General features: G+C 38.6%; 2 protein-coding genes across 3 annotated transcripts; one reads left to right on the top strand and one right to left on the bottom strand.

Moving 5' to 3' along the window:
• Positions 1-9,273: 9,273 nt before the first annotated feature.
• On the bottom strand, positions 9,274-80,076 carry DROSHA (drosha ribonuclease III). 2 transcript variants are annotated; one of them, XM_030444967.1, is made up of 33 exons: positions 79,532-79,605; positions 78,367-78,494; positions 76,387-77,244; positions 75,428-75,520; positions 74,300-74,531; positions 73,292-73,433; positions 70,440-70,594; positions 67,374-67,454; positions 65,247-65,333; positions 65,055-65,141; positions 61,286-61,357; positions 59,850-59,931; positions 58,508-58,579; positions 55,138-55,307; positions 50,208-50,332; positions 48,098-48,197; positions 43,853-43,960; positions 40,312-40,419; positions 38,238-38,376; positions 37,506-37,566; positions 35,581-35,640; positions 33,486-33,585; positions 31,007-31,109; positions 28,556-28,626; positions 27,425-27,469; positions 24,293-24,450; positions 23,362-23,467; positions 18,477-18,618; positions 17,430-17,512; positions 17,213-17,316; positions 15,816-15,908; positions 15,010-15,056; positions 9,274-12,159 (listed from the first exon to the last, which is right to left on the bottom strand). In XM_030444967.1, the coding sequence occupies exons 3-33, from the start codon at positions 77,235-77,237 to the stop codon at positions 12,029-12,031; spliced, it is 4,008 nt and encodes a 1,335-aa protein (XP_030300827.1). In that variant the 5' UTR covers positions 77,238-77,244; positions 78,367-78,494; positions 79,532-79,605; the 3' UTR covers positions 9,274-12,028. The 2 variants fall into 2 exon arrangements, with proteins under 2 accessions (XP_030300827.1, XP_030300826.1); XM_030444966.1 differs by lacking the exons at positions 78,367-78,494; positions 79,532-79,605 and adding an exon at positions 79,851-80,076.
• Positions 79,768-95,643, top strand: C2H5orf22 (chromosome 2 C5orf22 homolog). Its single transcript, XM_030444968.1, has 9 exons — positions 79,768-80,114; positions 82,937-83,082; positions 83,314-83,463; positions 86,056-86,512; positions 88,484-88,546; positions 90,174-90,295; positions 93,379-93,445; positions 94,044-94,183; positions 95,131-95,643. The coding sequence occupies exons 1-9, from the start codon at positions 80,016-80,018 to the stop codon at positions 95,240-95,242; spliced, it is 1,356 nt and encodes a 451-aa protein (XP_030300828.1). The 5' UTR covers positions 79,768-80,015; the 3' UTR covers positions 95,243-95,643.
• The last annotated feature ends 26,522 nt before the right edge of the window (positions 95,644-122,165 follow it).

Below are 122,165 nucleotides of genomic sequence, written 5' to 3'. Positions count from 1 at the left end.
GTTACTCGCAACATATCTGTTTTCTCATTACAACTGCTTCTTCATAATTTTTGTTTCTTTTGTGACAGATGGCATCAGTGCTATTCTTTTTTTTTTTCCCTTAACTTCTAATCAGTCATACTTCAGTCACCATGTCTCCTCAGCTCATCATCTTGTTCCCTTCCCATCCAGCTCCTTCAATCAGTATATAGACACAGATGCTTCTTTTGCAATGAGCACTGATTTGATTGAATGTTCCTTCAGTTGCATTACCTCAAGCATTTCAAATTCTATCATGTTCCAAGAGAGCCTGTAGCTGTTCACGTGTAAGTGGTGACTGTTGAAAGCTATGCAAATGGCTGACCCTTGTTCAACATGGGGTGGGTTTTCAATAGGTTTTCTCTTTCAAGAGAAATCAGTGTTTTACTAAGTGCATTATGATTTAGTACACAGCAATATTTCCATGATACTTCGACAAACTGCAAATTCATGCTTTTAAAGTCTCAGTTACTGGCATGCCAAGGTTTCCTTTCAAGATTCAGCCTGATTCAACTCACTTATAAATGCTTATTAAAGTCAGGAAAAGGACCCTATCAACTCAGATTAATTTAGAACGAGACCTTATACTTCTATTCAAGCTTAAGTAACCCAGAACATAAATTTGCCATTTGGATCCTTTACTGTGCAGTCAGTACAATAGCTTCCACTTATCACAGGTAGCATTCTAATTCAATAGTCTGTTTTAAGTCCTCATACAGCTCTCTATAACTTTGTATGCAAGTGCTCAAAAACCCATACCAGGATTACACTTCTAATACTATAAGATAAAGATGTGCAATTTTCTGATTTTGCAGATGGGCAAAACTCTCAGTTAAGTTTTAACTCCTAGTGAAAAAAAGAGTTGGGTGCCTATATAACCTTGATCACCTGCTCCACAAGGACTTCTGTGGTGTCCCAAGAGGCATGAAGCTTTTCCTGGAAAAAGCTACTGAACTGAGTTCCTCAGCAAGTGGCCATAACACAGGAGAAGCTGAAGAGAGCCCCAGCAGTGCTTTGAATGGAAGAAGAGGCTGGAGCAGCAGTAAGGAACTCATGCCAGCCCAGGTACACTGATGGAAGGCAAAGAAAAGAGAAAGGAAAGACCAAGTTCATAGTCCCTTAACACTTTTCTTCTCATTTTGCCATTCTAAAGTTGCACTTGCTGGGGTTAATTAACAACAATGCATGCCAGTAGTAGAGGAACAAAGCAGACTGCAGTTCTTACCCCTCTCCTCTGTTTTCCATAGCAGTGACTGGACCTTGGGATGCAGCCTCTCTAAATGCTCTCTCAGTACCTTTGGGTACTTACAAAACCCAAGGCTGTTCTACAGAGACATTCATGCCGCTGGTATTCACTTTCAGCAAAAAAAAAAAAGCCCTCAGTCTTTTCTCTGCTATTTCCTCCTTGGAAACACAGGGGGGATCAGTGAGGATTAAAGTTCTGAAAGTACCATGCCAGAAGTCAAAAGAGGAGCTTTTTATCTCAGTGCACTGGAACCTCTTACAGTAGGGTGTCTCCTTCAGACTTGCCTTTTCTACATACGCCTCCTTGTACAGAAAAATTGCTGAACAAAAGGAACTGAGTTAAGGTGAACATCTTGAGTTGTATTACAAGTTTTAAGACAGAAGGATGTGATCTATTCTGAAAGTCCCTGATGATTTATTTAGTGAGCATATTTTTACATTGTTTCCTTTAACATCAGAGAAAAAGTGCCTTTGGAGAGGCACAGCTTTTATCTCATCTCCTTTAAAATCACACCACAGATCTCAAAAGAAAGGCTATGCCATGCCAGAATTGAAAACATTTGCCTTATGGCTGTCACCCAAGGTAGATGAAGTATGTGCCACCAATTTTTAAAGGATTGCTTATGCTGTTCATAGTCACATTCTCAATCAAATGATATAAGTCCCCACTGTTTCCCTGAAACTGATGAAGCTAAACCTTTTTATACCAGAGAAGGATCTTACCCTTAAATCTTCAGCAGCTCCTGAATAAAAAGTAATTTTATCCACTTTAATAATTTATCATCATAACCTATTTTTCATTAATTTGACTATGTTCTTGTTCCTCTCAGGATTGGTGCTTACAGTGTAGCTGTGCTGTGGAAAACAACAATGTGGAATTACTACCTTTTTACTCAGCAGACCCCCTTCTTGTTTGAAGTCAGAGAGCACTGCTTAACTTACCATGAAAAGCACTAAAATATTTTTTTTTCCTGGCAGAACCAATACAAAGCTGATGGAAAGCAAACAGGAGAGGATTTTTGGCCCTGTTTTATGGGATTATTAACCAAAGTGTGGGGCCACCTGGACAGAGTGGGTGTCTCTGGACTGTGACCATGGCTGCACTCCCACTGCAGGCAGCAGACTGCTGTATGGACAAGAAAATGTTGTAAAGCTGTTGCCAGGGGTAACATGCAAGTCAAAATCATGTGAGTTCCCAGTCCCAGTGGACATGCTAAATTCAAGAGTCACATGGTTAAGATTAATCTTATGTATAAGCATTGCAGGATCAGGGCCACTGCAAGTCTAGGGACTACAAACCAGGTGAGGTTACTTGCTGCCACACTGTAGAACATCTCAGGTGTGAACTCTTCTGTGCTGATCCCAAGGGATTCATTTAGCTAAAAAAGACTGTGCAATCAGGAAGAGGGTACCAAAATCAAATAATATTTGATTTTACAACTGTAAAAGAGAAACTGGATCTGATCTGCAAGAAACAATCTGTTCAGAGACAGATAAAGCAGCACTTGCAGAAGATCTTGTCGAAGACAACACAGTTGGAGGCAATACTCCCTCCCTTGTATCCAAATTCTTACTATTTTTTCTACTTTTCAAGATAAGTCCTTTACAAAACCCACACTACAAATTCAAGATTAGATTCCCCAAGAAAGTACATGCAACACAGAATAAAAATGGGTATTTTCAAAGCCACTTTCAATATCCCTTTGCCATAAGACATAAAGAACAAGAATGTTCTTCAAGTTTAGACAGCCTCTAACATATGACTAAATCTGAATTAACTTTGTCTGTCAAAAGGTAAAGGGCAAATAAATTATAAGGGCAGCTGGGTCATCAGAAGTCATCCTCTTTGGACCTGATATAGTAAAAAATATCCTCAGTCTTCCAAATAACTGAAGTCCCAAAAGGCCACAAATCCTAGCTTTGCAACAGGCCAACCTACTCAACACAAAGGTCAGTATCATTAAACAGGATAAACAGGGTAGCCAGAAATGACAGATCTGCCCAGGAGGCAGAGGAGGAGTCATGCAGCTGTCTCTTTAGGCATCCTCCACTCCCACACTTGCACAGTCCCAGACTTCGCACGCACACACACACACACACACACACACACACACACTTGTCTGTTTGACACATGTAGGATATGTATATCCATACAATGTATATGCATGTGGGACCAGGCCAAAATCCCCCCCAAAATGTGGGAAACCGTGAGATAAGCTATTACCAAAGAATATGGAAGCAAGAGCTGATTAAACTGGGCTTTTCAGCTTTGTACTGCCCTCTGGGTGCCTTGTCTTCTTTCCTGATGCCTCATAGGAAATACTCTTAGTAAGATATTAACTACAGCTTATAGAGATCTTGTTTCTGACTTCAGCTGTGAACTCCTATCTCACCAATTTCTGTCAGTCAAGGCTAAAAACCAAACCAAAACATGCTTATTCCTCTGCCTACCTTCTTACTGGTTGAAGCAGCACTGGTTGCTTTCCCACCAGTTCTCCCAGCCCAGAGACCATACTCAAGCATTCTGTGAGTCCATTTGCCCCCATCTCCATGTCCCTTTACTGCCAGGATTATCTGGCAGCTGCTAATCCTCCTGCAGGAACAGGTATGTATGGCTGAGAAAGAGGGGATGCTCTTCTCTTTTAATGATATTAATCCATGGCCCCCTCTACATATCTGTGGCAACAACTGGAAGGAAAACAGTTCTCAAGCGATTTCTTTTCAAGGAAAAGAGGTAATTTCTTAGGCACTTTGAAATCAAGTGTTTTGCATGAATGAGATAACAGCTGTTTGCTTGCTTATTTTTCTTTGAAAGCATGCTAAATATATTATATGTGCTCAGTGCCCTGCTAACCTCTATTTAGTTTGGCTTGACAAACCATCAGCCATAGTGTCTGGTTGTGAATCCAGACCAGAGCCTTGGCTGCTGTCTCCTTCCTTGCCCTGCCTTGTTCTGCACATGCACGATGGAGCCAGCTCCAGCTCTGCCACTGCACACAGAGTGACGCTGCTTGTTACCACCCCAGTGACACCTGCCTGTCACATGCCCTGTCACAACATGGGCCTTGGAGCTACGAGCCCAGGCTGTGACAGCAAGATCCTAGCAGCAAAGGCAGGAAAACAGGAACATGCTGGTTGCAGAGGGAGACTCCTACCATACAGCATCAGCCACTTCAGGTGTCTTTCCTCTTTAAAAGGACTTCATAAGCTTTCCATATGAAAGAGAGGATGTAAAGCTGTATCCCAGTCTGCTGTGCATGAAGTTTAAAATGGCCTCATTAATGCAGAAATAAAACAACTACCATATCTAAAGATAAATGCTGTAAATAAGTAGCTATGTGGTATGAAGAGAGGATGACTCTCAGGAGCTACAACTTGGCAGGGTCAGGTTTTGTTCTCATTTCTACTCTTGGCCTGCTGGTGGCTTTGAGTAAGTCATTACTTTCTTTCTGTTTCTTTCTGGGTCAGGGACTGCCTGTCATTTTGTGTTCATATAAAAAAACTCTCAGTGTTCGTGAAGATCTCTGGATACAATTCAAACAATATTTAAATAACTGTTAGAAGAACAATGAATACAGAAGAGGCTTTATTTTTCATGGTAAAAAAAAGCATCATGTTGCAGTGAGTGAAAAGTTCAGAAGTTTCAGAAATAAATAAGTACATATGTCTGCATTTACCCCAAACACACATATCCAAATATGTTCCTAACTAAACTCAACGCATATCACAACATTTCTAGATTATTTGCCACTGTTGTATCTTCAAATATTAAAGTTTTATCACCCCACTTCTAATAAAAAGTACTGATTTACTATATCTTATAATTAAGATTTATAGTCTAGCTTCACATAAAACTCAACTCGTTACATTTTAAAAGCCATCAGTATGTCAAGCACATGACAGAGAACTTTTTTTATACTACAGTGAGACTCCGTATTTTCCATTATGTATTTGGAAGTGGTAAACATACTCTTCTATCCAAATCAATCTGCTTCTCAGCAGTGTTGAAATAGGTCTTTTTTCTAGTGTTTATGTAACAATTCTGCCTTTTCTTTCCTTGCTTACATGTATAAACGTCCACCTAGAAGCTGACAAGGTGAAATATGCCAAACTTAAGCCAATTCCATAAATTTGCAGTATAAGCTTGAAAAAACGTATCACTACATGCCTCTTAAAATGTCTGACAGAATCCCCACCTATTTATATTGGAAAGACTCAGTATTTTATTCACATGTGTGTAGAGTAAGGCTCCTGTGCCTGCTGTTAGCACTTGATCTCCAATATCAATGTTGAGGGAACACTTGCAAAGACAAGGAGTTCAAGGTCATTTCTCACAGTGAGCAAGGAATTGATGCTGCATCTGCTAAGCAAAAGTAAGGATCATGGAACTTTTGAACAGGAGACAGTAGTGCTAGAGAGCAGATTAAAAATCAGAGAACAAAAACATCAACATATGAAAAACAAAACAAAACAACCCACAAAAACATTGATAGCAATGACAGCAAAAGGAATGTGAAGTCTTAAAAACCAGTTGCCGGGTAAGGCTGCTGAGTTCTCTGAAAGATGTGAGGGTTTATAAGGCTCGGATTGTCCTATCATTTTGGAAGCCCTGATGGAAAAAAAAAAAAACCAAACCCAACTAAGCAAGAACACATAAATTGCTTTCGATTGTTAGTATACAGACACCTACTGAGCCAGAATATTGGCTGTAAAATCTGACACATTCTGACAGTTAGAAAACATATTTAAAACATTTGGCTTGGCTTTTGGAAGAAGGAAGGAGACAACAGTACTGAATGAAAAATTTTCAACATCAAAGATTAAAAGAGCTTTTTTCTTATTATTTCTTTTGGATGTCATGATGTTTATTTTTTCTTAATGATGACAAAGCTAAGACTGTCATGTACTTGACAACGTTTATCATCACAAGAACAGAAGACCAGCAATTTCATGACTTCCTCAATTTGGTAAAAAAATATCTTAAGAGAATTTTATTTGGATTTTTTCCTTTTTTATTGTTAAAGAGAGGACTTTATAACTGGATATTGGAAAATATTAGAATTTTAGAGTGCTGCTGGTTCAGGAGATAGCTGATTTTTGTTTGCCAGTCCAAGTAGCCTCTGGAAACAGTGCTGCAACATTTGAATTCTAATCCTAGTTGGCAGCAAAAACTGGTCAGTGTATTAGAACTGTTCTGACACATTAAATGGCTGAAGTAACAACAGGGGGAAATCTGCAGGGAAGTAATTTTTTATTTTAGAAATGTTGGCTCAGCTTGCATCAGTGGGGTCCCATGGGTTGCCATGACCACCATCCCCATCCTTAAATAAAGTAACAAGCTCCCTCCACTGACAAACACTAACCCATCACTGCTGCATTACTTCTGGACTACGGATGTATGAGCTGCTTCTGCCAGCAGTAAAAGTTCATGATTTGTCAGCTCAGGAGTCTGTACTTTTGTTGATGGATTACTTTTGAAATGTCTGCTGTAGGTGGAATTCTTTCCTTATTTATTTATTTACTTCTTCAAAAAGTGTGTGCAAGAAGCACACTGTTTGGGCTCTGGCTTCTTGTCATAGAATCCCTGATTTTAGAGACAATTTTCAATCATCATTATTTCCCAAGACTCTGCAGGAAAAAGGGAGGAGGGAAACAGTGCCTTGCCTGCATGGACAAGTTCTCCTCTCTCACAGACACTCTCAGGCATGGGAAGAAAAATGCAGCAGGCTTTCAAAGAAAAGAGGCTTAGACAACAGACTGTGGCATCCACTGGATGAGGCACTTTTGCCCTACCACAGACCTCCTCAGGCTTGGACACAAGTGTTTTCATGTCTCAGCAACAGAATAAACAGCCCCTTGTTCCCTTCACACAGGAGCTGTGAAGAGCAAAAAAATCCCAAGCTTGAGGCAGTAAGGTGTGCCTGTATTCCAAGTCACAGAAGTCTAAACCTTGATTCATCTAAGATTTTGGAATCCTTCTGAAGAATACAGTGAGGCTTTAGACAAAGGGAACCATACCTAGTTAGCAAAGTTTTGAGTGTTATTTGATGCTTCCTTTGTTATCTGTAAGCAAGCAGGTGAGCCAAACCTGCTCTCTGATGGCTAGGGAAATCTGTGGCTGGAGCACTTTCATTTCAGGACCCTAAAAATGTTTGAGGGTACCTGAAAACACAGGCATGGAAATAAACCAACCCAGGAGTGTGGGAGAATATACTTGCTCTTTGGGCAGTCCTTACTTTCTGACCTTTTAAAAGCAGGGGAGATATTTTGTTTAATTTTTCTTCACAGGCTCAGCCTACCTGTTCTGGCCATCGCACTGGGCTACTGCACTGCTTTTGAAACTCCCTGGCAGATCTTCCAGTTTGCTGATGCCAGCCAACATGCTTCAGTCAGCAATGCTCCTTTCCTGCAGCTCACTACCATTCAGGTCAAGATTGTGCCTATGAGCAGAAAGCACAGACACAAGAGCATTGGATGGTAATCTCTTCTCCAAGCTTTGGAGAGTTGCTCTAGCAGAGCACCTCATTGCCACAGGCCACCACAAAGAGAAGGAAATAAGGAAAACAAAACAAGAGCAGTGCAAAGTCACTGACCATTATTTCCCTTTACAAAGATGTGCTTTAAAACAAGAATACAGAAAAACACTGAGGAGATGTGATGGATGATGTCACCACCATTTCATTGCTGGGCAGACACAGTAGGGACATGAATGTGAACAATTTGCTAAGAAACATAACATACATAACTCAAGCCAGGAACTCAGAGTATCAGGGAAGAAAAAGTCATGAAATATTTTTAAAAGACCATTCTCACTAAAATAAAACTCTCCACCAGATTTGCAATCCCTTTTAATCTGCATCTTCATATAAAGATAAATTATATTTACAAAATTGGAGTTGACCTATTTTTAGTGCTTTAACGAGCAGCCCTGCATTAAGAATAAATGTTATTGACATCTGACCATCACATATGAGAGATTTGATTCCCTTCACCTACCACATTGTTACAGCAATTTTTTTGTTGCTAGTGTAATAAGTAAACATAAGGTGCACCCATCACTTTATTTTGCAGCTGCTTTTCAGTTTATTCACCATCTTTGCTTAACTATGAATGAAAGAACTGACAGCAGAATCCAGAATGCCTGCCCTTGGACATTATGACTTACTGGCCAAGAATAATTACCAGAAACCAATGATGGGACATGTCACATTTCAGAGTCCATTCACAGTAAGATGTCAGTCATTCCAAGAGTTAAAACATGTATGCTTACAGCCAGCAGACCACTCTTCACCTGCAGGTTTTCACTATGCTTCAAGGAATAAAGCAGGAATCATTTGATGGTTATTATTCCCCACTTAGGCAAAACTACTTCAAATACTCAATTTAAAAACAAAACTGGGGTGGGGGGGTGAGGAGGAAGAGTGGAGAAGACAAAACTGCGCAGGGAAGAAGGGAGAAGCAGGGTTGAATGTAAGGGTCACAGAAATTTCTGTTACAAATACCATCACCACCAAAGACAATGCACAATGGCACAAGTCTCTGAGCTCCTAAAAACTTTTGCTACCCAGAAACTTTACAAGTGAACAGCTTTTCTTCATTTAAACATGTAGCTTGTATAATCAGAGGCTTTGAAGTAGGAAGACACATGATCAGGATTTTCCTTTTGATCTTTCCAAATTGTTTTAGCAAGTAACAACTATGCCTGAAGTCTTTTCTGGAAAATTTTATTAGCAACAATGTTTACAACAGTCTTAGGGATCAAGGTTCTCTTAGCATCTCTGTTAAATAATCTTACAAAACCCGAAATGCTACAAAGCAAACAGACTCTGCAAATAACAATGATGGATTTTATGTAAATGCAATTAAACTTCCTAATCAAATGAGCTACAATTCTATTAAATGCTCTGTACATATGCACATGAAAAAAAACCCCAAACAAACCAAACCACCAAATAACAAAGATGCCCTTTCATATGATCTGCTGGATCCATACAGATCTAATTCTTGTGCTTCATTCACCTACTGGTACTCAAATCACACCAACAGATCTTGCATGACTAACTCTCGATAAGGGCATATCAGGCACTGGAGAAATCAAAAATACCTTCCTTTATCAAGAAACCAGAGACACCTTCACATTTCAAAAAAAGCAGCCAAAGTTCCTAGTTATGGACTACAGCTGTTCCACTGATTAACATGAGCTCAGTAGTGATTTTTTGCACAAATATAAGGCAACTTAAACAACTTTCTCTCGTTTGTGTGTTATAAAGTACTGTGCTCACATTACACATTCTATGCATCTTCTTGAATTATGAGAAACATTCACGGCCACTGGGCATACACAGCAGTTTTGATGCAGAAAAGGAAGTGTGAATTTGCCTTTTTTTTGTTTCCTGCCCTTGAGACAAAGTTTCCTCAGGCAATGTTCCTAGCCCATGCTTATACAATGAAAAAAAAGAAAAAACTCGGTAACTGTAATATAAGAATGCAGAAATTGTTTTAAAAGTTCTCAGGCAATTTATGGGTTCTTCTTCCAAAATAACGTATCTGACAAATTCATCTAGTTTTAAGCAAAAATACACCTATTAATTAAGAAGCTCGGTATTCTTACAGCTGATAAGTGAAATGATGTATAGGAAAAATTAATGTTAAACTATGAGCTAACAATACCACAATTCCAATATACACAGCAGATATGATGGAAGAAATTTGTAATGGAACCATACACCTGAAAATGAAGTCACTGCACTTTCCACTTGTTAAACACATGAATCTGGTCACAGTTAAGTGGGAAAAATAAAATAATGGTGTACACAATTACCCTTAACCCTCTACCAATGCACCATTTCAACTTAATGCTAAAAAGCAGATGGGAAATTCTTTAAAAAAAATTGAAACACAAAAACCTTGAAGGATGGGAAATTGTTTCTGCTTGCTCTGGAAGCCTGCTGCTGTTGAGGCATTTCAGCTTTTTATTTACAGACTGAAGCTATAAGGACTTGCAATCTCTTCTCAAAAGTCAAAGAACAGCAGTACCCAGTAGAAAGAAGCTCCTTGCCTTCATCTTTTTTGTTTTATCCCCTTCTTTATGTTTTAATGGCTTATTATCACTCTCTAAATTACAGAATGCTTTTTTTCTTCTCATTCTCTGAAATGGATTTTAAGCATCAATCCATTAAGAAAAGGCAATTATAGGAGCAGGAAGAAGTGAGGTAGTGCTGTTGGGTTAAGTTTAAAAGAAACAAAACAACACATTTAAGTGCATCTTACATCACACATGTACAAAATTTGCTTATGAAAATACATACTGATTTGCTCAGAAGTGAAACTTTGGGAAGACTTTCCAGTAGTCAGAACTTTTCAGCTACATTTGTATCTACTTAGGCACCTGCAATAAAGTGCTTTCATGGATGCCCATCACACACCTGCAGAAAGGTGTTTCAGACAACAGCCAAATTAATTGCTCAGCATAGTGTGGCCATTGAGCAGAAGTCATTTAGCAAAAGTTTTCTTTCAAAACTTGGCATGAATTCTTTGGGCAGAAAGAAAAGAAAGACAGGAAAGACAGAGAAATGACTACACAATATGCACGCATTAAAGGACTGTTTTAACCTAGAAATCAGCTTAGTTAAAACAAATGGCTGGAAGCGGGCAAATTAAAAGTATGAACAACACAGCAATACCTACAATGAAGCTGATAGTCAGTGGGTAAAGCCATCATCTGACATAGTGGATGCTGCACTTTTGGTACCACTTTAAGCTTTTACAGAAGAAACACTGCCTGTCTAATACAAACCAAAGACACAAAAAATAAAGGAAATGAGGTGACTTAAAACTCCGCCACCTTTGAACTGCACCTTAGGGACAAATTTTGCCTGTCTTTGGAAACAATGAACCTATCTGGAACAGCACCTCTGTGGAGTTTCTAACACACCATTTTAATATTATCGTCACACTGGTATCTTCTGGACAAAGAAATCCATTGAAGTAGACACTAGTTAAATAGAGGAAGACATTGAGAATTAAATGGAATTTGTAAACTCAGTACATTCTATAAAAAAGCTGTCATTCTCTTGCTTCCAAATTACCTTTGTTTCTTTTTCTTAGAGTTTCATAATACTGATTTTAAGACAAAAACCCCCAACATTCCACACACACCTATGTCACATTCCAGATGTGGAATCCACTGTTTATAAAAATATTGAGTATCTTCTTTGCTTAAATTACTGAACCAGTTTTTGTAAAAAGACCTGAAGCTTATAGCTCCAAGTTAGCAGAGTCAAGTAGTACTTTTAGCTGCAAAACCTAAGTTAGGTACATGCTTAAGTGCTCTTCTGAATTTGTTTCTGATAACACTTTTCTGCTCCACAGTAGAATTCATGCAGTAACTTTACTTGTCACTGAAAAAACAGCATTTGGACATAGGACACAATTGGCAAACAGTTCTTCCTCTGATGGGCTTTTGAAATTAACACTTTATTACTTCATTCAAGACAGTAAAAGTAATAAAAATAATGCCACAACTTAAAAAAAATAAGAATTTAAAACCAAATCTTATTAAAAAAGCCAAATAAATCGCAATTAAAACCAAGCTAAAGAAATTCCATATATATACACACACCTTTTAAATGACAGATTATGATTTCCTGTTTGATATCAACAGGCACTCTTCATTCATCATCTGGAAGAAACTAGGTTAGGTCTCCATAGGCCATAGTCAGAGTTATTAAGTAAGTAAATATGCCACTGCTTCTGTGCCCTCCTTTTATTTCTTTGCTTCTTCGGTCTCATCTGGCTCCCTCTCTTGATGCTCTCTTTCCCACCTCATTTCTTTCAACTCTTGTCTGTACTTCCGTTCAATGAACCGTTTCTGATGGGCCATCTGGGGAAAGTTATCTGACACAAGGAGAAATATTTTACATTAATAAACAAACTGGTAGCACAGAAAGCCTCAGCTTTTTTTTTTTTTTCCTTTAAACTTTGATGATATTAGGTGTAGGGGGGAATACTGTTATTACCATTTTTACTGATTTATTTCTAATAACCCCTAGTAAGCCAGGGCCATGTGCTGTAAGACTTCAGTTTCTTCATCGTTTCCACATCTGTTTCTCCTGCTGCAAAGCACTGCCAAATCTAATATGCTCACAAAAACAAAATATAAAACCCTGGTATGGCAACATGGCCAGGTATTGCCTGGATTTTAAATTTTGTTCCCTTAGCAACAGGTGGTCAATACTGAAAAATGAATGTGAGAGTACTGCCAATGCTGTCAGGGTTTTTTGTCCTGTTCTCACTCCAGAATAAATGAGACACTGGTTCCAAACAATGTATAAATGTCACAGTCATCATTGGTGTTGCTATTATTTTAGACCATGCAGAACCCAATAGATGCCTCACATTGTGGCCAAGCTCCTTGTGGGAAAGTAATAGTTCAACAAAACAGAATTCAGTAAAATCTGTTCCTGAAAAATTTAATGCTTGGGTATGTAACAGAAAACAGCCTTAGCACAGTCTTAAGAGCATGGATGAGTGAAGACTGGATAAAACAGACTAGACAAGGCTGAGGTGATGGAGAAATAGCTAGGGGGATGGATGCTTCTAATTTCAGACATTAGCCCATTGGCTGGTATGTTTGTACACTACTTAGAACTGAGGCTGTAAAACCAGCTTATATAATTCATCAGAATTGCTCTCAAGTTAGTGCACAGCTGACAGAATATGACATTTTCTGCATGACCAGGGTGCTGACATTCCTTCTACAGAGACCTGCATCCTACAGCTGGTCAGAAAATGAAGAGGTGGTAGAGTACATGGCAGGCTGCAGTTGGCAGCAACCCTGCTGGGATCACCCAGAGCTATGGGATCAGCACTGCCTACCTATCTGTGTCTGAGATGAACACAAAAGGTTACTACACTGACCTTTAAAGCCATACAAAAATCTTGGGAGTTGTCTCAGCCAAGAATTGTTCTTTCTCTTTATTTGGTTACCAAGAGAGAATTCATCTGAGGCTCCTCAGGGAGGAGTCCCTTGGCACAAAGCAGTTTCCTTCTCTTTCTGGGTCCCAGGCAACACAGTTTTGTCCAGCTAGAGAAGCCACATAATCTGCAGGAGTCTGGGGTACAGCAGAATGCCTTTCTACTGATTTGTTCTATTGGCCACTGATATTTGTGCCTCTATAATTTACTACAGAAATAAAAGGTTTATTTTTCAGTTATTTAAAACTCAGGCATATGCATTTAAACCAGAAAGCAACCTAAACAAAAGCAAACTGTTTTTAAATTACTGCTGGTTTAAAAAAAACCAAACCACTAGTTTGTTGTTTAATGGAGTTCTGAGATATTTTGTTGCTCACGTGCACCATAAAATATAAATAAATTTTCAGCATTGTGCTTGTAATGCTATTGTTTAGGAACTCTGAAGAACTCAGCCTGGTAGCAACCTGTTGTTTTTTATAATCCATTTAAGAAGCTGAGAAGGACATTTACGTAATAAACTCATTATGGCTATCATATATATATACATGCAGGTACAAGAAAATTACTTTTACTTGAAGTTAACTCCTTGCACATTAAAACAACCAAACCAACCACTCCACAAATATACACACACTAGAAGAGATGCCCATAGAGGATGTAGAACCTCTCTCCCTAAAGACAGTCAAAACTTGACTGGCAAGGCATTGAGAACTGTGACCTAACTTGAAAGTTGGAGCTGTTTTGAGGGATGGTTGGAGTAGAGACCTCTGGAGGTCTATGGTAGTTGAATAAGTAAATATGTCAGAAAAGAGCTGTGAAATCCTTTGACTGATAAGACATAAAGCCCACAGTGGTGATACTGTCAAAAGAAAAAAAAACCCACTCAAAGAAAGCTTCAGTAACATTTTGCAGATATTCAGAAATGAAGTTACATTTTAATACTTGTCATACTTGCTGATGGTAAATTATTTATTGTTTTCTGAAATGTTTAAGCCATGAGATTTTCAGATACAGAGATAACAGATTAAAAACCCATGGCATCTGAGGACCTGTACATCTTTCCTTTGAATCAAATAAAAAAAATGTACCTCCCCATTCTCTGCTGAATAGATAGCTTCTGCCTCACAAAAAGCATATAATCTATTTGCTTAGAGTACATTCACACCTGGCACTTTAACTCAACTGACCAAAATTATTTCACATAAGATGTTTGCATACATTCATTCTTTTCATTTCTAAGACCCCATCACAATGAAAGACTGCTCCCATATTGGGTATCTTGCATGTAACTTTGCAAGATGCATACACAGATCACTTACATTGACTTACACTGGCTGGATATCTGCTTGTTAAGATTTTAACCTAGTCTACTACATAATCTGAGACTAAACTTTATTTTCTAAAATTGGAAACTGAAAAACAATTGTCCTCCTCCCATAAATTAGGGACAACCACACCATCAGAGACCAAGCAGACTTAACTGATTATTTAAGCATGGAAAATCTCAGTAAGACTTCAATGCACAGGGTACTCTATGAGCTGCAACTTCTGTCAGTCATCAACCCCCTTTAAAAAATAACTTGGTATCACATCAACTTCACGTGTTACACAAGTGTCTTGAAAGTACTCAAGGAAAACCTGCTGCTCAGAAGCTGACAGCACTCAGCATATATATGTTGCATTCAAATCTTATCCCTCAAGCATACACCTCACCTCACTAAAGACCAAGGATGCAAATTATATATTTTCTTTGTTGTCTAAATATCTTACATTTTTCAAGTGCGTCCATTGCAGCTCCCATTTCTGCTTGCTGAATACTGTGAAAGTCAAGCAAAAACATGTTACATGAGATCGAAGCTGTACAGAATGAACTAAAGTTTCTGATAAAGTGGAACAGTAGCTACTCTTTTGTAAAACACTTTGCATAATCAGTAGTATTTCCCAGAGCGTATGCTATATCAGCCTTTCCATAAATAGACGAGCAATAGTGTTACAGCTCCAAAAGAATTTTAAAACTTAGATCAATAGCAGTAACAGAATATTTTATTCTTCACTGAAGCATTGTTTTTACTTGAGACAAAAAAAAGAAAATCAGTGGGATGTGAACACCATAAAACCAATGATATTTTTATAACCATCACCAGATTGGGTAGCAGAAAGTAAGATGAGGTCTCTCTGTTCATGGTTGAAGGCTTCCCAACTTTAGAAATGAGTCTAAAATACCTAGAAGTAATGACATCAGAAAAAAAACCCTTGCACCCTTAACTTGCCAGCTTAAACTGGACAATAACCCAGTAGCAAAGCCAAAGAGAAAGTCACTGTTTCCTGGAAGCTGTCCTGCAATTTCTAGCCTGAGAGCCACAGAGAGGTTAGCACTGCCAGACACCTTGCAGGCAAGCACACCAAGGCCCAAGACCTGAAACTTCAGCTGTTCCTGAAGCAGAAACTTACCACAGCTTGAAGAACACTCTATAGCTTTCCTTTTCTAAGGCCAGCCACACACTTATCTATTTCTACATCTCGTCATTCTAGGCACTTCCACACTTCAGTGTTACATAATAAATTTTTCACTATACCTTGGGCCTTTACCACATCCTATTCTTTCCCCTTTGAAGTAAACAGCTACGGTGTATGTCCTGGCATGAGATGGTCCCACTGTCTGCAAAGTCCTGAAATAAGAAAGATATGATTTATTCAAGCAGGAAGTATTAAAAACTAGAATCTGTTTGTGGCACATACATCACCAAGCTTTCAGTCTGGTCAATACATATAGTAGAATTAGTGGAAAATACAGAGTAAGGGTTGAAAGAAGCCTGTATAAATCACATTAAACAACAGATGAACAGAATCAGGCACAATAAAAGAAGAATTTATATATAATGCACCTTGTTTATATTGGCTATATATATTTCTCCAAATATACTCAGTAGCACCATTTGAAAATTAAAACTTTAACCTATAAGCAGAAATGCAAACTATAACAAAGTATCCCCTGTGAAAAGACTTGTAAAAGGTCATGAATTTTGTCCAGCTGTGCAACTGCAAATAATCATATGATTTTGTGCACTAAAATTTTAGACCCCGGGAGTTTTTCTTTAAAGTTGGACTTTATATTAGACATGGCAGCTCTCTAAATACTGAATTATCACAGTCAAAATATCTTCCATCAGTTTTCCATCAGAAAAGTTAGTTTGTCATGAAACAAACTTTCCATTTGAGTTAAAGTTTAGGACACCCATCAATAACCATTTAAAGGGGAAAAAAGATAATTCCTTAGATATGTAATGAATTGCTGCTGCTCATTCTTCCTGCTATCCCAAATCTCCTCCACTGTCAACTTGAGTTCTGTCCACTACCTTGTTTCTTTTTGTAAAGAACACCAATTTCACATCAATTTTTAAAGTATCTAACTATAGTGCTCTGTCTCCATGTGCTGTGACAAGAGCAAATAAAACACACCCCAAATTTAAAAGCAACAGTACCGAGTGCAGTGAAACAGATAACTGTAAGAAAAGGAATATAACAAGATAATAGGAAGATAACAGCATACTACTAGCTCTAAGCTGTACTATAAAAATCAATTTATCATCACAGCAAAGCAAAATAAGCATTTAGTACTTGATACTCAGTGGATTTTACAAAAACCAGGAATTGTTTCTTTTGTATTCACCTCCCTCACTCAAGACAAAGCTGTGAGCTTTCATACAGACACAATGAGGAGTCAGATTTTGCAAAGCATCAGTTGCAGTCTTAAAGCGATCATAATTCTGAAGTGCACTGTTTGTCAGTATAACTGAACAGCCTGGGAAACATTGATTTATAATTTTCTGTCTTTGGACAAAGAGAAACTGGAGGGCTTGGATAACTACAAAAAAACAAACTATGAGAAAAATGTAGAGTGACGGATCACATCTTCTTCCATATACAAGAGAGCCTGATAATTAGCTTATATGCATAAGATGCCAGTTCTTACTTGTAAAGAGGAATGTCTGGCTCCTTTCCTTCTGTCCTGAGAGTCAAGCAGCACTGCTGAAGCTGAGATTTAGGATCGTTCCAATCTTGATTTAAAATAAACTCCTGCAACAAGTTCACAAAGATGCTTTTATGATTGAGAAATTGTGGTGAAAGTCTCAAATGCAATAGTGTGTTAAAACATAGTGGCAGCAAAGTAGGAACCTGACTGATCTTACCTTTAACCTTGGAAAAAAGCATACATTCATGAAAGTGTGGACATATTCCAAATCCTTGTCAATGTATAGGGCAGCAATAAAGGCTGGGGAAAAAAAAAAGGTACTGTCACTCACCTAAGGAGAAAGTTAATGGCTTGTACTTCAAGAAACAAGTATCTCCAGGTACTCTAAAGCCATATTCAATTATGTTTCACAGCAGTGACCTGATGAGGGTATTATTATCTTGTATATATAGGAAACAATAAAGTTGACCAAGAACTTGTGACTTGACCAAATACACTCAGTCATTTAAAGAGACAGAAACAATACTAACCTCACCATTTAACCAGGAGACCATGGATACTTACAAATCAATCACTACTGGACACTATTAAAAAGGTTTATTTATAAATCACTCCTATTTGTCTGCTATTTCCATTTGCTTAGAGGTTCTTAGCAAAAGCCAAGAGGCCTGAATGGCTCACAATATGTATCAAACATATTCCAGATTAACTTTATTTGCAGAACATTTATCACTGCTTTCACTTTCTTCGGAAAGAAGGCAGCACAAACTTCCATAAATAGACTAAATATAATTTCATTTCTATGTAATTTTCCCTCCTGTGGAATGACTATTTTGAAACTTCTGAAAATGCAGTCAAATGAGGCACAGAAATATTTATATGATGAAGGAACTACTGTATATTTCAACAGTGACAAGAACATATTAATTAAACTCTAAAACTGCTGTTAAACAAGCTCAACTTGGATTATAAACTTTAACTTTCTAGACGCACCTTTGACCTGACCATCACCTGACTTCTTACCACTTTGTGTCTGCAGTTATGCCTCCTTCATTCTTTCATACAGACTTCAAAATACTAGGCTAGCATTAAAAATCCTAGGCCAATCTTCAGAAAACTGGCTTTCAAAGGTATTGGTATCATTAATTTGAAAACCTGAATAAACACTTTAATAGTGATTTGAGGGATTTCTATTGGCTCTGTTAAACAAGCCCTGAGGAAAAAGCTGCACAAGTACAAGGCTGTTACAAGCAAATCAACTCACATTCTAAGAGATCAGCCAAAGTCTTAGTTCGAAGAGCTACAGGTCTTTTTGTCTTGTCATTAGTGATGGCAAATTCTTGCATACCCAGTTCTTCTGCCACCTTGGCCTGTGTTCTGTTGTTCACCAAAGAACTTCTCAACAGCTGCAATAGAAGCAAGTTCCACTCAATGGTAAGAATTAGCAATGTCAAACTATTAAAGGTAGGGAAAGCTGGGAAAAAAAGAAATTCTTTTTATCCTTGAAGTCTCATTTATCTCAGTTTTCTGACATTTTATTTCTGCACACCTCAAATAATTTACATAAACACACACACATTATTTCTACTGCTGACTTTTCCTTCAGTTTCAGTTCTTTTCACTAAATTTTATTTATTCTATGTACATATGTCTTGCATCTAAAATGTGAGTTTGTGAGTTTCTTTGCAATCATATAGCATCTTTTCATCTGTCCTATACTTTTTTCAGCTAATCTGCATTTTTCTAGTTTAACACAGACATACACATTTTTTCACCTGAAGTATAAGCACATAACATTCTGGAATTTATAGAACAGTTCCCAGTGTTCACTAAATAAGAAATAAATAGGTAGTAGTTAAAACAAATGCATATTGAAGCAAGACAGTCAGATGTATCAGAATATTCATTTAGACAAAGAAAATGCATAGGTGGACAGCTTGCATGTACTGCTTGCTCTACTAAAGGCATCTTAACTTAGCTGATGCATCCCCCAAAAAGACAGGGTGTTAACATTTCCAATGTCTGACAATGTCCAGGATACCTGGATCTCCAGCAGAGTTCCCTACAGTGTTTATCTCTGGCTCCAGGCAGATTACTTAGATAAACACAGTGCTCTGCCAACTGCACAGTCCCATAAAGCTTAAAGGAGTGGATTTTGGAATTTTCAATGGTGCTGAGAGTCCAGCTGGAGACCTATAATTAGTGAAGGCCCCCAGGGATCAGTGCTGGGTCCAATCCTGTTCAATCCCATTATCAGTGACCTTGATGATGGGACAGAGTGTTTTCTCAGCAAGTTTGCTGATGATACAAAACTGGGAGGAGGGGCTGATTCACCTGAAGGCTGTGCGACCATCCAGCAAGATTTGGACAGACTGGATAGCTGGGCCAAGAGGAACCTAATGAGGTTCAACAAGAACAAGTGCAGAGTCCTGACATAAAATCTCTTTCATATAATGGGAGAAGGATCACTTTGCTGTGCCTGCAGAGCATTTTTAATGATGAGATCTATAATCATGATTAGTAGTATCAAAACAAAGAGCAATATATACTCTGCAAATGTGATCCAGCGAAAATTCCTGGGAAGGAATAACAAAATGCACCAGTACAGGTTAGGAGGTGATCTGCTAAAAGAGCAGCTCCATGGAAAAGGACTTTGGAGTCCTGGTGGACAACAAGTTATCCATGGAACAGCAATGTGCCCTTGTGGCCAAGAGGGCCAATGGCATCCTGGGGTGCATGAAGATTGTGTCCAACAGATTGAGGGAGGTCCTTCTCCATCTCTACTCTGCTCTAGTGAGACCTCACCTAGAGTATTGCATCCAGTTCCGGGCTGCCCTGTTCAAGAGGGACAGGGATTTACAGAGGGCTGCAAGGATGATTGAGGGACTGGAACACCTGCCTTATGAGGAAAGGCTGAGAGACCTGGGGCTTTTTAGTCTGGAGAGAAGAAGGCTGAGAGGGGATCTAATGAATGTGTATAAATATATGATGGCTGGGCATCAAGAAGGAAGGGAAAACCTCTTCTCACTTGTGCCCTTTGATATGATGAGGGGCACCACTGGATTCAGACAGAGCACAGGAAGTTCCACCTCAACATGAGGAAGAAGTTATTTCCTGTAAGGGTTACAGAGCCCTAGAACAGGGTCCCCAGAGAGGTTGTGGCATCTCCTTCTCTGGAGACTTTCAAGATCTGTCTGGATGGATTTCTGAGTGACCTGTCCTAGCTTTGGTCCTGCTCTAACAGGTCATTGAATTCAAAGATTTTGAGAGGTCCCTTCCAACCTCTAATATTCTGTGGTAAAATTTTCTGAACCCCTGGGTTAAGGCAAGCTTTTTTTGACCCTGTCTGCTTTTTTGCTTTAAATGAAATAGCATTAACTTAAGTTAGGGATACTATGGGTGACGGAAGAGAAAGAATGTATTTCTTTTCCACTGTTTATATATGAGCTAAAGTTGAGAACCTGCATGCACGTTTTGTTTTTTTTTCCCTTTGTCTTCCATGTCACATTTCCTAAGCTTATTAGATCCAAGTTATATGCTACCTGGCTCCAGTGTGTCAACTGAGCTTATGAAAATCAAGATTTATTTGCTGCACTTGATACTTTATCTCTGACAACAGATAAATAAAGAACAGTATGTTCATAATTTGTTTGGCAATGATGTATGAAGCAGACACTCACAACTTGATCTTCATAAACTAGGCAGACTGCAGATAGAATTATTACCCACCTCCCTAAGCTCTGCTTAAACTCATCTTCTACTTGTTCCTTTCCAAAATTATTCCCTCTTATGCCCTTAAGATTAAAAAAACCCAATACTATCCCTAACAAAGTTCTAAGTATGATATGCAAGTATCCCATGACATAAAATCTCTTTCACGTAATGGGAGAAGAATCACTTTTCTGTGCTTGCAGAGCATTTTTAATTAGGAGATCTATAATCATGATTAGTAGTATCATAAAACAAAGAGCAATATATACAATACATAGTGAACTAGAAATGGAAAAATAAAGTTCCCTTTCTAGGACTATGGTTGTACACTTGCTAAGTATTAGAATTTGCCTTCTCTGCAAATGTGATCCAGCAAAACAGTTGGTGACAAGGAGAAGACATGGTACCAGCCCCTCCTCAGCACCCTTCTCGGGGAGAGTCTCCCTGCTGGCAACACACAGGCAGTATCCCTGCAGATGTTGTAATGTAACATCTGAAATACATTCAACTGAAGCTTAACTCTAATTACAAAGCATTTTGGTTTTCATTCTTAGATCTTCACAGAGCATAATACCATCCATGACTGCAGCATAAGTCAGCACTGGAGAAGCTGTATCTTCCAAGAGCCAAACATAATTTCATCCTCTTTTTTGGCAGAACACCTGGGTATCTCAAAATATGTAGACAAGACTATGTTCTCCTTTCTTTTTTTAAACATAGTTATTTACAGACATCTCCCCACAAGTAATTACTACAAACTTATGTGAAGCCATTGCATTGCCAGTCATGTGGAATCTTTCCTTCCTTGACCAAAATCATCCTCAACACTACAGACGCCCTTCAGCTAATGCTCTATTAATACTTTGACTGTAAGCATGTTTCCAGATAAATAGCTCAGGGTTTGCTGTTTCTCTGCAGATCTCACATCATCAGTCTCCTTTCTTACACATCTCGTTTCATTTGCCCTCAAATTTAAAAGCACTTTAAAACATTTCTCTTTTTCACTGCATTCCTAGACTTGAAATTTTATTCTGTGCCTTGCCTACTTCTCTTAATGTGCTTTCAGCATCCTTTCCACTCTAATGTCACAATTTCCCCTACAAACTTGGTCTACTTGCTCTAGTTGCTAACTCATTAATCATTAAACTAAGCAAAATAGTGAGTTTCTGATCACTCTTCTGAGTATTTACACCCATTTATAGTAAGCCTTCACATCCTTCCAGACAACTAGTTCTTGAAAGAGTTATCTTACTATAACAACACTGATGCCTAAATTCTTATAAGTAACCTACAAAGCAGAAAAACCCCACAAATCTTGGATTTTTGCCTTATGATTTTGTTTCTCTGAAGAACTAATATAACAAGGTCCTTCCCCATTTAACTTTTACCTCAAAAGTTCAGGCTTTATCTACACTGTCTCATCAGTGGTGCAGAAGAATCGATTCAAATATAAATGAAGCTTAAGAACTGGTGAAGAAAAATTAAAATTATTTTTAGTCAGTGCATGCACTTCTTTTTCTTGTAAGCAGCTTTAGCCCAAAAGACCCAAGAAGCACATTCTTGAAAACACATTGCCTGATAGAGACTTAGTATGGCCATCCATTTATTGATTTCTGAAAACCACACCGAGTAGCTAAGAAACCTACACTTTTGCTTTCTAATTTTAACTAGAAGACTGAACTCATATTCCTGATACATGTAGCACTTTTTTATCCTTGTCAAAACTTGAAAACTAAGAAATACTTAGTAAGCCTACTAAGGAAAATTTCTTCTAACGAATAAAGCCACAGCTGTCTAACTGCAGTACTAAATGAATCAATCAGTAAAGAAATGACACACTACCACCCTACATTTAAAGTACTGTAAATTGCTGAAAGATTGACAGACTGGGCTGTTCAGATCCCAGAGAAGAGAGGCTGAAAGGTTACAGTAAGCAACAATATATGACTGCTACAACAGTAAAATTCAATTCAAAAGCTAGCAGAAGAGCTCCAAATTGAAGAAAACAGGAAATCAGACTAAAATAGATTCTAAAAACTTAGGAAACTAAGGAAACACAACCCTATCTGGCTACAGGTTCAGCAAGATTAGAACTCATGAATAAAATAGGTAATGTGTTGAAATGATTAAAATAAATGGCTTAAGACACCCATCTTTAAAGAAGAACTAGTCTTATCTCCCAATTTCATCACTGGCATCCTTAAAATTATTGATCCATTTCACAGACAGAACAAAAATTATTTCACTGAACTCATAAATCACTGTCTCCTATTCACTGCAGTGCTCATGACTTAAAATTAACAAAGCCTTATTAAGAGCAGTGGTTGCTGAGGCTTCTTTTTTTAATCAAATCCAGAATAATTCACTAGCTGCTCCCATAATTTCAGTCTCCATCCCACTCTTGCTCTCCCAGTGAGCATGATTGATGGCAGTCTCACCGTTAAGTGCCCTTCATGATGATCAGGGAAATGTATGAATAAATACTCTGTGGCTACCAACTGCATTATGGAGTCACCCAGGAATTCCATCCTCTGGTTGTGGCCCCTGAAAAATGAGACATCAATGCAGCAAAATCAATAGCACTCAGGGAGGAAAAAACAAAACCAGCATGCACACATAAATTAAAATAAAGAGTGATGTGAAAGTAAGCCTCCCTCATTTCCAAATGCATTTAAGACAATTTTCCAGTGTTAACCAGGTGAGATGAAAACACAGTTCATTACTGTTGTAACATCAGCTTTCAGGGAGAAAGCAGATCAGGCTAGCTACATATAAACACAATTATTAGATTGCAGATCTAGGACTAGCTATAGGAGAAGAGCAGTCAACATCAGGTTTGTAATGGGATATGGCCTTTATCTGTATCTTTTTAGAAGAAAGTGAACTAATGGATGCAATGACTTCAATAGAGAAAACGGTCTGACCATTTACTGTAAGTAAAAGGATCAGAGTATAAACCCATGTGAGATCCTGGACAGGGTATGGCCCTATTGTTTGCTTTAAAATGGGGCCTGGCAGCTCTACACACCACATAACATAGGCTGCACTTGGACCAAAGAGCATGATTTTACTTCTTTCCTTTGCCCAGTGTACCTCCAAGTATGTTTTGCTACTGTCTCAGAGTGATGTGCAAATAGCAATGCAGGAAGATCTGAGGAAACACCAAGATGGCCCTCTAACTTCTTCTATAGTCTTTCATGACATATCCACCACTGATTATTGTCAGAGACAATACTGAGATAGGTAGGCTTACAAACACCACTGCTTTATTCTATTTTGAAGAGAACACGTAGGCTTTGATTACAAATAAACCTTCTGGGATACTAAAAGACCACAAGAGCTACATGAGGACCCTTGCTGTGTACTCACAGAGTCAGATGGTTAAAGCCCACTGTCCTCAGAGTGAATGCACGTGCTAGAAGCCGAACATGAGTAAAGATGACTCCAATTGCCTCCTCAAACTCTGTAAGCTTTTGAAGAACTGGAGAGGTCTCGATGAGTTGCCTGTCAGTATTGGACTCCTGCAGCTGTAAATAAAATGAAGTGCAAATAATGACAAACTGAAACTGCTTCAGAACATCTCAGAGAAAAGCAAGCCTTCTGAAAACCCAAGGACAAAGAATAGAGTGAGCAAGTAATTCTGTGGACAGTTCAAGTAAGAAAACCCAGTTTCCTCTGAATTTTTGTCTTGGATAATTACCACTCAAAGAAAACAGGAGCACCGATGTAAGGTATTTTCAACTCCTGAGGTATCTATAACACATTTCTTATATAGCTACTTCTCATGGCATGGGCTACTTGTTTTCACAAAACATGGCAATTGTACGTGTCCAAGTTTTCTAATTTTATTATATTGTTTGGGACTGAGGAAAAGATTAAAAAATTATTAGTATAGGGATGGCAAACTGACAGCATGTCAAGATGTGACAAAACCCAAATCTATTTCTCCCACTTACCTTCCGTATCAAAAAATCAAGAATAAGTACTTAGTGTATGAAATTTCAAAGGGCACAATAACACAAGAAATTTAAATTATCGCTTTGGGTCAGCATCTTTTCCTATCAGTTTCTTGTCCATTTCCTTGATGTGGTAACACTATTAAATGAGTTTCTGGAGCTGAGAAATGGCTTAAGAATTTCCCTCAGCCACTCTGGGCAACTCTAACGCTCAGAGGAGGAATCATTCTGATGAGGATGCCTGAAGAAAAAGTAAGAGCAGTCACAGTTTTTTAAAGTGGCATTAAGATCTTTTTTGGTTTATTGCCTGTCCTTTTTCCATTAATTCATTACATTCAATCTGTCTTTTCCCTTACACACTATTGAGCTTATGTTTTCATAGAACTACATCTTCTGGCACCAAGATCCCACACTTAGGTGATAATGGTCAGTTTGTAGTTCAGTTGCATGTGGAGCTGATGTTGCTTTTTGCTTCCTCATGCACAGTCCTTTATATTTATCTACACAGAATTTCATCACCTTTTCCACTCTATAGTTAGTCACTCGTATATTCTTGCAATCAGACTGCAATTCTTCAGTCTGCTATTGTCCCTGCTACCCTGAATAATTTAGTATTGTCAACAAACTGCTCATCCTCCTCCCTGAGCTGCCAATGTGAAGAGCCTGTACTTCAGCAAAGATCCCTAGAGACATCTGCCAGGGATTTTTGTCCTCCGTCGCTTGCAAGACATGGTCATTTCACTCTTGTTCTCCAGCTCTTATTTTCAGCTGTTCCTTTAAATGTTGTAAAGACTGATAATATTCATGGGGCTTGCCATTTTTTTTATTATTCCTTTTTGCTTTTTTAAGCACATTTTCAAAAGCCTTTCGTGAGTGCCTTTCCAATAGTCTCCTGGGAAACCAAGCAGTTTCACCTGCATCATCACATGCTTTTCTGTCTCCTCTAAAATTTCCTATTCATTTATGAGGCAGCACTTGCCTTTACCAGTTGACATTTTCTAATCAAATCACATTTATCCAAGAGACAATTAATTACTTTTTTAACCACTATTTCTTAACTTCTATTTAACATGACTACTGCCAGTAACAGAGTCACAGGCCTGCAGTTCTGTCCATCTTAGGGCTTTTTTTTTTAAATTGGCATCTAATTTGTCATCTTGTAATTATTTAATAATTTTTAAAATGCAATTTTTCAGGCTAGCTGTGCCCAAAGGCCAACCTGAGCAGCCTGTTTTTTTCCCTACTAACAAGCAGAAAGCTAGGATGGCTTCTGAGACATGAAAGAATATAAATTTTCATCACACAAGTTAAAGTAGTGGCAAGAAATTATAAGCTGCATACACTGCCTGTCTCCAATCTCTAAGCAGATTGCAAGTCTTTGTTAAAGCAAAGATAGAGAGGCTAAAATAAAATAAAGTATGAGAAAAGAAAGAAAATCAGAGTTAGAAGAATTTTCTTGGGAACTTTGTGCTGCCATTCAGGATAGCCAGTGCTGAATTTCAAAAGTTTATCTTCCTATTAGGGCTCTATTTATGCTCACAGAGAAATGGTTGTAAAAATGCTTCATGTGCACTGATTTGTTGCTGAAGATTTTGCCTATGTACCCATTGGAAAATCTGTACAAACTTATGAGACATTTCAAATGAAGGCCTCAAAGTGATCTTCTGCTAGAAGGCTGTGCTCATAAAAAACTTCAAAGGAATCAAACCAACTGCACAAGACGTCAGATATTTGATTGGACAAAAGAAACCTCCCAAAGAATAGAAAAGGTTTTTTAAAAGAAAACTTTCCTGACTGGATGGCAGTTTGAATGGAGCTATTCCTACAGCACCACTTGGAAAATGCTGCCATGTTTGCTGTGAAGACAAGCAGATACCATGCAGAGAGGCTCTGTGACTTCCTGTAGGTCTCTCCCAACATTCGTTCAAGCGAACAAAGACTGGGAAATCATTCCCCCAGCTTCCAGCTTTGAACACTACCAACTTGCAAACTTGTGTCCTCCATAACACAGAGGATAAATTAGCCTTCAGAAACCTTCATAATTTCAGTGTTTTCTTTCCAACAAAACTACTGGAATCACCAAAACAACCATGCCGGCATTGCATACACATACACAAAAATGTTATCAGAATCATGCTATTATTCCATTCAACTATCAAGCCTCCCCACTATTAAGGTTTCAGTATTAATTTCAGGTTAATAAAATTTGTACATGAATTGTTTTTGTACCCTCTCCAACATCAAGAAGATGAAGCCACCAAAAATGTTACCTCTCACTAGACTTACTGTAATAAGCAAAGTTATACGTGAAACATGAGCCAAGGAAAGGTGAGTGATTAATCCTCAGAGGAAGACACTTATTATTTAAAAAACAAAAATAAATCAAACCCCAAAACCAAATACAAAGGCAAATATATATATATATACTCATATGGCTACTTTTTAGCACAATTTCTGAGATGCCATTACAATGGAAACCTATGGAAAAGCATCCCTGAAAATAAAACAGTGCTGGGGAATTTATTACAGAAAGGGACACACTTACTTGGAGTGGGTGTAGTGGATAATTAAGCCATACATCCCGCAGGTCCTGCAAACATTGAGAGATGCCTTTAACGCTCAAGGGAATCATTTAACAAATTCCATAGTACTAAATAAAATGTCATTACTTGAAATACTGAACTATTTCAGATGCTGACTATGCTTATTGCAAATTCAATAGTGCTGGCAAACTAATTTTTAAAACCACGTATTTGCTGTTCAAACTGCCTGTAGTTCTCCCAATTAGCTTGTGTCAAAGAGATGGAAAAATCCTCAAACCAAATACAAAGTGGTTAAAGGAAGAAAAAGATTTGTTTAAGCCTCAGGACTAACTTTATTTGCAAGTACTCCTCAGGAACAAGCTTGCCTTCACCAAAGGCAAGGACTAAAAGAAGACAAAAACCCCACTTAATTTCTTCCATTTCATACAGGCTTCCTTCACTACAGACACTGAGCAGCAAATAAACAGAGTTACGATTGGTTTCTGAATACTTTTATTTCTACTAAACTTTGTAATTTCACAGACTCAAAGACTTTCAGTCAGGAAAATACTGTGTAATCCATCCCCTCAACACTGACACCTATTCTATTCTGTTCTAGGACTGCTGTCCCAGAAGTATCTACTGGTTACTTTCCTTAGGCATTATATGGGATAAATTCCAACCACCAATGACTTAAGATGCTGGATATAAGAACAGATCAGACTTTACTATCAGACTTTAAATCCCCTGCATTTTTTCCAAAGATATGTTTAACACTTTTAAGAATGAGAGGATTTAGCTGATGAAACAGGAACAGTGCCCCTACAAGTGCATCATTTGCCCAAAGTATGCTGTCTGAATTCAAAGCACCCATTTCTGCTGTTAGAGCAGCACTCTGAACAGAAGTCTGCAGGTTTCCCATGCCACCCATCCTTCCCTACCTAAACCAACTAACAAACAGCACACCTGAGCAAACACACTAATTTTTTTCCTGAATCAGTGCCTCTTGCTTTCCAATACAAACTACACTACATACAGTTTCCAAGAACAAAGTACAGATGTATTCCTGTTAACTTGTGATTCTCCAGTAAAATAACTGACAAGAAAGCATGTCCTCAGTTATTTTTAAAACTGAAATCAAATGATGTAAATACCTTGTCATTGAAGAGTAAACGCCCAAATAATTGTTTTGCTTCTTCTAGGCTCCCCTCTAGATAAACAGCTCCTGCATGAGGGCACCAATATGTCAAAGGTCAATAATGCATTAGTATTTAGAAAATTACTAGGCACAGGAAAGTCAAAGGGCTCTGCCTTCTTCCTCTCCAATACATTTAATTTTAAAAGCATGATTTCTGTAGTAATATCTACTTTTCTGAGAAATTTAAAGCATGTTAAACACCAACATAAATCTGTGGTCATAAAATGCACAGAAAAATCCTGAAGTAGTTAAATCAGTAATAAAAAATTATATATATATGAGCAAAGTTTAAACAAATTAGGCTAGAATCAATCTATTTCTGAAAGTAAGTTTCTGTAATCAGCTAACTATACCATATACATAATTAGTGAAAGCCATGAAGAACGTTTCAATAGCTAGCAAAAAATATCCCTTTATTTTTTACTTTAAACAATATTATTTTCTGCATATAAATGACATGCCATGACTATTCCAAACCTCAATGTAATACATAAACTTAACTAGAAACTGGACCTTTTCATTCTTTAGTTTCTGGAGATTATGGATACTTTTTTATTTTTTTGAACTGCATATATGACCCTCACCAGCCCTCTAAATGCCTTATCACAAGCCCTGCAGAACTTGAGCTAGCATATGTTATTTTTTGTGTACCATATACGTTATGTATCAGCATATGCACTTTACAAATTCAGTATCAACATTTTGTCATTTTGGTACTCGTTACAGGAGGGCTTCTGAAAACCTTTAACTAGTTCTTGTAAGCACATTTTTATAAAGGGAATACACATCTACATGAAGAACACAGAGAGTCAATGTTACTTCATACAAAGGAAACATGCCTCACCATGTCTTTTCCCTTCCTCTTTACTTTGAATTCCTCATTGGGTCAACTACTTTTTTTGGACTCTTTGGTGAAGATATTAGAGGTTTATAAAATTATCTTGCCAGAGACATATTATGAGAGCATAGAATTTCTAACAAGTCCTTAGCAGGCAACTAAAAATTTTTGGTCAACATTTTCATCACAGGGAAAAAGTGCAGACTTTTACAAAGGTTTTCAAGTAGGAGCTCCAGACCCCACATATATAGTCCCTCAACAAGCTGCAACACATTAGCTATCGTGTTAATAAAATCTTATTGCTCAATTAACACTGTGAACATCTTTGTATTGGAAGTAAAACAGCAAGTTTGCTCTCTTAGCAAATCTTTATGTCTGCCAAAGAGCCCTAACCGTGACATCCGAGACAAGCTGAAGTACATGAACGAAGCCAGAGATAAAGATATAGTGATCCTTTTCAATTTGGTTTTGTTTTTAAATTTAAGATCGAAGCACTCATACAAAACAAAATAAAACTCTTACTTCATGATAAAATGAAATGTGATTTGTCAGAGTGCACAGAATTGTTGACATCTAAGCCAACTATGATCTGTTTTTCAAAGCAGTACAAAATGCTTTAGGAGCTTGTTTAGTATGTAAAGATCTGGACTGGGGTTAAATCATTCTCATAATTAATATCATGTACAGGACATTTGGATGAATGTGAAGCCAAATCAGCAAGAATGAGCTTAATTAGTGTAGTAAAAATATAAAAATATGTTATTTATAATAGAGCTTGTGTAGATATAACAGATCAGACTTCCACCTTGCTACTTGCTTAGTTGGTAGCCAGTCCTGACTCTCCAACATAAACTTACTGACTAGTACAGTCAGTCACTGATAACGATCTTAGCGCCCAAGAGAAAAATTAACAAAACCCCCTTTCACCCTCAGCTAGAGGGTTTTGGTAACTATACTACATCAGTGATGGTATATTGCCACGCTTTTTATTTGGAAAGAAAATGCCAAGAAAAAATACTGACTTGGCAAATGTTATGTTTAATGTACGGGTGGTTACTGAGGTAGAACCGTGGTGATATTGGGAGTGCCTGGTGCATTCAGAAAGCAGACCACAGAGTTTAACACTCAGGGCTGAAGTGGGACTACACCTTTTGCAGGTATGCACAAGTACTACTGGAAGCAGTGAGTGTACACCTTTCCTGTGAGACCGTGGTGACTGAACTACTCCCCTTCAGAGGACTGCAGGGGACAGCTCATAGTGGTACATGAGAAGTAGAATTCTGTGGTAATGGACAGAAGTGCTACATCACAAATGTATGAAATGGGTACAACTCCAGTGTGTGGGAAGCAGGATAAGGAAAATGAGATTTGAAAACTGCACAGCCATGATGGTATGTATGTGGCATACGTGCAGGAGATGGGAAGAGACAAAGATTTAAGATTTTTTACTATTGCCTGACCTTACTAACACTACTTAGCACAGACCCATACCTCCTCCATTACAAGCAATGTGACATGCAGACATATTACAACCTAAGTGTCTTCACACACAAATACACACAGCCTTACCTATTAGGGCTTCAAAGCAGTTGGCCATAGCATGGCGGAGATCCGATTCCCTGCAAAGGTCTGGACCATGAGCATAAAGCATAAATCGATCCAGTTCCAGCTTCTGCAGAATATGTGGAAAGAGTAAAACCAGGATATTATAAGTGTACCAGTTCTAGTCACTCGAGTTCAATCACAGTATTATTATGCAGCATCTGGGTCTGAGGGAACTTTAAAGCTTCTCTCCATAGTGTCAGTTCAGACATAGGATAAAATTAGGAAACTTCATATTTGCTTATCAGAGGCAAGCAACTACAAAGTGATAACATAAGAAAGCTATGAGTTATCAAAAAAAATTATCAATGGAAGCCAGACCAAAATGTTATTAGTGATATTCAGGACTTTAACAGGAAGGCTGAGGATGTGGTTGAAAAATAATCATACTGGTTGGTTGGATGATGTATAGAAACACATGCTGTGTTTCTTGCTGGTAGTCTGCCCTCATGGGACTTTTGCTTTCAGAAATGCCAAAGGGACATGAAAAAGGGAGGAAAGTTTATACTGAGGAAAATGATTTTGCCCACAAGTAAAGTATAATAGTGAGGAACACAAACTCTGGTAAACAGAATACATTGAACATCTGGCTTTTGCCTCCAAGAGTATCAACAGGTGGCAGTAACAAAAGCCTCTGGGCACTGCAGGCAGAAGACTGATATTTTAATCTGCAGTGCCATCTAGCTTTCTTTTTCTTTTCCAATGTAGATCATTGACATTCATCACTTCTCTGCACCATAGTTCTTTTTGTATCAGAATCTCATGTAGTGAGCTAGATATCCTATATAATATATAATGGTTCTGCTACAGAAATGCAGGCACCAGATAATAGGTTCTCCTTACATATTCATCTTTATAACACAAAAACATTATTGAGATTTTCACAGAAGAGGTTTTGCCTCTCACAAAGTTTGTATGGTAACATGATTCTTCTCAACTGTAAGTTTCTACTATTTCTAAGTAGAAGTTAACTTTCAACTCCATCCTACCAGAGTATGTTTTAGAGGTGAAAGTGGAGACTAAGTTGTTTGAGGTATGTGGTTTCGGTGCGTTTAGATTGAAGTCTTCCATTTAAATGAATGAGAGCCTATTCAACACTCCAGAACACAGAGAATTACCATTGACTATGGTCCACTGTGCTTTATAAAAGCACAGGGGAGCACTTGTTAGGTAAAAGTGAAACATTGTTTTATATTGAATCTAAACTTGGACAGTATCATTCATTCAAGTGTTCAGATGTTTTTGGGTGTTGGTGTCTCCCCCACTTTCAATGGCTTATCTCCATTTTCAGAGCTTGCATTTAGTTTTTGGGTTTTTTGCACCTGTTATGCTTCCCATTTTTTGATCACATTTCAGATTATTTTTTAAATTTCTGCTTTAAAATCCCTTAGAAGCTACAGAAGTTTATTTTTTGATCCTCAATCAAAACAGCATTCCACATGCACAAGAGAAGTTAAGAAGCTGAGAATTATACTGAGTAAGTAAACTGAATACAATGCTACCCTAAAGGGCATAATTAAAGGGGATAAAACCTGGAACACTGTGTAAGATATAAAAGAAGAAAAAAGGGCATGTTGGGAAATAAGGAGTGTATAGTTCTCTCATATTTACTGTTGAAGCTAATACATATAAATACAGTTTTTAAAATGTTGCAATAGAAATCACACAGTTTTAGCCAAAATCTCAAGATTGGATATGTTTAAAATGCATGAATATTAACAGAGAAAATTAAAATAGCACTTGAAAACTGTCAGCAATACAAGTGAACATATCCAGCTTAATATGTAAGTCTGTTTTTTAAAAAACATACTAACAAAATCAAATACGAATAAGAAAATACCAAATTATCTACAAATAGAGACTTAATCAACTTTTTATATCATGTTCCTGCCCCTAGTCCCATGTAGAAATGTAAAAAGCTGTCATTCACAGCATTAAAATAAATAAAATTCAGGCATACCATTTTTTCCCATGAGATAATGCAACATGTCACCAAAAACCTTTCTAATGTATTTCTCTTTTACAGTTCACAATTAATCAAAAAACATTGACCAGAGAATACATACAATTTTTTTCTTCCCACTTTCTCTACCACCTGCTGCATATCCTCCCTATATATTCTATCACCAAGCCCTCTTATAAACAAACACTTTGTTTCTTTTTCATTACTAAATTTCTACTATCAGCTTCATGTGCAATCCAAAGGTAAATACAGACACAACTTCAACCTAAGTATCCTAAAAAACTACCCTTCTGTCTGCAAAAATTATTCCTAAAAACATGCCTTGGAGAAAACACTTAGTCCTACCTCACCTTTTAAATCTACTTTCAAACCAAAATAGTGTTCCGCTATCCCAAATCCTGTACACAAAAGATAGTAAGGACACAGATGTTCAAAGCAGGCAGATGCCTCAAGAAGCAAATACAGAGAAGTATAAAACTGTACCTTAGCCAACATGGCCAGGTGTTGGTTCTGTACAATGGCAGTGCGATACGTAGCCAACCCTCCTTCCTCCAGGGTGGGAAACAAGTAGTACAAGTGAACACTGGCAAAAGAAAAACCAAATCAGATGTTGTCAGCATTTGGCCAAAGATGTGTCTTATATGGTTAACATGTGCCTATAGGGAAACAGTGCCTTTCCCTCAGATCCTCGCTGGTAACACAGGTCCTTTCCCAAGGCAGCAACTCAGCTTGAGGTAAGGTAAAGAAAAAAAAAAAACATTAAAACAATGCTTGATAATATTTAGGTGGATAGTACCGGCAGCAGGGAGAAAGATTGCTGTTCCTCTGCTGGGCAGCACAATCTCTAAATCCTTGCAACAACATGCAGTTCCCTCACCAACAGGTTTCCATTTCTCAGCAGCAGTGGGTTCAGCAAGGTTGACACCTAGAGGATGCTGCACCATAAAGCACAAGGGAACCTTTAGCCTTGACAAATTCCAAGCAGCATGGATGCAGCACTTTAAGATGATACTACTGATTCAGGCTGGACCACCACCCAAGGCATTTGTTTTAAAAGTTTAACAGTACCTTAAAAGACTGATGACGAAAAACAGAACTCAACACCTGTAGTGATCAAAAGTCATTAATACCACAGAAACAAAATAATGAGTAAAAATCACAGGCTTCCAAGTGCGTTTAATGGTATTTGTCATCATGCAAGTAAGGTAACTCAGAAAACAAAAACAAAGTAAAAAAAGTAATTCAGTGATCCAGCCAAGACCTGAGTAACAGATAAATGGTTCTGAGTATCTTCATATACGACTATCTATGCCAGGTTGGAAAGAAGTTAACACAGAGAGGGTTGTTTTTCAACATCCCACAAATAATGCAGTGGATGGCAGGAATTATTGAAATATTTTATTAACCTAAGACTCCGAGAGAAAAGTGCAAGATGGATGCAAGATTATGCAAAGACAAAAATTTCAATAAATTTTAGAGGCAGTTTAATCAAGCATCATAATTGAAAAAAGCAGTGACCTGAAGTCAAGAGAGTTAGAAAAAAAATTCAGACTTCAATAGGTGCTTACATATTCTGTTGAACAGAAATGTAGCTCAGGTTTTTTCTGAACTGAGACAAAAGTTCACTCAGAAAGTAAGGTTGATGAAGGTTGATGAACAACGACAATGAAAAATGCAAGACATTTTAATCAACAAGTCTTCTACCTTATGAGCCTGTACCGTTGTATGAAAGAAAAGGCCATGGGTTTTAAGGGCAGTGGAGACCTTTATAGACTAATGGCTTTTAATATTGAGTAGCTAATGGCTAGCAGAGGCTAGTAGAGAGTGGAGATATAAAGGCAGTTTTGTTGTTCATACAAAAAACTTGCTTGGAGAGAAGCTGTATAGTAAACAAGACTATTCCCCTATTAAAAACATTAGAACAAACCAGCTGAAAATGGAATATAATCTTTATTTTGTGCAAACTGCCTGCCTCTAGTACACAGGTAAGAGAGGCCAATAGAGGTAACTGATAATATTGTTGCATTGTTCACTGATTTCAGAGTACTCAGACTAAAATGGGAGCAATTTTTGATGAATCATGTTTTTTTTTTTCTATGTCTAAATAAATTACATTTGTGCTCAACTATTTTATATACATACTGACATTATGCAAGCTACAGCCCTAATAACTTAATAAAAGGACTGTAAAATATTCAATATTATCAATAACTGCTTTCACTTGGAAGGAGAGAAAAAGAACCCAAGGAAACAAAATGGCATGCTAGGAAAAATATCGTTCCTTTAAAGAAAAGGTATAAAGTTCAACCTGTCTGTAGCTGAATAATCTCTAACCCAAATCAACTTAAAATTGAACTCCATGAAACTAACTCTAGCTTTTTAATTTGTAATCTTCCTTGTTGTATCATCAGCACTGAAGAAATTTTTTGAGAGCTGTGTGTAGATGTGCAGCTATGATTATCAGGCAGAACTGCAAACATATATAATCATAAAGCAGACACTCAAAAACTTAATAATAAACTCAAGAGTAGGAAAATAACATAAGAAGGTGAGAACTATTGAAGAATTCCCTATTTACCTTGTTAAGAACTCCACCACAGCATCTCCCAGAAATTCTAAACGCTCATTGTGGTTAATCCTGAAAAAGGCAATTTAAAGTTAACTATCGGTTCAGTAACACATGCTGGTTATTTACACAATAAAATTAAAATAGCACAAATCAGAGTGGATTGCTAATCAGCCATGACATTCTTGCAGCTTCCCCCACGCTCTCTAGGTTACAATGCTTTCCAAAACAGATTATCAACTGCATGGATCTTGAAACTCAGGACTCGCACCACCATGTCTGAAATTTTCATGTTTTATTCTGAGCTTTTGTCCGAGCAGCATCATTGCTTCACACTGAGGTCGGGTTTGTGTGTCCATCAGAAGGAAGCAGATGATTGAAGCAAACAGCCTTTTTTGAGCCTTGTGCGTACAACTAGTGAAGCTCTACAATTAGCATCAAAACCTGCAGGGTGTGGGGCTCTGGAACAGATTCATTGGTATGGCAGAGCTACAAGGGAGTAAGTACTTTCATTTTTCATAGCATCTTTAAGTGTCCTGTTTTCTGTAGCTTTCTTTGAGCTCAAAAGAAAAATTTGCAATACAGGAAGATACATTCAAAGATGCCATTAAGCTAGTAGAACCTTATATTTCCTTTGGTCTCCTATTGCTGCTCCTGAATTTTTTGTTGTTGTTTTGCACAGTTTGGTTTCCTCCAATCTCTCTGCCTGCTTATGTAACAAAGCACTAACAGGACACAGGAACTGGAAAAGAATTTGAGTTTGTCTTTGAACACATATAAACTAAAACTCTACACATCAAAGCATGTAAGTAGCACCATTTTGACTTCACACGTGATTGTGAAAGAATCAAGGTGATTTCCATAGGATTATTTAATTACTATTCCAGAAGATACTTTTCAAGTGTTTGACAGCTTTCACTGTAATTTGCACTCCCCCAACAACTACATAGTTAGCCTAATTTCTGAAATATCAGGCCTTTGCTATAGGCTGAAAGAATGTAAGCTCTGCTGTGTAAAACTAAGTGTGAGCAAAATTACAGTTTCTCTGTGTAATAACAGAAAACACAGGTGTCTCAGAAGAGGGGTTTCATATTCATGCGTTATTTTGTGACAATTAATGCAAGTTAGCCTTATGTTATATTAAGAGGGCTGAGATAAGCTTGAGGTTGACTCTCAAAGAAAAGGGCATGGTATAGCTGAAACAGCACTCAGGGAACACTGCAACAGCATTTAGGGAACACTGCAGCATAGTAAATTCAGAATTCAAGTTCTCCTATTCCCAAGCTTCCTCCAAGATGATGACTCAGGTCCAGTTATAGCACTAGTTAACTAAAATGGACTTTGCAACTGTTTCTTGTATCAGCCCTATAAGCTTCACATATTCGCTTTGGCTAAATATAGTGCCTCCATCTTAAACATGATTTATTTGCACAGAATTCTTAGTGGTCATTTAAGGATTATTACATTACAACATTAATGGTTTTTGCATAAGTCTTTAAATTGGACAAGTAAATCAGTGAAGCCCACATGCAGTATCACCTTCACGTTAACAAAGTGCTATGCCAGGAAGGTACTACTGTGGGGAAACGTGATGAAGAATCCAATTTCAAGCAATGATAACAATAACAACAAATCTTATTTTTCAGTTTGCAGAAAGCAGAAAGGTACCCTTTTAGTCCTCCTCATTTCAAGGATAAACAAAGATGATAGAATTATCTGTAAAAACATTTCTCAGGAGTTTTCTGGAGGCATGACCAAACATTTACTATGTCACTGTTAATAGAGGTTCAGCACATCTTCATAATAAAAAAGTCAATTCAAAATGACTTTTCAGTTCAACTACTTGCTGAAGCTGTTGCTGATAGTAAGTTAGTTGTTTCTATTTATCATCTCCCTTTGCAACAGCTTCCCTACTTGCAACCAATTATTTTCATTACCTGGAAGGAGCTGGATCATCCTGTCCCAAACGGGACATAATATTTATCAGGGTGTTTATTCCTAGAAGAAAATACAATGCACTATTAAATAAACAACTACTAATTCAATTTTAATAGGCTTAGAAAGGAATTACTCAAAAATGTTACTTTGTAACAGATGTACACAAGATCATCCTGTTATTTAGAGGGTTTACTTACAGCAAGTGTAATCCTTACAGATTCTCTCTGCCTAACCGACCACAGTCCCATTACAACACTACTGTACTTATGAATTCAAACAGTCAAATAAAAATACCACAGTTGCAGGAAAAACATACTCCAAACATGACATACACAATAAACAATTTACTTCTTTACAGCTGGATATACTTTTGAGAGGTAAGGAATATTCTGAAGCAGGTAGACCACATATTTTCACACTAAAAACATTTACACAGAATGTCCTCTGGTTTGCATCTACCATGTTAAGCAGCAATTTAAGAACACAGCACTTTCCAAAAAATCAAAGAAAATAAATTCTCCCACTTATTACCCTTGCTTTTTCTTAACTCTTGTTGACTAATTTGCAAAATCTAGTCTTTTAGAAAGATCTCACAGGTGCCTGTGTATAAACATTGAAATCTTCCTCTGAGGGGATCTCTCAAAAGAACAATGGCCATTGAAATAGTAATGGACAAAATGTATTCCTACTGACTGTGAGAAGTGACTAATGGCAGTGGTGTAACAGCATACCTTTTTTTCTCATGTGCATATGATGAACTTTTCTATCTCCATACTTTGGCTGTCGAATCCCACAGTTGGATAAGGAATTTCTGGCATGATCTGGATTCATTCCAAAGTTTAAGTGATGGCTTGGATGAGTCATTGCAAGCTACGATGTAGCACATACAGGAATAATAATAAAAAAAGGCTTAGATATATTTTTGCAATGTAAAAAAAAAAATAAATCATAGACTGAGCTGTTAATTGTTATTTTTTAGTTTGAAGAAAGGCAACAAAGTGATGTCGTCAATTAGCAGCTTGGTTCCAGCAATTTAAATATAGGAAGTACTATTTCAGATGTTAAAAAGAAGTAACATTTATGCTCAATCATCAGTTTAACTAATTAACTTTCAATACATTTTTCTTTAAAGAAAAATCAGTGTAGAAGAGAGAAAGCATGAACTGTCAATTTGCTACAAGAGATTTGCTTACCAGCTTTGCTGACCTGATTTCAATACATTTGCTTAAACACAGACTCTAACACTGCAGCATAAATATTTGTATTGATGAACAACTAGAAGAGCTCCTCAATCATTCACATATTTGACTTAAGGTTATTTAAATACATATAGAACTTTTCTACTTAAAAAAACCAACAAACAAGTACGTTATCGCTGGTGTGGTTATTCACAGAACTTTTTCTTTCATCGCTATACAGGTCCACTTTTAAACTGGAAGTGAACAACAATGCCAGGACTGGTCTTCTCTTTTACATTTGCACCATTTAGCATTTTCAAAAAAATTACTTTGCTGTTGACACCAGCACTACAAAGACGACAGCAGTAAATAGAATCAAAGCTAGCTTTTATGACACTGTTGCTTTACACATACACACCTAAAAATATTGTGCATGTAGAAATGTATGTGTACACACACCTTGTGTATAAATTAACAGATACATTGGCAAATTTAAACTTCAGAAAGTTACTTCTGAAACACTTGCAAGACTGGTGCTGCAGGCTGTGAGCAAAGACATTCCAGGAGTTAATTCGAATACTGTCTGTGCTTTCTAAACACAAGACTTAGAGAAGTTTATTATTTTATTCTAGAGAGTAAAATTATACTTAATCCTTGATAAGAAATTTCTCCAAGTCCTTTTTTAATTCCTTGCTAATATTAATAATTTTGTTATAACTGCACTTTCTCAACTTCTGCTCCATCTGAACTGGATGACACATTACAAGTTCTCTGAATATTTAAATTGGCATGATCTTTTTTGCCCAGTCTGTATTTTAAAAAGAACACATCATGAAGAAACAGGTAAAATCAGTGCAAAAGTATACATCAAATATTGCTTGTGCTTGAGGATATGACTGGTACTACATGCATTTTTAAAAAGCTCTTCTCTGGAACAAGTTTTTAGGTTTTAAATAAACTTGCACAGGGATCAGGGATTAAAAAGTACTTCTGTTTCAACTGCAAATTAATTTTACTATTTCTGACACACTTGATTTTATGCTTTCTCCCCTTGTTGACTGCTGCGTTCTCATTTGTGCACTTGGTCTCAACACTTTAAAAATTTCCATTTTCATCTTTCATATTAAAACTCAGGCAGCCTCCAAACAACCAAATCCTACAAGAGCTGTTCTTTTTCACTAGCTGTAAGTGCGAAACAGAAAAAGCAACACTTGCTACTGTTTTTTTGAACCGACTATAAAAGGAAGATGCAAGACATCTACATATCACTGAATATCTAAAATATTTTTAAAAATATCTAAAAAAAGATATTGCATGGAAATAATGGGTAATGCACCTGAGAGTCTTTTCAGTAAGCATCTCTTTGTCTTTCTACACATAACAAGTAAATGCAGAGCTACCACTGGAGCAAAGGCAGGCGTATGTATAAATGCAGAATAGATGTCTCTATTTGGAATTCTCTTTGGATAACAAACTTCTGAAAGTTTTGCAGTGCAAGTAATCAACTATGTCCAGGCTGTGGCAATGTAGTGAATTTCTCAACTCTGTACAGCAGGCAGGATTATGGATAAACTCAAAAAATTAGGAAGACAAATCACCAAGTAGTTTATTTTTTTATATATCTTACCTGCAGCAAGCACCTATCTCTGAAAGTGTAGCCTATCAGTTTGTCCAAATGCATCAGACACTGATGGTAGCGGACATGGTGGGTGAGGACAGGAAGCATCATTGCGTGCTAAAAAACAATCACAATGGGAAAAGTATTTAATTTCAGTGTACAAAGTAATCACCTGACTAACGTATAAATGCCAACACTTTCCATTTGTCACAACACTGGGTTCTGCTGTATGGTTTAAATGAGCAAAAAATATCATCATTTCCCAACCTTCATCAGAGTACTTAATTAAATCAGATTTGTCCATCTGCATAGCCACAGTGGGGGCACAGCCTCGCCCAGACTAAAATACATAAAGCCAACCTTCTAACTTAAGTATTTTGAATGATGTAATAAAAATGTCTGGTCACAAGTAACATCCAATTTCAACAAGCTGTGTATATGATGCTATATGTTTTTACCTTGTCATTTAACACCTTGAAGTTTTAGATTACCAGTAATGAAGAAAGGCTATTTCCCTCTGCCTCATAACATTAGGGAAAAATGTCTTTATTTCACTTTAACCAGTTTTCAGCAAGAAGTATCAGCTACTTGATTTTCAAGAACAGTTATTAGTGCCTTGCTTCATTTCCTTCTGAGGAAGAATTAAAAGCTTTTTCAAATGCTGTAGTCTATTTCCTGGCTTAATGTGCTAAAAAAATATCAGAAAGGCTGTCGTTTGATTATCTAGGAAACAGACAATGATTTTCTGTTGGGGAAAACTTCAATAAAAATTTAACTAACTATATTGCAACAATGAAAGTCTCCCTCTTTTGGTTCTGTAAAGCAAGAATTATACATTGATATTAACTTTGGATGGGTCAGGGTTGGAATAAGCAAGTAGTCCTGTTTAGCAGTACAGTAGAACAGCAAGTATATCAACATCAAAAATCTTGCATAAGAGTGAAAAGCAAGAGCTCCAGGAGAAATGTCAATATTTAAATAATTGTATCCATGTGATCGTTTTTTTAACTGTGATATAAAAGGTCAGTTCTAATAATTCATATTAGTGACATGAAGTGAATATATTCAAAAGAAAGACATGTTTTAAGAGAATAAAAGTCTGAGGCTATCACTAATAATTTCAGAAAGAGGAACGTGTATGATTAGAAAGATGAATGAATAGACTGGAGAGATGCAAGAAAAACAAGCACACAAAGAAGATGATGTATAATTTAAGGAATAATGATGTTATAGATTTCTGCACATCATTAAGGAAAGAGCAGCAGAAAATAAAAACTGGTGAATATAACAGAATTGAGATATTAGCATAACCAGTGGCAATACTTTGTTTAAGCAGAAGATTGCAAAATTTGAGAGCTGAACATATAGCTGGAAGATAATCAAAGAATCACCTGTGTTGAAAGAGATCTTTAAGACCATTGAGTCCAACATTAACCTAGCACTGGCGAGTTCACTAAATCATGGCCGTAAGCACCACATGTACATGTCTTTTAAATACTTCCAGGGATGGTGAATCAACCACTCCCTTGAGCATCCTGTTCCAGTGCCTGACAACCCTTTTGTTTAAGCAACTTTTCCTAATATCCAATCTAAATATCCCTTGACACAACTTGAGGCCACTTCCTCTTCTCCTGTCACTTGCTACTTGGGAAAAGAGAGTGACATGCACCTCCTAACAACCTCCTTTCAGGTCTTCTACTAAAAGAGCAGTAAAGTCTCCCCTCATCCTCCTTTTCTCCAGGTTTAACAACCCCATTTCCCCCTGATACTCCTCGTAAGACCTGTGGCTCCTGACCTTTCACCAGCTGCACTGATCTTCTCTGGGCTTGCTCCTGCACTTCAATGTCCTTCTTGTAGTGAGGAGCACAAAACTCACCACAGTATTTGAGATGCAGCCTCACCAATGCCAAGTGCATTCCTAGTCCTGGTGGCCACACTATTACTGATACAAGCCACAGCACTGTTGTCCTTCTTGGCCACCTGGTATACTGCTGGCTCATATTCAGCTGGCTGTCATCCAGTACCCCCAGGTCCTTTTTCACTGGAATTAGCTAGTTAACAGGAAGCAAAGACTTTCTGGATCACTGAATCTTGCATTTCTGAGTGTCAGAAAAATGCAAAAACACTCCAAGCAAACTAATTGTAGGTGAAATTTTATTTTTTTTACCATGCCACTCATTTAGAATTTTCCTAGGGTAATTTACAAGCTAGGGTAACACCCCTCCTGTCTCCATATAAAATGTACCAGTGTGCTTCCTATGTCTTCCTTTGCGGAAGAAATTCACCACAAAACAACATGAAAAAGTCATTCAAAAAACCCATCCAAAACTTGTTGCAGGGGATAACCCTGCTTCCCTGCCTGTATGTTCCACTGCACTGGTCAGGAAAAGTCCCACAAGCAAGGTTTAATATTCTTTATTCTAATATATATAGCCCCAGGCTTGAAGACTAAAATATAAAGTTATAGATTTTGATCAGCTGTGGTGCAGTAAACAAAGAACTGACATCTCCCAGGGAGCACACAGAAGACCTTTAATTTGACTCTTGTAGTTATATAGACAAATTGATTCAATTGCTGTGTATCATGTCTGATTATAGGCATTTGATGTTTCTGATATTTTAGGTATTTGTCTCTTCAAAAGAATATCAAATGCATGCTTTAAAAATTGCAGTAGGCTATAGAATGTCTGCACTTTACCTCTGCCTACAGGGTGGATTTATGTGTATTTAGCTTTAGTCTTCTCTAATCTGGGAAAAAGCAAGTAGCAACAGCAGCAATCTTTCATTTTACAGGCATACAGTTTGTCTACTCTTGGCCACTCAAAGAAATCAAATCAAAGGATTTTCGTATCAGAACTGTCTGATTTAGATGTTCACATCTACTGGCTGTAGATGGGCACAAAAAAATGAAACAAGAATATCCAAGACAACATTGAGATGAATCACAGAAGTTAATATAAATAACACAGAACCATTTCAAAGGCCCTAAATTAGAAATTTATGCTGTTTACTTAACCTGTAACAATACATATGGTTCAGAACAAAAAATTAGAAAAGGCTTGTAATTTTCCTCAGCAAGTTGAGAAGATACTATTCTACTAGTCTCTTTCTTTGACTTCAGAACCAACAGTAGAATCAGAACAAACATGCCATACAGAAAAAAAGCAATTTTAATTATTAGCACCTTTCCTGTTAGAAGTTTGATAAGGCCAAAGGGGAAATTCTAAGATAAAACCAGGATATCTAAAACCAACCCAACTGCTGGATGAATTTCCACACTAGACTTGACATTTGGCTAACGAGCCTGAAGCTGGCCACTCCTACCTCCTCTCCACTGAGCTGATCAACTAGTGGCAAGAAAACTAAAATTTTAAAATAACTTTTGTGTGTGGAGGGGGTGGACAGGACACAAGGATATTTTTCTAAATCAACAGGCAAAGATACTTATTTCCATTTGGCTCTTCAGACTAGAAAGACAGCAAACCCTTGCAGGAGTAAGTGGCAGCTCTCAAGAGAAAAAATACATCAGACATTTATGGGGTTTCTTCACCTGGCAGACATCAGAGCGTATCCCTGTTTTCCAGAATCCCTGGCTACTCAACTCCACAGTCACTTCACGTCTCATGGTGTTCTTCTGACGAATTTTCTGCAGGGCTTCCTGGACAGAGAGAAAACAGAACTCCTGTGAAGAACTTTCTACAAAAAGCATTCTACAGTGCAAATGTTTACATTCACAATACTTGTTTAAGGTTTGCTTTTGGTGAGCAGGTTCCAAGACAAATGCTGTAACTGCTAGTCACAGACTGTAGTGGATGTGCTAGGGTATGAAGACAGAGGATTTTCATAGGTAAGATGATAGAGGGGACTACATGACAGAACAAACCAGTCCAACTCATACACCCAAGGTGATACATAAATAAGAAAGTTCAGGTCCTTGTAACATAAGCACATGCTTTACCCTTATGTGGAAAACAACCTAATAATTTAAGTCCACCACCATAGCAGTCTAGGTTTGAAGCACTCAGTAGGAGTAAAACAGACTAAATAAAGAAAAATCCCAACCTTATTTTGTGATGTTGGCTGCTTGATAATAGTTCCTGTTCAGCACTGTTGGATCCCAGTCTGAAAAAGGGTTCAGCATTCACTAATACTGAAGCCTATTATGATGAAATCTACCAATATTATTTCAGTTAAAAATGTTCTAAAAAAATTCTGGTTTGCCTTGACTACTGACTGTTTGGTGTCATGCAAACAGTTCACTTCCCTCTAGAAGCTATGAAAGGGGCAAGATCATGAAAAGAAAATATTCTATGTTACAAAACTAAACAAGCTAAAATAAATCACCCCAGATCAAGATCCTCTGGTTCCAATACTACAGAGCCCCCAGGGTATGCAAACTCCTGACAAAACCACTAACTGTAAAGACTCCCTCAGTGCTCTTCTTTCTTCAGAATATGAAACTTTTCAAAGCTCCAACCCATCCTCCCTCTCCTTTTCACTACAGGGCACTTGCTCAAAGCATCTCTTTCCAGCTTCCAGTAGCTCGGGAGCAATTCTGGGCAGGAACAGGCTCTCTCTTCTGTTCTGCAGAGACACAGAGTTGTTCCAAGAGGCACATCTATCCAGAACCAGATTTATCACCCTCATACACCTCAATGCCAAGGAATCCAGAGTAGAAGGCTAGTTAGCCCTGGCTCCTCTTATATTCAATGAAAGTGAATAAACGGCTTTAAAAAATGCATTTCTCTCTCCACTAACTTCAAAGTGAGCCTTCAGGTCCTTATTTATTCACCTTCTGTAAATGCCCAAAGCCAGGTTAGAGGAATAAAGCCCTCAGGCACAATCTTGTCACAAATAATAACATCATACAATCTTGTAGTAGTGAATGACCAATGGCAGAGGGAAGAGAGATGCTTCTCTTGTGCATAGATACCCCTTTGTGCACCATCTCAAATTTGCATTTCTAGGCTTTGTTACTGGGTGCTTTCTGAGACAGGTGCTACAGCATTTGCTAGACCTCACTTTACTTTCAGGCTGCATGCTCACGAGCATTCCAGTGTTACTCATAATATGTGATTCACAATCTTTAAAAGGCTGTTTACTATTCAGGTGCAGCCCAGCAGCTCCTTCTAAGTTACTGACACATCCATTGGCAAAATGCATAGGCTATCTTCACATAAAGCTTCTGCTCCAGCCCCGTGTGCCTCTAAAATACCAGACAACTACTCAATAAACCCAATATCCTAGATGATATGATTTAGAAACAAAAATCAGCACAACACACAGTGATAAATATCAAAGGAGCATTTTATCTTCTGAAGCAAAGCATAATCACCCTGCTACATTCAATCTACTACACTTTTAAAGGTAAGTCATTCATTATCCCTTAATGAAAAGATACTCATAAAACAACTGTTTTCCCTTCTATTTGCTCTGAGTGTAGACAGATGTAGCAAAAAAAAATCCTCTCCTATAAAGACAATTTTTTTCCCCTTACAAGTGTGTGGCAGTTAAGTCATAACATTGTGGTTTTCCCCGTTTACAAGAAAGGAAGATAAGGGTTCATTTAATACAAGCACAAATAAAATATTAACTAAGGCTCTTGTTCATATAACAGTATACTATGCTTTGCAGTAATAACAAAAATCAGGTGCAATGTCAAATGTATCAGACCAAGGCTACACAATCAGCAGACTGTGGAAGACTCATGAGGTGGACTCAACCATCTTCATGGGTCCTTTCCAACTCGGGATATTCAATTATTCTACGAATCACCAGGGTTTCTAATCAATACATAAAAATATGACACCATTTAACTATCTTCAGCTCAGTACTCAAGAATTTCTCTTCTATGTACTCTTTATATAAGCTGTCCAATTAAGGCTGCATGGTAAACAAGCATCAGATAAATTCAAAGCTTCAGTCCAAGATTTTAAATAAATACCTGTGAACAGGCTGCTTTAGTCTATATTTAAGTGATTTTAACTCCCAGATGGCTGAGTACCTGCAGCTAAGAAATGCTTATTGCTCATCATGCAGGAGAGGAGAGAAAAGACAAAATTTTGATAAACATCTCATTTGCCATTAAAGATTACTGAAAATAACAACAACCAGAATGTTTTTACTCAGGTCTTAAGTAATGTCACTAAGACTGATGAACAAGTTACAGTTTAAAGTCGTAAGTGTAGTAGTTTTTATCTCAAAAGATAAGTATTTAAAATTATGAGCCAGTTAAAATGCACTCTGAAATAAAGTCCTTTAATTCTTGAAACTATTAATGGCAACATCTATAAAGAAGTAACGGTTCTATAAAGATAATTTCTATAATTGGGCAAAAAACTTGAAGTAAAGACAGATGGAAAAAGGAAAAAAAATCCATTAAAAAATCAGGTAAAATAAAATCAGTATTAACAGCCTGAAAATAAAATCTTCTGTGAAGGATTTCTCTTGTCTTCATAAACAGGGCAGTCATAGGGAAGAGAGGAGCAGGTGATTATCAGCCTACTACAGGCCATCTAGCCAGGACAAAAGAGCAGATAAGGCCTTCTATTGGTAGATAGGAGAAGCTTCATGTTTCTTAGTCCTAGTCCTCTGAGGGATTTCAACCACCTCGACATCTGCTGAAGGGACAACATGGCAAGGCATCAGCAATCCAGGAGGCTGCTGGATGGACAGCTTGGTGGGTAAGGAACTGGTCTGGACTGTCCCACTCAAAGAGCTGTGGTCAATCAAATAGTGGTTTTCAAATAGAGACCAGTGATGAGTGCTTCTTCCTCAGGGCTCAAGATTAGGACCAGAGCTGTTAAATATCTTTGTCAAAGATATGGACAGCAGAACTGACTGCAGCAGATTTGCTGATGACACCAAGCTATATGATGTTGTAGACATGCTGGAGGGAAAGGATGCCATCCAGAGAACCCTGAAAGGTTTGAGAGGTGAGCCCATGCCAACCTTCTGAAGTACAACAAGGCCAAGTGAAAGGTCCTGCATCTGGGAGAGGGCAATCCCAAGAACAAATACAGGCTGGGAAGAGAATGGATAAAGAACAGCCCTGAGGAAAATACTCTGGGGTGTTAGTTGATGAGAAGCTCAGAGAGTCAGCAGTGTCCACTTTCAGCCTCAAAAGCCATCTGTATCCTGGTCTGAATCAATATAAGTGTGACCAGCAGATTGAGGAAGGTGATTCTGCCCCTCTACTCCACTCTCATGAGACTCCCCCTGGGGTACTGTGTCCAGTTCTGGGGCCATCAACACAAAAACACAGAATTCTTGAACAAAATCCAGGGGAGGGCCAGGAAGATGACAGAGGCTTGAAGCACCACTCCTATGAAGACAGGCAGAGAGAGTCAGGATTGATAAGCCTGATGAGGAGAAGGCTCTGAGGAGTCCTTACATCAGCTTCCTAGCCTTCAGAAAAGGCCCTACAGGAAAGCTGGACATGACTTTTTACAAGGTCATGGAGTGAAAGGACAAGGGTCAATGGATTTAAACTGAAAGTAGGTAGACTTAGGTGAGATATTAGGAAAAATTCTTTAGTGTGAGGGTGGTGAAATGTTGGAACAGGCTGCCCAGAGAGGTTGTGGATACCCTCTTCCTTGAAGTGTTCAAGGCCAGGTTTGATGGGGCTGTGAGCAACTTGGTCTAGTGGGAGGTGTCTCTGTCCATGCAGGGGGGGTGCAACTAGAAGACCTTTGTGATCTTCACCAACTCAAACCACTCTATGGTTCTACCATATGGCTTTATTCCATCCTGAATTACCATGTTCAGTTATCAGTTATAGAAAGGCTGAGCATACCTCTCTTTGTGATAATTTCTGTTTATCAGCCTGTTTGACTTTGGGGCTATTGGCCAGGAGGTGACGCAGCTTCACGTAACTCTTCCACAACTTTTGGTATCTGAAGGACAAAACCAGAAAAAAAAAATATTTTGGTCAATACAACACAAAAGTTTCTCATTTGTCCTTATGAACACAACAGCTACTAATAACGCACCCATACGCATGCACACTGCCTATATGAATCTTTTTCCTCCACAAAAAAAAAAATCTCAAAACATTTTACAAGAGAGGTGACAGTGTCTCTGCAGTCATTTCAATGGTGACCACAAGGGCCAAGAGGAGGCTTAAGTGTGAAGTGTGAGGTGATCAGCCAAGCTTAGGGTAGGACACAGGTCTCCCAGACCCCCACCTGTTCTCTCCAAATAGCCACTTCCACATGCAGAAAACACTGGCCTGCAGCATGACATCTTAATTCAGGAAGGTGAAAACTCCTTCTCCAGAGCATTTACTTATCACTCAATGAAAAGCAGTAGTAACTTTTTCCACAAAGTTTCTGTCCTTACACTGGCTAAAACATTTCAGTGAAATGCACGAAGAAAATCTCTATGAGTCACATGCAACAAAGTCAGTGAAATTAAAATTTAATTTCCTAGAGGCTTGTGCTGAATGGAAAAAAAGACATCAAGCTTTCTCTGTGGTTAGCATACAGTTAGTTGCTGGTTTTCTCCAACCATCTAGCCTTTTCATATTTTCAGGGTAATTTCACGTGAACATAAATAACAGAACACTTTCCTCAGCAGGAGTCCCTCTGTGATCTAGCAGAGATATTCACAAAACCTGCAAGAACTTGCTTCATTTGTAGACAACATCCACCATTACACTCAGCTGCACGTGAGCAACAGGTTCAGAAGTTTCTATGGAAGGAGTGACCAAGAGGACCATGATATGCACCTTTTGTCCTTAGGAAACAATGCTATCTGCAAAATAGTACCACTTCTGTAGAATTTTTTGAAGAAAACCCAAACCAAGAGATTTTAATAGGAAGTAGGGAATTGGAGGACAGAGGGAAGAAGTTTCCCCAAGGAATTTCTTTTAGTTAGCAATAGTTACATATTTCTTTTTAATTATTAAATTATAATACATCTTCCTTAGCACTAACTTTGAGCAGTGGTATTAGTAGGAAGTTACCACATTAGTGGCACAGTACAGTCAGAAATGAAGAACTCTGAATAAAATCTAATCAGTTTTACACTACTACATGAATCCATAGTGAAACAGTATTTCTTGCTCTGACTGAAGTTCTGATTCCTTCTCCACTACTTCACTACATTTGTCCATTCATATCTGTAAGAATATAAAATGTACAGAGAAAAGTATCGTGGATGCAACAGTTTCCAAGCTAGGAAACAATTCATAGTCTTGATCCTCCAAGGCACAGAAAGATACAACTAAGCAGGATAGGGCAGGATGCAAGAAACATAAATGTACTGAAGAAAGCAAACAGGAAATATATCCCTCATTATTAGATTTAGGTTCTCATGAACATGTAATTAAATGATCAAGTAGCAGCTCTGAAAGAAAAGTCATTCCTTTTTCATATCATGCACAAAAGTACTAGTACTGGGGAAGTGATGACTGGCATCTTCTCCCTGTCAGTAGCATAAAATGATTCAGAGATTTGAGAAATTTAGAGAAGGAAAGTCTATTCAGTGCTGTTAAACAAAATAATCTAAATACATCCTCTAGCTCAGAGATCCATTTGTTACAGACCTTTGGAAGTCTGCTTAAATACTCCTCTTCTGCTTTCCTGTTAAATTATTTTCTTTCTCAAAGCCTCTTAAAGAAGTAACATGGAGCTTGAGGAACCTTGGGTCTGACCTAGAATTGCTTGTCTCAGGTTGAGAAATTCCATACTGCACACACATGCACAGTTACTTCAGCAGATCCTGAATCATGCCAGAAAGAAGTTAGATCTTATATTCTTTAATTTACAAGAGCTAGTGCCCAATGCCATAAGCACTAAGCTTTATTTCAGACTCAGTTAACTACATAAACAAGTCCTATTTAAGCCACAAATAACAACAGCAACGAGTTTCTGAATGAAAAGGTGGAAGGAAAAGCATCTTACTGTGGATCTCCAGCATAACTGAGCTGAGCAGGTCGTATCCCAAAGTGGACAATAATGGGGAAAGTAATTACATCAGGATTGAACTGTTCACGGTCCAGTTGATCAATACGAACTGAGCTCGGTTTCTAGTAGAAAAAAACCAAAAAATACACCTAAGTGACAACAGTTCCATGGAAAACATATTACCTCAAGCCTATGCTATCCAGGAACTGGAAAGCAGCGGTATTCCAAGCTTATTAAAATAAACATAAAACTAATCATTAGTACCATAATAAGTATTTGGCAATTACAATGACTGAAATGAAGTTAATTGACTTTGCTCCCCCAGTGAAAAAAGGAACTATTGTTGTTTTAATTTCACAAGTCGGGAAATTTACAGTTTGATTATTTCTGAGAACTTAAAGCAATTTTTTTCTGTTGAACACCACACTGAAAATAAAATCCAGATTAGTATTCTGGCATTCAAGCTCCCACATGCCTGAGTAGTTTGCAAAGATCAGGTTACTTCTCTAATTTTAGTTCTGTTCTTGATTTCCCAATACAAGTGAAGCCCTTATTAGAAGCATTCAATCACACTGACTAAATAGTATTAAAAAAAATCTTTGATGCTACTCCTAAAAAAGGCACAAAGGCTGATGGGTACAATACAGAATATGAATTTGTCTTTTCTCCACTTCAAAATAGGATTTTTTTTTTCTATAGTTAAAAAGGACAATGTAGAAGGAAGCCACTTTCGCTTCACCTCTCAAAACAGAGAAAAAGAGTAATTGCACATCACTGTAGAAGACATGCTGCTTATAGAGCTCTGGATCACTTATCTAACATATTTAAAAACTCAGCCAAAGGCACACATTTTGTCTCCAAGCATACATTTTCTCCATTCCCTGGCAAGCTGCTTTGTTATGTGCCTGCTTACTCCCCACTTTGCAATCAGCTGGATGAGGCAAATATTTTCTGCTTGTCTCAGGTTTCAGAAAAAGGGCATTACTTCTAGTTACCTGCATCTCAAAACTTTTTATTTAGCACTGTGAATTTCTTAAAAGATGAGTTTCAGAAACAGTTCCCACTATTCTGTTCAAAACCAATAAAAACTATGTCAAGAACAAAGCTTTCACCTTTCAAACCACCTTTGTAGAACTGTTAACAGAAATCATTTTCTGCATCTATAAGAAAAGTCAATTCTAGAAATAAAAGTAAGTCTCAGCAGGTGATCAAATTTCCAATCTATTCTAGAAAAACAAAACTTCACTTAAAACTTAAATATTAAGATAGAGAAACATTTTCCAAGGGAAAAACGCTTATCAGCTTCCCACTGGGCATGATGACTGAAAGTTACATGGCCCCAAACAAAAAAAAAAAAAGGGGGGGGGGAGGGGGAAATAGCTAAAAAAGTAAATTAGTTCCTGCTGCTAGGGTTTAAAAAAATAAGAAATAAAAATAATAAAAGGTATTCCCCTCATCAATTCAAATAAAAAGGGATTAGGACAATAGAATCTAACAGCAAACATGGGGAAAATGTGTAGCAGGCAGATTTGTACTCTAAACTAGAGCTTAAAGTCCTGAAATTTATCTGGTTTTGTGGGGTTTGTGGTGCTGAGCCAATTTCAAAAGGTTTTATCTTCACCAAAGTTGTTCATTGGTTCTCCCCTTTCTAAGCATTAAAAATGAGGAACTCCTCCCATCCCATCCCATCCCTCTCAAAAAAGCAGATTTGCTACAGAACAACTTGTTTAAGAACCAAGGGTGGTAAAATAGGATTAACAGAATATGAAACAATATACTCAATGCACCCATTATAAACAATGTATTTGTAAAAATTACAAAAAACATTTAGCTATTCACACATTTCACATTTTAGACACTTAAACAAAAGCAATCTGATCCTCTACAAAGGCAGAAAACCTTTCAATACACCTCTAGCAGGATCTGTGTCAAACTGGTGGCTTCAGTATCATTCAAAACCAGACTGTTTCTCTTCATTTATATGTCACTGCTCTTGAGTTTTGTCACTCAGTTACACAGTGGTTAAAGATACCTGATAACAACCAGGACAAAAGAACTCCTTATTTAAGATTTAATCACAATTGTTCCTTCACTGACAGTAATGAGAGGGGTCTAGCCAGGCAGAGCTTTTTCTTTTTTCAGCACAGTGAACACCAGGTGCCTTTGTGGTGCTGTTTCTGAATATAAAAGGAACAAAGAGAACCTTACAGAAACACAGTATAAACTGTGCACCAGTAGACAGGACACAAGTAAATTAGATATTACTCTTCCAGATTTTTATTGCTATGTTCTTTTAAAAGTGCAGTTAGAGCCCATCTATTAATCACAACCTTCCTTTTAAAATCTCATCAAAACCAAAGGAATTCTAACAGAACAGAGGTTCATTATCTTTGTTTCCTACTACAAGGCTCAACATCTAAGGCTCTGCTGTCAGTAGAAGACACAATGAGATTGCATAGAAATGCAATAGAAAGGTATGACAAAATTCATATACATTTGTACTAGTGAAATAGCAGCAATATTTTAGAAAGAGAGAAGTATTCAAAAGGATTAAAATTTGTTAACCTTTAAATCTATTCCAACACAAAGTTTCGCTGAACTAATGAAATACTGTGAATAAATCAAAAAGTTTTAAATAATGCTGAACAGTTGTTAGTTGTTTCAGTGAAAGGGATTTATGTGTCTATCAAAATTTTATCCATTCTCCATTATGCATATATGAATAAATAAATGGCTGTTGGTTTGTTGGGTTTTGTTGGTTTTTTCGTTTTTTTTTAAGTGAGGCATATATAAAACCTAGATCTGCTCACAGGAGGAATAATTATTTCTGAAGTGATGGTGTGGAGTTAAGCAGCAAAATAAAATTTACTTGGTTTTACTTTGCTGTGTCGAGTGGATAAATGAATTGAAGAGCTGTCATTTTCTCAAACAGTTTCACTTTGTCTCTGTAACACAACTACTTTATTTTCTAAGGTTATAAATGCATGGAAAATACTTTCATACTTTATTTTTCACTTGCTTTCATACTAGGTAGAAAATGCTGCTATGAACAAAAAAAATCCACAAACTAAGAAAGTCCTTGCAACCTTTAGAGAAAAACATGTTCTAATGATGGCATTCATAACATGACATTTCGAAGTGCTGCAGATTTCTTTACACTTACATGTTTTGATGTCCTCCCACATCTCTAAAAAAGTTGTCTTGAGGATTGCAAAGTTTGTCAGTAAAAAAATCACAGAATCTCGCAATTAACACTACCACTCACAAACTGCACTGCCTTGTGCATGTAGACATTTACAGTTCAGTGACACAAGGAAGGAGCATATATGCATTCATTCATAATAAACCAAAAAAGCAAGTTTTCAGTCTGTTGAAATAAGCGTATCTTCAGCAGAACCACTGTAGTTATGTCATCATATACCATAAGGATGCTGAAAAGTTGTGCAGTAGCACGTACCTTGTATCACAGATACCACAGGCGACATCAGCTATGTTAAGATAAACAGTTACAGCTCTTTAATAATTTCTATTATGGCAATTTGGTTTTAATCTAGTTTTAATCTAGTTCACACAGAATCTTCCATAGTGAGAGTTTTCATGTATTCTGTATTTCATGTTTCCACAGATATTATTTTCCTTCTGTTTAAAAAGTTTTAGCCAGAATGAAAACACTCAGAATGGAATCAAAGGAAAAATAAATTATTCTGCTCAAGTTATGATTAGCTTACAAAGTGGTTTATTAATTGCAGTGCTCCCATACTTAAAAATATAAACTTGAAAATAATATTTAGAACATCACCCTGGCTGCATTTTGGCACAGGTTTTTCAGTCAGCAAACTAAATTTCCCCTTAGGCATGATGCAACATCACACTTTTCTGGATAATCTAAGAAGCTGAGCTATGAAGAAAGAAAGAAAAAGAAAGGTATTATGACTGAGAAAGCTAGAATCATAGAGTCACAGAATTTTCAGGGTTGGAAGGGACTTTTAAGATCATCTAGTTCCACCTCCCCTGCCATGGGCAGGGACACCTCCCAGTAGATCAGGTTGCTCAGAGCCCCGTCCAGCCTCTCCTTAAAAATTTCCAGGGATAGGGCTTTCACCACCTCTCTTGGCAACATGTTCCAGTACATGGCAGTCTAAAACACTAGGTCCAAAATATGCCTCTACTACTGAGATTTCACTTTATGATACTGAAAAAACAGAATACTGCAACATCATCTCTAATTGTGACCCACATTTCTTAAGTGTGAAAGTCAGAAAAACAGGCTAAAATTGCATAAACACTGGAGTTGAAAGGAGCTGTGTTCAGAGAACATATGCTTTAAAACACCAATTGTTCCAAAAATAATAAGGCCATAGGGGTTTTAAGCTTGGCACTGAAAATTAATGGATGCATTCATTAAGTACACCTAAGGTACACAAAATTCCTCAGAGTGAGTGACAGCGACATAGAAACAATGTGGAAAACACCACTTAGGCAGAAACACCTTCTCCATATCCAGGGCAGGATCGAGAGAGAACACTTTGAATAGAATAAGGGGGTCAAAAGAGGAAGATGAAAGAAAATAGCAAATAGTTACTAATACTCCGGTCCTGTGCCAGGGAAAAAGAATGTGAGGTTATGCATATAAAGACTGTCTGAGAAAATAAAGCAGAGGAACAAACTACAGTTTCACATATATAAATTATAGCCATTCCTATTAACATGCACATTGAAACAGCATTTATCTGAAATCTGCTCTTCAGCTAAGCAGCAGAGAGTGCAATTCTTCCCAGGGTTGGAACAATCAATGAACTGTTTCTACAGAAATCTGCAACTGTCAGTGGTCATCTCTCCCCTTCTCAAATCAGCCTCTAGTAGACTCTCTGAAACACAACATGTATGTGTCATTGGGCTGTTCATAAAACAGAAATACTTGCTCTACCATGCCAGGGCTGGTAACAATCATCCCTTTGCATTCTTCTGCATATTTCTGCCATTCCAGTTCTTCCCACTGAAGCATGTTGGCAATCTCCTCTTCAGGCACCAGAGCTTTACTGCATCGTAACAAGTAGAGAAGAATCTGATGCATTGAGAGCACTTCTTTTCCTCCATCTTAAAAACATAAATACATTTCAGATTTCACAACTAAAGCGTGAGAAAAAAAGAAAACATGAAGAACACTTAAAATATTTTGCAAAGTAAAATGCAAACTGCTTGACTTCACAAACATGAATGCCCATATTGTATTGATGAATACTGCACGTGCATAAACACTTCTCTAAACTGGAAGCACTAATAGGAACAGTAGCAAAAGTAACACTTTCATCATTCTGCAGAAGCTGAAGTTTCTAACTTCCCTGAACAAACTTTAAAATTAGTAGGCAGAACAATCAGTTACATTGTTCAGTTTATACCTTCCTGTCCACAGTTCTATAGTATTTTTTTTACAATGGTAGTTAAAAAGCCTTTTAGGCATTTATGCTGCTTTTTTAAAGAACACTCAAAATTTTACAAGACACTTCTGGATGAATGCAGTAAGTCATCCCTGCATTTTAAACTCATCTATAGTGCTAACATGCTGTATCTGCAGTAATGAAGACTAAAGAGCCTCATATGCTGTCTTCTGTCACTAAATGAATCGAGGGCATGTGGAAACTGCTAAATACTTCTGAGACTACAGGAAACATCCACAGCAAAGGCTGACTTCTAACAAAGGAAGACAGTATAATAAACATCTGAATGGCTCCAGGCAGTCAGCTACAGACGTGAAGACACAAACAGGAAAGATGAGTGAGGGTCTTGACAGACCACCACTCAGAAAACAACTGACTATTCAAATTCAGTATGCTTACTCATAATAAGACACGTTACTACACTTCAATTTTGATGCAGATCTCTCCAACCTCCTCCTTCAACAACAGAATGTTAAACTGTAGGTGTGGAGACATCTTCAAGTTTCATCCTCACAGAGCACAAACATTGATTTCTTCCCCAGGGAGCAGGAGCAACACAGTCCTGCCACTGAGTACACACTACTACTGTGCACACACACAAAAAAAGGAACAGATTAAAACCAAAAGTAAAGTCTTAGAGCAATAAGGAGAATGATGCCACAGCACAAGAAATGAAACATGAACCCAGACAGACAAGAAAATTCTTGCAGGATTGCTTCCTAACAGCAGTGCTGAGTAAGACTATGTCCTCCACAAGACATGGAAGGGAACAAATGCTTCTCTTACTTCAGCTGGGATTGCAGCACTACAGTACTGAAAAGATGAAAGGGAATGATACAACATGGCCTCTTAGAGCAACCAACCTTATTCAAACTCCAAAAGGGAATCTTAAATTGGGAAAATACACCCCAAACTTCACTGGAAACAGAGAATACTTCTAAGTAGCTACAGGGGCAGATTTCTAAATGTGCAAAATTTTCTTTCAAATTAAAGAAGGACTCAAGACTTCTGTCTTTGTCAACACCTAGACTACACTGTTATGCAAGAGGCTGCCCATGTACAACAATCATCAAAAAAAAAAAAAGTGAACTGATGACTGTGTACTGGAAAGGTACAGGTTGATACAGATAGCTGTGCCAAACTTGTGAGAGACCTGACCTTCCCTGGGTCATGCAGTACTTGGAACCTCAAATGTTCTCCTAGTCTTTTCTTCTTTTAATATATTTATGATCATAAAAACATATGACAATACAGCAACTATCCTGCTTGCTGTGCATCTCTGGCAATCAGTAAACCTAGTATAAGTAGCTCAGAATTACTCCAAAGCCTTTCTCTAAGTAATTCACATAGAATAACCTGACATCCTAAACCGTGTATTTTTTGACCTTGTTAGAAAAATAAGAAAGGATAATAAGTAGAGGAAATGGGAAATCAGCATTTCATTTTCAACTTAAAAGAGACACTTGTGGATGGATGGTAATCTGTTGCATCAACATTTCTTCTTTGACTAGACACAGATAAAAAGAAAGTTCTGCAAACACACCTGAAAGAAATAATTCCCACTCTCTGGAAATTAAAAATTTGCAAGGATATCTCAAAATACAATTAATACAAAATGCAAACTAGATTACAACCAATCTGTCATAAAGACGCTAAAAGCAACTACACATGCAGAAATATCAGGAAAAAAAAGAATTAGAAAGCTAGGAACCAAAGACAAATAAGAATAAGAATATAATACCACCAAACTAACAGGAAAATACCCACAAGCTACACAAACAAGGGAGGTCAAACTTGTTCTCATTTTGTGATGAGGTCAAGCTAATCAGCCACATGGGGCTTGATGGCTTATTTTGCAAATTGCTTCAGCAGAACCAAATCAATGTTTGCTAGCAAGCCTCAGAGCACTGCTTCTGATTGAACAGTGTTGTGTATCCAGGAAGGAACAACAATTAGAAATACAGTAATCTAGCCATCAGTACTCTCCAACGTAATGAGATAAACCTCATTTAGCTACAGCTATAATTAATATCCCAAGTAAGTTTCCAATCCCAGAGCGGAGAGCACCTTCAGGCCACAGCCCTCGATGAAGTTTGTTCTGAGTCTTATCAGCTCCCTCAGTCCAGAAGCTGAAATGCATCCTTCTGTCCACACAACCCTTCACTGGCAGGATCTCAGCAGGATGTTTTTTTTAAAGGAACCATGATATTCATATAAACTCAAAGTCCATTCCACAGTCTTAGGAAATGTTTAATGCCTGTGTAAGCTGTTTACTCAAAATAAGCATAATGCTCCATACAGAAGCTTGTCCTTGGCTGGCAGGCCAGGGACTTCCATTGAAATGATGTTTTTCTGTCTTTAACCATTTGCTGCAAGGTCTAAGCTTGCATAAGATGAAGAATAAAACTGTTAGAACAACATGTGCTCAGGGGTGCCTGTCACGCTGACCTCCTCAAAACTGTAAGTCCAGAATTTTAATATAATCACATGGTATCCTGAAGAGCTGAGGGGACTTGATATTCAGTTTCACATGTCAGGCAAAGCAATAGCCTTTCTCAAATGCCACACCTTCATTACAGAACACAGAAAGAATGTCTCAGCACTGCCTAAAATCACCAGGAAAAAATTAAGAGATAGAAGTGAGACCTGGCTTGCCCGTATGCCCATAGTGAGAACTATAGAATTTCCAAAGGAAGTACCAGAACTCTACACTGACTAAACCATTTGAATTGCAGTCAGTTTCTTGGTGGGTTTTTTTTGTTCTGTTACTATTATTTGGAGAATGTTTTGGTTTGTGGAGTTAGTTTTGTTTTGTTTTGGAATTCAAATTTCCAAAAAGCTATATAATACAAACATTACCTGGAAGAAACCTCACAAATCGTGGCATGAAGTGGAATCTGGGGCAGGAAACTGAATCATTTTCAAGAGGACCTTAAATATGAAAAAATACAGAAAATTATGAACAGCAATGTATTTGCAAAACAAGTAAAAAAAAGAAAGTAACATTACTGCAGATTAAATAAATGACTGATTATTACATTTGATAGAACCTGTTTCAATCATGCACAAAAAAACAGCAGAGAAGAACAGAGTAACAACTGCTAGTGAAAGTGCACTTGTGGGCCACTTCAATGAAAACTACAAAACCTAAGAAACATAAAGAATCCCACAAAATCACAGTAGTTTTATTTAAAACAGTGATACATAAAAAACCATTTTATATAATTAATTTACTAAAGTCTTACAGACACAAGCACTAGTTTATTAGTCCCTCCCAATCAGTTGGTGTTTCTTGGTTTCAGTAACAAAGACAACAAGGAAATTTTGATTATGCTATTTTGTGGGGGGTTTTTTGGTTTCGTAGTTAACCAACCAAAGTTCTGCATGAAAATAAAACCAAAATCAGTAACTATCTAGTCTTAAAAAAAGAAAAGTCAGAACCAGTGATACAGAAGGCAACACTGATATCTGAATACATTAAGTAATAAAAAAGAAACATACACAAAATGTATAAAACCTGTACACTGCTCTGTTTAGCTGCAGTAAGTGCAGAGCACATCTCCGTAGACAAAGACAAGACACCAAAACACACAGATTCCGAAATGAAATTCCCTTGACACTATCAGTTTTTAGACCCAGGGAAGGAACATCCCTGAAATTCTCCTTTATCACAGTCTTCAGAGAAACATATTTCATCTTGTTGAGTCAAAAACATTCAACTATAATGATACGTTATTCCTCAAGGCTGTCTGTATGACACTGCTTTCTAAGTTGACTGTAGAGAAATACTGTATGAGTAACTTGTTTGGCAGCTTGTAAAAACAGAGAATTCATTTACCTGAAAGCCTGCCTTTCAAAATACCATGCACATGATACTATGCAATTAAACATAAAATATTTACTGTTTGATTAAAAAGAACAGTCTTGGATTAAGGAAGAAATTTAGTTTGTCTTAAAATACAGCAGCAAATTGGTACACTTGATACAGCCCACATTGGTAAACTTCAGTAAACTGCATATTCTTGAAGAACAAAATGAAAGTTTGCCCCTCCCAAACAAACCAGCATTTGACTTTCTTCTTTTGACCCTTATACCAATTTTTCTTCTTTTTAAAACAAAAAACATGAGTCCTACTTTTTTAAATCTACAACTAATTGGGTTTTTGTATGGGTTTTTTTTTCCCTAGATAGAACTTAGTTACCATTAAGATTCCAGTCATAGAGCTCCAAAATATCTTTGAATAGATATGAAGAGAACAGCTCAAGCCCTCTCACACAAAAATTCTGAGGAAAGAAAAGAAAACAAAACACACCAGCATTATAACTATATAAATCTGTAATATAAATAATGCCACTCACTTATATTTAAATAAAGCAGTGAAGAAATTGGTGTCTACATATTTACCAACCACTAAGACACTGAGCTTTGGAAACAGGACTGATATATTCACAATCATCTACTGAAACATTGAAACATAGCACAGTGATCTCTCCAGAGAGTATTGTCAAGAAAGCATTATTGTAATGAAGATTCTTCAGTCAATGTTCAAATCAACCCTACAGGCAGAAATTATGAGATTCTTTCATCAAATGGGGAAGCAGCTTCTCCAAGACAAATAGCTTTCATTCAGAAATGAAGGAACTTTAAAAGCCTTCCTTAACAACATCAGGACAAGTTGGTTTTAATTGTATGTGCCTGATACCAGCCATAAATTCCAAACCCAACACCACAACCTCTTTTGTAAGAATGCATTCGTAAGGGTGGTCTGCAAATAGTGCTGTAGGCCAGATCAGGAGTTCGAAAAAAAAGTTGACTCCCTCTTTTGCTTGGTAGCCATTTGTTATTTTAGAATAAGATCTGGAGACAATACAGCAGATTCAGTAACAAGAAATTAACTGCTTTGATCAAGTAAATCTTTCTGAGGAATTTCAGGGCTTTTGCATACATTTAGATGCTGCTGAGCAGCAAGAAGAGATATAACTAGAAATAAAAATGTAAATATATGTGACTAAATTGAAGACTGATCATATCTTTGTAGTTAATATGCAAATGTGCTTCGGTAACTACACATGCTGTTCTACTGCAGCTATTTACATTACAAACTGGCTTCACCAGAGATGAATTTGTAATAATAATAAAAAAATAATTATGTACTAATGTGCTTTGTTTGTATCCATTGGAAATTTGTTTTGACAACAACTTATATTAAGTACTGATATGCAATCTTCATAGCTTCAAACTCAGGTTTCAGCACTGTCACTGAATCATGTGGTTCTGGCAAGTCAACGCCTCCATATGCCTTGTTTTTGTTATCCATAAAAGAAGGATAATGAAGAAGATAAAAGAAGATAAAAGAAGTCAGCTTACAGGTAAGAGTAACTGACATATTATATATAACTTAAAATGAAAAGAAGATATGGATATAAGAGCTTCATACTAGGTGATTTTACTATATGGTAGACTACATAGATGAATTTCTGATAGAACTTGTGAGTGCAAGTTCCTTTTCAGGCACTGGTTCAGAACACAGCCTGTCTCTTAGAAGACTTCATGAAATGGGATTCTGAAAAGTTTAATAAATTAAGTACATCAGCAATTCACAACCTGCTCTGAATCTTGACTAATTATCCCTCTTACCTCAGGCATCATTTCCTCAATGAAATGAATCGTATAGTCAATGTTAAATCTGATTACTTTACACAGAGGAATCTGAAAGGAAAATAGAAATTCAGCATGAACAACTACATAGCATCCAATATAAAATTAATACAATTTTGTATTATTGATAGAGGTATTTCTATCTGCTGAAATAAACACTTACTAAACCAGTTGTTCTGGTGGATCATGCAAAGACAGGAACACAAACGTGCAAGAGAAGTAATAGTTCTAACTTCAACCTCTCTAATAACACAAGGCTGACAGGAGGGATGCTAAAAGGTGATTAAATAATGCCCTCTACTGGAGATGAAATTTTGTGCAGAAGAAAAAGCAAAGTTCTGCAAACCCCTACCTTCTCTCACATATATTTGGAAGGGGGCATCAGAACATGTCAGATTGATGCAGTGATCTGAAGGCATGGTGTTTTTAAGCACACTGCAAATTCTGTTAAAGCCATATTTTAAGACAGCGTAACTAAGTTATAGCAACACAACAGAAGAACTTCAAGATAAATTTACAAGGTTATGCTGATAAATATTCTCAGAGGTTTGCTGAACTAACTAGTAAGACAAGCATCTGATTCCTTATTTTCACTTTTTGAAAAAGATTCCTTTCTCTGTAAAGTCCATGGACTGCTGAAGGTGATTGCTTCTTTTCTTAAACGGGACTTCTTTTTAAGCAAAAAAGATAGATTTCTAAAAGACTGCAGAAATGCCTAATGCTGCCCTACATGTTTACAGCTCTTAGCACATTTTACTGTTCACTGGCCTTGCAAGCGTAAAAGAACTTTAGAACACTTCAATGATCTGTGAAAAGGAGGCAACCCAAGGTTATTTTGCACTGGCAAGGACACAAATATCAGCACTGAAATCAATGCACTCTGAGGTGCAGGATTCTGCTTGCATCTTCTTGCAGTCCACTGTTAAGCATCTGACTATTTTGTCTACAAAAATCTGTTGATATCTGCATGATAAACTAAGGTGCTAGAACAAATAAAATATTACGATTTTAATATTTTATTACACTGTAATACAACATGAAATGTAAATTAGAAAAAACCCAACTCTTAAAAGTTAAAGGTCCTGTTTCAAATCTGAGCAGAGGAAAACCTGTCATATTTATATCAGCAGATATAATAAATAAATAAATAAATAAATAAGGTGATTGCTTATTTTCTCACATGTAAATTCAACTAGGAGAGGACACGTTGATTCAGAAACTCAGTACACTGGACTATTTTATTTATATTGAATAGGAAATGAACACTTTATAGAAATGACCATGTACTAACAATTTTCCCTAATATCTAACATGCTCCAGTATTACTTAGTAATAACACTGTGTGAAACTCAGACTTTAAATCACAGCAACTTGGTTCATTTAAAGATGCTGGTGTTGGGACCTCTGCTTTAGCTATCCTTTGCCACCTCCCTTTTATTAAATACATCCCTCAAATAACAGCTTTTATGTTGCCAAAAATCCTATCATGACAGCAAGAGACTTCTTCCAAAGGGCTTTATACCCATTAGTAACAGGAACTGATACCATGGCGTTGTTTTGAATTCAACCCCGTAAAAAATTAGTAATTTGCTGATCATCTTCCCTATTTGAAATTGGAAAAACAAAACAAAACCATGCACTTTACAGTAAAAGTAAACTCAAGGTCTTCACTAACTAATGTCAGACAAAAATTTTCCCTGTTCTCTGCAAAGAAAAGATTCCCATAAGTCTCTGCCTTTCCTGTCATGGAATGGACACAAGAATTATAAAGATAAGGTGGTCTCTTTACTTTGTAATGGAAACAAAATAAATCTGCTTTTTTTGATCGTTTGCAATGTGAAGATGTAAAGCCTTGGGAAAAAATCTGCCTTGACCACCAACAGTGATGCACTGCTACAGGGCAGGAGTGCTTCACACTGCCACACCACAGGTTTAACTCCACTGTCTCATTGACTTCCTCTTAATAAGAGTCCCTTCTCCCACGCACCAGATGTAAAGTGATGTCATATACATTACATAAGCAAACTGTTTCACTTTCTTCTGAGGTCCTCTCAGCTCCAGTACTCTGACAGTCCTGTACCAATAACTTTTCTTCCCTATGCTGGGTTTTCGCATTGGTGGTGTAGTTAGTAACAGGTGTAGAAACAAGAAAATAAGCAAACACCACAGCATTTGAAAAAACAGTTCTTGAAATACTAAGATAACAAAAAAATCTTCAAGTATACAGAAATTAGGTATTTGCATATCTTTCAGTCAGATATAGCTGACTAATATCAAAAAGCAGGACAGTCAGGTACCAATCATAGAAGCATTTTAGTAGAAAAAGACCTTTAAGATCATCAAGTGAGCCTAGCACTGCCAAGTCCATCACTAAATGTCTGAGATGAGACTAAATGTCTCATCTATATGGTTTTTAAATCCCCTCAGGGTATGATACTTAATGACTCAAGCTGTTCCCTGGGCAGCCTTTTCCAATGCCTAACAACCCTTCCTGTCAAGAAATTCCTTTTTTGTTGTATTTGATTTCAAAGCATAAAATTAATTGCCTTTAAATATCTACAGCTTTTAACAAACAATCGTAATTTGCTTAGTTCCTGAAGAAGTTGAATGGATTTTAGGAAGTGGGTACATGTAGGTAAGTTTTTGGAACAGAGAAATCTCTAAATTTAAGAGTGTATTGCCAATATAAATCCATCTATCACTTAAAGGAAAAACCTTTTTAGTTGTTGCTGCTGGTTTTTTCTTTGAACTTTTCCAACTTAGCAAACCTCCTTATCCAATTTAAATCCAAATAAGAGTTTCAACAAGTTATTCCATGGTTCATTTCACTTCCCAACTGTGAAATAAGTAAAACCATTGAGAAGGAAGGCACTGCTAAGGAATATGGTACAGAGCAAGTCCAGTCTCCTTTTGTAGCCCCGAAGAATGACAGATTCCCAGTAAGAAGTTTCTGTGAACTCAAGTATACAGGCTTCTGCCCATGAGAGGACTGTATATTTGTACCCCTCTCTCTCATGAGATCCCACATGGAGTACTGTGTTCTGTAGTCCCAAACATAAGAAGGATGTGGAGCTATTAGAGCAAGTCCAGAGAAGGGCCACTAAGATGATCAGAGGACTGCAGCCCCTCTCCTACAAAGACAGGCTGAGAGATCTGGGGTTGTTCAGCCTGGAGAAGGCTCCAGGGAAATGTTATAGTGGCCTTCCAGTACCTGAAGAGGGCCTACAAGGAAGTTGGAGAGGGACATTTTCAAGTGTATATAGCAATAGGATGAGGGGTAATCATTTTAACTTGAAAGAGGGTAGTTTACATTAGATATTAAGAAAAAAATATTTGCTGTGAGGTTTATTTGCACTAGAAAAGGTTGCCCTGAGAAGTTGTGGATGCCCCACTCCCTGGAAGTGTTCAAAGTCAAGGCTGAATGGGGCTTAAGCAACCTGGTGTATTAGTGTCCCTGGAGGGTTGGAACTAGATGATCTCTGAGGTCTCTTCCAACACAAACCAGTCAATGATTCTATGACTACTTTGATGCATATCACAGACTCAGTCACAGTTTGAAGAAAACCATTACCACAATTAGTCAAGACAAAACCTGAGGACTCATTGGAATCAATGTCTTCTTCCTGTCCCCAGGGCTGGCAAGATGTTTGTAACATACATGTATCATTGCCCTAGAAAAGCTGAACTTAAGGCAGAAACAACTTAGCTTCAAAAGAGATGCCAGGTATCTAGTTATGAATATACTTACATTTGTAAGTGGGGCATGTGAAAACATTGAGAACCCTTCAAAGATATATTCATGGTCATCATACTCAATAACAGTAGGTCTATCTGTCTAAAAAAGAAAATAAACAACCATGGAGTAAGCAAGAAGCAGTATTACTTCCATTACTGAAAACAAAATTAGCATCCTAGTTAGAATTATTTATAAAATACTTACTAAGAAATTTGTGGGAGGTGACACAGTAATTCGATAGTGGTAAAGCCTTCCAGCATTGTTGGTCATGGGGCGACATGGTTTAATGGGCTTAAAGAAAGAGATAAGTAGAATTATGTGTAGAGTCAAGGCAAATTTAGATTAAAAGAAAGAATAAAGCATTTTTAATAGCCATGAAATATGCACATGGAAAAATTAAACAAAAGCAGGTAGTCATAATTAAGCATTCTGGGGAGATGAAAATGTTGCCTTATCTATATTTTCACTTTCAGAAATATTTTAAAAGCTATTTAAAAGGAAAGGAGGTGAAAAACAGCAACACTTTTTTTGATTTTCCATTTGACTCCCCATCTTCCTTACACACAGCAGTTAGTCATTTACATACCAGATTGATTTTCTCTTTTGTATAAATTTGTTTCAGGAAATTGATTTTACAAGCTTACAAAAAGGAACCTAGACCTCACATGATAAGATCTCCAAGGATGCTATCAGGATACGTATCAGCTCATCTGCCTGGGGCAAATCTGAGGCCTAAAGAGAAAGGATTAGTCTATCACTAGAGATGGCAGCACTCAAAACCCTGCTCTATCCAGCAGGCTGTAATTGGCCTGCGAGGTCCAAAGGCACACAGCCCTCTGATGCAACACCAAACACCTGGGATTCATGGTTTTTTCCAGCATGTTCTGAAGCAGTCCAGTTTTAAACACCCAAAAATCCTCAGCAGCAAGACAAAACCACTTATCATATGCCCTACATCCAACTGCATATACATCCACCTGCATAAACATCCAACATACATTGCTGCAGTTCAAAGGCTGCCACCCAGGCTGCCACCAAAGGCTGCTCAGAATACATCTGTGCATGAAAAAAAACCAAAGTCAAAGCAGCAAGCAGGGTGCTACACGAAACAGGTTTACAAAAGTTGGCCTGATTGCAGTGGCATGATAGAATCACCATCAGGCAGCTCTGTGCACTTTGTAAAACCCACCCATCAGGAAGGGCAATAACTCAGGCTGTTCAGCCTCTAAGCCTCTCATTGCTGAGACAAAGCAGTTAAAAAGCTAAGCAGGTTTACCTACAGGAGACTGTAAGAGCTTATATATTCTAGGAGATTATCTGAAACCTCAAATTTGCAGCTGGCCTTGCTCCAGGGGGCAGCTGCCTTCATGCTGCAAGTTTGATGTATCAGTTTTCTCATGCTAAATTTTTCTCCCTCCTCTGCAAGAAAAACTCTAGAGATGATGAGGAACTGATTCTGAACTGAAGCAATTTATAAAAAACAAGGACATTTTTCTCACAGGGAATAACTCAAAGAAACATTCACTGCTGAGAAAGAAAAGAATGTTTCAGTAAATATATGTAAAAACATATACTGAAAACTGAAATTATTCAAGAAAAATTAGAAATGTAAAACATACATCGGCAGTGCTGGGGTAAAAGCTGGACTTCATGATCTTAAAGATCTTTTCCAACCAAAATAATGCTGTAATATTAACACTTACAAATTGTCTCACAACAATGAAGTTTTTTAGAATGAAAAAGCTTGAGGAGGTCCAAGCACTATTCCAACAACAATTTTCAAAAGAAACATATTACATTTGTAAAATATATCAGTAAGCTGAAGGAATATTTTTTTCCAAATCAGATATTCATAGAAATTAATCAACTGTCTGCAAACTGTCAGTGCAGACATGCTCTAGTGCTAAGGCAACAGCACCTCCTGACATGTTGCTGCTCCTGTCAGCAGCTGAATTACTACTTTATTTACTTCTATTTTGAAAGCAATCCCTTCACAAAGAGGTACATAACATACTCTTGAACATACCACTTGAAGATGGTAGAACTTTGACCACATGTTCTTTTTTTAATCATGTAATTGTTTTTCAGAAACTTAACAAAAATCCAAACCTAAAACTAAATAAATACAGGGAAAAGGTTTTCATAGTTTTTAGGTGGATTTCATTACCAGTACTGTCTTTTAAATACGAGTTTGCACAACTAAGTGATTTAAAGTTGCACAGGTGTTTTTACTCAGCCCATAAGTAATGTGGAAAAAAACTTGAATCAAACCAAGCACGAATTTATAGCAGCAAGCTTCAGTTCATAACTGCAATTCCTGTAATTACTTACCTCTTCACCAGGATAAATGCCATGTCTTATTCCCGTTCGTCGGGCTTTAGCACTGCACTTGCACAAAGGTCCATCATTCATCTGTCAAAAATAAAGTAGGTTTCTGTTTTTAGTGAAAAACAGTGTTGGAAAAATATGTTGGTTTTAAAGACCAGAGTGCCGATGCTTCTAAAAGCCTGTCATGCTCAGATTAAGTGGATGTTTGTAAGTCAACAGAACTGAAACAGTACAGACTAGCATAAGAAAACTGCACAATAGCATTAGAACTTCATCACTGTTTCAGAAGCACAAGATGGAAAAATGCTCTCAAATAAAAGTGTACCACCACTCTTACCATTTCTTGTACATACAAAAAGCACACTGTCTCACTGAAACACAATTCAGGCTCTAAACATGTACATGCAAATATCTACATGCTGAAATATCCACCCTGAAACAGTTCTACTCACTACAATCAATGAAATCCTGTCCCTGATTAACCCCTCTGCTATGTGACAAGGCTATCACCTGAAATATGCAAAGCAGATCATTTGAAGATTTTGATACTTTAAAGAATACTCAAAATCCACCCTGTAATCATTAAAAGACAAGAAGTGAAAAAAGTATACACTTCAGTATTCCATATAGGTGAATCAAGTAGCTATACCAAAAATGGTGATGGCACAGGGTATAAAGCTACTGTCTTTTCACTTTTAAGACCAAGTTCAATGCTTACTATAAATTACTGCAATACCCTAAGGCTTTCTGCACTTAACATAACGCTCATTGCAGAAATCCTACAAACATCCCCAGAAAAAAACCAGGGAAACAAATGAACTTCCCAACCCGAGGTTTTAATAGAGTTTTTCAAAGTCTGAATTCAAGAACTGAAAGATTTTTTTATTTTTTTTTTAGATGAAAACCAAAACAGACCTACAGTGCAACATAGGAACCACCAGAACTTTCGACTACTGTAAGCAACCTGAAAATGTAAACAGTGTCCACAGTGGACCTAAACAGGATTATCATAGAAAGATATAATGTGAAGTAACATCAGGAAGCAAAAACTACTGAACTGTTGTTAAGGTAGATTCAGACAGTTGGCAGAGTAATTACTTTTTAGTTTTGATGTCAATTTTCTAAAGGTTCATCAAAATTGAATTTCTTCACAGTGTACACTGGCACAGTGCATACATGCAAAGGAACATAAGCAGTAGGGTATTTCTCTACTCCTTTGGGAGCTTAGTCATGCAAGCTTGTTTTTTGGTTTTTTTTTTTGTTCACGCATTTTATCCACACTCTGAAACTCCTGAGAAAAGTATAGGCTCAATTAAACTGACTCATGCTTCTAGGTAAAAGTATACTTCCTCTTGGCTTATACGGCCACGAAACAGAAGGGAGTTAAAAAATGCATTCAATGGCAAATGGCTCATCACTTCCCAAAAAATAAGGGCTTACTAATGCCATTAAAATAACCATCACTTATTTTTTAATATCTCATCCTTACTTCTTAGAACTGTTCAGCACCAACGCTTCCTCTGTCACATTAAATGTACAAGCTCAGACCAACAGAAATAAGAAGTATATGCAAAGCCCAAAGCTTGGGAAGCAAGTCAGATACATACTTATTCCTAATGACACAGTTCATTGAAAAAAATGCAGAAGAGCAATCATGAAGTGCTGATAAAATGATGATGAAAAATCATCACTTTACATAAACTAAGACAATGGGTTCTATCCTCCTTTGACCAAAAGGGCAACACAAACAACTGGGTAACACCTGTAAGCAAAGGACCACTGGGTAGCATCTGCTTTAGAAACTTACTTTCTGGCAAATGCCAGCACTGCTGGGAGATTATCCAGAATGAAAAACACATTGATCATATTGAAGGGCTGGGAAGATCCATTCTAAAAAATACAGTTTTGGCAGACAGTCTAATTCTTAGTGCCATTGTGCATGGCAATCATTCCTGTTTCATGTAGTGATAGTTTGAAAGCATTTTGGTATACCAGATAAACACCTAGGAGAATACCAAATGTTTTCAAATAAAATCTACTCAGAATTGGCACAGCACTGACAAGCTCACAATGATCTGGTTTCAGCCCCTTCAAAAAAGATGGAGGGGAAGTCTCAAAGTTTTTGGGAAAGAAAGTTTTCAGTAGGAAACTCATAAACCACACATTCCTAAAACTATTCATCTTACATTCCACATTCTTTTTATTTGGCCAGTATTACTCTGAAGCTGCAGTTTTATCAGTTAAGTATCTGAACAGTTTCCTGATTTTGTTTTTCAAACAAATAAAAACAGCTAGCTATTCTCAGTCAATTTTATTTTTTTAAAACTAGAAGCATAAATATGAGTCTGAAATAGAATATTCAACAGACCTCTGAACTGCCACAGTGGCAATAAGAATTGCAGTATCTCTTGGCGTTATGATTTGGTGCATGTTAAACTCATGCATCACACAAAGTGTCAGAAAAATAAATTTACTGAGATGCCATTTGACAAAAATAATAGCTTGTAAAATATTTAAGAGAGATGAAGATGGTAAATTTGCAAACAATAACTAATCTTTTCTGCAATGTACACATTCAAAACAACACGTCATGAGCTCAGGAATTACATTTAATGACAACTATAATCTCCATGCATTTTCAAAAAAAATCAGTTTAGAAACAAAATTAGGTGCATTAACCACATATTTAAAACATTATTTATCAGTATGAGCTGAGACCTTTTAGGTGAAAAATTTATAAAGGACGTAAACATTCTGCCTTTGCTGCATCCCAGAATTGATCTGTGTACTTTTATCTTGGGGCTCAGAGGACGGCATTAGTACAATATTAGTAATTTATGCTTTATTAACACTGTCAGAAATAATTCCAGCTGAATACTCCTCAGTATTCATGAGCTGGAACTACACTCTTGAAATCAAAAGTTATTTGAAGGAAAGACAGAAAGGGGGGGGGGGTAAAAAAAGCACACTGAAATACATATCACCCAATATGTTTGACAATGATGCAGAATTTTAGGTCTATAGAGGAGAATGACTTTCAGGCTTTCAGACTTTTTTCTCTCATCATACCTGCCCTGGATCATTGTACCACAGTTCTTCATGGAGACGATCAGGATGTGCTTTTTTACGCTTAATTTCTGCAATGACGTCAAAAACTTCCGAATCTGAGCTGCTGGAGCAGCTGCTGTCATCTTCAGAGTCACAGTCTGACTCACTGGAGCTCTCTGATTCACACAGAGATAACAAAATCAGTTGCAAAACACATCCAACAAATGCTCTTAACCATTAGCAATTCCTCTTCTAACATGACACAACTAACTATGGCACACTGAAAACTGTGCCTGATGCTCACACTAAGGAAAAGAAGGAAAGCAACTGCATTTTTAATTAAAAATTACAGCAAATATGGATGTTAAATGACTGCAACAACTCATCTGTTTGCATGAGTCAGACTGCTGTTTGGCTGTCTAGAAGCATCACTGCTAAGTTGTAAAAGAACAATTTCAGTTATTTGACATTAAAGGTTACAGAGCTATAACCAACACAAGTTATCACAGTAAAGTTAAAAATAAATGAGAGAGGAAAGAGAAATGATACACATAGGTAAACAGAACCTCTTGCTAAAAAGTTAATTGTGCTTGCTATGAGTGAACAGTTTACATCTAGTTTTCACTTCATCTAAAAATACTCACTTTTAGAAGGACTTGTGTATTCAAGAGTTTCAAAACATTACAAATGGATCCAATTACAGAACATGTACTGTTAAGACTTTTTTCAAAATAAGTTCTAATAAGTTCATTATCACATACTAGAAACCATAGGCCAGAAGAAAACCTGCAGTTACTAGCTGGTTTAATCCAGTCCTAAGGTTTTTGGAAACCCTGTTGTGAGAGTTATCCTTTTTTTGTTTGTTTGATTTGGGTTGGTTTTTTGTTGTTTGGTTGTTTTCTTATTTGTGTTAAATAAAGCAATTTTTCTGATCTATCAGAATGGAGAACAATACAAAAGAAAATTAAATAGTCTTAGACTTGCTAAAATGTCTCCTGTGTGGTGTTGTCTAAGTACTGTTAATGAGTGTCTGGGCTTAATTAAAATGAAAAAACCCACACCACACAAAAACAAAAATAATAAAAAAAAAAAAGACCAATCTCAAATATCTCTAACAACCTCTGGTACTTGAAAGTGAATCCTCTTATTATGTATGCAACGTCACTCATTCCCATAGATCTCCTTAACTCCAAGTTGTCTTCATAGCCAAGACAAACCATGATGCACATTTATTATTCATGAAAAGAACAATTTCTTCCAAGTTTTTAAACTACAGAAAATATACAGCTAGCGCTTTGAAAAACTCAAACTAAGGCTTAAAATTGTGATTTAATGAATGGAAGACTCTCTTTAGTTAAAAGAAAAAAAAGAAAAAAATGAACTATTACTAGCAAATATGCTTCCTGTTTTTCTTTGTAAAATCAAGGTGTATTTTTATACAGTTGGTAACTGAGCACAAGGTGTTACTAAAATACGGCCTTGGGACATTTAGTTTACAGGGGTCATATTGCAAACGTGCATATTCCTACAAATATTCACAAGCACTTGAGTTTTAAAAATTCTCTGGCAAGCATTAATTAGTTGCATAAATTTTAGGTGCAAAATGAGTGAAGGACCTGTAAGAGTAAGCAGGAAATCTGCAAGACAAATGTAGAAGTTTCGGATTTCAGGCACTGGCATTAGCCTTTCATGACTTAAAAAAGGCTCGTAGAGCACGTTTGTATCTCACTATATTACACAGTTACTGCTACTACTTCTTCTGCAGAGATGTGAACTTTACATGTGTATGATGAATGTAGGTATTTTAAAAGCTCTTGCTTCATCCACATGAAAATACAGCTCCTGAAAAACCCTACAGCTAACTTGGCTAGTGATTCTTGAGTGAATTTAAATATGTGCAAATATGCTGTTCAAATAAAACATAAAAAAGGAGTTTCATTTGCACAAGTGAATTCACATTTTCTTTAATCTGTTTTTCTTCATCTTTATTGCTTCTTTCTATACTGCCAGCACATAACTGCCCATGTCATCTTATTTTAACTTTAGAAATCACATATTAAAATTCTGACACTAGTAAGCTCAGATATGCAAGTCTGAAGAAGCTCAACAGCCAAAAATGAAACATCAGTTTAAAAGTGAGCCAAACACGATATCTAAATTAATGATACAGCACAAATTTCTTGAACTAATGCCACTGACTGAAAAACACACTATGAAACACTGAAAGTGTAAAAAAGAACAGCTACCAGCTGTCACAAAACAGAACAAGAAAAATAACTGAGTAGACTATCAAAAAGCATGCCTTGCTAATTCAACCATTATTTCCCCAATAACTCATAAAGCTAGCAAACTTGTTTCACTGCAAGAAGGTCCATACAGATCATGCACACCCATGCAGATAATCTGTTCTGAAAAACTAATACTTCTGCTTAAGATCATAGCCAGCAGAGCTGCACAACCTAAAGACATTCCAGAAGAAAGATGAACTTGGTGTCGTAACAAGCAACCAATATGAGTTTATCACCCCTCCTCTTGCCTCCTTTTTAGAACTATAAAACCAGCATCCCCACAGCGCCTCTTGTGCACCATGCTCTAGTCTATCTGATGATACCCAGGGTAATTTCATGCCATGGAAGAGACTTCATCATAGTGCTCGATCATATCCATTTTCCCTTAGGCTGTCTGAGTGAAAAATCAAGCTCTGCTTCAGTCAACAGCAATAGTAAAAGTCCCATGGATATGCAATACATAGAAAAGACTTAAATACAAATCAACTTTCAAACGTTATTAAATACAAAACTGCCAAAAAATTGGCACCTACAGATCACCTAGAGATTACACAACTTCAGAGCTTTGTCATAGTTTCTGTTTACCTAAATCTTCATCCAGTTTGGTCTTTGGTGGCTCCCAGGGTGGTCTGGCTGCTTTGGCCTTTGCCTGTCGCTTTGCTAACTCCTCATCAAACTTCTCATACAGATCTCGGAGCTTGCTTGTTCCTACCACAGTAGAATCTCCCTATTATTAAAGAAACAAAACAAGAGCAAAAAAAAGAGTGTTGACATAGCAGAGGTGCTCAACATGCACCAGCATTTCATGATGAAAAGCAAGAGTTGGACAAGGCACAGCTGTGTAGGCCAATGAAACATGGAAATACCTGCTAAGGCTTCAGTATACCATTGCATTGCTCCACTGGGCCAACTAGCAGAGAAATGACTTCATTTGCTGGTATATTATTATCAAACCTTCAGCCTAACAAAGCAGAACTATAGCTAAGAGTATTTATTACAGCTCAGCATTGCTTTTTAACAGGTTTGGAAGAAACAGGAGATCTGTAAATTATTTTGCAACTAAGAAAATTTTATCACACACCTCATTTTGTTGCCCGTTTTCAATCACCAGGAATTTACTTTCCAAGTCGTTCTCAAAGAAAAAAACCCAACTAACCAGCCACAAACATAAAAAGATAAAAAAAAATATCCCCTCTCTATCACTACCCCCACCAGCAAGTGTTACTGATAAGTACAAAAAAATCCTGACTTTTATTTCTGTACAAAATTTCTCCAAAGTTGTGGAAATATAATAGTGCTCAAATACAGGTATAATGAAGCCCCCCAACACCTCCTACCCTCCTGGAGACAAAAGCTACCCCTCTTCTTTGTTTTGCTAATCTGAATGCAAACATACAGAAGAAACTGACGAAAATAGAAAAGAGTACAAATAAATAAAGCCCTTAGCAGGGCTAAAAGACTGACATGATTGGGCGGAGGGAAGGATTAAATGACACAAAGCGTGATCCTGATGAAGAGTTCATATCAATCAAGTAATCAAATAATCAATAAATGACTGTACACAGTAATTTTAGAGTTGTCTGACAAACATACCACTTGATCCATAGGGTCATTGGAATAATAGCTTTCAGAGTGGGTACAACGAACCCAGACTGGTTTAAGTAACTCCTCATCTTCCTCTTCATTTTTTTCAGATGCATTCTCCTCTGACTCCTTGTCTTTAATAGTGGTATAACTTTTCTCTTTGCTGGAGCTCTGGTTGTCAGACCACTTTTCTCTGTCCTCCTCCCATCGGGGTCTCTTTCGCTCTCTGCTGGGAGACCGGCTAAAAGAAAGCAACAAACGCAATTCTCTTTAGCACTGACAGTTTTATAAGGAAAAGTAAATAGTGTGCTTCAGATCAGTACAGGTCAGTACATCATTCTATCATATAAATGACAGCAAAATACAACTGCCTCTGCCTGCATTTTAACTTGCACCATAAAGAGTTCTGACCCACAACAAAAAATATTACCTAAAATTTAAAGTGCTTTTGCATTTTAAACCATATTTGACAAACAGAATGAAAAAATATGCTACTTTAGATTAAAATTCCTACTGCCGTTATGGATGCATTTTTAAAATTTTGTTAAAAAGTTGGAAACTCATCACTCACAACTAAAAGTTGCAGTATCAATAAGTTGTAATACATAGGCTGCAAACCACTTGCATAAAAAATAGTTAAGGTTTTATTAGAAGGATCATAATGAAGCCACACTGTTTGTGTTACTCTACCTCTGGCACTCCTTTGAACAACACAACCTGTGAAATTGTTTAGGAATTTTTTTTTTAATCTCCTCTGACTACAAAGCCAGTAATATTGCACTTATTCTAACTATCCAGGATTCAGAAGGAAAGAAGCATGAATATAAAAACAGGTTCTAAAAGATGATCTCAACATAGAATGACTTTAAATATCTTTGTACTTTACAGACTGGAAGCAGATTTAAGACAAAGTATTTAGGACACAGCAGTGAAGGCCTCTCTCCAGAGATTAATCCTGTTTCTTACTCTACTAGGTCTTGAGATAAGTGATATTTCCATGTATAAGGAGATGGTTATAAATTTGAGACACTCATCTTTTCTGAGCTTCAAACCAGGTATGCATTCACATATACACAGACAAAAATGCGTGGATGCAGAGCCTCAAACGCACAAGAGACTGAATGTAACCTTTCTTACCTTCCTGCTCTCTTGTAATCTTTTTTGTAGGATCTGTCTGGGGATGGTGATCGTCTGCTTTCACGGTGCCTATGCCTCTCCCGTTCCCGCTCCCTTGGAGAGTTCAAAACATAAGTTAAAATATAAAACTGACACTTCATATATTCCACACCTGAGAGGAGCGCAGAAGTAAGCTGAGATCATGTTACACAAAATGACACACATATGCTGATTACTAAAACCCCAGACATTCTTAACCCTGACCTATGCTTAGGGACAAAAGGCTGGCTTGCCGAGGTCTTCATCCTGAACAGAATCACACAGGCAGGTCTAAGCATCAACAGGGAGGTCATGTAAAGCCTGTACACATCTGTGTTTGTCTCCCACAAGGATAATGACACAGCAGTGTCAAGAACACTGCACAATATGTTTTTCACAAAAAAATACAACCTCGCTGCATAGGTATGCGCACCTCTCAGAGTACAAATCCTTCCAGATGCTGCTTCTCTACAAATACAGGACTCAGTCAAAGAAAGACCAAATTCAAGCAACAGTTGGAACCCTGACTGGTACCTAAATCTTGAAATCTGAGGTGCTGGGACTTAAATGTTTGTAAGGCTCAATTTTGAACACAATCTTCTGCACAAAGTAGTGCCAACTCTACTTTCATGCCTAAGTTTCTATGGTAAACACCGATGAGAGCAGAGCACTACTCATCAATCCACTCAGTTTTCAAACGAGAGCTGCTTTGATTCCAGCAACCTCTATGGACAAGGGCAACAAGTTCACCAGTTTACAGAAGTGAGGCAGAAGCAGTGTACCTGAAAGAGGTCAAACCAATAGCTCTTCCCATCAGACCTGAGTACTGGCAACCTGCCGAGCTAGAGGGAAAAACCAAGGTGAGGGAAGAACATGGATGCAAAGCCTATGGGACAATGGTGACAGTTCTCCCTCTGCAGGCAGAAGATAGCTCAAGTTACCTGTTACGCTCGTAACTTCTGTGATGAGGCGATATCCTTCCTCTGTCATAATCTGTCCGATGCCGACTGCTTTCCTGCCTCCTCCTGTCCGGACTCCGTCCTCGCTCCCGACGGTCGCTGTGGTTGGTGGAGCGATGCCTGTCACTGTGGATGTGACCATGCTCACGATGTCGGTGCTCCTCATAGTGCTTGCTCCTGTCTGGGGAACGTCGATCACTTTGCGACTTCTCTCCCTGGTACTGACCCGTGTGCCGAAAATGGCTGCTGGCACCACTGCTGTTGGCAGTGCTGCTCTGGAAGGAGCTGGAGCTGTGCTGATAGCTGTTGAAGCTCGGTGGTGGGAAGGACTGCTGTGAATACCCTGTGGAGTACACAGGCTGGTAGCTGACTTGCTGTGGTATGACTGGTGGGGGGGGAGGATGAGGTACTGTGGGAGGAGGCATCATGTAAGGAAAGGTGCTTTGCCCGGCAGGAGTCCCTGGCACAGGAGTGCTGCTAGGATTTGGCACTGGTGGAGGAGCAGGAGGGAAGCACGGAGGCACTGGGAAGTTCTGCCTCATCTGGTGATTCGGAAAAGGTGGCCTCATGGGACACTGGCTGATGGGGTTTTGTGTGGAAGGGGGCACTGGAGGAGGGTAGGGCACAAAGTCCGTCCTGGGAGGCATGTAACCAGTGGCTGGTGGGTTTGAGTAGGCTGTTGGTGGGGCAGTTTGCTGGTCATACTGGTATTGTACAGAGGGCTGCTGAGGGTGAAGCTGCCGTAGGTTTTGAGGGCGGTAGGTCTGTGCTGAAGTTCTTGCTCCTGGTCCTCCCTGACCACGGGGACATCCTCGCCCAGAATGGAAAGACATGGCTCACCTTTAATGAGGAAAACAGAAGTCCAGTGTCACACAACTTTTGTATGATGTCCTTAATGACTTTTCAAGAACTACTCCTAAAGTGCTGAAACAATAGTTTCTGCAGTCTCCTTTAACAGAAGCACCTGAACAAAGTCCACTATCACAGGCACCTTTGTGCTCCTTATGCCTCTAGTACAGGTCATTTATACCCCTTTGATTCCTTAAAGTCTCTAATCCACAAAAGCACTCCATCACCTTTAATCCAGAACCCAAACTGGGCCACACTCTCTGACTTAGGCCAATGTTAATTTCAACAATTGGCTGATATGACAACGGGCAAAGGATACAAGCATCTCTAATAGTACTGACTGGAGACTTTGATATAAAGCCTTCAGATATCTCATAACAAAGAAACCATTCACTAAAAAAACCTGTTATTGTCATCCAAAGTCCGAAACAAGAAGTTCTTTCTATAACATGATTCTAAACTTCAGGCTGAATTTTACTAACACCAAATGGCAAGTCACCTGGTCCAACAGATCACGTAAATTCTAAATGCAGTAGTAGCAATTTACATTCACAATTTTGAACCCAATTTAGTAAAGGACTGAAGTCAACAGGCAATTCAAAGTTTTTTTAAGTTAGGTAGGTGTATTTTTGTGGAATGAAAATCTTACAGGTTACAGAAAAAAAATAATGTAATAAATTTGAATAAATGGTTCCTGAAAAAGCCCTCAGCTCCCTGTCTGACACTATTACCTTTCCAGCAGTTGCTACCATTTGGAGTGCGCTTAAGCCTTTCTCAGAAATCATGCATGTACTTAACACATTGTATTACTGTTTATAAATAAAACCCACTATGCTTCATTAAAGTTAAAAATGTATTCTTTAATTACATTGTTAAGTTTCAAAAAGAGAAAAAAAAAACCACATTTAAAATTTTAAAAATCACTCACAGTGTCTTGGCTGGAATGGAGAGAAAGAAACAAAAATACTTAAACACAGAAGTTAATTCCTGGTTTCCTTAAGGGGGAAAGGACAAACACACACAACTGGAAAGATCACCATATGAAGAAAACAAAGACTCCCTTTCACAGAGGGTTTACTGATGCTGAAGTACATGCACAGAAGATTCTCCCACCTTTCTACCATGCAGCATGCCCAACCTGGACTGCTTAGAGTACTGTTTTCAGCTGCATTCTGATGCCAGTGCAGCAAAAGATGTAGCTTGCTGACATAGCAGACAACTTCTGGTGAACTGGAGGGGGACTGGAAAAGAAACAAAGATGGAATGTACTGACACCAAGGACAAACCAGGAGGACCCTAAGTCTCCCCTTACACACACAGGGCTTACTGAAAGCCACTGAAATTGGCAGTGGCATCCATTCCTTCTCCAGAGCAACCAAAGGCCAAAGCAAGACAGAATTCCACATTTTTGGGAGATAGCAGCCATGATGGCAAAGAAACTTGTTCCTTTCAGTCAGCCCATGCCTGCTCAGGACTCTCCAATATTGGTAACACCTCTCAGAAAGAAACAACAGTGGGGCACGGGAAAGTTCATTTCTGTTATTTAGTCTGGCAATAATATAACCTTTCGTCATTTTAAAATTCTAATTCATTAGATGCTGCATCAATTCTGCTTTAGTTCTCCAGACAAACTCTTACACAGCTCAGGCCTGTAACACAAAACTCTTTTACTCACTGCTGACATTTACATACACATTTAAACAGCCTGAGCTCACCTCCTATTGCCTGAAACAAACTAAAGCAAAGACCACTGTGCCTTCCCTTAAAGCACATTTCTTTTTAATGTCACACCATACAAACTCAAGGTCTTTTTTACCAGTGCTCTCTTACATAGAGCTCTAAGACATTCCCAACTACAGGGAAGTGCTGGAGTTCTACCATCTCTAACTCACTGCTTCAGGATGCACAGAATTAAAGCAGCAGCAAAAAAACCAAACCAAACCAAAAAACCCCAAACAACCAAACAAAAAACCAACCAACCAAAAATATTTTAAACTCCCAAATGAAACTCCCAATTGCTTTTTAAAGGTCCCTTTGTTGAAAACTAAGGTCACGCTCAGTTCCTATTTAAATCAACGTACACTGGAAAGAACAGACTCTCCTTCTCCTGTCACCTGGATGAGTAAATTTATTGCGCTGGTAGAAGACGTCACATACAGAAAAACAAAAGCAAGCAAAACACGGGAAAAAAACTCCTTTCTCCCTGCAGCAGAGCAGCAGAGAAGAACAGGGGACCGAGACCCGGCCTCCCCAGACCCCGCCTCCCAACCCTCTGTACCGGCACCGGCGGCTCGGCAGGGCACGGCACGGAGACAGCCCCGGCCATGAGACCCACACCCGGCCGGGCGGGCTCCGCCGCGCTTCCTTCCTGCCGCACGGCCCCGCTCCCCGCACCGCAGGCCGGCCGGGAGGCTGCCGCGGGAGGCGCTGCCGGCAGGGGACGCCTGGACCCCGCCTCCCCGACCCCACCGGCGCTAAGGAACTCGGCACCGCGACCCCCACCCTCCCCAAGAATCTTCGCCCGCTGCCCCCTCGGGCCCCATGCCCTCTGCACGCTCCGCGGCCCCCGGACAGGCGGCCGAGCCCACAGAGCCCACCTGGCGCCCCGCCGCCGAGGCCAGCTCGGCCCGCAGCGTGCTGTCTCCGGAAGAGGAAAGCGGTGGGAGGGAGCTGCCGGCGGAAGAACCACCGCCGGGAGGGAGGGGAGGCCGAGTTGCCCTGCCCCGCCGGGTCTCGGCGTGCCTGACGCGTATAGCCGGGGCATGAACGTCCCGGTGGCTGGCAGCGGGAACGGGTCCCGCGGGGGCTGCCTGCGGGCCTACCCGGCGCTGCCGGTGTGTGTGGTGGAGGACCACCAGGATGTGAGTGTCCGGCGTTGGGCGGCGGGGAGGGTCTGGGGAGTAGCCGCGTTTGTTTCTTCATTTCTCCGCAGTCTGGTGGCTTCTTCTGGGAGGGGGAGGCAAGGGGAGGCAAGGGGAGGCAAGGGGAGGCAAGGGGAGGCAGCCGGTGGATCGCCGCCAGCTTCCCGCCGTGTGGCACGGTGCTGGCCGCTGCGGGACATTCCTGAGAAGCAGTCCCCGCCTCCGCAGCTCTAACCTGCGCTGTCTTTCACCGACTTTAAAACCTTTCGCAGGCCTTTACACCAGCGCTGTCTTTCACTGCTGGAACAGTCAATGAAGTTCAGTGCCCAGCTGATCTGAATTTACTTCCCGATCCAGTCATTAAGTTAATTAATGCCACGATCGGACTTTGTATCTTTTTAAGCAGTTATTGCAGACCTCTTTTATCTCCTTTTTCGGGTCGAAGTTACTACAGTTAAAAGGAAGTAATGCCTATGTACCTACATTAAACTTTTAGAATTATCTTAGGTGTTAATGCTGTACTTGGGAGCTCATGTCTTGATGAAGTATTAAATTAGGAATGTTGCTTTTTTAACTAAGTAATTGGGAAAAGGAGTGACGAAGGAATCGCTTTTGAACTTCTGTTTCTGGTTTCCCATATGGTTGGTTTATAGTACCATAACCTAAGCCCTTAATTTTAAGTGAGCAGATTCTTTACTAGACTCTTTGGAACCAGGAAATTTTAGTGTAATAAAGTTTATTAAGGAAATGAGTGTTCTTAATTTGTAAGTAAATCTAAGCCTAATGCAGATAAATTTTGTTAAGACTCACTGAAATATATGATAGCTGATTTTTTAACTGTAACCAAAAAATTAAAAGCTTTACTGTGGTAGGAATGCTGAGATAATGACTATTAATATTTCTTGCTTTGTTTGCTTTCTATATTCTCAGCTAACAAAGTCTGTTTATACTAAATGTATATGCTCTGTTTGCAGTATATGTTTTGATCCCTTATGCATTAATCTGTTTTGTATTAAACATAAATAGATTTGCATCTCAAAGTGTAAGAACTTCACAGGAGCTTTGAATAGCCCATAGCTGATACTGATGTTCCTCTAGGGCATTTTGTCACCAGGTGCATTGTGAAATAGCAACAACTGATAGAAAGGAAATTTTATTCTTACTCTAAACCAGGAGAATTTGCAGGTTTGAAGATGTTAGTCTCTTGTGTCTTTCCCCATCCTCTCCTAGTCTTAGAATTTGTAGTGATGCTTACTTGAGATGAAACTTTAATTTTAATTGCAAAGATTGTAGGTTGTTCAGGTAGGCCAGATAACCTTTTTCTTTTCTTTTTCATATGTCAGGGGACCTTAGTTATTTTTAACCTTACTTTACCTACTATTACTGTAGTATACATATTACTATGTACGTTACAGCTAAACTGAGGAATTCTTGGATAGATGGAATACAGTACAAATTTCAAATTTTGGTCATGTTTTACAGTTATGCCCATGCAGTACACAGAATTTGTCATCTTACTTTACTCAGTTTTATGGCAAAAAAGCCATAGCTCAGTTTCTGTTGTAATGTAGAGATCATATGTTGCCCAGTCCTTTTCATCATCAAAATCACCTCAAGGGGAAGTGCTTCTCCCCCTCTACTCTGCTCTTGTGAGACCAGACCTGGAGTACTGGGCCCAGTTCTGGAGTCCCCAGCATAAGAAAGACATAGAGTTCCTTGAGCATATCCAGAGGAGAGCCACGAAAATGATCAGAAGACTGGAGCACCTCTCCTACAAAGACAGACTGATGAAATTTGGGGTGTTCAGCCTGGAGAAGAGGAGGCTACAAGGTGGCGTTACAGTGGCTTTTCAATATCTGAAGGAGGCCCACAGGAACGCTGGGGTAGGGCTTTCTGTGTAGGGTGTGTAGGAAGCAGACAAAGGGCAGTGGTTTAAAACTTGCAGAGGGGAGATTCAGTTAGACATTAGGAGGAAATTCTTTACTTTGAGGGTGGTGAGACACTGGGAGATGTTGCCCAGGGAACTAGTGGAAGTCCCATCCCTGGCAGTATTCAAGGCCAGGCTGGATGAAGGTCTGTGCAAGCTGATCTAGTGGGAGGTGCCCATGCCCATGGGACATCCCCATCCCTTCCAATGCTATTCATTCTATGAACCTGTGAACCAGTGAGAAGTCCTCCCATTACCTTTGTAATAGTGCTGAATCAGCTGGGGATAAGGTTGGGCACTGGAGAAAGGTAGTCACTTTATTGCAGCCACTAAGTCATGTAGGAATTAGGAATTAAACCCTTCTTTCAAGGGGGATAGGTTTAAGGATCAGCTACAGTTTAAATCATAGTAGGTTCGGTTCTCACTCTGTCAGCTAACCTAATAAAACAAAAGTAATGAACTGTTTTTATCTCCACAGCACCCATGCATGGTGAGGAAGCTTTATAGAATAAACAAAGTAACACAGGAGCAATATTCTGCAGAAGAAGAAAGTCATGCCAGGGGTTCAGTTTAAAATGGAAAAACCTAGCAATTGACTTAAATGATTAGTGAGCAGAGATACTGCAAATGAGACTTCTATATAGAAGGAAAGAGAGATATAAATTCTTCAGCAGCTTCTCTTTGGAATACTTGGGCTCATATGGATTACAATCTCTGAGATGTCTCCCCACTGGAATTGTTCCCCCATTGTATTGGTTTTTGTCTCCCCTTCCCTCTAATCCAAATTGTAAAGAAATAAGAGTAGGACTGCTTTTTTTTTTGGTGTTATATCCATTGCATTTTTCAGCCCTTTGGTTAATCAATAATTGAAATAATTCTGTTTGTGTTGTTTTAGGTGCTGCCTTTCATCTATCGTGCCATTGGTTCAAAGCATCTTCCTGCCAGTAATATCAGCTTTGTTCATCTTGATTCCCATCCAGACCTCCTTATTCCTGTTAATATGCCTGCAGACACTGTATTTGACAAAGAAGCTCTTTTTAGGTAAGTTCTGAGTACTGCACCAGAACACTTTATGTCGACTTCTGGTCTGTCTTATGAATAAAGTTTTCCCTCTCTTTTTTTATCTTTTTCTTTTCTTTGATGATGTTAACCTTACACAGTACTAATTCCAGATGGTTTTCATGGGGCTTTCAAGATGTGGAAGAAGTTTGTTGTGTTCTGACTATGTTCTACTTACTAGGAAAGTAACAGTGTTATCTTCATTCATTACAGTGAATTAAGTATTGAGAACTGGATTATGCCTGCTGTTTATGCTGGCCATATTTCTCAAGTAGTATGGCTTCACCCACCATGGGCTCAGCAAATCTCAGAAGGAAAACACCATTTTTTGATTGGGAAAGACATATCAACAACTACAATCAGGTAAATTGTCTGCAGTCACATGATAATAATGTAAAGGCTATCTGTATAGCTTTTCAAAAATGTTTTTTGTTTTGTATTCTTTGATAAAGACAAAAATTTAATTTGTATTTCAGGATTCCTTAGGACCTAATGTGATGGGCTGTTTGTATGAGTGGGTACAGTTAAAATTGTGCCTGAAATTCTTTTTTTTTTTTACAGTTATTCTAGCAATTCACATAATCACATTTCATTTCAGCTACTAAAGTTTTAAATTAGTCCTCTTAATTAAAATCTCAAATAGCAGCAATTTTTAACATGGGTAACAGAGGGCAGCAATTACATCTTCTTCAGTCCTCCTTTATCAGGAAAAGTCAAACCCAGTTCCCTCAGCTTCCCCATCATGTGCTCTGGCCCTCAAATCTCATTAGCAGCTCTTCTTCAGTTTATCATCTCTCTTGTTCTGGAGGCCCAAACCTGGTCAGAGTATGACAAATGGGACCTCACTGGTGCCAATTAAGAGGAGAAATTGCTTTGCTTCCCTTGATGATTCTTATTTTCTCATGTCTGGTTTTCTGTTTGTTGTGTTTGCAGTTAATCCAGTAGTAAAGCAATGAAACCACTACACAGAGAGGCAGTGAATTCTTCACTCTTTGACAAAGTCAGAATTCATCTGGCTGAAGCCCTGCACAGCTTCTTCTAGCTTTCAAGTCAGTTCTTCTTTGATCAGATGATTCTTAAGAGACTTACCTGTAGCAAGACAAACCTCTTTTAGGGCACGGCACTTCAAGGTCCAACAGGTGTTCCAGCAGAGACTCACGAATAGTGCTCCGAGCCTATAGCCCTCAGAACTGGTTAGCCTGGATCAGTGCTACTGCTCCAGATTCCACTGACCTCTCTGCTGGCTTGCTCAGGACTGAGCTGAGCCTGTGCTTCAAGCCTCACCTTTTATTGGCCCCCTAATCCTGCTCATGCGCAGTTGGGGCCCGCCCTAATTAGGCACAGGTGGGCTTAACACAAGCTCATGTCCACTCCCTGGCAATTAGTGGCACCTGGTTTCCTCATTTCACTACACTTACCAATGTCCTGTCCAGTCTTAATCATTCTGTGATTTGAGTTCTGATGAGAATATTGACTGGGATGCAGTCAATAACAGTTTTTGTATGACCATAGTTACTGCATTGTGATTTTTTTTTACAGCTTTAACAGACGTTTAAAAACCACATCTCCTGCCCCGCATATCAGAATAAATCTTTTGAAGCAAGTTCAATACATGACAGCAGATAAATGCTTTGTTTTACAGCCTAAAATAAAACACAAAAGGTCTAAAATTCTGAATTTGAGGCCTAAAGTAAACCTAAATAATAAGGTGGTAGTTAATGCTTTCAGTTACATTTTATAATGAGAATTAGCACGCATGTAGAAGTACTTCATGTTGGCCAAACAGCTCTCCCACAGAGGCTCTGGTCACCTTGGCAGCCTTAAAAAATACGTTTCAAGCTGCCTTTTGAAGACTGTCGTGTAGCTTTCTTCAGGTTCTGGACCTACAGAGATCATGAATGAAGAAAAGGAGAGAGTCCTCAGAAAATACAAACTTCCTGAAAGTTTTGTTCATAACTGGATAGGCAATAGATAACTTTGTGTCCCACTAAGAGAAAATCTCTAGCATCAGCTCTGAGAAGAGGCCCTGTGAATGTCTCATCAACAAGATAAATTTTGAGCCACGCTCTCATTTTAGCAAGCTCAGGATAGTCTCGCCACAAGACACTGGGGAACTAAGCTTCAGATTTCTAGTGTTTATGAATTAATTGTCTTTGCAGAGGATTGATAGTGATGCCCTGTAATCAAATGAAGCTTTAACACAAGTAAGCAGAAGTTCGCACTTCTTAAGCTTATTTTTTAATCTGAATTTAGGATGTTTAAAGCTTAATATACTGAAATATGGATTGAAAATTATGTTCTTTAAATTTTCACTGCAAGCAGATTTTTTAATGTTCTTGGGTTTTGCTCGGTTGTGTTACTTTTTTTTTTAATTAGATGAATATATACGTAGCTATTTATCCTCTAGTTACCAGCTCTCCCTGGCTTAGAGTAGGGAATCTATATTGGTGGTTAAAAAAAAAAAGATAAATGCTACCTATACTTTTACTAAATCAATATTTATGGTTTTCAAGGCACTTCTCAAACACATCTAACTGAATTTTCCTTAAATATCAGGCAGTTCAAGACAAAATATCCAAAGCTTTGCTATAATATAAGGATTTTGCATATATGCTCTAATATTGACAATATCTTATTCAATTCTAAATGTTGTCTTTAAAATGCAGTTCAGTAGCAAATTAATTTTAGTAGGACATAATGTAGAAACTTTTTCTTATGCATTAGAACCTCATAGGACTATCATAAAAAACCCTGTGAACATTAATGTATTTATTCAGCTGTAAAGAAGTAGAAAGAAAACTTCAATTTAAAGAAATAAATTTTTATACATGGATTTATCACTTTTGCTACTCATCAGCCATCTATTCCATTTTCTTATGATCCATTAAGTTTACATGCTTTTTCCTGAGCTCTGTGTAAAGATGTTTATTAACTCTGAGTTATTGTCAATTGTAGGGTTACAGGTACAGATCATTACTTTTTAAGTGATGGTCTTTATGTCCCTGCTGATCAGCTAGAAAACCAGAAGCCTTTAAATTTGCATGTCATTCTCATCAGTCCTACTGAAGCACCAAACAGCCAGGAAGAAAATGATGAAGTAGCACCTGCTAAGAGACTGAAGTTAAATACAGATGACAGAGCAAGCACAGCCTCTGCATCAGTGGCTCCTGGTGACCCTGATCACAGCACCTCAAGAGTGAAGAAGAAGGAAGAACACAATACAAGTGCCCTGAATAAGGCAGAAATATTGTCAGACTGTCCATCTTCAAGCTCTCTCAGAAATTGTGAATGCCCAATAAGAGAAATTGTTGAAGATGTCTGCCAAGTGCTGCAGAAGGGGGATGCATATGTTTTAGACATTGACTTAGATTTTTTTTCAGTTAAAAACCCATTCAAAGAAATGTACACACAGGTAAGCATGACAGTGAAGAAGCCTCTTTCCATTTAAAAAAATACCATTCCTAGCATTCATGTCTATGAAGAAACACTCATCTAAGGTAAATTAGCAGATCAGCAGATTAGTGATTCATTTTAATATTTGAACGAGAGGCATGTAAAGGAGTGTATGCTCCAAAAAATGACAACAGTGAGAACAGTTGAGGTGGATCCTTGCATATGAAATGGGTGTCAAGTTCACATTCTAGCACAGATGTATATGGCTCACTTCTGCACATTGTTTGGGACATAAAAGCTATGCTTGTGTTTCCAAAGGTAATGTTCCAAATGCCCACAGCAGCATTCATCAGGAAGGGATGACAAATTGTATCATCTTTTACCCCTATAACATGTTACTGGAAATCCATGTTTAGAGCCTCTCTATCCAGGAGACTCTGCCTTTCAAAGGGCGTGGTGTTGTTGAGTATCCAAAGAATGGTAACTTGTCCTGATGAGAGGCTCTCAACACTGATTTCATTAATCTGGAGTGCTAAGTATAAGGATGAGTAAGCAGCTGTTTGTATTTTTTTTATGTATCTTGGCTTTATACTTAAGATTCTACTTTGCATTCTATTTGTAACTTGTCTGCACAGCAAAGGTAGCTCATATGTACAGAGTCATAAAGATGTAGATCCTCAAAGGTGCAAAGAAGTTGGCACCCTTTCTTGATGTTTAACAGGATTCTTAGAAATTAACTAATCTGCCCTGAAAATTGGGCCTGGCATTTAGATGTAAGAATTCTTCTGCAATATCCTGACTGGTTTTAGCATTTAAATCTCTCTTTCTAACACTACTTTAACTTCAGCCTATGCTGGAGAACATCTGACATCTTTAAGTTTCAGCTGGACTATTGCCTTCTTGTTTACTGTAAAGAAGTGAATAGTGTCCCTGAGCTCTGTTGGCTTCTGACATTCAGTATTTAAGATCACAGTGTGGAGTGCCAGTAGGACTTGAAATATATTCTGAATAAAATAATGGAGGAGGGTTTTTTGGGGGGTGTTATTTGCTTGGCTTTAGGGAATGGACAGGAAAGGTCAGGTTTATTTTGTTTCTTGTGCTTTTTATGGTTTTCGTGCTATGATAGATTCTCAGTTGCAGGAACCAAGTTCTGAAGTCGAACTTCAGACTTGTGCAGGGTACCCAGTGTACCTTTTTTGATATAATTATTTAATTTGTAGTAAATATTTTTAACTGTGTTCACTCTATTTTAAATTATAGTGTTTCCATCAGAAAATCTTTGCCAAGTTAACACCTGAAATGTAAGAATCCAAGAGTAAACTAAAAGCAGATCTAGTCCAATCCAGAAGAGTATTGACTTGCCACCAAAAAAGTCTAAAATCTAAGACATTACACTAGAGATACTTTGTATTTCTATAAAAATTAAATACTCTGCATTTGTTTTTTCCCTCTGCTCTGAAAAGTTCATGAGTGGTCACCATTTTAGTGCTGTTAAGTAATAAATACGTTTATCATTGATTAATTAAACCTGAATATTATCAAGGGATAGGGCTGACAAGCCCCTGTAAGAGTTTACTTGTGAACTTGTTGGCCAAGTAGCCTGAGGCCTCTGCAAATCCTATTTTCCTTTCCAGTTGTACTCCTGTTGGTTTTGTCTGCTCAAATTTGCCATCTTAGATTTTCTCAGCATTTCATTGGATCCTTAGTTCAGCAACATATAGCTTTAATTTTAGAGACGTTAACAGACTGTAAATACTTCTGTTCTTGAAGTCAGGTTTGAAGTTAAGCAATTGCCAAATGTTTGGCCGAGGCCACGAGGCACTGCTTTTTAAAGCTTCACATCTTCTTGCTCACCTGCATTTCTAGAGTTGACTGCATTGCTAGAGGACTGATGTGGGTGATCATATCCTTTTGAGGAAGGAATGCTTTGAGGATTTTGTTTCTCACCTGAAGTGTCTGATTTTTTTCCTCTTTTTTTTCTTTTTCAAAGACAGAATATGAGCTTTTGCAAGAGTTGTACAATTTCAAGAGACCTCATAGAAATGCAACAGAGGTATGGTATTTTCTTGTGGGATGTATGAGGGACTGATATGGAGTTATAGACCTTTGAATGGTGCATAATGAAGTGGCTTAAGCTATGCAGGATGCTGAATGCTAATCAGTAGCATCTCAGAAATTCTTCCATATTAAACATTTTGGTTAAATATATAAATTGCATAAATATTTGGTACAAGTGTGAAAATTAATTTCTGTAAACAAGTGGTAATTGGCAAGAAATGAAAAGGTCATCTGCCATCTTGTTTGTTTTGTCCTCAGCAGGGCTCTGATTTAGATTTTTGTTTGTTTGGGTTTTTGTTTTGTGGTGGATATTTCATTGTTTATTTCCCCCCCAGGCTGTCCCCTTTCTTGCCCTAGTTGTTCTTCCTTCACAGTCAGTCTTGTGTTAAATACCTAACTGGTGTTTTACCTATTTATTTAGGTGTGGAAAAGACACTGTACTTTTCATTTCATGTGTTGTGTGCTTCTCAATCATGGAAATGTAAACCTGCTCTAGCTGCCAAAATTAACCCCTTAGCTGAAACCATGGAGACAGACGTATTAATGGTCATTATACCACGTAATTTCTAAGCAAGGTCTTGTCTTTGCTTCTGTAATCTCATCTGAACCCTATTACAGAGAGATTTGACATACACAATTATCAGAGATTAATGAATTCTAATTAATATATCTGTATAAAGAAACAGATGTGGAACACTGTCAAACTGATTTTCATGTTTTTTAGTCAATCATCAATAAAAACAGGTACCTATTTAAAAAGTCATTAAATGTGAAAAGGGTAAATGCTTGTAATCTGTGCCCAATGTGATTTCAGGACAAAATATTTACAAAATACAACAAATTTCTAGGAGTCAACTGAAATAGTTAGCTCACAGTGATTAATGGAGTCTGGGTATAGAACTAAGCAGTGAAGAATGGTTGATACCCCCAGCTCCTTTTAAAAAGTAGCCCAAAGTTGACATGATGGGCAAAAAGAAGCAGCATCTATTATATGATACAACTAGAAGAGTCCTAAGAGGGAATTATTATGTTCTTATATATTACCCATCTATTTCAATATGCTTTTTAATAATTTTCCTTCACATACCAAAATTCTGAACTTCCTAAGAAAAAGCATAAACCTTTTCAGGATCAGAACAATAAGTGATGTTTTAAATTAACTCCATGTTTTTTCAGACACACAGAACCCATTTTGGTTTTTTTCTCTATTATATCATTTGATATAATAATATAAAAAACCTCAAAACTTAAAAAATTAAATTCTCCATTACAGAAGTGTAAAACTTTGTACTCAGCTGTGCATTTCACTGCTATGGAAACAAAGACAACAATTAGTCATATATATTTTCTTAGGTCTGCCCTGTGTATTCTGTCAGTGTTGGTTTTTTTTTATTCATTGTGGGAAAGATGGAGCAAAAAGAGGTGATTTATTCTGAAGGTGTAACAGCTGCTGTCAACATTCATGCCCATCCACTTGAAAACATGTTCTTTAGTAATGAAGCAGTTGTTGCTGATTTTCCACTTCCAGTTAATCAGTCATTTCAGGATTTAATTCATAGGGTAAGCCATAACATTCTTAGCTTTTGTTTTCCTAATGTACTTTTGTATGTGCTTATCTAAAGGAGAGCTTGCTGGATTGTGTTGAAAACCGCGTGCATCAGCTAGAAGATCTGGAAGCAGCATTTGCAGATTTGTGTGACAGTGATGATGAAGAGACTCTACAGAAGTGGGCTTCATATCCTGGGTAGGAGATTTATAAATGCCTTAAAATGTGAACAGTAGCCTGGGAACTGATTAGCTCAGCACTTTGCTAACAGTGAAAGAGAGAGGGTGGATAGGATCTGTGCAAGGGTGTCATTATTCCTTTACAGAATCAGAGAATAGTCATGGTTGGAAAAGACCTCTGAGGTCACGGAGTCCAACCATACACACACTCAAAAAACACCAGGAACAACCCTGAGCAACCACAAACACCATACACACTCCACCTAATAACACCCTATTAAAAATAAAATTAAAAAAAACACAACCCCAAGAAATAAACAAAAAGGACAAACAAAAAAACCCAAATGAAACCCTACAATCTCAGCCACTAGAGCATGTTCTGAAGTGTCACATCTACACTTGACCACTCTTTCAGTAAAGAAATTCTTCCTAATACCTCTAATCTAAACTTCCTCTGCTTCAACATCATACCATTTCCTCTGGTCCTGTCATTAATCGCATGGGAGAAGAGGCCAACACCCACCTCCCTACACCCTCCTTTCAGGTAGTTGTAGAGAGCAATGAGGTCTCCCCTCAGCCTCCTGTTCTCCAAATAGTGGGAAGAATAGTTCATCTGGGTGGTCTATAACAGACTCCCAGTACAATATCTCCCCTATTTGCCTTCCCCTTCATCCTTACCCATAAACACTCAACTTAATCATCAGTGAAATCAAGCTCTATACAATCAAAACAGTCCCTAACATATAGAGCTACACCACCCTCTCTGCTTCCTTGCCTATCTCTTCTGAAGATCTTAAAGCCATTCATTGGAGCATTCCAGTTAAGACAGTCATTCCACTACATCTCCATGCTGGCATCTAACATTATAGCTGTCCTGCTGTAGAATGGCTTCCAGCTCGTCCTGTTTGTTGCTGCTCATGCTACACGCATCAGTGTAGATGCATATGAGCTAGGCTGCCGATTCCACTCCCATCTTTAGCCCTTCACCCCTGAGCTCATCACTGCTGGGCCTGGTTTTATCCCCTTCCCTCTCTGAGTCTAGTTTTAAAGCTCTGTCCATGAGGCCTGCTAACTCTTGCCCTAGTACACTTTTCCCCTGCAGGATGTGGTTTTCCCATCTATTCTGATTAGGCCTGGTGTCCTGTAAATAAAACTGCAATCAAAAAACCCCAAGTCCTGAAGGTAGTTAGGTCTGTCTGGTCTTCTTGTTCACCCATTCATCATTCTGCAGGACTGGAGGGACAGAGTAGAACACAACTTGTGCTCCCAGTCCCTTGACCAGTCATCCCAAGGCCCTGAAATCTAAGTTCATTACCCTCAGACTTCTCTCTACCTCATCACTGCCCACCTGAAAGATTGAAAGAGGGTAGTAATCTGGGGGACATATCAGACCAGAAGTTTCCTGGTTGTATCCCCAACCCCGGCCCCAGGGAGGCGTAGAGCTCCCTTTGGGAAGGGTCCAGCCAGCATACAGGACCCTCAGTTCCCCTCAGGTGGGAATCTCTTGCTCTTCACAGGAGCAATCTTAATGCATGGAGCTGGCTGCTTTGGCAACTCCCTGGATGGGGCTTCATCAGCATCCTCATTTGCCTGGTTCTCTATCATCAGAGCCCCGTATCTGTTCTGTAAGGGCACCTGGGAAGCTGGGGGAGGTCTAGAGAGAATTCTGCTGCCCTGAGCAGTGACCTGCTCCCATTCCCCCCCCAGTCCTCTCCTAGTTCCCCTCCTTCTGGCTGGTGACAAGAGGACAGGGATCTTCTACATCTCATGGTGCTTCCACCTCCTGCATTTTTCCCTCAGGATGGCGGGGTGTGGCGCCACCAGTCTGTTTCCCTTTCCCATTCCCATATGGGCCTTAATCCCTCCACTTCCTCCTTTAAGCTCAGCCACCAAGCTAAGCAGATCATTTAGCTGCTCACAGGGCACACAGGTCTTGTCTTTTCTGTCCTCCTGCAAGAGCAACAGGCTCAGATATTCCACACAGCCCCTCACCTGGACAGCTGCATGTCGCTGCGGCAGGTCAGTCTGCATCACCACATTTCTTTTGGCTGTGACTTTCGACCAAATGGAGACCATCTCTGGATGTTTTCCTGGGAGAGTGAGGACTTCTACTCAACCCAGCATGCCTCTGCAAAGTGCCATGCCAGGCCCTGTTTGCTGGGCTCAGGGTCACCACTCTTCCTGGGGGCTGCTCTTATCCATGAGGGTGGTGAGTCAGAGCTGGGTCAGGAGCTCAGTCTTCCTACTGGGGGGTGGCTGGGACCCCCACTCTCTCCTTGTGCTCTTGCTGGGGTTTTTTTGCTGCTAAAGGAATGGTCCTCTAGCGTGATCCCTACTCTGGAGCCTCTCTTAGTGACTTCGCCAAAATGAGACAGTTCTAGACAAGAAAGACTTAAACAAAAGAAAAGGCAGTTTGCTGTCCTCAGCCTTCAAGGGTCAGCCTTGTACAGCTTTATATGAATTCTGTTGTCTATGGAGACAGGTACATTTGAGGACTAAAAATGGAGTGATCTATGTGAAGCAGAGCTCTCAAAAAGTAACAGACTGGAGGATATGGAGAAGGATGTCTTTGGTGCTTTCAAAAGTTCTGCTTTCTGTGATAAAATACTGAATGAAAGGCTGTACCTGAGCAACAGTGTCTGCAAAACATCTCAGCAGCATCTGCTATGCTTTTAAAATAAATGTTTCCAGCTTAAAAGAAATAGCAAAAGTACAAGCTTTCTTTACTAGGAAAATCACTCGTTTTTCCCAGAAATGCAGGAGTTACTGCCACAAATTTATAACAATGACCAAAAGCATTTTCTGTCAAGTTCATATGACTCAGCTACAACAGCCTCTCTCCAGGTATGTCCTAAAAGAAGTGCAGAGGTCTTGTGAGAGGCAATTATGAGGAGAAGGGTTTTCTAAGGTGGGCATAGTGAAATGGCATAGTAGTATTGATAATTTCTGTTTTTCCCAGCTGCCAGGTGATACAGAGGGACAAATCTCATTTTCAAATCCTAGCCCATGGTAATGTCTACTTTCTGGGGGTTTTTTCTGTCTGTATAAATACTGTGTTTCTAGCTGTTTAAGTAACAGGGTTTATTTTTGTTTTACCTCCAGAATGAAGCCACTTGTTCAACTAGTTCACAGTTTGAAAACCAGAATGGAAAGTCCAGACTATGAAATGGTAGGTGACTAGGTAATAGAGAAGAAAGTAGACAGATTTCAAAAGCGTGCCTTCAGTAGGGGAGGGATGAGATCATGCTTCATTTCTGACTTGCTGATTCTTTTGAAACTTTGTGAGATTTTGGTAGTTTTCATGGGTTTTATATCTTATTACTTAGGCTAACTTTTCTTTTTTAAAGCTTCTAAAATTCTGCTCTGCTTCACTATATTTAGGCATCATTAATGTAATCTTTCCCAACTGTGACATCTTAGGCTGCCTCCTGTGAAGGACGGTTTCATTGCACCACGGTCTTTTCATATACTTCATAGAATTTGTCTATTTGTAAAAGATCAGAGCTATCAAAGTCAAGACATGCATCATACTACGAATTCCTAGGAAGAGGTGCAGGGTATTGGAGAGAATTAAACAATTCATACAACCTCCAGAATTTTACTTTTTTATTTAAAGAACAAATTGGGGAAAAAAAGACCCTCTTACTGTCTGAAGAGGTGTGAGTTACCTGCTGAGTGAAGAATGATCTCTTATAGACTTTTTACACAGATAAGCTGTATCAATAATTCATCAGCAGCAATCAAATCTCTGTGTAATTTACATTTAGGTCCATCAAGCTGGTCTGACCTGTGATTATATGGAACTGCCTCACCATGTTAGCACTGAAGAGGACATTGAAGGCCTCATACAGTCTGTTAAAGTTCTACTAAAAGATATGCCCAAACCCACACTTGTGACAGTTGCTCGGTAAGGCTGTGTAGAAACTTATACTTCAAAATGCTCAGAGTCTGCTTACCAAGCTAAATGATTCTGTCAATGTAGCACTGTCTGACACATTTGGTATTCTGTCTTAAAGTGGAAGTCTTAGAGTGTAGTGAAAATTGACATTTAAAAATGTTAATCCTAAAGCAGTGTCTACACAACTGAGGGAAGGTTAGTTCAAATGGCCTGTTCTACTGGGGAGCTAGCACAGCAATGAAAACATGGTGATTTAAAGAGCTTCATCACAGGCTAAACAAAGCCTGTGATCAGGGCTTGTGTCTGTTGAGATTGATAGCTGTCACTGGTGTTCATACCACTACTTTTATTATTTGTGCTACTTAAAAGCAAAGCTAGCTTGGACAAATCTGCATGGGCTGAAATCACACCTTCCGTACCCTTTGCTTTAGGCTTTAATGCACTAAAAATACGATTTCTGTTTTCAGTGATACTGATGGAAGTGATTTTCATCTAGTAGACTGAAAGAGATTTATATTTTAGAAAGCTCTAGTGAAGCTTTGTATGGGGTAATAGTTATGCTTATAGGACTGCAAGGGTATTATTTGGGAGAATTTGACAAAATTATTTGATCATTTGCTTCTCAAGTTTTTCTGCATGTTTTGCTATTACCTATTTAGTAGTTGGCAGTACATGGGCAGTACATGTTCTGGGTCAGTCAGGAAGAGCAGAATTGGAAGGATGAATAAGTCGCACTCCTAATCTCCTCCAGACTTTCTCTTCAACTTCAGGCAAAGTTTTACCATTGAAAGTGGTGAGGAGAGGCACAGTGTTGCACTTTCAAGAGATAACAGGAGGCAGAACTCCCCACACTTTGCAAGTAGCTTCAGCCTAGACACAGAGCATTACAGGAATACAAAATCTGATGGTGGTGACAATACCTGTGTTTTCATGCTTTTATCAATTCCTTGTTACAGATCAAGTTTGGATGACTACTGCCCTTCAGAGCAAGTTGACATCATTCAAGAGAAAGTTCTCAGTTTACTAGGTTCAGTGTATGGCACTCTGGATGTGCACTTAGATTACTGAAGCACTTCATCTTCTTTGTGACCTGTATATTGCCCTGCAACATAGCAGATTAATTTAAATTGCTTATTAGCTGTGGTTGAAAGAGTAAAAAATGCTGCAGTAAAAGGTAAAAAAATTTCAGCAGGTGGCAGTAGAACCCCAAGACCAGGAGCTAGTTCTCAGCTGCATTGCGTTTTCTGAGTTAGCTGCATCGGGCTGTTACCTCTATGGCTTTGTTCAGATTATTTTTACTGTCTTTCTTGCTCTTAAAACTGCTGCAGGAGAAATTTCTAATTGTAAAATGGTTTTTTTTCACCTGATTTTTTTGTGTCTGTAAAAAAAAAATAATATATATAACTTCTTAAAATAAATGGGTTTCTTTATAAATTCTTTGATGGAGTTCAATGAGTAACAAACACGGTGCTGAGCCACATTGTGCCTTTTAAAAAGTTACCTCAATAATGCTATTAAGATATTAGGTTTACACAGTGATCTTTCCGTGCCCAAGATGACCAGCACCCCCTTATCATTTCTCTAGAGCAGTTTATGACTTCTGCTCCATCCACAGAATATACTGTATATTTATACTCCGTTTGTTAATGTTGTCTTTTTATGTCAGAGTATTTAATTGATGACTCAGATAATATCCCTAACGAGCAGACATTGGTTTAGTATTTTTGTTTTTACATATTTTTGAGAATAAAAAGTATGCATGCATGTGCATGCTTTTATCTGTTGAATCCTGTAAAGAGCTGAATTGATGTTTTTTTCAGAAATTAAGATTTAACTGCACTGACGTCAGCAGCAGAACCTGTACCAGGTTTTCACTTATTTCAGTAATACTATTTGGAAAGTAACAGCTTTAGAACCATTTAATTTAGAAAGCAGTCTGATTTTAGAGAAAGCTGCCACTTCCATAGGGAAAAAAAATACCCACAGGATTTGGAAATTAAACTGAAATGGGACAGTGAAAATATCACCTAGAATATTGTCTTTTATAAAAAATAAATTTTGCTTGCAATTTATTCTGAAATAGTTAAGTTCATTTGTTAGCATTACTATTTGACCTGCAGAGACTTAGCAAAAAATGGTAAAAGTTAACAACTTCTGCTGTTGATACCAATTTCTGCATTATAGACTCTGAATATTATTTTTAAGTATTTCTTCCAGTAGAATAAATTCCATGCCCACAGACCCATTTCTTCATGATTCCATCACACAGACATGGCTATCCAAGATCCTTAGTACTTCATAAGCAATCATAGAGTGCATACAGAAACCAGGTGGAATCAGATCACGTACTGCTTGTGTAAAGTTGGAGGGTATTTTGAAGTAAGAAATGCTTTTTTCTGGGCTTTGAATAAAGTTGTAGAAAACAAACAAACAAACAAAAAAAAACCCCAACACATTTGATCAAAGGTGCGAGCGGAATTTCTGCACCACGGAGAATTAGGGCTTCCCCAGAAAGAGAAACTGATAGCACAGCTCTGCCTGGATAGCTGATACTGTCCCAAAACAGAGCACCTGCAGCAGGCACCCCAGTCAGGGCAGAGCTGAGCCCCTCGGGGAAAGCCTGGGTCAGAAAGGGCAAAACGCTGAGGGAAATGCGTAGAAACAGCCCTGCGAGCCCTGAGGCTCCGGAGAGCAGGAGGAAGGCAGGAGGGGCTCTGGGCTGACATGTTATTAAAAAAATTTCAGCTAGACTTGCCTTTTCAAGGATCAGATATTTTCCTTGCCGCAGAAACAGGTTCCTGCTTGAATTGAGTATATTCATTTCTCTCTGGAACCAGTACTGCACTAATTTCCACTCTCAGAAGTACCTGTCAGTAGGACAAAATAAGTCTTATACCCATGAAAATTATTCATTTTCTGAATACCCTGAAATGTGGATTAGAAAATAGTGTACAAACGAATTCATTTTGGAGGTGCTGTGATAAATTGATAGTCTTGCTGACCTGGGGAGAAAGGATTAACTCTTCGTTTTTTACCAAAGTAAACAAAGAGAAGGGGAACTCCGAGCTCATGTTTAGACTGAAAGTAAGCAACCAGAAAGGCAATCAGTGAGGCAGAGGACAGAACTGGTGAGAAGTGAATGCTGCTGAACACCTTCCTGCTCGTGTTTCTGGCTGAAAACACTTACTGTGATTCATCTGCAAAGGGCTGAATTTATAAACCAGCATGTACTCCTCTAACAGATACTCTATGCCAAATTAAACTCTAGCTCAAGCTTCAGCTCAGCTTCACACTTTCTTGTGTTAGTGGGTTTCACCTGGTGTTTATACCGCAGTTTCCCAAAATCATTATATAATTTAAGGTTTTCTTCACTTTCTTTGTGGCTACTTGTCTTTTGTGTGGACAGCAAACTATCTTCTTCAGCAAACAAGGTGGGGTTGCTTTTCGCTTAATATGCAATAGCATTTTGCAGGGCTTTAGAGGAAAGGTTAGAAAGCAAACAAAAGCCTTCCCGGAAACCTGTGTGTCCATAGCATTGGTCAAAACCTGATAGATTTATCATCTATTGAACTCAGGCTAGGGTGGGTAAAGCTGAATTTTGATGAAAACATGTTAATGACTTTTAAAGGAACCTTTGCAGAGGCTGGCGCAATTTGTTTGTCATAAGATATCTGGCAACTACATACAAATGGGTTTGACAGCATACAATTTACTTTTCAAGAGAAATTTTTTTTACTGAAAGAAAATCCTTATCCAATCTTTATTCTGTCAGCTAACAGGAACTCTATCTTCATTGGATTTTTTGCCTGGAACAATGTGACATTTTCATCTCGCTTGCAGTTACTGGCTACCTGTAGGCATAGCATCCCAAAATTATTAATTGTCTCAAAACAGTCACCCTGAAAAACTGGACATTGTGCTTGGGTGGGGTCTTCATTCAGTAAGCCAGCTCGACACTCCTCTTGCAAAGGGAGCCCTTCATTTGATATCCACCCTGATAAGCAGGGTGGTCCTTACAAGAGGAGCACCTCGTCCAGTGGCCATCCTAATAAGCAGAACACTGTCATTCAATAAGGGACAGAGGCCAGCAAGTGGGGTCCTGCAGAGGCAGAGCTCCTTCTTGTGAAAACCGTGTGTGAGACCACTGAACAGGGGGCATGGACAGAAATAAGGGTCAGCACGATGGGAGGAGGTCAAGTGGCCACCTTGACTCATGGTCCCCCCAGTTCATTTCCAGAACATCCTCAAACCTAACACAGAGGCTGCACAAAGTAGACCAAGCCTCACCCTGGAGGGGTGGGACCAGGGAGCATGAAAGAGGCAGATTCAAAACACTGTGTGTGCACATCTGCCACCCAAGGATCACAAGAAGGACCTCAGCCTCATGCTGAGATCATCGCTGGATCAAAGGGTAGTGGAATCTTCTGTCCCCTGTTTCTTCTCCATCTCTTTATCTTTCTCTCCTTTTCCTCTATTTCTAACCTTATTCTTGGCACTAAGGGTAACATAATTTCTGATTTTGCTAAGTTCTCTTGATTCTATCCTGGTGTTTTGACAGGTTCTGCTTGTTGTAACCTGTTGCCTTGAGAGTAATGTTACCTGTTTCTTGACAATCTTAACCAATTTTAAGTAAAGTTGTGTTTTGTGTAAGCCTCCTGGGTAATGGTTTTACTCTTGGTGTACCATGGAGAGATTTCAAGAGGTTTATCTTCCCAATGGTTTGTTAAAAGAGGTTAACTAACAGAGGGTTAACCCTGCCCCAGGGGCTATTAAAAAAGATTACTCTTGCTGTTATGACTCTCACTGAGAGGGACAGGAGAGAGGAGGACTGAGTCTAATCATACCTTGGTCCCTCTCTGGGAAGGACTCCAGGTCGAATCTTCCTTGATTGTCCACCAGGTGGAATGTGACAGAAGGCCATACACATACTTTAGTGTATATATACATATATACATTTTTTTTTTTAATTTCCACTCCACCTTTCTCTGCAAGTCACTTCAGATGACCAATAATTATTTTTTTTCTCTAACTCCTGTAGCTTCTTTTGCCACAGGTTTATGCCAGAAGAACACATACAGGTGAGAAAAAATAAAAAATGCAAGCACTTCACCAGTCAGAACATTTGTCTGAGTAAATGCAATGAGTACTCAAAGTAACAGGTTTCTTTATCAGGAATGTTTTCAGTGACCTAGGTCCAGCTGTAGTTTTTTTCTGTTTCTTGCAAGAGCCATTTTATCTATCCCAATGACAATGGGCACTTCTGTGTTTAATATTTTATGTATTTCATCCAGAAAACAGAAACATAAGGTACCTTGTAAAGAACTTCCTCAAGATAAAGGAAAAGGTTGCCATTAAATGAACTAGAAGTAAGAATTACTTAATATGCTTAAGTAATACATTTAAAGTATGTCATATCCTTGTGTTTCAAAAAATAAAATTATTAGAAAGAACCATAAGTCGTTTATTGTTTTGTACATGTGGGCTATTAAAGAAATTTGATCAGAACACAGCTTTTAAACACCACCTTGAAGGCACCAAAATTATGATTAACTCAGTTTCAGTAAGTAATACAATAACATTTTTTGCAAGGAATGTGCAGGTGCCAATTTTAAAAGAAGACAGGATTTGTTTTTAAATAGGACCTAAAACAGCAAAGTGACAAATACCGGTATTCAGTACTACATCAGCCTCAGAAATCTGAGAACCAGTGGAAACCCCAGGCAGCATAAAGAACAACATAGATCTCCAGTCTTTACTGCAGAAGAAGCAGGAGTACTTTAATTACTGATAAAATTTGCTGTGCTCTCTTCCATCCCCTTAACTGGGACCTAGAATAACAGGGCAATGATCGGCCACACTGACACTGTCACCAACTGTGTTAGACTGCAATCCTCTTAAAATGACCTGGGGGATGTGCTTGCCCCCTTTATGCCCCAGCACATTAAAAGTCAGGGGGAAAAGCACAAGAATCTTGGTCTTACACCAAGAGTGGGGGACACCTGAGAATCCCTCATCATGGCTGATACATTCCACCAATGCACTCAGGTCATTCCTGCCCCGGCTGTCCCTCAGGAAACATCAGCTTCCCCCTGGAAATATCAGCCACACAGAATTTAGAGGTATCAAGAATTGGATCTTGCTAAGGGTCATTCTGTCAGGATAGATTTTCCAGCCTCAGAATCAAGAAGAGTGAAAATTAACTCCTTGTTGGTCTACACCTACCATGGAAGGGATAAATTTAAAAGATGTAGGAAATGCAAATTTTGGTGTAAAAGGGGAATAAAGGAGAGGGAACCCTTCCCTGCAGCTTGAGTGATGAGATTTTTTAATGTTCCTCTTGCTGTGTTTTGTGGATGGTTTTTGCCAACTGAATAGAATAGTCCACCCCCCGTTTGGTTATCACTGCAAAAACAGATTTCTGCAACTTCATTTGTTCTTTCTTTCTCAAATTTTACCAATACTCCTCTGCATTCACTTGACCTTAATCAAGATGTCAGGATGACTCTGGGAACAGAACTGAAAATATCCAGAACATTTTAGTATGAAGTAATTTTCAAGATGTCTGCATGTCAAGATAGTTGTCTTCCTTGGAAACATTAATCTTAGACCTAGTATTTGCTCTGAGACTTTCATATCAGTTATACATGATCTTTTGAACATGTAATTATATTCTTTACTCACTGTAATTAGATAACTGACTTGGATTAATTATCCCAGAACAGCAGCAGTGTATTACAACGAAGTGTAAGTTTGAGAATGTTGTGGGGCTTCTCTTACAATTAGAATTTAAATTACTGCTTTAAATGACACTTCATTTCCATTTTTTTAAAATCCAGCAGCCCTAATTTTCTTCTATGTCAAGAAATGCAATTAAAATTACATTTTTCAGTACTGAAGTAAAAGATGTTTTTTTCTTTCCTCTGAGACACCTACACAGGAGTCACTTAAGGCTGTTTGCATTAAAAGCCATTTTTTTTTCAAGTTAGAAAGGAGAAAAAAACCCTTTTAAAACTGCATTTACCTGCTACTGTTTGAGACACAGCAGAATACCTTGAAGAGCCATCTAGAAATGGGCAACAATTTTTTTGGATACACGAGTTTTATAGCAATTCTTGCAATGGCAGAGCTTTGGCTTCCTCTTTGATGGAGAGTTAAAGCTAAACTGAATGGAGAGATCATGTTCAGAAGCAGAAGGTAACACCCATGCTTTCTTTTGGTTTATGTGGGTACAAAAAGCAAGAAGACTCTAGGGAGTTTGCCCACTTTCTTCTGGCATAAATATGTTACATATGCAGAAGACTTTTCTCTGAAGAGGAGGGCACTGTAGGTCAGCTGGCTTAAGCTGCAGTAGCAGGGTATTAGTACTGAACCAGGAGAAGCATCATGAATTTAAATTTCTTAGGATGCAGCATGCAGGGAGATGATATGGGAACCAAGTCATATCTCTTTACTAAAAATGCCACTTATTTCATCCATATTGTCATCTTAATGTGCAAGAGGACACATTTTTAAAGATGTACTTCTTGTAGCTAGATCTTATTTTCATTGATACCCACACGCTCCTAGAATCACCAAAGTGAAACTGAATTTTACAATTTTCTGTTGTTGTCATACAATGGAAAAAAAGTGAGCACATAAAGACATTCTACTCCATCCTGAGCTAGACTCAGCCATCAGATTTCTTCCTGAAATAAAACAGGTCTGTTAAAACCCAGGACCGGCTGGAACCGCAGCTCATGTAGGATCTCATCACATTTAGTTAGCATTCACCTTTTTCTCAGGGAAACCAAGAGCCCTGGAAGGAGTCAAAAGTCACCCCAAGAGTGAACAAACATTTATGGCTCTGCTAGTTTAACCATATTGTAATAGGCAATGATCCCCCACGGGACATGTGAGTGGTAGAATTTGAATTAGCTGTTATTAGTTTGAAGAGTGATCTTGGGAAGATTGAAGTGGAAGATGTCTGGGAAGAAACTCAAGAGGAAGCTCAGACAGCACATCAAACCTCACCCAGCCCTATGTTAGAGACAGCACTGGAGACAGTTCCCTGTCTTTTAAAGCCTCAAAGCTCAGTTATATGCCTCACCGGGATAAAATGAACATTTTTCAACTTCATGCATTAGCTTCATCAGTCAACACTGTCCTTTGTGCAGACACTTGCTATGTCATCCAAAAGTGATGCTTTGAAAGGTAACTAATCTAAGCAGCACAGGGCATCTAAACAGCCTCTTGTGACCCCCCAGTTACCTTGAACTGAAATTGTTTCCTGAGCTGTCGTCTTCCTTGACCATGCAGGTATATGTTATGGTCACTAGGTGGAGCAAAAAATGCAGCATTTGGAAACTGGAGGGATGGAAGTTAATAATGAAAAAACAATGGGATAATTCTTTCCTGAGTGTTCAAGGTTTTCTCTATTAGCTCAGCACTGCTTTTTACAATTTTAACAACTGATGCATCTAATAAAAAACATTGCAAATAAATAGGATAGCTCCAAGTTAAAAAAACCCAAACAAACAAGCAAACAAAAGCAAACAACAAACGAACAAACAAAAACCCATGAAGGATGTGCTGACAATTATCCAAAGGCACCTAATTCTTAAGGGGAAAAAGCTTCCTAATCTTACATATACGATTTTCTATTAAGAGTTTTGACCTAAGGATGGTATAGATATTTTGCCTGCAAAGGGAGTGGGCCTACTGTAATGTGCTGAATAAAAGTCTAAACACTGTAAATACTATCTTTACAGTACAGAGATGTCTTCATTAAAATTCCAATTTTCTTCTTATGTACTCATTTGTCTGTCTTTGGTTATGTCTGGATGTTTCTTTGTTCAAATCACCAGTACTGTATCTCAGCTGGGGCATACTGGGCAAGTCACCACAGACAGGACGAAGGAGCAACCACCAAACCACAGATGAAATGCTAAGAGTCAATTAATTTTCATTACCTCACCAACCTGAAGCAGCACCTGGGCAGAGGCACATAAGCATTGCTGAGCCTGGTTCATGCTAGAGGATTGCTGCCCCTTGCTAGTTACCTGATAGAGCTTTAAAAATTCCCTTAACTCTTTCAGGGTGTAAGTACATATGATCTGCACTCACCCATACACTTGTTCCTGCTGCCCCCTCATTTGTATGAGAGGTCATGCTCCCGTAGCCTCCCTGCCTTCTAAATGACTCAAACTCAACCTCAGAGTCCAAGGATTCACTCCAGGTATTTCCATTCCATTCCTCAGATTCCCACCAAGGTTTTGTGGTGAGAACACTCAAAACTTGAAACCTTATTTTCCATATCTATCCCTTTCCTTTTAGCAATACATGCTATCATCTGCTTTACAGTACCTAGCAGCCCATGACGTTGCTCTGCTTGAGTAGTAATTATTTTGTGTGTGATCGCCTTTGCATCTTACAAAGTCCCAGCTTCTCTTTCCAACTCTATTTTATTCCACAATGCTACAAGTTCACACTCAAGAGCTCTAAGAGCAGTGATTAATAACCATTCCAGTCTCCCTACTGACTTCCAAGAAGACTCCAGTGCCACTTTTGGTGGCAATTCACGCACAGATTTTTCACTTGCCTCGGGGGTAACCACTGCTTCATCATCTATTTCAGGCCATGATTCTGGTAGATTCAAAGTAGCCAGAAAAGCAGCCATGGGTGTCTTAATACTCAGCTGGACCATTCTGGAATACAGGGAGTCACTGTCCCCGCTGCCCCAGTCCCTGACTGTTTTGACAGCCATGGCATGGCTGTTCCTGGATCCTGCTGACCACAACAATGCTTTTGCTGACTCATACACACACAGTTACTATGGTATTCCAGAATTAAAGTAACATCATTAATTGTCTATGCATTAGCTAAATTATTTAAGAAATTTTCCTTTCAGGCACAGCTTTTGTTCATGGATGTCAAGCTGGTATCATCTGAAATCTGTGACTAACGCAAACTGTGCAACATGTTCCAGATAATACCAGTCTTACATAACTACAAAGACTTTAATCTCTACATTAAGAGAATATTTGCAAACTTGTGTTCTAACTTTGTCAAAAAGTAATCAAAGAAAACCGGAAACAAGTCTCTCTGTTTCTTGCTTTTGTTGGCTATGGTTTGTTTATTGACCCCATGAACAAATTTTCCATTACCTGTATCTGTCTCGGTTTCTTCTCTGCTTGTTTCAATGCCTATTATGCAGAGAAAGATAGTGAAATTGTGATGCCTAGCACCTCTAATCAGTGCTGTAAGGATGAGACAATGAATACCTGTTAGAAATAAATTCACTTGGGGATATTGGTGTAGCAGTGTTGTATAAGATAGCAGCTCCACATTGTGTCTTGCAGTTATGTGCCCTCACCAGCCCTGCTGCTCCCTCTGGTACAACTGAGGAGTGTGGATGCCCATTTTAGAAGGAATTTTCAATTATGCCTCAGCAGCAGAGGTATGCAGAGATAGCTCTGTCTTACTTGTAGCCCAGCTTCCAAGAAGGAACATCAGCCTCTGTATTTTGGTACAAACAATGAAACTACAATGCACTTATGTGCAATACAAAATAGGGTCTTGAACCTGATATACTGAACAGCTACTCTCTTCTCTGTGCATCATCAGCCTTCCACTCCAGCCACAATGCATTTTCCCTGCTTTTCACTGTGGAAGGAAATGACCTTTATCAGGAATAGTGGAGAGGGGATGAATCAGATGACTGAGGTTACCATGCCCTCTGCTACAACTTCTCATTGCAGGCTTTCTGTCTCTGTCTCTGTCTCTGTCAGTTCTATCTTCTCTCTTCCCCTGATGGCTGATATGAGTCTGTCTGCCTAGTCATGGACAGAGCTGGACTGCAGAGTCAACTGCATAAACATTTTCCTTCTGCTGCTGCTGTTTGTCATGGTTTAATGCTGGAACAGCAATTAACCAAATGAGAGATTCTCTCTATTAATATCCCTCCCTCCCTGATAAAGACAAGAGAAAGAATAAGGGAGAGAGACTTATGGGTTGGAAACTTAGCTACACAGGTTTACTGAAAAAGTAATGATAAAAAGGAAAAAATATTCAATATATACACAGAAAAATCCCACGTTCCTCCCCCCTTTTCCCCAGTAACGCTCACGTCACTCCAATGGCTGCAGGGCAGCCCTGGGAAGGTTCAAGTTGGACTCATGGAGTCAGCAGCAGTCAGAAGCTGGAGGTAGGAACACACAGATTCAGGCTGGCATGGATCAGGACCACAGAATCTTCCCAGGATGCTGAAACAAAGAAGGGCAGGTGTGTCCTGGTTTGGGCCAGGATAAAGGTGGTTTTCTGTTTCTGTACTTTTGCTTTTAGCTAAGTCCCTTGTAAGTAGTTGCATTTGCTGAAATTAACAGCAAGTTTCTCAGACAGTGTATGTGCTTCTAGGACTGATAACACTTGATGTTTGTAATTACTGCTAGAGACTGGTATGCAGGGCCAAGGACACTGCTTTCCTCAGCTCTGAGGAAAATATTTTACCGTCCAGGAGGACACAGAGGCCCCACCTGAGCCCTCCTTTGGGGAGGAACAGACAAGATAGATGCCAGAATTGACCAAACAGAGTATTCCATCCCATATACGTCACACTCAGTATAAATCTGAGGCATCACGGGGACCGAGCCAGATCTTTTCCGGATCTTTTCCTGATCTTTTCCTGCTTCCCTTCCTTCACCCGGCATCCTGGAAGGATCCTGTCTGTTCGTGTGCCTGTGGTCTTGATCCGTGCCAGCCCATATCTGTGTGTTCCTGCCTCCAGTTCCCGACTGCTGCCGACTCCAGGAGTCCAGCCTGGACTTTCCCAGGGCTGCCCTACAGCCTCGGTGGTGACGTGAGAGTTATTGGGGGAAAGGAGGGAGGAATGTGGTTTCCATTTTCCTGTATATTTGTATATATTTAGTAATTTTACCTATTTATCATTACTGTTTCATTAAAGTTGTGTAGTTTAGTTTCCAACCCATAAGTCTCTCTCCCTTATTCTCTCTCCTTTCTCTATCAAGGAGAGACAGATTAATAGAGAGCGTCTGTTATTCGGTTTAATTGCCGGGCCAGTGTTAAACCGTGACAAGGTGAAGAAGGGTGAAGGCCAAGGGCAAAGAGAAAGGTAGAAGGAAGCTGAAGGGTGTCTGACCCCTGTTATCCCTCAAATTTATACCAAGTATGACATGTAGGGGATGGAATACTCTGTTTAGTCAATTTTGGTCATTTGTCTTGTCCGTTCCTCCCTAAAGAAGGGCTACAGGTGTGATCTCCTTACTCCTTTCTCTCTCTGGAGCATAAGGTGTTCCTCAGAACTGAGCAGTGTCCTTGGTTCTGCACACCAGACTTTGGCTGTAACTATAAACACTGAGTGTTATCAGTCCTAGAACCAGACACTGACTGAGAAACTCACTGTTCATTTCAGCAAGTGTAGCTACTTATGAGAGATGTAGCTGAAAGCAAAATTAGAAGACAGGAAATTAGCTCTATCCTGTCCAAAGCCAGGACACTACTGAAGAAGAAAATCACTCTCCACCAAGGTCAGCCTTGTGGGGACAGATCCATTTCTGGGAGATTCAGAACAAGGATCATGTCTCTTTATGCCTGTAGTGGGCAGCACATGGAAGGGCTTGCCTGATTGCCCCTGATGGCTCCATGAGTGCCACAGACCCTTCACATGTCCCATCCACTCCCAGGAGGGAAGATGAGAGGAAAGACACCAGTTGCCTGCCTTCAGCTTTCAGTGTTTCTTGCACTGTCTCCACAGTGGAGGTGCAGCTTCCACACCCCAATGCAGATGGGAAGTCAGGGACTGAGCAAACCCAGTCCCAGCTCCAGCCTTGGCACAGACCTCCATGTCCTTCATCAGCTTCTTCGGCAGTCCCATCTCAGGAGACAGGCAATCTGGTTAGGTCAACAACAACCACAGGCGAGCACCGTAACATCCCTGCAAAGGCAGATTGATTCCTCAGCTCTCTTTTAGCCTGTGGGCCCCTGGCTCCCCACTTGTGTGTCCCAAGCACACCTCACAAAGGTGCTGGATCCCTTCACTGCTCCTCAACGGCTCTCAGCCTTACAGGGACTCCCACCTCCTTCTTCCCTCAGATGAGGGAACTCTCTTCTGCAAGGAAAAGCCAATGCTCACCATATCCCCAGACATTCAAGACTTCAGTCTGGTCTGAATTTTTGTCTGGTTCTGGTTTGTGGTCAGTTTGTTTTACAGTTTAAATGCAATTAATTGTAGGCATACATCATTTGAAACAGGGATATTTAGCTCTCTGAAGGAGACAAATCAGCCCAGCCCTCCCTCACTAAATGCTAGTTACATATTGTCAGCCATTTCCATAAATGTCCTAAGGGTTTTGCATAGCTTCTATCATAGAGCACGGCATTGAATGCTGGGAGCCTTCTTATGGGCTTACTTACCTTTAGCAGAATCGTTAGCTTATAATTTTACTCAATACCCTTGGCAAGACAAAGGAAAATATTTTTTTTTGTCTTTTGGTACCTTACCAAATGAGGACTATTTTGTGCTAATTTAGGGCTAGACCTCCTAAAACAGGTCTAGTATATGTCCATTCCTCACTTGCCCTAAGTGATATTAAATCTTAGGTTTATTTGAATGTACATTTTCAATTATTTAAGAAACATCTCACAGCAGTGTTATTAATGTAAAGCTAATATGCTGAATCTCACTGTACTGTGTTCTGTTCTGTTGTCTGTGATGTCCTTTGTGCCCTGCTTGCTACCCTGCATCTCTTACAGCCATTCTCATTACTACCACAAACATGCTCTGGACAACACAAATTTAATAAGACTCAAATAAATTAAATAAGACTTCTGGAATGCTCTGCCCCACACAAGGTAGTCCTCCACAGCAGCTTGATTTTGCTCAGCTCTGAACACTGACATCCAAGCTAACTCAAATACCTGCCTTCAATTTATCAAAACCGCCCTTGGGCTTTCTTCTCTTTACTTCAGCTTTGGTTAGTTTTTCATTCAAAGGTAGTACAGGTCACCAAAAAACTAATTCCTGTTAAAACTGAATTACTGCTGTGTAATTCCAGTTGCCTGAACTCAAATGTTCCCTTGTTCCAGGCAGCCCACTGCTTCTCCAAGTCATTCCCTACCTTGGCTTCAGGCTAGTCATTAAACTGGAAAATGGATGGTCCTCCTCAATTGATACACAGGGATAATTCTTATCAAAAAGCAACTCTGATGTGATAAATCTCAATCCTTCCTCCCACCTTCAACACTAAAAGTAGGACAAGTAGGACAACTTGACACGCTTTTTTTTTTTTTAGTATGTCAGTTTGTAAATTTCTGGAACTCAAACCAGATCTTGGGTTGATTCTCTTTCCATGTCTCTAAGTCTTATTTTATTTCAAGTAAAGCTGGGGCTGCTCACAGGTAGCTCATTAAAGTTGTGTCCAAATTAAAAGCTCGTTCATTAATGACTTCCATTTCCCAGATAGTCCGAAGGTTTCATTGCAGGCAACAATATTATATCAGACATAAATACTTACATAAGAGGATTTTTCATTTCCTTTTTTATAAATTGCAAGAATAGAAAAATGCTTAAAAGAGTTCTCTGATACAGTACAGTTTTCATAGAAGTTTCTACACAATTCTAAGCCTTAGAGAAAGATATACTTTGACTCAGGTAGCACTTATCTGTGAATATACTTTTACTAGTTTTGGAGGTTTTTCCAAAAATGAGATAGGAAGATGCTGGAAGGGAGTGTAGGCTCTTACACAATGCTTTCTTGATAATCTGAAATTGATCAGTTTCACATAGCTGGAGTTTGCATAGAAATTACCTGTCAGTACAAAGAGAATCAGGAAGGTATATGTCTTGAGCAATACAACAACAGCATCAAAGACAAAAACACCTCAATCAACACTTTACTGCAGACAATATTTATGCCCTTTTCTAGAGGTTAAAGGAAGGTTATAACAATTTTGACCTTTTTCAAAGTTGATCTCTTTGATACTTTAGAAGGCTTTTTTATTGGAAAAAAAATTTTATCTTGTACTAGTACATCTTGGTTCACCTTGTATAAAATGTTGAAACTTTGTGTAAAATGATGAGAGCTTTAAACCTACCAAAACAAACATGGGATGTCACTAGGAGGGATGGTAGTGCTCTTCATTTTTTAAAAAATACATTTAAGTACCAGCTCAGACTTTGTTCAACTGGAAATAGCTATGAAGTGGGGATTCATTACATCATGAATTTATCATGATGTAAAATCATTTTGCTAGGAAACACTTCTCACAGTGCCTTCTTAGAGAAGCAGTTGTCTCCTCAGACTGCAGAGAGCACTTTAGTGTTCTAGGTTAAATAGCTTTTGTCATGTTCCTTCACTGCTCAAGTGCTTGTGATCTGAGTAAAGACAATTGAATTATCCTAGATAATAGCAGCAAATTGCAGACTTAGGAATGTGAAGAATGTAGTAGCTTGAGATTTTACAAAGGGACTGAATTGCTCTTTAATGTTAATTTCATTTTCATTGTTGCTTTGAAATCCAGCTGCACAGAATATCTGCTATGGAAAGTTGAATTTAACTGGCATCTCTCAATACTACAGTTACTGAACCATCTTATTCTCTTCTGAGATAAATAATTCTTCAAGATGAAGATGAAGCTGCCTTTAACACTTGCTGATTCAGTTTCAAGTGAAAGTAATTTAAAACAATCTTTACATTCTGATTTTTTGAAACAAAGATGTGAAAATGCTAGTGCAATCTACAAACCTTAGAGTTGGGTTATATTTTCAAAAAAGAAACAGAAATACAGGCTTGTGTGGTTTGCTTGGTGACACAGCATTCAGTGAGAGGTCATAGTAATTAAATACTATAATAAAAATAGTGGGTTTTTTTTCAGAAAGACACACAAGGAAATAATATTTTGAATGAGTGTTTTTGCTATGAAGAAGTTAAGGAGTGTTCTGCAGAGAAAAATAAAAAATGGGCTATTGCTCTTTTCTCCCCTTTCTTTTTTGTAAAAGCTGAAGGTGTAAATTGTTGAGCTAGATACATTAGGCATTAGATACAAAGGTGAACTTTGATTTCTGCAAGGTGTAAATTGGCATGGCTGTTGTCCTGGACACAGCAGCTTCATGGAGTCTGTTCTTTCTATATATGTTTGTGCACAGTCTCATTGTGATAACTCTTTCTGATGTTTGGGGTGGGACGAACAGCAATTAGGAGCAAGGTTCTCAAGCTCAGAATTCACTACCATATGGCTAGAACTAGACTCTTGATATGGTTTGACTAATTTCAGAGGAAAAGAAGTCAAATATACGAGAGCTGCTGGCTATTTCCCAGGCTAGATACTGTTCTTAAACATAATGCTTGTGTTACTTCTTCAGGGTAGTCCTGATCTAGATCCTTGCACCTTGAGTGAGGTTGGGGATTTCTGTTCTGAGGCTGCTTTTTTCATGAAACTAATTCTTGGGAAGTCAGTTAAACACTAGTAAAACTTCCCAAAGAACAGAAAAAGAAATTAAATAGAGGATCAAAACAAGACTGTTTGAAGCTGGTTCAGTTGCCTTGTGCCTGAGAAGAATTGTTCAACACAATCCATGTTCAAGCTCAAATCTTCCATCCTCCTACCTCTCATGAGGATTCTGATAACTGGTTGAAGTTATCTTTGGTGTACAGGGTTTTCTTCATTCCTTTCTGCTTAAGAACTTTTTATTCCAAATATATCTGTCCCCTGTTGCATATCCATGAAACACCTGTGATAAACATTATCTTGGCTTAAAACCTGAGCAGTAGCTGTTGCTCTTGACAGTAACATAGTGTGTGTGTATACACATGGAATCTGAATATTTGTATATGCCATTTCATTAGTACAAATATCTTCCTCTTTCAAATATATGTAATTTTCATCTGCAGTACATCTTGTTTAAATTAATACTCCTACTTTTATTAGTAAGGAGAAATGATGGACAGCAGAAAACTCTCAACAAACTCAACCCTTGAGCTTGGCAATGTAGATATCTAGTATACAGTTAGATACAGGGTATGTAACATTCATAGGATCATAGAAAGTAAGCTTGGAAGGGACCTCAAGGATCACCTGGTCGAACCTTTCTAATATTATTGGTTATATGATGTCTCAGCAACTCTTCAAGCCGAGATTTAAAACTTTACAAAGTGGAGGATTTCACCACTTCCCCCAGGAGATCATTCCAATGTCTGACAGTCATCAGAGTGAAATATTTTCCTCTTGTATTCTAATGGAATGTCCCCAGGAGCAACTTGTGCCCATTGTCCTTCGTCTTGTCCATGAGACTCCTTGTAAATGTGGAATCTCCACATTCTCTGTAGCTGCCCTGTAATACTGGACCACTGTAGTAAGTTTTCCCCTAAGCCTTCTCTTCTCAAGGCCAAACAGACCAAATTTTCTCAGCCTCTCCTCATACAGCAGATCCTCTAGTCCTCCAGTCAGCATCGTGGCTCTTCTCTGGACCCTCTCCAGCCTGTCTGCAGTCTTTTTGTACAGTGGATACCAAAACTGGACACAATACTCCAGGTGCTAAGTGCTAAGTAGAGCAGGATGATGACTTCTCTGTCTCTGCTGGTGCTGCCCCTGTTTATGCACCCCAGCATCCTGGTGGCTTTCTTTGCTGCTGCAGCACACTCTTCACTCAGTTTCAGCCTGTTGTCCACCAAGACCCCCAGGTCCCTTTCCACAAGGCTGCTCTCAAGCCAAATGGATCCCAGTCTGAACTGCACTCCTGGGTTATGTGTTCCCAAGTGTACACTTGTACACTGAACTTCATAAAGTTCCTGTTAGCCCACTTCTCCACTCTAAGTCATCCTGGAGGGTGGCTCTCGCTTCTGGGGTGTAAATCTCTCCACTCATCTTGGTGTCATCAGCGAACTTCATCAGGGTGCTCTTGATCCCAACATTCAGGTTGCTTATGAAGATGTTAAACAGCATCAGATCCAGTGTTGATCCCTGGGGGACTCCACTTGTGACCCATTGCCAGCTGGAGGATGAACTGTTTACTATTACCCTCTGGGTATGGTCTGTCAGCCCTAGCCATTGCAGAGAGCACTTGTCCAGGCTCTGCCGACTCAGTTTCTCAAGGAGGAGGTCATGGGATACTCTCAAAAACCTTGGAAATGTCCAGGTAGATGATGCCCACAGCTCACTCCACATCAACTGTTCAGGTTACTTTGTCATAGAGGCCAATTAGGTTTGTTAGGCACAATTTGCCCCTCAAAGTATAACACATATGGGATGGAATACTCTGTTTGGTCAATTTTGGTCACCTGTCTGCTCGTTCCTAGAGGAGGGATGCAGGTGTGACCCCTTTACTCCCTTTCTCTTTTTGCAGCACTAGATGTTCCTCAGAACTGAGCAGTGGCCTTGATTCTGCATAACATTCTCTGGCTGTAACTATAAGCATCAAGTGTAATCAGTCCTAGAAGCAGACAATGACTGAGAAACTTGTTTTTAATTTCAGCAAGTACAGCTACTTAGAAAAGACTTGGCTGAAAGAAAAATTGCAAGATAGAAAATTATCTCTATCCTGGCCTAAAACAGGAAAAAAAGGTTATTTATGTTCCACAGAATCCATCCAAATAGGGTTTGGGGGTTTTTTGTTTGGTTGGTTGACTGGTTTTTTTTGCAATAGAGATCATACCTTTAGGAGTGCTGCAGTTTTATTAGGTTGGAAGAGGCAAAGGAAAAAATGTCAATGAATTTTGTAAATAATTGTAAAAATGTGTCCTGTTCTACACTGAGCAGTGATATTGCTACTTTTTGAGTAGAACTCCCAAGCCAAGTAAGTCCAGGATTGCTACAGGACTATTAATCCTTTAACCAAGATCTTCTAGATCAAGGACCACCCTTGGTTCCAAAACTGTCATAATTGAGGAAAGATCTGAGCACAGATGGAAAAAGTATGGGATTAGGTTACTGCCAGAACAGCTTTAGGCTTCATGGATAAGGTAATACTATTTCCTTATTCCTCCTGTAGCAGAGTGATGGTGATCATTTAGAAAGTACTGGCTGCTACACTGAGAATATAAGGGAACTCCAGGACTGGAGAGAGGAAATGGCACCTGGGGAAGAAATTATACTATGAAGTATTGGGTAATAAAGGTCCATATATGTCAAGCTTACAAATTCCCTTCCCAGATGTCCTTGAGAGAGAGGCTGGGAACAGGGTTGAGGGCTTGCAAAGTGGTGAGGGAGGTTTCAAGACGCATAAGCTGGAGGTCCTGAGGGAAGAGAGTCTGTATAAAAGCTGGAGAAAGGAGCACTGAGGCAAAGGATGCTTTCGTGTAGCTGTTGGTAGCACTGGGTGCAAGGAGTAGCCCAGAGGTGATGTGGGTTGGGCAGCCAAGATTCTGTGAGATTTGTGGAAATACTGTGATGATATGGAGGAGGTTGGATGGTAGCCCGTTATCTTGAAAAATCAGCTTCAAAAGAGAAGGCTGTGGACTGTGGTCCTACTCCCAGAACACTGTCTCCTCCAGAGAAAGTCATATGAACATATTGACTTAAAGTATGATCCATGTATCTGCTGTTTCTGCCAACTGCACATAACATTGTGTATCTACCCATGGGTCTGATGTTAAAAAAATTCCTAATGCAGTTGGAATGTGCAGTGAAAAGACTGTATAATCTCTTTCTTTGACAGCATTAACATGGATCTAACATGGATCTGTTTAGATCGCAAGCATGGATGTGGTTACTGTGGGCTAGAGTATGGGTCTTCAGCACACACTTAAATACAGAAGACTGGATATCTAATTCCTAAACAAGACTCCTATATTACAGTTCATCTGTCCTGCAATATTTGTATTCCCTTTACAATTACTGTGCTTCATTATGCTTTGCTTTAGGTTGTGTAATTGCAGACTTATCATTAGTTGCTTTGAAGAGAGTAGAACTCAGCCTCTCAGTCAGCCTGAGGCTGATTTTATCAAGTGGCACTTCAGACCTCCAGGAAGAAAGTAGTGACTTCATTTCAGTGGCCAGTGTGTTCCTTTGAAATATACAGGCTATCCTCCCCTTGTCATACAGTACACTCACTTGATTTATAGGACAGCCATATTATACCCATCAGAAACAAAATTAGCAATAAATCTCAAAGGCAGCTGGCTGGCATTTTATTCTTTTTGTGAGAAGACCACGGCATAGGCTCAACAGCCTGTTTTCAGGAAATAATAGATTGCTTGGGCTACCCATACAAAATGGAACCTAATTTTTCACCCATTTTCCTTGACAGAAAGAGTTGTGTTTTCTTTATTGGGTCAGATGTCACAAGCTTAAAGCAAGAGATACTCATCTACATCAGTACGATCGATTCATTCAGAAGAGTCTACATTATAGTACTTCAGTTGAAGTACTGAGGCAGGTGAAGTCATTGATTTATTTTTTTAATAGACAAGAAATTACTGTAGGTTAATATATTTAGGAAATATATGAGATGACTTCTTAGTGAAAGAAACTGCTTAGGAATAAAAACTTAAAACTTACCAAGTTAATGAATATGCAACCTATTTATCATTTCTGCAGGAAAATATGGGCTCCCAGCAGCTGCATTAAATGTTCTGCTATGTGGTGATTTGCCATTGCCATGACAATGGCTTAGCTATTTAGAAATCATCTGATGTAATACATCATTTTATACAACCTACATAAAAAAGGAAATTGTCTCATTATAATGCATCAAGCATGTCTAATTTCAGACAAAACAAATTATTTTGAACATACTTGCTTTCACTTGTAATGTATTTTTACAGTTCCCTCTGGTTGTATACTGGAAACTGTCATTAAAATAAAAAAGACTGTTCAGTTCTAATCAACTTTTCACATTTTAAACTGTGTTCCAAGAAGAGAGGGAAGTCTTGTGATATGTTGTTGAACTGGAGAGAAAAGCAAAAAAACAACCAAAAAAACCCCAAAACAACAACTCATTTTGCCAAGGCTGCTTAAATAATAAACTTTCAGATTTACATTCATCTATACTGTTTGGCATGAAAACAGAGAAAGATGTGGCACAGAACAGATACCAGACAAAACAATGAAAAGATGCAATCACAACCAATATCTAAAATATAGATTATCAGAGATAGCATTTAGATATGTTAGACCATGTCATATGGTACTTGGAGCTAGTAGTATCATTCATTGGTCTCCGAGAATCTGAAATATTAATGAAAACAAGTGTGCTACAAGTCCTTTGACAGTGGTGTTAATTCTGCAAATCCTATGGCAAGTTAACAGGAAGATGTAACCAGAAGTTATGATTATCAAAACGTCACAGTGAAGTTTCTAATTTACCATCTGTAACTGGAGCTGTATCAGGTATGGTTTGTTCAGACAGAGATTAACAGCTCGGTTACCTTGCATTTTCAGTATTTAAAAGAATGATGCAGCCTTTTTCTAAATGTATTCACAAGGCAGCCCCTGGTCAGTGAGAGACAAAAGCTCATCCCAAAAGATCAGTTCCTCAGCTATCTCAAATTTATTGAGATAGGGAATCTTAACTGCTGTTTCTAACCTCCTCCCTGAACATGATACACATGGCATCCTGTCAAATGACTAAAGAAATGCTACAGTTTGGCCCATGTTGTTGTTGGATGGGGAAGTCCATCATCCTGTCCTTTGTGCTCATCAGTTTTTGAGCAGAGGTGATAGAAATGGATCTATACCTGTCTGTTTACTTTCTCAGCAATGGCTTCAAACTCAAGTCTTTAAGACCAAATCTTGGTATTATAAAAGTAAGTCTCACTGTTACCATCTTTGGTAACTGGTCCTCTTACACTGTAGCTGTCCATATCACACCTCTAAAGGCTCAGAGTCAGAACAAGCTTGCAATGGAGTTCTGCAGTGAGGGAGGAGGTTATACCTCTGCACTAAAAGGGGTAACCTCTGAGTGGGCTGGACAGAGAAGATACCTGCTTCTTATACACCCTCAAAACTCGTCACAAGTAGTATCAAGTCCACGTGTATAGCTGTGAAAGAAGGACATATACCTTCCACTTCTAGAAGACAGCTGTGCCACAGGTGTTCTTGGTTCTGTACTTTGTAGAGACTGGGATTTTTTCTGTATGAGAGAGAATCACAAACTTCTTCAAGACTGAACAGAGCCAGAAGAGCATTATGATGTGATTAGACTATGAGGCATGAATTGCTGTAAAAGGCACCTTTTGGCAAGCCATCAAAGCTGTTCCTCTGCTTTTTTTGCATTTCCAAGGATGCAGATGTAATGGTGAGGAATGGGGTTCTGAAGGCTCACTTTCCCTCTGCATGTTCTCCTTGCAGCTCTGAAAGCTGGCAGTAAAATCCTCTCTGTTAACATTTCACTCTTCATCAGTTCCACCAATGAACAGACTGCATACTTTGCAAATAATGGCCACTAAATAATCAATTGATTGTGCATCATAGCGAAACATTGTGAATTCTACCGTCCAGGAGATTCTTGACAGCTCTAGTCTGCAAATATAGATATTTTTGCAGGCCCTTTTTGACAGTTCAGAGCCCCTTGGTGAAAGGTGACTAACTATTAAGTAGTGTTTAAATGTCACACCTCTTTAACAGAAAGACAGAAGTACAATGAATTTTCTTGGTTTTAATAGAATTAGATTATCATGTTTCGTTTCTGGATGCAGATATGCCTTCTTATTGTTTGATGGGTAGAATTTAAATAGCTCTTCCAAAATTACTTTGCTTACAAAAGATGAATGCATAATGATCCTATCAAATCAGTAAATGCTATACAGTTAGTGTCCTGTAACTGTGAACCCTCACATCTTTGGTTCAAAAAGAGTTTGTATTAATACATGAATCCAACCCATACTGAGAAGACAATGCACAGAGATTAGTGACATAGCATACCTAATAGCAATAAAAGGAACTCTTAGTGTTAGTTGTAATGAAGATAATTTTTTTTTTGAGTGCTGGAGGGTATGATAACAAGAAAAGTGATAAATTCTCTAGTTTAATATTAAATGCCACTTCAGTTAAATGTTCAAGTAATCACAATAACACAGAAAGTAAGAGCTGGCAAAAGATGAGCAATGGTATATAGCACAAACTAGATTAAACTATACTGAAGATTTATGGTTTTTATTAAATATTATTTCTGAAGAATAGAGGCACTCACTCATGTGGTAACAGGCCAGCCAAAGAGTTTGAGGAGTGTAGGCTGTGAATGTGTCAACACCCACTGCATAAATGATTTCTCTGAGTTTTTCCATTGCATGTGCATCTCAGATTAATCCAGGTAATCTGTATCATAAACCCACAAATATTAATAAATCAGCAAGTTATGGGGGTTTTTTCTTTGTAATTTTCAGCTTCTATCTGTTATTCTGCTCAGTCTTCAAAGGTGCAGACATGTTGATCAGGAAAATATTCCATAGAAAACCTGGTTGATTCATAGCTGAACCTGATTTGAACTAAAATCCTTCAAATTCTCCAAATCATAATCCTTCAGCATTCTAAATCAGGGTCACAGCCAACAGCTATAACATTTGGGCTACTTTATTACTTTCAAAATCTGCAAATTTACTTAGGTTTACCTTTGCATCTGAGCCCAGTGTAAACTTCTGCATTTACGAAATCTCGCAACTGTTGATTCAAAATGTTTAATCTCAGCCTAACATCTGTTCTTGTTTTGTAGAGTAAAAATTTACATACGTGTAAATAAATGTAGCTTATTACTATCTGGAACAGCTAGGAATATGTTTGGGAATTTTTTCACTTTAAAAGACCTTACACTGTTCAAGGAAAGCTTTGTATTAAATCTTCAGGAAACAGAATTTACATTATTATTCTTGCCTCTGTATTCTTACTTGTTGAGCAAGATGACAGCACAGGGGAGAGGAAAACTTCAAACACCACTCTGAATGCTAAGCTATGAGAATTGTCTTCATATGTCTATGAAATCTGGGCTAGCCAATTATCTAATGAGTTTCAAAAGAACTGCCTAGCTATGGCCTAAACATGCTGAGCTGAGATACCAAGTACCCCACCCCTCTCAGAATGGATAAGGAGTATTTTTAGGAATTTTTCAAGCCTATGAAGCAGATTTTGACATATCATGCAAACACAAAGCTTCTGTCATAAGGAACAAAAATTAAACTGGAAATTTACAGAGCAGTTCTGGAAATGAAGCTGCATCTGGGAAGGTATTAAGCCAGAAAGACTGTGTTTTGGAGGAAAGAAATGATGTGCAGTAAGATGGACAAAACTTTAAACCCTGGGTGAAAAAATTATAATGTATTAATTATTCTACCTATCTTATTCTATTCTATCTATTAGATATTCTAACAATTTAAGAATTAAATATTTAATAATTTATTTAATATTATTATTTCATTTATAATTTAGTGTTGTACATTTGCCTTGAACAGATATTCTAGGTAAACCCCAGTAATGTCAGGTAGAGATTAGTCTAAATAGAGAACTGGAGACCCCATCTGTATTTTGTTTTGTCTCTGCAAAAGATATCTTATCTCTTGGATGTGTTGTAAAGATCTGCTAGTAAACATGAAGCTCTAGGAGCAATAGTTGCCTTTACTAAGAATTTGTTACTGTGCACTGCAGCGGGAGGAGCCTTTCTTGCTCCTGAGGCTCGACAAGCTGCTGGCCTCTCCATTGCCTCACACCAGAGTGAGCTTCTCTCTGTGGGTGTGTGTCCCACCTTTATTGGCCCCCTGGTAATAGGGGGCCTGCCCTAACCAGGCACAGGTGGACTCACACCCACTCTTTGGCAACTCGAGGCACCTGGTTGTCATGATTCTCTACAGTGCACTTTCATTTCAAAGCTGATAGTACCCATGGTTCAGAAAGGCAGCTTTTGTTCCTTGAGCTTCATGTTTACTAATCACCAGCACAGGTGATTCCAGCTACTTTCTGGCAGTCAAAATCAATCTGGCTGCTGTCAACAAACTGTGGTGATGATGTGCAGCTCTCATTGAAACTAACATTTGTAGCTGTTTAATTCTACCAGAAATATCCTTTCGCCTTCCTTTTAACTTGAGTCTGTATACTTGTTCACATGGCAGCATAGGTCAGTTCACAAAAGCTAATTATTTCAGGTTCAGTGACTGCAAGGTATCAATTGTCATTCAGGACTACTGGTGGTTTACTCCGTATCACATAGGTTAAAAAACAGGAGGGGAGATTAAAATTAATCCATCAGCAAGTGAATTAACAAATTCTTCTGAAGTGTCACCCAGCAGCTATAGTGATATCTATGAAATTTTAACCTTGCCGTGAGTCTCCTGTCCTTTGCATGTTCTTCCTGCACCAAAACCATCACTGGATTTGCAACAGCCTTCACACAGGTTACTGTTCCCCTGACTGCCGAGGCTCAGTGAGGGCTACACAAATCACCAATGGATTTTGTGGCAACAAACTACTCAAGTTTGCATGGTGCCCGTATCTACTGAACTGGCCAGCTAAAAACAATCAAGGCAAACAGAAATAGAGGCTGCTCTTTAAAATGGGAAGGTGTTTGGGTTTTTTTTTTTTTTGTATATGTGTGTTTTGGTTTTTTAGGTTTTGAAGGGTTTTTTTGGTTTGGTTGTTGTTTCTGGGGGGGCTTATTTTTAATTTTTGTTTTGAACTTTTTTGGTTGGGTTTTTTTATTTTTTTGTTTTGTTTTGTTTTTTTCTGAGGGGGCTGTTGTTTGTTTTTTGTTTGATTGGTTTTTTTCCTTTTGTTTTTGCTCTAACAACAGCAAATTAGCAGCTTAATTAAATAGGACTCGTTCTGAAAGGAATACAGCTCTCTGTTTTGTGTTCACAGGGATCACAGCTGCACTGCTGGCCACAGCCCTAACTGTGAAATGTGAGGCCATAGCTGAAGCAGCCTCTTATTTTACTTTCCATCTGCTGTTTCACATCAGTGCTGCAGACCCACAGCACATCCCAGGGGGTGGCTGAACACCTACAGCAGGATGGAGCCCACTTGCCTCCATCTGGCATTGTGCTGGAGCTGTTACAGGCTGGCAAATGCAGGTGCTAGATGACACACCACAAACTGCAGTGCTCAACGACACCTGCTAAATGGCTTTTTCAAGCCTGTTTTCTTTATATTCTCAGTTATAAGTAAAACTGTTCTTCCTTTTTCACAGTCCCTTGGAGCAGCTGTTGTTTAATGCTCTACCCAGACGTAAGGTATGGTGATGCTACATGATACAGATGACTCAGGACTGTCACATTTCTTTTTCCCTTGCTGACTCATGCACTGGGAACTCCTGCAGGCACTCATCCAGGAGGGACCAGCAGCAGCACAGAGGTGGCAGTGCCTCTGGCTGGGCCTCCTGAGACAGTGGGCTTTGCCTCTCTGCTCTGGTGGGACCTGGGCTGTGGCCAGGTGAGAAGCGGCCAGCAGACAACTTGGTGGAGGCCTCACTCATCTTCAGGAGCTACCTCAGATCCCCAGCCCTCTCTTGGCCACTGGCTTCCCTGACCACACAGCCTATACCCAAACTTGCTGTACCAACACCTCACCTGGGCTTTGCCAGCCTGTGACCCTCTGGAACCCTTGTATAGTAAAGACCAGTGTGAGATTTGTACAAGAGATGCTGAGAGAGGCTCTCACTGGAAAGGATGATGAGAAAGAAGCTCCTCTTATATCTGGCATCTGCATCTCTTGGCAGAAGGGAGTTTGCTAAATCTTTCTAAGCAGGTTAAAACAAGCCAGCTGTCCTAGCTCCCTATCTTCTCTTGCCTGCCTGGGTAATTCTCACAAGGCCCATGATGTGTGGCTTGTTATTCCACTGGAAAACAATCACACTGATGGTTGCAGCCAGATGCTTCATTTCCCCATTATCTCAGAGTGGGAATGAGGTGAGGTTTTTTTCTATATATCAGAGAGAAACCATCCAGAATCAGGGTGGAAATGCCATATTAACTTCTTTCCATGCCAGCTTAGGGAGTGGGGGACAGCACTTGCCTCCAGCATGTCTGGGATGCTGCTCTAACTTGCCACATGGGAAGCACAGTTGCTTGATCTTGAAAAGGCATCTGATGTGCAAGTTAATGCCCGTGACTTCAAAATCAGGATGGGAGAATTGGGAACTGTTGTGTTTCTTTAACAATTACTTCAGTGAGAGACCATTGCATGTACATGTGATTTGCCTTTTCAGATGAATTATGGTCACCAAACATAACTTAAAAAAGAGAATTATATTGTCAACTACCAGCCACAGGAGGATGGAAATACTGTGGTTGATGCAGGCTGACACAAGCTGAAAAAACAGGCTCTTTCCCTGCAACAGAGGAAGAAGGTCGGTAATCACACTTCCTAAATGAAATGCTGTCAGCCCAAATTACAACTTATCAGCTCTTTCTATAGTTTTATACTCAAATTTGCAGATATAATTTCTCCTTTGACACTATAAACCTTTATTTCAGAGTGCTCAGACTGCTGGAAAGTAATTGCTCTGTTTTCAAACTGAATCACACCTGAACTGACTGTTAACAAAGCCAGTGTAGTAGAACCTATGTTTGCTGCTAGTATTTGGTATTATCAGGTAGCTCAAATGAGAAAAACAGAGGATGGCTATTAAATGGCTACTACTTTACAGGGCAATATTAAGAAATACTCCAGGATTAGATCTGTTTCATGTATCACTACAAGAAAAAGATGCCCAGTTGACTAACTTGTTGCTTTTCTTCTACAAGTTTTGAGGCACTCTTAAAAGTCTTATTTTCAAGCCTAGTGTTGTCAGAGTCAAGCATCATTTACCATAGCAAATAAAAGAAAACTTATGGATTGTGTCTCTGATATTCCAGTATGTATATTTTTGGAAAGCCTTGTAGGTTTGGGTTTTTTCCCCCAAGTCTTATAACAGTTTTTATAAAAGAGTCACTTGAAGAGGCACATCTTTTGGAGTTTTTCCTTAAAGCAGCATTGCACATTGAAAGATGACTGTATAAACAATGAAGTTGACTTTATAAATAACATTATGGATGTTTGAAATACTTCAGTCTGACTAAAAAACATAAACTTCAGCAAACTG

This window comes from Calypte anna, chromosome 2, assembly GCF_003957555.1.
Source record: "Calypte anna isolate BGI_N300 chromosome 2, bCalAnn1_v1.p, whole genome shotgun sequence".
Lineage (NCBI taxonomy): Eukaryota > Metazoa > Chordata > Aves > Apodiformes > Trochilidae > Calypte > Calypte anna.
This window is presented reverse-complemented; position numbering and strand designations above follow the sequence as displayed.

Coding starts and splice junctions, on each gene's coding strand:
- DROSHA (XM_030444966.1), bottom strand. CDS start 77,237: ATGTCTTTCCATTCTGGGCGAGGATGTCCCCGTGGTCAGGGAGGACCA. Junction 48,198..50,207: donor AGTTATGCTGGAGATCCACA/GTAAGATGCTTT, acceptor TTTGTCCTTCAG/ATACCAAAAGTTGTGGAAGA. Junction 37,567..38,237: donor TATGCACATGAGAAAAAAAG/GTATGCTGTTAC, acceptor ATTTTCTTCTAG/GAATAAACACCCTGATAAAT.
- C2H5orf22 (XM_030444968.1), top strand. CDS start 80,016: ATGAACGTCCCGGTGGCTGGCAGCGGGAACGGGTCCCGCGGGGGCTGC. Junction 83,083..83,313: donor GACAAAGAAGCTCTTTTTAG/GTAAGTTCTGAG, acceptor CATTCATTACAG/TGAATTAAGTATTGAGAACT. Junction 93,446..94,043: donor AAAGTCCAGACTATGAAATG/GTAGGTGACTAG, acceptor ATTTACATTTAG/GTCCATCAAGCTGGTCTGAC.